Source organism: Chionomys nivalis, chromosome 14, assembly GCF_950005125.1.
Source record: "Chionomys nivalis chromosome 14, mChiNiv1.1, whole genome shotgun sequence".
Classification (NCBI taxonomy): Eukaryota; Metazoa; Chordata; class Mammalia; order Rodentia; family Cricetidae; genus Chionomys; species Chionomys nivalis.
In genome coordinates, this window is record NC_080099.1 from 38,010,364 (window position 1) to 38,132,259 (window position 121,896).

Here is a 121,896-nt window from a genome sequence, read left to right on the forward strand (position 1 = left end):
ATGGCCATGTCCTAGCCAAAAGGTAGCATTTCACAGAAAAGGTATTTAAAATCATTAAATTATTTCTTAAATAAAATATTTAAGAAAACCCCAATGGGGTGCATTAGTAAGTTATTTGTTAATAAATGGGAAGCCCAAGTAATAATATTTAAAAGTTATTAACTCCTCCCTTAAGGACTGATCTAGCTGAGACTGTCAATCAACTGCATAGGAATCTACCCAGCATAAAATCTGATTCGCCTGAATATATGCTAAGAAAAATAAAGGACTCATTATCCCCTTAAGGAAGTAAGTGCTTACCCACTCTGGTGGTTTGAATGAGAATGCCCCCCTTGGCCCATATATATGAATGCTTAGCCATCAGGGAGTGGCACTACTTAAGAGGGATTAGTAGGTGTGGCCTTGATGGAGTAGATATAGCCTTGTTGGGGGAAGTGTGTCACTGGACGTGGCTTTGAGGTTTCAAAAGTTCAATCTAGGTTCTCTCTCTCTCTCTCTCTCTCTCTCTCTCTCTCTCTCTCTCTCCTCCCTGTGGATCTGGATGTAGAGCCCTCAGTTACTTCTCCATCTCTATGTCTGCTTGCACACCATCATGCTCCACACATGATGATAATATACTAAACCTCTGAAACTGTAAGAAAGCCCCAATTAAATAATTTCTTTTGTAAGAGTTGCCTTGGTCTTGATATCTCTTCACAGCAATGGAAGCCTTAAGACAGCCTCCCTCAGTGTAGCTACTCACACATCTTCCAGTCTTCCATCATGTAGCACTGTGGATTCGTCCCCCAATCTTTTTAACTACTCAGAAGAGTGTATCTTTTGCTTTTCACTAACATTTCTCAATAGCATACATTTTTCCATATTTGAACATAAATGAATAATATATTCTTCTAAATAAATTCAGTTATAAAATACTACACAGTGTTAACTTTTGGAGTTAGAAGACATTCTATATTTGTCTTTCTTACTCCCACAGTTGCAAATCCTTAGGAGCAATCCTATTCAGGTGTCTCTGTGACACTCTGTTTACTCTATTTAGAAATATTGATCCCTTAAAAAAAGTTACATTGAGCTATTATGATGTCAGACTTCCTTTAAAAACATAATACATAGTGAATGCATGGTGAATCATAACAATAAAATAGGAATTTAACCAAAGGGGATCATAATGGGAATAAAATGGGTCCTGTGCATCCTATGATACTATTTGACTCTGGTTCTATTAGCCAGCTCCAAGACTAAGATCTTCAGAAGAAAAGAAAAAAAAAAAAAAGAAAAGAAAAGAAAAGTTAATTGTAAGAGGCTCTACTCAAAACCACTTGGTGCCTATTATAGCACAGAACCAATAATAGATCTTTGGCACCGGAAAGGTCACAGAAGTTCAGGAAATTCCCTATGCAATCCATCGTTAATTCATCAAGAAATTTACAACCTTCATGTCTTTTGACTGTCATCACACAGAAAGTGAACATCTGAAGATGATGTTCTTCTACTTCATCGTCTCATTGCCCTGCTGCTTCTACCAGAGCAGGTCATTTACCACTGCTTATAGAAACCACAGTTACTACTGTTCTGGGGGCTTTCTGTAAACAGAGACTGTTTTTCCATTTTCCGGCCACTCTGACCTGAATAATCACAAAGAAACTATATTAATCACAGCACTATTTGGCCAATTAGCTCAGATTTCTTACTAACTCTTACATCTTAAATTAACCTATTTCCATTAATCTGTGTATCACCACGAGGCTGTGGCCTCCCGGTAAGGTTCCCATGTCCATCTCCTTCGGCAGCTACATAATATCTCTCTGACTCTGCCTACTCTCTCTCTTTCTCTGTCTCTGTTCGAATTTCCTGCTTGGCTTTACTCTGCTAAGCCATTAGCCAAAACAGTTTTACTCATCAACCAATAGAAGCAACACATATACAGAAGGACATCCCACACCACTGTCCAATCTAGACTGTGGTTAGACATGTTTTTCATTCCTTCATGGGCCAGTCTTATTTCATGTCAATGAAAGAACTGTTTAGGTCTTTCACATGTTTCCTGCTAGGTTCCAGGTGCCCCTTTCCCCATGTCTTTGTCACTGAAGCTTTTTCATCCCTTTTCAGCTCTCACAGAGACTGCCAAGCCTCACTTCTCACCACAATTCATCACCCCATGTCTAACCAGTCACCTACCCAATGTCCTTTGTTCTTTCTCAAAATACGAATGTCTTACCACTGTTGTTCTTGACAATTCCTTGGTAATTTCATTACTCTGGACCTAATGCAAAAGGGAACTGCTAGTCCAAATAACATTTGAATAAATTATATTATTTAGATTTGAAAAGGAACAAAATAATAATTAAATGTCTTGACTATTCGTAAAATAACAGGAAAAAGAAAAAATGGATTATGGAAAAACTGCAAAAGGAAACAACTCAAGAGAACATAAGACAGGTAACTGAGCCTGTGGCAAAATTTCCCTATTAAAAAAAAAACTATAACTTTGAGGGAAATTACTTAAGAACTCAAAGAAGACACAGAGTAGAGGGCAGAGCAAGGGTCTGGAGCATCAAGACCACCTTTGACTCTCATTCCCAAGATTCCCTTCATCTTATCATCTCACTTAGTTAGGCATTAGTGTTGTTCTGCCTTTTCATTTCCTCATCTATAAAATATGCATAAGAATTCTCAGCAGTTAGTACCCATGCACTCTGTTGTAAGAATTTTAAGTGTGGGAAACTCACTGAAGAGGATGTCATTTCAGAAGAGCACAACAGTAAGCCGCCTGTAACCATGCAACCCATATGCAGGTATGTGTTTATGCTGAGCCAGCATCTACTGCATGACTTATTGAGCAGACTTCCTTTCTTTTCTATTACTTTCCTATAATTGAACTAAATAATATTACCTAAATATGTTATATTATTGTATTATAGAAACTAAATTAATTTTTAAAGTGGTCAAAGTGACACTGGGAAGAGAAAATAGGAGCCGAAGTTAGAATTTATGTCTCATCTTTTATCAAATAACAAATCTATTAAAGTTGTATATATTGATGCTTACTAACTTTTGAACACTGAAGTCTATGAAGATGCAATATTGACCTTGACACCAACAGTATAATAGATACATACTTGTGATAAATATACCTGCACAATGGGAAGAGCACCATAAATGGCCATCTTAATTCCTAAGCTCCAGTAAATGCACAGTCCTCTGCTGACACCCTCCAGGAATGTCTGTACTTATTTTATTGTTACTGTTGTTGTTGTTGTCTTTGCTCTTTGGGGGCCTGACACCTAGCTCCCAAGAAATACACAGAGATTTATTTTTACTTATGAACACCTAGCCTTCACTTGTCTTGTTCCTAGACAGATTTTCTTTTTTTTTTTTAAATATTTATTTTTTTATTATGTATACAATATTCTGTCTGCGTGTATGCCTGAAGGCCAGAAGAGGACACCAGACCTCATTACAGATGGTTGTGAGCCACCATGTGGTTGCTGGGAATTGAACTCAGGACCTTTGGAAGAGCAGGCAATGCTCTTAACCTCTGAGCCATCTCTCCAGCCCTAGACAGATTTTCTTAACAAAATATCACATCTATCTCTTGCCTCATGGCTTTTACCTTCCTCTATTCTATATATTCTTCTTCCCCCCTTATTGCTTGGCTGGCTGTGTAGCTAGGTGACTGACACCTGTTGTCTTCCTCTCCTCCTTTTTCTCTCTCCTCCCACCTTATTTTCTTCTCTATTTTTCTCTCTGCCTGGTGGCCCTGCCTCTCCCTACCTAGTTGTTGGCCATTCAATCCCGTTCTTTATTAGAATCAGGTGTTTTAGACAGGCAAAGTAACACAGCTTCACAAAGTTAAACAAATGCAACATAGAAGAATGCAACAGGTCTTTGTATTATTAAACAAGTGTTCCAACACATCTTCAACTAAAATTCTACAACAGATGTCTGCTTCACCACGCTTAGTGGTACACATTCACATACCTAGACAGTTTCCTTGTGCTGCAAAGCATTAGGGCATAATTCACTACATTAATTTAGCTTCAAGAATCAGTCTCAGGTTATCACAAACCTACCTGATGCCTTCACATAATTGATTAAATGAACTTATATTTTTATTCAAGTAATACAGAAATAGTATTGAAAAGATACATAATTCAAACGAACTCTCACCTGTTTACTCCTCCCAAGTGTCCATAGGCCTCACTGGGATGCATAGTCGACAACTTAGGTGTTTTTTCCGGTCTTTGTTTTCATATTTCTGAACAATGTTTTATTTGGTCACTTACTAAGGATATTTTCAGATATTCCATATTTATTTCCAACACGGTGATAATTTAACCCTCTTAAGTTCCTATTGCCCTTCCATAAACCACCAAATGTGTTAACAATATTGTTTATAATTAAATATAAAGTGAATCTTTATATTATTATTATATAAAACTTTTTACCACAGAGTTAAGTATTATTTCACTTCTCTTCATAAATTTTACCTTTTTAAACTTACCATTGTATTGTCATTATTGTGATATATACTATCAACAGGCACAACAAATATGTTAATATGTCTGAGTTTGCCTTCTGTTGTTATGATAAAACATTCTGATAAAAACCAAGCAGAGGAGGTGAGGGGTTTTTGTCTTGCACTCCCAGGTAACAGTATTTCACTGGTGGGAGCTGAGGTAAACTCAAGACAAGCACCTGAGCTCATCTACCCATTTTTCTCCATGCCACAGGTCAGATTCCATTCTCTCCCTAAAAGGGAGCTGACCTTATCACAGAAGACCTATCTGAGCATCCAGCACTTTCCAAAGCAAGGCCACTTCTAAATTAAGACTAATGGGACTAGAGAGACGGCTCATTTGGTAAAGTGTTTCCCCTACAATCTTAAGAACCTGAATTCAATCCCAGCATCCACACAAAAATCCAGCTGTGTAATCCCAGTGCTCTGGAGGCTGATGCAGAAAGATGATGAGTCTGAGGTTAGCCTAACTGCACACTAAGATTTTATCTCAAAAAAAAAAAAAAAAAGAAAGAAAGAAAGAAAAAAAATACATGAAATCACCTAATCAGGGACCATAACACTATTGCTCCTGAATTTCTGTTCCTGTGAATTCTTCACAAGCCAGTGTATCTCTTTCTACCTGCAGCACATCCTAGTGTGCTACACATAAGGGCTAACAACAAATTCACTGCTGCTGAATGTCATGGAGGAAAAGGATTTTCTCCCCTGCCAGTGACAGGGGCTTATGTCAGTCCCCTGGGAAGGGATCCAGTTTTAGGAACTCTTTGAGTCCACCTCCCAGGATCCCACTTCTGGTAGAACCACCTCAGCTCATGTTCTCCAGCATCCATGAAATTTCCCCATCTCCAGAAGTTTCTACCATGAGATCTGCTGTATCACATTGCTATTGGTTGGGTTCTCTATGTCTTCTCAAAATAAAGCTATTGAAATGGGAGTTTTGCCCACAAGAAATCCAAAAAAAGTTAGGTTCAGCCACAAAAAAGAAATGTATCATTTTCATGCCATGGGCATACAATGACTCCAGATGGTAGAGTTAAAATCTGAAGAAGAAACCTTTTAGCTATCACATATCAACAAGTGATCAAGCTTCAGAAAACAGAATTGGTAATCAGAAGGGATGGGGAGTCCATTCCAACCCTCTACCGATTGTGCAATGCAACAGATTAAAATAAATGCATAAAGGAGGTAGGGATTCATGATAAAGCAGACTCACTATTAATTTTACATAAGGCTCAGTCTAAAACATGCCGTAATTAATCATATACAAAAATAAATGTGTCCTGTAAATTTTAAATAAAAATGTGAAAAAGAAGTATTGTAAAGACATTTTTAGTTCAATTTCTGTTTGAATTTCTTCCTTCTGGTTTCCAATCTGTCAGACGAAGAAGAAGTACCTAATTGACTGCAGTTTCAGAATTGGGGGAAAAAAAGAAAGAAAGAAAGAAAGAAAACAGAAACGATTCAAAGGCCAATCACAGAGTTGAAATGCTTTTCTTCTTAACCAAAAATTACGTTTACGTCTAAAGACGCTTGCTCTGAAGAATGCATTACTTATTGAGCATTGAGACTAGGGGAGCCAAGCTCCCTGCTCTTAAGTTTTCTTGCTTCCTGTTATCAATATGGCATTATGCTACAGCTTCACTCCCTACATAATAGGCTTGCTATTTCCATTCTGAATTCCTCGATTTTCTTTTCTAAGAGGGCAAAACAGGAGAGACAATGGGGGGGAGCATTCTGAGTTGCTTCATATGGAAACTATTCAAATAAGGTACAAATTCAGCATAACTATTCTTGGGCAAAAAAATGACCTTGAACAAACATTGATATTCTGCATTTTGGTTCCGAATGTCAAAAAAAAAAAATTCTAGCAATAATCAGGAGAAAAAGAATAAACTTTTCATGAGTCCAGCATACTCTTAGGGTACACTATCAACAATTTGTCCAGCCATAGGTAAGAAGAACACATGGGAAAGCAAGCTGGGAACCTCAAAGTGCTGACAGCCAGCAGTCTTCCATGTGCACAGTTGCTTGCCAGAAAGAACAGCACAAAGAAATAGTTGAAATCATCTACTATGTCTCCACCAGAGATATAGCTCAGTGGTAGAAAGCTTATCTAGTATACATGAGGCCCTGGGTTCGAGCCTCAGTGGGACAAAGAAAGGGAAGAAGAAGAGGAGGGGAAATAGAAGAGATTTCGTGAGTGGAATGAGGGCAGGTGGGAATGGAAACATGAGGGATCAGGTTTGGAGGCAGAGAGGGGAAAGTGCTGAGGAGAACTTCTGTGGGGGCATTTTGAAGCTGGGCAGAAGCATGGCACAGGGGAATCTCCCAGAAGTCTATGGAGAGGACGCTAGGTTAGACTCCTAGCCTGCACTGACTGCCTCCTGTGACCAGATTGGTGCCTGGCCCAGTTGTCACGAGAGAGGTGTCATCGACCAAATTTTTTTTCCAGCAGCGAGAAGTCCTCTTTTTCTATAGATCATACTGTGGCCATGCCCAGTAGTAAAAGCATAGCTACGGTCTGTGTATATGGTGGTGGACTTTCCTTTTCTGCAACTGAGAGCCTGGGTCAGATCAATCCGTTCTGTTCTCTGGGCTGAGGTACTTGGCTTGGGCCCAGGTCATATCAGTTCAAGTAGCTGCTGCAGCTCCCACACACCTGGTTTCATCTTTCATCATGTGACAGCCATGGATGAGCACCTGCATCATCAGGCAAGAGGGTAGACTGATTGATGGTGGTGGGTTTCTCAAACTGGACTCGTGGATGGGCCAGATGTACTGGTACCGGGTCACACAGTCATTAGACAGCCGGGGTGCTGGTGCTCCCCAGAGGAGGGCCTCGCCCGTGTCGTGGCTGCCGTGAGTAGAAGATCTTGACCCAGTGTTAACTCATTTTCTTTCACGAAGCTTGCAGTAGCTGCTGCAGCTCTTAAATTGGTGGGCCATCGTGTGGCTAAAGGGTCCAATCAGTTGTAGAGATGGGGATGGAAGGTGAGGTGGAGGGTTCTTTCTCAATTAGCAAACACACACACACACCACAACGGCAACAAAACAAAACAACTTTCTTGCAACCACAACAAAAACAAGATGACTTTCCTGAACCAAAATGATAAAAGTGGAAGTCTGTGGATACCCTGGTTACCTGGCAACCCAGCCTATGATTTGCTTCTGTTCACATCCTAATGTCCCCAGCATGGAAGAAGCAACGATAGGAAATTCCATTTATGTGAAGCCTCTTGACTCTTGTCATTTCATTTATCTCCAGTTATTTGGTTTCCTAGTCAGTGACCCGGACTTCTGTAAGCTGTAAAGCTTGTGTCTGCAGGGGAAGGCAACTCCCACTTTACTAGAACATCTTTACTATAGCGTCTCTTTTAATGCATCCATGTTCTGCAACCTCCCTGGGGAAAACTCTGCAAAGAGGAGGGGAGCCAGGAAGAACTAACTGCTCAAGGTATACAGCCCTTCCCCGTAACTCCAGGAAATCTACAATTCCTTGCATGTATCATCGGGAGTCTCATGGCCTGCAGCTTCACGGGGAATTAATTGTTGGTCACACTGCAAATTCATCTACAATCGATCCAAACTGGCAATTGCCTGGAATAACAGTGACAGAGACATGATGCTCCAGACCTTCCCTCCAGCTTTTTGAGGCTCCAGCCCCACACTACACACATGGCCAACCCACTCTTCTATTTTTAGTTCCTTGTATTTCTGGAACTAGAAATTGAACTCTAGGGTCTGTTGTTTTTGCTATTGCTGCCATTTCAAATGTATGGCTTTTAGAAATATCTTGGAGACCTTGCAAGAGTTATGCACTTGATTCCAAACTAGAAACCCTCTTTCTCAATTTAACAGGTGGCTCTTTGGAAGGAACACTATGGTTTTTTTCCATGGGCTTTTAGGCTAAAATATCAATAGTTCTTAACTGTATTTCTGTTCAAGCATCACTTGTGTAAATGAAAAGGAACAAAAAGGAAAAGGAGCGTGGTAGGGCCTGGGATTCAGCACCAAATGAGTGAAAGAAACAGCAATTATAGGATATTTGGGGGGAGTTTCTACAATTTTTGGATTGTAATTTGATAAGGTAAAACCAGGGGTAGTGAAGCTTACTGATGTAGTTAGAACATGCCTTTTCCTTTACGTGGGTATTCTTGTAAGAGTCCTAGAAATTACAAGCTACTGGGAAAGGAGAAAGGCCATATTCAGAGGTCATGTGTGCTTATATTACTGGAGGATGTCCAGTGTGTCCCATGATGTGATGTCTGTCTTAGTTCTAATTCCTGTGACAAAACACCATGACGAAGGCAACTTAGAAAAGAAAGCATTTAATTAGGGACATGCTTACAGTTTCAGAGAGTTAGTCCAGACAGGGAACATGGTAGGCACAGTACTAGATAGAGCTGGAGCTAAGAGCTGACACTCTGATCCACAGGCTGTAGGGAGAGAGAGAGAGAGAGAGAGAGAGAGAGAGAGAGAGAGAAACTGGGTCCCATGTGGGCTTTTGAGACCTCAAACACACCTCCAGTGACAGTTAGGGCTTTTATTGCTGTGAAGAGACACCATGATCATAGCAACTCTTATAAACTAAGCTATAAAGTAAGCATTTAATTGGGGTGGCTTGCTTACAGTTCAGAGGTTCAGCCCATTATCATCATGATGAGGCTCATAATGGCATGCAGGCAGATGTGGTGCTGGAGCCGAGAGTACTACATCTTGCAGGCAACAGGAAGTCAACTGAGACAGGGATCAGTATTCTGAGCATCGGAAGCCCCAACGTCCACCCACACCGTTACATGCTTCCTCCAATAAGGTCATACCCACTTCAACAAAGCCGCACCTCCTAATAGAGTCACTGCCTATGAAATTGTGAGATCAAGCACATTCAAACTACAACACAACTCCAACAAGGAGGCCACACCTCTCCTAATACTTTCTGAACAACCACCCACTGGGACTCAGACATTCAAACATATGAGCCCATGGAGGCGGGGGTGGAGTGGGGAATCGTTATCACTCAAACAACCGCTGTGTCCAAATTCTTTGCATCTCAAACAGTGAATTAGGCAAGACCTAGAGTATTGTCCACAGAATGAGAGTGGGCTTCAGAAAACACGTTTCTCCAACTTCCTGAGTGCTTCAGGGGTGGGGCCACTTTATGAATTTATGTGGAGGAGCTGCTGGCCAGAGACAGGAATGAGATGGTGTTTTACCCTGATTGACAGATGGAATATTACATAACACTGGATGATCTATCTATCTGTGTGTGCATAACGGGAAGCATATGCACACCCTACCATGCATACACATGAGATCGTAAATAGATGTTTTCCCCTGGCAGGTGGCTGCAAGGACAGATTTTTCCTCTGAGACAAGACAAATCTGTTACACTTGTGCCCAGTACTGATTTAAGTCTCTACTAGGAAGTGAGGTTGACTTCTAAAATCCACATGAATATACAATACACACACACACACACAAATTAAGCCTAGGTAAGAGCTCCATAAAGAAACAGCCAAATTGACCACCAACTAGCACCCAGCCACACTGTGCTGCATATCCTGAGACAGGGTCAGTGGTCATTGCCAGAGAGGTGCTTGCCCCTCCTGGAAACACACATTGACAGAAGAGAGAGCATGAGACACACTGACCAAGCTGTGGAGCCTGCAACCAAGGATGGGATTCTCTGTCTGCAGAGAGACAGACACAGCAGTGCAGGTGGATGAGACGGTAGAAGATGTGTGGTCCAGAAGCCTGAAGCTGAGATTTTATACCAGTGCCCAGGAATGAATATCCTGCGGAAGCATCACCCTTACCACTCTGGGGTGAAACAGGAAAAGTGCAATGCTGAATTTGCCTCAGTGTCCCCAAATTGACATGGCCAGTAACAAAGAGACCACCCAGTAACAAAAGTAAACAAAGACAGGTGGGTCTTTCATAACCATTCAAAGCCTCAGTCACAGAAAGCCACAAATATGAAAAGAGTGATGTCCAAAACACCAGAGATGATAGCATTATAATTGGTAGGCATGGAATGGGAGTAGAGCTGCAGCATTCCAGGAGGAACTGGATTCCTGTCCACCAAAGTCATGCTTTGCTCTGTTAGAAGCACACTCACTGAAAATGGCAGAAAACCTCATCTCCTCAAGCCAAGTCAGAAGGTCACTGTGAAATGCGACTTAGAATTCACTGGTGCAGGTCTCGGGGAATCCACATAAGCGCCTGGAACCCACTGCAGCAGCAACGCTAGACGGAAGCTCCGGGAGTCTGCCTGTACCAACTGACTGCTGTAGAGTGTCATCAAGGTCTATCCAAAAGTGAGATCATCTGGTCGGTTTCATTAGAAACCCAACATAAGGTGAAGCTTGGACGCCAAAGGTCTTTCTATGCAGGTGGCTGGAAAACAGGAGCTGTCGATTTGTGACAGCTGTCCCACACTCACGGTGGCTAACCTACCTGACGGGAAGCCAGGACATCAGGTGAAGCATCAGGTGATCAGAACAGTTGAAAATCAGTTGCCAAGTGTTTTCCAATTTGACTGGTCAAAGGGCCATTTAAGGCAAACAGAAGGCAAGTGTAATTAACTGTTACCTCTCTGCCAAGGACTGCCACTGCCATTTACATGTTAATTATGCCTCCTCCAGAAGACAGATGTACCCAAAGAGGTACAGGATGACATGTGATGGTTTTGTTGTTCGAGTGTCGATGTCGGTACACATAAGTCTCTCACTAGAAAGGCCCCACATTCATTTATCTGTTTCCCCTCAACATTTCCCCAACTTACAGTCATCATCTGCTAAGAAATCAGGTAAAATCAAAGTATAGGGGTAAGGAAGACTGCATTCAGGGAAGCAAATAGCACTCCATGAAATAAGAATGGTCAGGGAGCACACGCCTTTTATCCCAGCACTTGGGAGGCAGAGGCAGGCGAATCTCTGTGAGTTTAAAACCAGCCTGGTCTATAAGAGCTAGTTCCAGGACAGCAAGACAAGCTCTAAAGCTACAGAGAAACCAGCTGCCCAGACCACAGAATAATCACTCAGAAACTATATTATTTGTAATACTATTTGGCCAATAGCTTAAGCGTATTTCTGACTAACGCTTATATCTTAAATTAACCCATCTCCATTAATCCATTAATCTGTGCATCACCACAAGGTCATGGCCTGTGGGCTCCAGCAAAGAAGTCTGTCTGTGATGACACATTGGCTTCTCACTGACTCTGCCTTCTTTCTCTCAGCATTCAGTTTAGTTGTCCTGCCCAGCTCTATTGTGCTAAGCCACTGGCCAAAGCAGCTTTATTCATTAACTGATAAAAGCAAAACGTAGACAGAAAAACTTCTTACATCATTCCTGTTTTCTGTTTAAAGAAAAAGGAAGTTTTAACTTTAACATAGTAAATTTACATATAATAAAACAGTTACCAAGCAAGAATTATACAATATTTATATCTATTTTATCTTTTATCATAACTAAGGATAACTATAATTATCTATTCTTAAACCCCATCAAAGAGTCCAACTGTATCTTCTGATTGGAGTCAGGACATTCAGCAAAGACATATTTTTCAGACAGGGTAAGACACAAAAGTTTTGATGGGTATCTGTAAGTCTAACTGCATCTCAGTATCAGAGAAGGTGATCAACTGGGAGATAAATGAAATCTTTTTAACAGTTGTCTTTAATCTTAATAATATTACCTAAGAAAATAGGAAGTGCATTGTAAGAAACTTCTAAAACTCTAGAACTGACAGAGACATCTCGCTGCCCAGACAGTCACCCAAAGTTCTTCTATACCGTTGGGGCATCCATCTTCAGCCTACAGGCCCATAGTATCCAGACTTTTCCACAAAGCAGGAAAGTTCAAAGACAGTTCTGCCTATATTGGCAGTTTGTAAGTCACTTTTTTTCGGTGTCCTGCAGAATGTCTTACAAATTCTTTTATGATGTAGGAACCCTGAAGGACTGTTTCATCTTTTTTAGGCAACTTCAGCAGCCCTTTTTTCTGTGGATCCTGCATGTCCAGTTCATATAGCATAACATCAAACAGTCCAGGCAAGAGCAGTTTCTTGCACAAATGGTTAGCAAACTCCATGAGGAGCCTCTTCAATGCCCATCATCCACTTGAAGTAGATTGGTGCTGCCAGGAGCAGATGTGTCTCACTGTCATGAAAAGTACTAAATTCTTAAATATTTTAAATGCCATATTCTGTAGTCTTTGAAATGTTTGAAGAATAACTATCCATCTGAAATATATCTCTGTACATCTAGAAAATCTAACTAATATTACTACAAGCTTGACTATTAGAGATGATTATGTTTCTTAATTATACGTTATATTTTAAAATGAGCTGCAAAACATAATACCTTAATCAAGAGCAGAAATATACATATGACAAAATTGACCTTAAATTTGTATCAATAGACTAAGATCCATACCAATGCAAAACTCTATAGCATATCCCCCTTTAAATGTAAACAACTCATATACAATATTTGGGAATTTGGGCATAGTTCTCTCCAAACTGTTTCCTGCTTTTTGTTGGGCAATATAATTTTTGCGGGTGTTCATGGGGACTTTTCAGAGGGTTGGTCCATCAAACCACATCAGTCTGGAATTAATACACAGGTTCTCATCTTCTGTGAAACAAAAGAAGAACTTCTTTTCCAAAGCAACAAATCCTTAGACCCATTCTGAAGTCAAGATACCTTTAAAAAAAAAAAAAATATATATATATATATATATATATATATATATATATATATATATGTTGGTTTAACTTAGCAGCCTATACAATGATATCCCGACCCATGGGATATGAACAGGGGTCCCTGATAAACCTAGTGGAGAGGAATGAAAGGAGACAAGAGACACGAGAAATGACGGCAAGACAGGATTTCTGATCAAACCATTCTGTTTATTATTTCCTCAGAAGCTGTTATATAGCAAACGGGCAAAGGGGCGGAGGGAAAGGTGTCAGGAGGGAAAGAGAAGGGTGTCAGGAAGCTCAGGTCTGCTGGAACTCAGGTCTGGAGACATCCCTAGCTCTGTAATTGTTGACTAACCAAGGAAAATGCTAATAGGTTCCAGAGCCTGGTGCCTGCAGGTCTCTGCTAAGAGATAAGATACCAGGTTGATTTCCTAGACCCTGCAGAGGGGATAGAGGTAAATATTTTTCTTAACTTATGAGCTTAAGATGGCTGTAACCAAAATGCAGATCTCAAAATACAGGCCTTTGCTTCTGGCACAATGAAATGTCTCTCATAGTCAAAAATTCAAAGAAAACACAGTAATATACATAATCCAGACTGTCCGTGTATATTCAATCCTTACATGGCTTATTTTTCTGTACTACTTTTAATCTATGACTGTACTCTGTCTCTTTAAAGACTTTGTTTTTTTAAAACAACTTACTTCTTTTTATAACTCTCTATACTCTTCATCTTCTCTATCCCAAGCCTATGTACATTTATCCAATACTGTGACCCATTTAGAGGTCTTTTTTATCTGAATCTGTCTTTATCGTGCATCTGTAATTATTTTCTGACCAGAAGGACTTTTTTATAATGCTATGTGGGCATGGCTAGGGTTAAGTCCATGGTTCTGTCTGTTGGCTCTGCCCAGTCCAACATGATAGAGTCATGTTCGCTACCTCTGAGAGCTGTGCTCACAGCCCCAAGCTGTAGCACTCTATTCAAAAACCCCACTTAAATGCTCCATAGTTGGAGCCCCTGAAAGAGCCAGAGCCCTTTGTGCTGGAGAACCAGGAAGCCACTGTTTTTTTTTTTTTTAAGAAACTGTGCAGTTTTTACTGCACCTCCTTGTGAACAGAGAATATTTCGAAAAATACTGTTACCAAGAAGCTGTGCTTGGCACATGTTTTTGTGGGTCTAGCCCCCCCCCCTTTTTAAGCTTTCTTAGACTTTAGGTGGGCATTCTTGCCCCATATTGGCATGCCAAACTGTTGGGGGAGGCTGCTTGTTCATTCCCAGCTGCCCAGACCATTAAATAATCATCCAGAAACTATAGCTTAAGCGTATTTCTGCATAACTCTTACATCCTAAACTATCTCCATTAGTCTGTGCATCACCTCCAGATCTTGGACTGCCAGCAAAGTTTTGGCCAGCTCCAGCGCAGGAGTCTGTCCCTGGTGGCTACATGGCTTCTCACTGACTCTGCCTTCTTTCTCCCAGTATTCAGTTTAGTTTTCCTGCCTAGCTCTATTCTGCCAAGCCACTGGCTGAAACAGCTTTATTCATTAACTAATAAAAGCAAAACATGGGCAGAAGAACTTCTCATACCAAAAAAGAAAAAAAAAAAGAATGGCCAGGGAAGGTGGCCAAGGAAGTGGTCCTTTTGCCTTTTGGACAAAGTCACAGAGGAGATGAAAGTATGGAGCAATTCTGCCAACACACTAACTGTCACCACCACTAATGCTGCTGCCTCTGCAGATGTCACTGCAAGGCCCATGACTCCAGCACAGGGAAACCCTCCATTCATCATTGTCCCCTCACGCATTCCTCCTCATGCTCCAGAAAGAGCATCTACATAGCCAAACCAGGGTAATGTGTACCTCTGCCCTGGCTTCTGAAAGTGGACACAGGGAGTGATGGTTTACAATTATACTCTCTGGGAGATTCCCTAATTGAGAAGAGGTGAATGTCTACCTCACTGCTGTTTGAGGAAACTTGTTCTAAAGCTTTAGCTCTCTGGAAGCAATTCTGGCTTTGTGGAACTACCTTGCTGATCCAGCAGTTCAGAGTGGAACAGTTAACAGTTGTTTTCAAGTCAAAGAAAATTGTTTCCCTCTTATGCTATTGCCAGTGTACATTGGGGAAAGGAAAGGATTGTCCCCAAGTGTCACAGGCAGCTTTCTGTTGCTGTAATAAACACCATGACAAAAACAACTTGGGGAGAAAAGTTATACTGGCTTATACTTCCAGGCCACCATCTGTCACCAAGGGAAAGGTAGGGCAGCAACTGAAGCAGAAGCCATGGAGGAGTGCAGCTTCCTGGAACACTCTCTGTCTTACTCAGCTATGTGTCTTTCCTTTCTTTTTTAAAGATTTATTCATTTATTATGTATGCAGCCTCCATATATACCTGCTCAACAGAAGAGGGCACCAGATCTTGTTATGGATGGTTGTGAGCCACCATGTGATTGCTGGGAGTTGAACTCAGGACCTCTGGAAGAGCAGTCAGTGCTCTTAACCATCTCTCCAGCCCCCTACTAGGTTTCTTAATATAGTGTACGCCTGCCTGTCTAGGAATGGTGCTGCCCACAGTGGACTGGACCTTCTCACATCAATCATCAATCAAGAAAGTTCCTTAGGTGCTTTCCTGTATGTCAGTATTTCTCAAAATGTGGTTTTCAAACGACACATGGGCATTTCTGGTGTTAGAAATGCAAAACCTCAGGTTCCACATACAAATACACAAAATCAGGAAGTTCAGGAAGGAAGTTTCCTCCTACTATGCCTCCCTGGGGATTTTGATAACGGCTTGTGTTTTTGAATGTTGCTGTAGACTGCATGGCTGTTCTGGACGCTATGCCGCCTCAACATGGTTCCAGACCCCTGGAACTGTGGTCATTCTGCCTCTTCTCAAACCCTCATTGACTGCCATGAATAGCCCAAAGCCTCCTTCGGGATGTAATTTCAGTCTGGGCAACTGGAATCTCTGCCTTAAAAAGCCTTTAAAAACCTGACCCAACCTATGATGTCTATATCAAACTTATGGAACATAAGAGAATAAAACAAACATGCTCACAAAGCGAAGTGCACATAAGTCCTTAGGCACATAGGTACACAGACACCTTGTATTTGGACAACTGAAGGAGCAAGGTCGACCTTACCTCGAATTGTGAAGGAGACAGAAGCCACTCAGGGCACAGGCAGAGAGTGCTTAAACACTGTCTGCTCAACAGGATAGTTGAATCCTGAGCTCTGTGCATTACTGAGTAACTCCCTACTATGGGCTCTCGGATTCAGAAGTCATTGTACTGACCCACATTACAGCAAAAGCCATAAAAGGGCAAAATGACTAAAAGAAAGGCTTTCCTGACATCTTTACAAATGCAAATCCACGCCCTGGGAAGAACAAAGCCTCGCTGCTCTCTTTCTTTCCACCAAAGCAAAATGAGACTCCTCAGTTTCCATGGATTTGTGAGTCTCATGGGTCCTGAAAATAATTCAAGTGTTCTTCCTCAATTAGAGTCTACCTCATAATACTTAGTAATATGCCTTTTTTTTTTTTTACTTTTCTCTGAATAGCTCCCACATGTCCTTTGATAGGTAACTTTTTTTATTAATAGCATTAAATTTTTCTTATTATAAAAAGCATATACTAGGCCGGGCGGTGGTGGCGCACGCCTTTAATCCCAGCACTCGGGAGGCAGAGGCAGGCGGATCTTTGGGAGTTCGAGGCCAGCCTGGTCTACAAGAGCTAGTTCCGGGACGGGCACCAAAGCTACAGAGAAACCCTGTCTCAAAAAACCAAAATAAATAAATAAATAAATAAATAATAAAATAAAAAGCATATACTAATTCCAAAATGACACATTAAACTCCAGTATTTGCTATTTTCTTAACTTTCATAATTCACTTTTATAGTTAGTAATGTTTATCAAGAGATTGGAGCCATTGTTACAGATACAAGCAAGAATGAACTTCTGGGCTCTTTATCTCATGCTACATAGTAGTGTCTCTCAATCTGCTGAAACTGTATCGACTACCAGTATTTAATGCCATTGTGTTTCAGTGAAAGAAAGGTGGACAACTTAAAACCAAGAGTGTCTTTCACTAGAGATTCCATTTTGCTCTCTGAGAGGCCATTTTTCTACTCACCATGTCCTTCTGCTGCTGCAATGTTCTTTCAGGCTAAGAGAACATCATCTCATTCCCTACAGGAGCAATAAGTACACTCCCAATTTATTTTATACAACAAAGTCAAGCCGTAGAGTTTCTTAAAGCTGTGTGCTTTGTATTTGGATAAAGAAAATGTATATATGGAATCATAAAATCTAGGTAGGTCTAAACATGTTTTGGTGTGCATAGTATATCAGAATTTATTGGGTCGTGGAAGTACAACTAACTTTCCAAGCACCACCTGATAGGAGGACCGCCACTTCCCAAACTTTGTATGATCACTCTAGGACAAAATAAACACAATTCCATCTTTTAGAAGAAATCTAAGAAGTATTTAAGCCCTAAAAGCTTGGCAGCTATTTGAAAAACAAATAAAATAAATAAATAAATAGGGAAAAAACGACTTAATTTAATTCTTTTTACCTGCCCACTGCTCGCCCCCCATCCACCCCTCTGTTTCTGTTCAGGAAGAGGCAGGCCTCCCATGCCTGTGTGTCAACAAAGCTGCATGTGAAGTTGATGTAGGACTAAACTCCTCGCATTGGATTAAGTCTGGGCCAGGCACCCCAGTCAGTATGACGGATAAATTCACAAAAGCTAAGCAAAGCATTAGGGACAGGCGCTGATTCCACTGCTAGGATACCACAAATAGACCGCTACACTACTGTCGCTCACATGTAGGATCCCTAGCTATCGGAGCAGAGTCTTTGAGCTCCCATGAGCCCAGGTTAGTGGTTTTTGTGAGTTCTCTTGTTATGACCCTGAGCCCCCTGGCTCGTACATTAATTGAATTCTTATCTAGATATTATTATTATTTATAGATGAGGAGGCATGCCAATCCCTCCAACACTGGAATCGGGCTGGGTTCCGCCATCCCTGTGGTTATTCCACTCTGAATTTTAAGTAATACTTGCTTTTTACCCTGATAACCTCCCAAAACTCCACTTTGCCCATAGACGTTCTCTAAACAAATACAGTACACTCTAACGTTGAATAATCACGTGAGAATTTGGCTCGCTCTCTGGAAGATGTTTACTCTCTTTTCGATGAAAGTAGAGGCCACCCTGGGTACCGCCAAGTGTACAGTAGGTCCCTGTCCCTCCTCCACTATTTTGAAAGGTCATGATTTCGTGTAAAGTATAATGAGAGGGAAATTATTTAAATTAAACCTCTGTTATCTACACTATTGGCTAATTACAAAATTAGTGACCCCTCCCCCGCCCCCGTCCTCTCCAGCGCCCAGCAGTCGTCGCGGTGATTGAGCTCCACCAGAGGGATGCCAATACAGCCCAGAGCCTCAGATGGCACATGGGACGCCTCTGCCCTTCTCCCAGGTCAAGCCTCCTCCGTGCTTCCCGGTAACTTCCCTGGCTTTCTTTTCAAAGTGAAACAGTCTTAATAAAGTTCAGATGCAAAGGTACAAAGAAATACAGATGGAAGCGTCTCATCATCTCTAATAGTTCAGCCTACATCCTGGCCAAGGACTTATTTCCTCCCCTGTATCTTCCTCATCCCTTTGGAATGTTTTGAACACTGAGCAGATTAAACCATAGATTAGTAAAATGGAATACTATATCACTTTACATTGTTATCTGTGCAAGGCTGGGGAACTATCCCTGTCTCCATAAAGATAATTCAAATTACATTGAAAGTCAGTGGTCTCTTCTGCTAGAATTGACTCTTATATATTGCTTCAAGGCTTCAGCGCCCACGATTCTAGAAATCATCAAGAGTTTAAAATCATTATAAACTGTTTTTAACAGTGAAAGTCCTTTAGTCCACTATGGCTACTTTCAAGGACCGTGAGAAGCAGCAACACCCTTTTATTTTAGTGTTTGTTTTATTTTATTATTTTATTTTTGAGAATTAAATAAGCGGTGGCTTCTGAGGAGGAAGGACTGGAAAGCACCTCTGCGTCATGAGGAAGAACCATGGTCCCTTCATTTCTCCAAATCTCAAGTCACCTCTGACAGCGCCTGCGACACAGTGGTAGGAGGAACGCTGCCATAGCCCATTACGAATGCCACACACTGTGAGACAGAGCTGCCAGCAGTCTGGCCTTCTCTCCTTCAAAGGGAGAATTAAATCAAATTGAACTTGGTTTCTGCAAGATAAAATAATACAGTAGGTCCCTGTCCCTCCTCCACTATTTTGAAAGGTCATGATTTCGTGTAAAGTATAATGAGAGGGAAATTACTTAAATTAAACCTCTGTTATCTACACTGTTGGCTAATTACAAAATTAGCGACCCCTCCCCCGCCCCCGTCCCCGCCAGCTCCCGGCAGTCCTTGTGGTGATAGAGCTCCACCTAGTGGTAGCATCCTCAGGTGCATTCAAAAGACCTTAAGTAGAACTTTAAAAGAAACTGTAAAATACAATCAAGTCAAACCAACAAAAACTTACAAGTGCCTACTCAGGATAACTCTGGATAATGCTTTCAAAAACATGAAGTGTTCTAGATTTTGTGGAAATTATCTTCATTGTCAGAGGAAGAAAGAAAGACTCTTTGCTTGGTTGGAAATTTTGCCAGTAACTTCGTCAACACAAAGCATGAGTGTGGATGTCATCAGCAGATGGCTCAGCTTGAGGAGGGTTTCGTTGCAGTTTCTACACCTCTTCCCAGAAGTACATGGGGGCTATTTAGCATTTATATCCCATGGGCTTTCTTCAAACCACTTCGCAGAACCTCTCGCGCTAATTCCCCCACCCAGCATCGCTGGAGTAGTTACTGTGTTGTTCTATGAGCGTCACCATGAAAGTTGAGGACGGCTGTTGCCATTGTATGTGACTGAATGGAACTGACCACAGAAAATTTCTCCAAAGATCTGTGTTCAGAACAATTACCATAGTAAACCTCTGTTCCCATTTACAAAGAAGCAAAGGTTTATAACTACATGGCCAACACAACGCCTCTTCCTATTTAAAGATCAGACTGCGCACAAGGAAAACCGTGTGGCCTCTGTATCTGACACCCCCTTATTCTCTTACTGTTCCACACAGAAGCACCCTCTCCTGAAATCATAGCTTTGTGTCCTCGAGTATAGAGAACCCAGCAGGTCAGTGAGATGGGAGGAACTCTTAAAACGGAGTCTTTGGGCAGGAGGTGCCGCACGCCTTTAATTCTAGCACTTGGGAGACAGAGGCAGGTAGATCTGAGTTCGAGGCCAGTCTGGTCTACAGGGCGAGTTCCAGGACAGGCTCCAAAGCTGCAGAGAAACCCTGTCTCGAAAAACAAACAAACAAAAAAAAAAAAAAACTAAGAAAACAATGGAGTCTTCGGTATTAGGACTCCCATACATTTAGGAACTAATGCTATTTCAGTACCATCATGTTTAATTTAACCAACTTTCATTAACGGTCTATTCATGCATTACTTAGCACAGTAATATGATATTGGAAAAGCAGTAAAGAAAAATATATCATTTTAATGAGCCATATTCACATTTTTCCATATACAATGTAAGTGTGACAATTGTGACTTGGGTCTTTTCCTTTTGAAAAGAAACCAGTAGCCACATATGGTGATATGAACCTGTAATTTCAACTCAGAAGCCTGAGGCAGGAGGATATCCACGAGTTCCAAGGCAGACTGAGCTCAAAGCAAACCCTTTGTCAGCAAAAGAAAGAAAATGGTTTTAAAATGACGTTTTTAGGTCACAAAGCATGTTAACTGTGCCGTTCCCACATTTCATGATGAATTATGAGAGCGGCGGCAACAGGAAAGAGCCCCATCAAAATATATCTCCTACGAAAAATAAAGAAAAAGAAAGCAAGCCGGGCGGTGGTGGTGCACGCCTTTAATCCCAGCACTGGGGAGGCAGAGGCAGGCGGATCTCTGTGAGTTCGAGGCCAGCCTGGTCTACAAGAGCTAGTTCCAGGACAGGAACCAAAAGCTACAGAGAAACCCTGTCTCGAAAAATCCAAAAAAAAAAAAAAAAAAAAAAGAAAAAAGAAAAAACAAAGAAAAAGAAAACAGAGCGTGCAGAGGAGGAGAGACCGGAGCCTGAGCAATGACCCTGGTGCACACTTCAGCCAGGCACAGCACAGTGCTGGGGGGGGGGGGAGGGCGCTCTTGATCATCTTTCTCTGGTGACATTACCAAGAGACACATGACAAGCATTTCATAATTGACATTTGATGACTAAAAAGAATTTTGACATTAGTGATAATCATCTATTTTTTTCAGCTTTCAACATTTTTAAGGAATATTCCATGGCATGTGGGAAGCAACGGAATTAATACTTCACACGTCATATCGAAACTCTCTCAGCAGACCGGGGATGTTTTTAGTGATATCGCATTGCCAGCTTTTTTTTTTTTTTTAAATTTCTAGTTATAGCCACTTTATATAAGGAGACTCATCACCATTCTGTTATCTGAAGTATTTTTATTTATTGTAGGATTTGGGAAAAGAAGATATTGGAACTAAAAATACATACATAATAAGCATATTCATTAGGCTGGATTATTTTAGAGCTTAAACGAAATCCCACGAGAACATCGAACCTTCTCATTTCTATATAAAAAAAATATTTTATTTTAGACTGTTGTGGAAGTAAAGGTGGTTCCTGTTCTTGGAGCTGGGGTTACTGCAGGAGGTGCCCCTGACACGAGTGAGCCTTTAAAGGCATCCACCGCCTTGGAAATGGAAAGGAAGCCCCTGAACTGGAGGAGGGGCAAAGCCCTCTCTTCAGGCTGCCTTCTGATGTGGCCCGAAAACTGCATCACATTTGGGCATCTTCCTCACGTGCTCACTTTGTTAGGTAGCATGGATAATTTTGATTGTGGTGACTAATATTTTAATCTTTTCTATTTAAAGCAGATTGGATGATGAGATAAATAAATAGATGTTCTGTCTACTCAGCATTTGCCTTCTCTAGTATCCAGTTTTCGGGATCTCCCTGAGATGACTAGATGCTTTTCGCTTATTGTTTAGTTTTTCAGATTTGGCACTCTCAAAACCTACTTTCCCTGAGATAGCCACTGTCTCTAAATGGATGCCATCCTAGACATGGCAGGAAGGTGACCTTTCACCTATATAGCACTCTCAGCCACTGATTCTTGCGAAAGAGTGACCAGACTGATCCCTGAAGTACAAAAGTCCATCTCTGGCTCTTTGAAGGGAATGTGAGAATGTCCCACTCTGGGAATGTGGTTAGCCCCGAGGTTATGGAAGGTGGTGGTAACCTCCAGTAAAGTCTGTGTTCCCAATCAAGCCTGCATCACAGTTGGCAACACAACAGCACTTTCCTGGAGCAAATGAGAATTCCTGCAGCTCATGCTTATTACCCCAAATCCGTGGCCAAAGAGAAGACTGCAGAGGGCCACCTCCGCGTTGTTGGTCACCACCTATAGTTACCATGTCAGTCATCCACACGTATTAGACACCTCCAGTCCTACATTCCCTGTTCTCCCTAATCCCTGGAAATCCCGGTTCCTATCCTCACAGCAAACATAAAATGTGATAATGCTCATTCTGCATAATTTGGCTCACCTAATTAACATGCCCAGTTAAAATTAAATGCCTCCCGAGTGCTGGGATTAAAGTTCGAGGCTAACCTGGTCTACAAGAGCTAGTTCTGGGACGGGCACCAAAGCTACAGAGAAACCCTGTCTCAAAAAACCAAATAAATAAATAAATAAATAAATGCCTCATCCTAACATGGGCTTTGCCCTTTACCTTTATAAACCGCCATTTTCCTACGTACTAGGTCTGTCTCCTCTCTTTTCAGAGATGCTCCTGTTTAACTGCAGGAATGCTGTCATAACCTGTTCACAGCTGTGCCCATTCAATACCCACAGACTTGACATTAAAATAATAAGGGGAACCCTCTCAACTAGAAGTAATTGAAATATATATATATATATATATATATATATATATATATATATATATACACACACACACACACACACACAAAGAGCAGAGAGAAGCAGCCAGCACTGCCATCTGCACCCCACCCCAAAGAGTTCTCTTCCTGCTTTGGGACTCTCACTCCAGGAAAGCTCAATTTTCAATAGAGGCAAAGGAAAGAATTTCCAAGTTGGCCACAATATAGCAAATCTATTTTCTTTAGATCTAGATTCAGAATTTAGTCCCTATAGTTAATTGATTTTGTAACTTTCTTTTTATTTATTCTTTGTGTCTTTCACATCATGCATCTTGGTCCCTTCATATCTGCCCTCTGCCCTTGCAACACCTCCCCCCAAAATAGAATAAATTTTAAGACAAAAAAAAAAGGAAAACTGTCATCATGGAAGCTATAGTGTGACACAGTGAGTCATGTAGCAAACCCTTTTTTCCATGTAAGTAAGCAAGTGTTTGTTGCAAAGCGCCATTGGTCTGGTTGAGGCCTCTAGTTTTTGCTTCACTATCGAAGCTGGACCCTCACTGAGACTCCTCTTGGATATTCTGTTGCCCTGTTTTGTAGAGACCCTGTAGCTTTGGGTGTATAGGCCTGACTCCTCTTGGATATTCTGTTGCCCTGTTTTGTGAGACCCTGTAGCTTTGGGTGTATAGGCCTGACTCCTTCATGTGCTCCCACAGATCACAGATGGGGTGGATGTTGGGGTGGGCCAACTCATAAGCTCGGTTCTGGGCCTGGTTAGTTGCAGGTTGGTAAGTCTGCCAGTTCTCCTCACTCTCACCGCCAGGGTGAGCTCTCCAGCATTGGTTGCCCTGGTTTTTTGAACCCTTGCTGCAGTGATCAAGGGGTAGGCAGGTTCTCCTGCTTTCATGCCCTCCAAATTGGCTTTCCCACACCTGGACCATCATGGCCAGCTCTCCTGTGTGCCCAAGCATGGCATAGGGGCCACTCTCCTGAGGGCTACAGTTGGTGAGGGACAGCTCTCCCACTCTTATGACCTCGGGGTCATCTCTCCCACCCAGCACAGGCCAGAAGGGGTGGAGGTGCATCTCTCCCACACACGTACCCATATCCCTGTCAATAGAGTCAGCTCTGCTACGCTGCCGAGGCAAGACATAGGGCCCACTTTCCTGAGAGCTGTATCAGATAAAGGGGAGGATCAGCTCCCTTGCCGGCTAGAAGTGGTAGGGGGAAAGGGGAGGACATCTTTCCCTTGCTTCTGCCACCTCACCACAGACAAGGGAGGCAGTACCAGTTATACCTCTCTCTTGCCCTTGGGCCTGGCTCACCCACATCCCTGTCTACAGGGTCAACTCTACTGTGCTGCCCAGGTGAGGTGTAGGGCCTTCTCTTGAAAGTGTTTCAGCCAGTGAGGACAGAACAATTCTCCCCAGTGTTGCAAACAGTGAGGGACAGGGCCAACTCTGTATAGCCCCATCCTCTCAGCCTTTACTGATATCAGGAGCTATGGACACCAACAGAGACTTGGGAGGCATTAGAGCCATGAACCCAGACAAAGGTCTCAGCAGCAGTGCATCTAATTGTAACCTACTGAATTGTGGGTAAAGTAGGCTTCTAAGAAAACCTCCACCTATTGAAGAAAAAAAAGATCACCCCAGACAGCCCCATGGGTTGGTGAAAAGAGGAGAAATGGGGGAGCAAAGTCAAGGCATGAGAGGCAGCCCTTTACTGCTGCTTCTGTCAGCTTGGTCTACCCCCCACCTTGGAAGGTATACTTACTAACTGTTTGATCTCCTTCTTGCCTGCTGAAATAAGCCTTGACCACTCACTCACTCTACCTGTGCTCCAGTGCGAATTCTTCAGATGCATAAGAAAGGAGATGGTTATAATATCAGAGATCAGCAGGAATGAAGGAAGAGGACTTTCTCTCCATCCACAGTAGGAAAACCAGAATTTTTGTTTATAAAAGACCATGGAAATAAAACAAAATAACTCCTGCCAAGAAAAGGACTCGATTCCATCTCAGCAATTAAGTATATTGAATTATTCTAATATCAAGGTGAAGGGGTTTGTGCAGAGATGAGGGGTAAGAATTGGAATGTGAAAACTGGGTGACCTCTGTAGAAGGAGCACAGAGACAACCCAATCTAGATTTTTCTCCCCAACTGTCACAGACAAATGACCAAACCATTCTCAAGAGAAGTGAGGTTTGGTCTCTGGGGCATGAGTTAAAAAGTTCAAAAACTGTCTTAATAATAAGACCAGAATATCATTTGCCTTGTTTATTTCCATTAATGTGTAGAGGAGTTTTCCCAGAGGATGTATGTAAAGAAGATATGATATAAGAATGTCTCCTACCAAGCTAGACATTTCAACAATTTGTAAATACGTAAAGCAAGGCTACTGCACTTCATTTCTTATATCTAGTTTGTTTGCTATTTTAGAAGACATTTGGAGTAAGCCAGATACATGCTTTTTGGTTTGCATTTTTATGCTACTGACTTTTTAAAGATTCATTTATTTTCTTTTATGTGTAAAAGTATGTTCTCTGCATGTGTCTGTGCACCATATGCATGCCACAGAGGTCAAAAGAGTATCTTGAATCACTTTTCACTGTAACATAAACTGTGAGGGTACTGGAAACCAAACCTGGATCCTTGGCCACTGCAACAGCTACTCTTAACTGCCAAGCCATCTTTCCAGCCCTTCGATTTTTTTTTCAATTATGTTATATATTACTTTAATCTAAGAGTATGATACATTTGGAACATTGTCTTTTTGCAATCTCTGATAGATATAGGCATTAATAACCCAAGAGTACTAATGTTATAAAAAATTAAAAGAAATAAAAAGAGAACAGATCCATAGATGTTTCCTGATAAAGAGCACAGTACCACTACGGAAGTAGTTCCATCCCTAGCAGCCCCAAGTCAAATCTGAATCAAAGTCTGATCAAATATATTCCATGTTTTAGCAATTTATAGAAAACACAGATGATATTAAAGGGTATTGTAGAAATTATAATTATCAAGGTTCAGAGCATGCACCTTATAGAACAAAACAATTCAGTCTCTTCCACTGAAAAACGGGGTGATGGGAGAGGTATATAAAATAATAAAAAAAAAAAACCTTAGAGAATATTTACATATCCCCAGTCTCTAGCAGTGAGCTGTTTTGCTGTGTATAACTGTCCGTGAATCCCAGAATCAAAGATGCCATTATTCAAAATCTCAATGACAAAAGGTTAGAGCATCATTTTTATATTGGTCATCATTCAAGAAAAGAAACTTCTCTAAAAACTGCCCGCATTCGTATCCCTAAAGCCAAACTTTGTGACCCTGCTCAGATGTGTCTGCCTTATGAAACATTAGTGATATCATACAAGTAAATATCACACAGGGACAGATTTTTATCACAGGCCAGGATTACACCCACAGGCCAGGATTACATTCCACAACAAAAAAGAAAAATACCAAAAGACAGTTTCTGAATGCTATTTCAGCATTATTAATTAAGTAATACTATCACAATTAACACACACAAGTATTCTATAAATAAGGGTAAGTCGTAATAGGTCAGAATACCTTATCATCAAAATTCTGCTGTGAGAGAGAACCAAATCTTCAGGGCCATCTGCACATTCCAGTCCATGCACTCCCTGCCTAAGGCAGTCAATACGCAGCGTCCTCCAACTGTAGCCACAGGTTCGGGATCATCATCCGACTATCACTGTCAAAGAGGCATTAAATGTGTTCATACTTAAGGGACAGAAGCAATTAAAACTGTGAGGCTCTGAGATCTGAAGCTGCTGCCGACTCATCCCTAAGGACAGAACTTGTCAAAGAATGACACCCAAGAGGAAAGCAGAGCTCAGAGATGAAAGAAACTCTAGTCATTCTTCCATGGCCTAATTAAGCAAATGAGCATTCTATTATGATCCCCCATCAATTAATTGCATATTTACCAGTTTGGTGGAAGCCAACTTCACCTTTTGACACAACTGAAAATTTCCTAACTTATACTAGGATACAGGATATATGACAGAAGATGTTTCCCTTAGCAAACAAAGGTCTGTCAAGCATTACTCCAGTCCAGCATCCCACAGTGGGGACATGGGAAGATAAATCACACAACTGTTATGGTCTTGATGCATTTGGAGAAAGAAGCTACCAGCATTTAGCAACTTTGTTCCTTACACGAGTATCTGCTATCGTATCAGAATTAGGTGATGCATGCCTTTAATTCCAGCAACAGGGAGGCAAAAGAAGGCAGATCTCCAGAACTTTGTGGGTTTGAGACCAGCCTAGTCTACAGAGTAAGATCCAGGACAGCCAAGATTTCTAGTGTTGCTGTAACAAGCCATTATAAACTAGACAACTTAAAAGAATGGAAATTCATCTTCTCAAGGTTAGGAAGCCAAGAATTCCAAACTCCAGACGCCAGGAGGACCATACTCTCTCCATAACCTCTAGGAGAGATTCCATTCCTAACCTCTTCCAGATCTTGGGGGCGGTTAGGCATTTCTGGACTGTGGGCTGATTTCTTAGAGCTGTGCCTTCAGAGCAAGGCAGTCTTCTCAAATCTCCCTCTACTGTCTTCCTACAAGGATTAAGACCCACCTAGGTCATCTATGATAACCTATCAATTCAAGATCCTTAATTCTACCTACAAAGATGTTTTCTAAATAAGGAAACATAGAATATGGATATACTTTGCAGGGGGGAAGCACTCATCCCAGTATAGTAATTAATCTTTTTGTAATTCCATTTTGGAGCATGAAGCATCTTCATGAGAAAATGATCTTCAACAAAATGCTTACATGCTAGGATCACCTGGGAAATTCCCAGTGCAGCTGGTGACTGATGCCAACCAAATTATAATGCCTGAGCATAAATACCACATGCCAGTGATAGCAGTGACATTTGGAAGTCACACTGTGCACACAGTAGTTCTTTGTTCTGTATCCTTTCACCTTGAGTTCAACATTCTTCAGTTGACAGGTTTTTTTTGCTGTTGAGATCATTCAACAAGCTGTTAAGCCTAACAACCATTGTTAATAACCAAGACCCACAAGATAGTGGGGAAGAACCAACTCCCCAAATGTGCTCTGACCACATGTGCACCACAGTGCACATACCCACACACATGTAAGACATAAAAAAGTAAAAATCATTAGGCCTTTTATTTATGGTATCTTAATCCATACGAAGTAACTTTTAAAAAAAAGAAAATCAAAAACATCTTCATGTGTGGGATTATTTTGTAACACGCCTGAACGTGGGGACCAGTCCACTCTTTTTGGCATCAGTTCACCAGCTGCATGGCACATTGGGCACTGACTCTCCTGCCCATGGCTCCAGGAGGCACTCACACACAGCACACTCTACTCAGTGCTCCCCAGCTCACAACCCACATGCTGACAATCAGCACATTACACTCTGGCACACACACTGCTGCCTGCAATCCCCACAGCAGGCACAGTCTGTGACTTGCACTGACAGAACAATTTGGGTTTTCTCTTTATCCTGGTCACCAACTCTCAGAATTGCTTTGATTGCCTTAATAACTGCTCTTAATTTGTTAAACAAAGCATATTTTTCAGTACCTAAGTAAGCAACATGTGTTATTTGCTTCCTCTAGCATCTCTCAGCCACACGACTGCAACTCTGACACCTGCTGGCCAAAAACAATTATTACACCTACTCCAATTCACTAATTGCCTTACAACAGGTAAGATCTGAAAAACTACAAAAAATATTGATAACATAACTATCCAGGAATTCAGTAATTGTTTTGCTTATGCTATGGATGGTATTCTGCAGGGCTTATGTGATTTTTCCTTCTATATCCCTTTATTTGATTCTAGGGGTTAGTTTTGTTTTTCACATTATCTCATTAAGAAAATGGTTTGATAACAGGGCCAAGAATGAGGCACTTTTAGAAATGATACAGTCTTTTCAGATTAATAATGGACAGCTAGTTAAAAAGATCAATACTACAGAGAGGTATAGCATCAATTTGACAGAATTATCTGAAATAATTTGTGCTGTTGAATTTAACAAATGGAATCTGTTGGAAAGTTATGATAGATTAACAGATAAGGTATATCTCCAGGAAGGTAATATGCATGCCATTGAAATTATGTCCATGAATGAGATATTATCTTTACTGGACAAGTTTGATTCCTTGGAATCCTCAATGAAGGTATTGAAACAGAACACTGGACAGGAGAGTACGACTATATAAAAGGCAGTAGTAAAAGATTTGAAAAGATTGAGGAATTTATCAAAACTGATGAGTAGGGACAGAAGGTACAAGGTACCTTCTTACAACTTTCTGGCCAGAACTCTAAATAAGAACTTCAGAAAAACCCTATTGACTACTCAGAGACCATTTGCAATTATACACAACAGCAATCTTGAAACTTAACCATCATTTTACTTTTACAGGATTCCATTAAAAGACTATTGCCCCCATGACATCTGGAAGCAATTCTAGAAGATGACGTCCCTCTCCCAACAAAGTTTGTCCTCAGGGTTTGGGACACCATTTAGGGGTTGATTATTACTCATATAGGGTTGGGGGTTGGAGTAGAAATTATGTAGGCTCAGATATCTCAAAGAGAAAGAGAGAGAGAGGAAAAACTGAATGGGATAATAGGTAGATTAGTGTGAACTTACTCACACTAATAATAATAAAGAGTAATAGAGTGAATACTTATGAGCTATTATTTATGGACAATTTACATTGGCATATATTTTTGTATATTGATACAAGTTAAAATTATATTTGTTTTATTGAATATCATCCTATTTTTGTTTACAATATTTGTACACTTATACAAAGTTATTTTGTCAGATTGTATGCATGCATGTTTCTATCTGTTTTAGACATTTTGTATATTAATACAATTTTAGAATATATTTATCATATTGCATTACACACTTCTACCTCTGATCAAGATACTTATACATTGTTTACATTTTGAGGTCATTGCCCTCCTTTACTGCACAGTTGTTTAAATATTGTTTAATATTCTGATATAAAGTCCTAATCTTTAAATTATATAGGTATTATGTATTATAGGTCGATAGTCATTCATGTTTGTTATACTTTTAGTCAGACTAATTAGATTCTTTAGATACATAGAGATTGTATTCTGTATGTATAGGTAATCTTCAACCACTTCAAAGATCTGTAAAACATGGCATTTAAATAACTTAGGATTCTGTTGACATAAGACACCATTGCTCCTAGCAGCACCAATCTATTCCCAAGAGAATGTTGAGCACCAAAGACACTCCACTTGGAGTTTGTTTTCTTCTTGGTACAACTGGCCTGTGGGCAAGGAACTGCCCATGCCTCGACCATTGATAAAGCGCACAATGTCTGAACTGGACAAGCAGGATACAACAAAAAAGACTGCCAAACCTTCCTAAGACAGAGTAAGACAGTTCTGAAAATTTTTCCTGCCCCTAAAAATGGTCTGTCAGTTACTCTAGGCCTTAGCCAAAGTTGGTTGCTTCAATATTGCAAATGAGACTTTGGGTGATTGCTCAGGCAGCCAGTTGTCTCTGTCATCTACTGCACATTTTGGAAGCTGCTTGATGGCACTTCCTGCCTACTCGAGTAATATTATTTCCCTTCTCAGGCCTTTGATGGGGTTGAAGATTAGATAGTCACAGTTACCATACTCTTATGATCTAGCCAAGCCATTACCAATACAAGACTTAGACTCCTTAGGATAGAATGTTTATTAAAACATTTAGCATATGTTCCTTGCTTAATATTGTTTATGCTGGTTGTAATTCTAATCTTATCCTGGATATCTGTTCCTAGTGAATATAGTTTTGTATAGGGTTTGGAACTCTTTTATTTAAATAAAAGGGGGAGGTGCTATGGGAGCTCCTTTAGCCAATAGCCTTTAAGATATCAGCCCACTTGGGCATGGTCTCTTATACTATAAATGCAGCTATAAAGTGTGAAGTGTGGGTTCTCTCTCTCTCTCTCTCTCTCCCTCTCTCTTTCTCACTCACTCACTCATTCACTTCTGGCTACTGAATTCTGTTTGTATTACCTGTTCATGCAGAAGACTGTGATTTATGAATCTACCCCTAAATAAATAAGCATTTTATACATAATTCTGAGCTACTGTGGGATTATTTTGCAACTTCCATCATCTTTCATGAATATTTGCTTGATTTCCCTTTGCTCATGATAAATTAGGAACTCCCCTCAACCCAGAGACAAACAGATTTTCTAGGTCCTGCCACATATATGTCTTTACTAAGGACCAAAAAATATGTCCTAGATTTAATTCCTTTGAAGAACATGTTTTGCCTATTGAATTGCATGACATTTTCAAAGAATTATGCTAAAAGGAAGGATCGAATATTAGACATTTTAAGTTTCATAAGTATTAGCCCTAGGAAAGAAAAGGGAGAAGTGGAGTTTCAAGGTTCTTTTGTGAGCCTATGAAGAAAATTTATTTATATTCCCCATATTTCAATAATAGAGATGGATTGGGGTTCTTTCAGATGAGGTCAAAGTCTTTAGGAGAAAATTAGTCACTGATCCAATGACATTGTATAGCCAGGAAGATTGCTGTTTTCTCTAATAAGTGCAATGTAAACCAGCCACATAAAGTAGCCCTAGGCCCTGAAAGTGAAACTGTGACCTAACTTATTTATGAATATAGTTTGAAGATAATGTGATTCCTCAAAAGGCTTGTGTGTTCAAGGCTTGGTCCCCAGCCTCTAAGTTAATTAATTGGTTAATGCCTCAATACATTCATACTGAATGGTCTAGTGAGGCATTCCTGCTTAGAGAAAGTAGTTTGCTGGGGGCACAACTTTGAAGGGCATATCTTACCCTCTCCTGTCCCCCCTCTTACTTGGCTCTCTAGACCAATTTCCAACACATACAGCCACCACCATGATGTTCTTCCTTGCTCCAGGCCCAACAAGATAGAATCAACCAAATGTGAAACAAAACCTCTAGAACAGAAGGATAAATCCATCTTTTCTTTTCCTTTTAAATAGTCTTGTGTACTCATGATGGTGACAAGAACAATGAGCTAACATATCATTCCCATTGACTTTTAAATAAAATTTACTATCTTTCCACACAAATATTTGCCATAAAAAGATTCATCAGTTTGCATCTCTCCTTACATTGACTCTAAGTCCCCTGCCATAGCCCAAAGTCATTGCATAATCTAAAAGACTGAGCAAATTAGAACATAGCAAATATTTACTTAAAGAACAATTTTTATGTAGGTTTTCAACTTCTCAAACTGATTTTTTCTCTACAGTATAAGTCTGATACAAGTAATGAGCTATTATAAGCATAGTTCATGTGAACATATATTGGACTAGGCTGATATGATTTTTTTTATATGTCATATACTTTAATATGTGCCGAAAACTTTAATCAACCCCATAGAGTGGCACTATTAGGAGGTGAGGCCTTGTTGTCACTGTGGAGTGTGTCACTTATGGAGGTGGGCTTTGAGATCTTGTATATGCTCAAGCCATATCCTGTGCCTCAGACTACTTCCTGTTGCTTGTGGGTCAAGACGTAAGAACTCTCAGCTCCTTCTCCCGCACCATGTTTGCCTGCATGTTGCTTTGCTTCTTGCCGTGACAATAAAGGACCAAATCTCTTAACTGCAAGCCAGTCCCCATTAAATGTTTTTCTTTATAAGAGTTGCCATGGTCATAGTGTCTCTCACACCAATAGAAACCATAAGACAATGGAGTACACTAAAAAAATTAGCAAAAACAAGTGAGTAAATAAATAAAAGGCCTTTTCACTATAAATCTTCCCTTAAATTTTAGGTAATTGTGTTGTGGATCTGTAAAACATGGAGAAGGAACAGGGAGATTTCTGAAAATTCTCTTATATCCGAAATGATAGTGAGAATATGCCTTTCCACTATGGAGCCTTTTCAGTGCCTACCCAAAAAGCTGAGATGTCTGAAAATGCATGCAACAGCACCATCTAGTGAGCAGAATGTGGAAACACTGGCAAAACTTAATCAAGGTAAAGGCTTTTTAAGTTGAACTTCCTCGGCACTATTCAACGTTTTGTAGATTGTGAACCCGCTGGAGAATCCGTAAAAGTTTTGGATCCTTCAGAAATGCCAAAGGCACAGCAAAGATGTTTTTACACAGGGTTTACAGAATTGGTGACCTGAATAGCTCCCCTCCAGCATCTGTGGGTCAATTTCAAACCTTCCATGGAACACATGATTCTAATCACAGGGCCAATAAAAAGGATCCTAGAATCACCTAAGTCATATCTAACGTCTTTTCAAAGAAATCTGGCCATAATCTAACGCTCCTGTTTCAGGGATAATGAATTAAGAAGGGTCACCTTCCATGGCAGAAGAGGCCAGCTCCTGCTTTTCTCCCTAATTGAAAAGAAGGGTGCCAACTTGATCGCACATTTGTTCTCATTAGCCTTTGGGTTTTGAGAAAGGATGACAAAAGCATATAAAATGAAAAATGCCTGAAGAGAGAAGAATAGCACCAGCAGAGACCAAAGGCAGCAGTTATGGGGGGGTGGGAAATGTTGGGCTGACCTTTCATCAATTCAAATTCCAACTCCACCAACACTCATCCAGTTACTATCTGGCTGTTCAATATCATCAATTCTGTGGACTGCTTACATTCTTCCAATGACCCCTTTACTGCTTAAGTCAGAACCTGACAGTTGCAATTAAATGAATGACACCAGAACTCTTGACGGATATGTGCACCAAATATTGATGTTTGATTGTTGTTTTGGTTTTGTTGTTGTTTTGTTTTGTTTTGTTTGAGACAGGTTTCTCTGTGTATCCCTCCCTGTCCTGGAACTTACTTCATAGGCCAGGTTGGCCTCTAACTCAGAGATCTGCCTGCCTCGGCCTCCTGAATGCTAGGATTAAAGGCCTGCACCACCACGCCCAGCTAATGTTCTTGTTTGCTTGCTGTTGCTGTGATAAAACACAAATGCAACTTGGTGAGGGGGAGGAAAAGTTTACTTGGTTTACGGGTTACAGTCCTTTGTGACAGAATTCTAGGCAAGGACCTGGAAGCAGGAAATGAAGCAGAGAGCATAGAAGAATGGTGCTTACCTCCTCCTCCCATCCCCATCTTGCTTAGCCTGGTTTCTTATACCGCCCATGCCCACCTACCTGGGAATGGCATCACGGGCAGTAGGGTGGGGCCTCTTTCACCAATCAACAATCAAGAAAATACCCCCCATGGTCTTGCTAATCTGATAGAAGCATTTCTTCAATCAAGGTAACCGTCTTCCAGTGTTATCAAATTGAAAATTAAGATTAACCATCACAAGTAGATCTCTAATTGAAGAGAACATACTTTAGAGGTTAGAGAGATGTCTCAAGAGCAATTGTTGCTCTTGCAGAGAACCTAGGCTCACTTCCCTATACTCACAACCATCCATAACTCCAGTTCCTGGGGATCCAGTTACTTTTCCTGACCTACCTGGGCACCAGACACACATATGGTAGATATATATATTATGTGGGCAAGTACTCACACACATAAAACAAATAAATATAAAAACACATGGCATATTTTATCATTTGTTTAAAAACATGTTAGAGTAAACTATTAATTCCCAGAAGCCACTTCTCTGAAGATGAGAGCATAGGGAGCATGATGACACATAATCCAGCCTCCTTTATGTGTTAAATCTACATGTCACATCTCAGTCTCTAGATTTCCTCTACATCTCACACCTGAATTTATTTATTAGAATTCCAGTCTTCATGGAACTCAATATGTTATATATTTGCATACTAGTACGGGGCCTAATTATTAACCAAGCTATGCTATATAAATCCATAAAATAATATCTTATAAAAAGTAAGTACTAGGACTGAGTAGGTGACTTGCCTCCCAAACCTGGATCCCTGGAGGACATAAACAAGCCACACACAGTGGGGATCACAACACTCCTATGGTGAGATGGGAAAAAGAGACAGGACAGTCTTTCAGAGACATAGTGGTCAACTAGCCTTGAGTATGTAGCTAAGCAGCAAACACGGTAGAAAACACAGCGCTTGGGAGGCAGAAGAAGATGGATCTTGATGAGTTTGAGGCCAGCCTGGTTTACAAAATGAGTTTCAGGACAGCTAGAGGATACAAAAGAAAACCCTGTTTCGAAAAACCAAAAAAAAGTAAAAAAGAAAGAAAAGAAAATAGAGTGAAAAAAAAGTTAGTCCTAACAGTAGGATCTTTAAAAGCAAATTACAATATGAAAGAAAAAAATGTTTTAAATGTGATGCCTTTTTTTAATACCCAAACAATTTCCCTGAAGAAAAACAATTGCAGGATCTGAATTATGTGCAGAAGCTGAAAATGTTGATTATACCGAAGAAAAATGATAAAATATTACAGGCCAGAGTAGAAATGAAAAGGGATGCCTAAAAATAAGTACTGGTGCTGGTTAGTCTTTTGCCAATTTGATGCAAGTTAGGATCATCTGTAAAGAGAAACCCTCAAAGGAGAAGAATCTCTCCATAGGATTGGCCTGTAGGCAAGTTTGAGGGGACATTTTCTTCATGAATGAAAGATGTAGGAGAGTTCAACCCATTGCAGGTGATACCAATCCTGGGCAGATGGTTCTGTGTTATATAGAAAACAAGCTAGTGAACCATGGGAGCAAGCCAGTAAGCAGCATTCATCTGTGGCCTCTGAGTTCCTGCCCAAACTTCCTTGAATGGTGAATTGTGATTAGGAAGTATAAGCTAAAGAGGCTAGAGCTAATGGCCAAGAAGTGTTTTAATTAGTACAGTTTCTGTGTTGTTAGGGTTAGGGGTTACAGATGTAACAGGAAGAGCAGGCTGTTTGTCATCCCGACAGCCCGGCTAGATTAGCCCCCAAAATAACCACACAGAAACTGTATTAATTAAAACACTGCTTGCTTGGCCATTAGCTCTAGCCTCTTATTGGCTAACTCTCACATCTTGATTTAATCCATTTCTATTAATCTGTGCTCAACACAAGGTCGTGGCTTACCGGGAAAGATTTAGCATGTCTGACCTGGCATCTCCATGGTGGCTCTCTGTCTGCCCTTCTTCCCCCCAGATGCTAGGAGCATCAAATGAGAGAGAACATGCAATATTTGTCTTTTGGCATGTGAATTATCTCACTTGATATGATCCTTTCCTAGTTCCATCCATTTACCTGCAAAGTTCATGATTTAATTTTTCTTTACTGATGAATAATATTCTATAGTGTTTGGGCCATATTTTCATTAACCCTTTAGTTTAAGAATATTTAGGTTGTTTTCATTTCCTAGCTACTGTAAATAGAACAGGCTGAGCTAGTGGAGTTGGACGAGTTATTTGGGTATATGCCAAGGGTGAAAGAGCTGGGTCATGTGTAGATTTGTCTTTAGTTTTTTGAGAATTATCCACAATGATTTTCAATTTGCAATTCTACCAACTCTAACCAATGATGACAGAATCTCAAAGTTATCCTGATTTGCATTTCCCTAATTGCTAGAGACAATGGACATTATGGAGGATGGGGAGATATTTCTTAGCCATTTGTCTTCCTTCATTTGGGAAATCTTTGTTCAGTTGCCCAGTCCATTTTTTAATAGATGATTTTTAATTCTTCTTGTTTGCTTGGTTTTTTATGTATTCTGAATATTAATCTTTTATCAAATAAACAGCTGGCAAAGATTCTCTCCCATTCTGTGGGCTTCCTGTTTACCTGGTTGATACTTTCTTTAGCTGTGCAGAAGCATTTTAATTTTATGCAGTACTACTCGCCAATTGTTGGCCTTAAATCTTGTGCAAAAGAGTCCTATTCAGAAAGTCCATTTCTACATCTGTATCAGGTAGGGTACTATCTATGTTTTGTCTAGCAGCTTGACTGTTTCAAGCTTCACATTTAGGTCTTTGAAGCATTTGGAGTTAGTTTTTGTGTCAAGTGATAAACATAGGTCTATTCTTCTACATGTGGATATCCAGTTTTCAAGCACCATCTGTTGCTTTCTTTTCTCCAACTTATGTTTTTGAAATCTTTATGAAATATTAATTAGCTGAAGGTTTATGTATTCATGTTTAGTTCTTCCATTTTGTTTTATTGGTTTATATATCTGCTTCTGTGCCAGTACTATATGGTTTTTATTTTTATTGCTCTGTAATGTATCTTAGGATCTGGAATGCTAATCCGTCTAGCATTGTTCTTTCTGTTCAGGATTTGTTTTGTTTTGTTTCCTATCTGGAGTCTTTTGAGTATCCATGTAAACTATAGGATAGTTGTTTATATTTCTGTGAAGAATGAGATGAGTATTTTGATTGGGATTGTATTGAATCTGTAAACAGTTTTTGGTCAAATCATTTTCACAAGGTTAATTCTGTCAGTCCACGAGCACAAGAGGTCTTTCCACTTTCTTGTGTCTTTCCTTATCTCTTTCTTCAGAAGTTTACTTTTCATGTTAGAGGTCTTTCACTTCCTTGATTAGGGCTATTCATTCATATATATGTATATATGTGCTCCTTCTGTTTCTATTTTATTTTGAATAGTTTAAGAAGCATTAGCTGCAGATTTTCTTTGAAAGTCCTTGTAGAATTTTGTTGTGAATCCATCTGACCCTGGGCTCTTTAGCTATTTGGTGATTTGATTGAATCTAGAAATTCACTTCTTATTTTCTTTTGTTTTGTTTTTAGATTTTCCAGCTTAATGGAATGTAAGTTTTTAAAGTATTTCCTTTTAATAGTCTGAATTTCTTTGGTATTTGTTGTAACACTTCCCTGTTCATTTTTGACACTGTAAATTTAAGTCCCCTAATTCTTTCTTTTTGTTAGTTAATCAAGAGTCTGTTAGCCATGTTTATCTTCTAAAGATCCAATTCTTAGATTAGTTGATTCTTCATATTGTGTTGTTTCTTTAATTTTTTAAAGTTTATTTTTTGAACATTTTTTTCTAATTTTATATACCAATCCCAGTTCCCACTCTCTTCCTTCCTCCTTCTCCCTCCACCTCCCCACCACCCCACCACACATTCTTCATCCACTTCTCAGAGAGGGTAAGGTTTCCCATGGGGAGTCAACAAAGTCTAGCACATCATTTTGAGGCAGGACCAAGGCCATCCCCACTATATCTAGGCTGAGTAAGGTATCCCTCCAAAAAGAATGGGTTCTAAAATTACAGTTCAAGCAGTAGGAATAAATCCTGGTCCCACTGCTCCACAGATGCCCCCGTCATACAACTGTCACCCACATTCAGAGGGCCTAGTTTGATCCTATGCTGGTTCCCCCACTGTGAACCTGGAGTCAGTGAGCTCCCATTAGCTCAGGTAAGCTGTTTCAGGGAGTATCCGCATCGTGGTCTTGACCCCTTTGCTCATATTATCGCTTCTCCCTCTCTTCTACTGGACTTTGAGAGCTTAGCCCAGTGCTTTGCTGTGGATCTCTGAATCTGCTTCCATCATTTGCTGGAAGAAGGTTCTATGATAATAATTAAGGGAATCATTAATGTGATTACAGGGGAAGGTCAGTTCAGGCACTCTCTCTACTATTGCTTAGGGTCTGAGCTGGGGTCACCCTTGTGGATTCCTGGGAATTTCTCTAGTGCTAGGTTTCTTGCTAGTTCCCATAATGGCTCCCTCAATCAAGATATCTCTTTCTTTGTTCGCCCTCTCTGTCCTTCCTGCATTTTGGCCATCCCATTCCCTCATGTTCTCCTTCCCCTCCACTTCTCCCCTTGTCCCCTTCTGCCCTTGCTGCCCCCCCACTCCCAATGTTCTCAGGAGATCTTGTCTATTTCCCCTTCCCAGAGGAATCCATGTATGTTTCTCTTAGGGTTCTCCTTGCTACCTAGTTTCTCTGGGGTCATTGACCATAGGCTCGTTATCCTTTGCTTTTCATCTAATATCCACTATGAGTGAATACATACCGTGTTTGTCTTTCTGGGTCTGGGTTACCTCGCTCAGGATGTTTTTTTTTTCCTAGTTCCATCCATTTGTATGCAAATTTCAAGATGTCATTGTTTTTGTTTGTTTTGATTTGTTTATTTGTTTATCACTGAGCAGTACTCCATTGTGTAAATGTACCACGTTTTTTCTTTATCCATTCTGTGGTTGAGGGGTATCTAGGTTGTTTCCAGGTTCTGGCTATTACAAATAATGCTGCTATGAACATAGTTGAGCAAATGTCCTTGTAGTATAATTGAGCATCGTCTGGGTATATGCCCAAGAGTGGTATTGCATGATCTTAAGGTAGATTGAATCTCAAATTTCTGAGAAACCACCAAACTAATTTCCAAAGTGGCTGTACAAGTTTGTACTCCCACCAGCAATGGAGAAGTGTTACCCTTACTCCTCATTCTCTCCAACATAAGCTATCATTGGTGTTTTTGATCTTAGCCATTCTGACAGGTAACAGATGGCATCTCAGATTGTAAAACTTTAAGACAATTCTGAGCCTTCTCAGTCTCAACAGTAGTGCTCTCCTCTCCACTGGGAACCAAGGACCTAACAATTGTACATGCACGTACTGAGATGTTGGGAACTTTCCATCTCCCTGAATAGGGGCAAGATAACCCTTAGGTGTTGACTCAGGCCCTGGGAAGGGGGCAAAGTGACACTCAGATGTTTCCCCCTTACCTCATCTGATCTGGCAACCACTCTCCAGCCAATTATTGGTAATAGTCCTTTTGAATAAGCCAATCATAATAGTTAAAGAACAACCTCCAGACAACCTCCTTCCTTTTGTGGCTTTTTCCTTTAAAAGTAGCCTGTACCAGCTATTCAGGGTCTTTTCTGGCCTATAATGCTGAAAGACTCTGTTATGACAGAATTAATAAAACCCTTATGCTTTTAGCTGTGGTGTGAGAGATGGTCTCTTGGGGCGACCCCTCCTGGGTGATTGGACTCTAGGGTCCAACAAGAGGTTTTTTTTTTTTTTAATTTTACTTTTTTATTGACCTCTACATTTTTCTCTGCTCTTTTCCCTACCTCTCCCCTCCTCTTCAAACCTCTCCCAAGGTTCCCATGCTCCCAATTTACTTAGGAGATCTTGTCTTTGATTTGCATTTCCCTGATGACTAAGAATGTTGAGCAGTTCCTTAAGGGTCTTTCAGCCATTTGAGATTCTTCTGTTGAGAATTCTGTTTAGATCTATACCCCATTTTTAATTAGATTATTTGGTATTTTGATGTTGCAAATGAGACTTTGGGTGATTGTTCAGGTAGCTAATTGTCTCCATTATATATTGCTTGCTTTGGAAGCTGCTTGATTGCACTTCCTGCCTGTTCAAGTAATATTACTTTCTTCTTAGGACTTTGATGGGGTTGAAAATTAGATAATCATAGTTATATTCCTCTTATGATTTAGCCAAGCTTATTTCCGATTCAAGATTTAGACTCTTTGGAATAGAATTTTATTAAAACGTTTGTTATGTGTTCCTTGCTTAATATTGCTCATGTTGTTTATAATTTTATACTTGATATCTGTTCCTATTGTATATAGTTTTGTATTTGGTTTGGATTGCTCTTGTTTAGACAAAAGGGGGAGATGATGCGGAAAGCCTTGTTAACCAATAATCTTTAAGGGGTGGAACCTATTTTAGGTGAGGCTTTCTGGGACCGGGAGATAAAAACATGTGCACGACCCAGGTACGTTCTCTGGGTAGCTTCCCCAGCAATCGAGCAGAGCCTGGATCTTCCATTCCTGTTTCATGAGTTTTCTCCTTATAATAAATAAAATATAATTGTTTTATCCTTAGCTAGCCTGGTTATTTCAACAGATAGATTTTCATATGTTGAAATTACTGCATCTCTGAGATGAAGTCAACTTTATCATAGTGGATGATCTTTTTGACATGTTTTTGGATTCAGTTTGTCAGCATTTTATTTAGTATTTTTGCATCAATGTTCATGAGGGATATTGGTCTGTAATTCTCTTTCTTTGTAATGTCTTTGTGTGGTTTGGGTATTAGGGTAACTGTAACCTCATAAAAAGAATTCAAATGTTCCTTCTGCTTCTATTGTGTAAAACGATTTGAGGAATACATGTATTAGCTCTTCTTTGAAGTTCTGGTAGAATTCTGCCCTGAAACCCTCAGACCCTGGACTTCTTTTTATGGTTGGGAGACTTTTGATGACTACTTCTATTTCCTTAGGTGTTATTGGTCTATTTAAATTGTTCATCTGGCCTTGATTTAATTTTGGCATGTGGTGCCTATCCAGAAAATTGTCCATTTATTTTAGATTTTCCAATTTTGTGGAACACAAAATTTTGAATTATGACGTAATGATTCTCTGGATTTCCTCAGTGTCTGTTGTTATGTCCCCCTTTTAAGTTCTGATTTTGTTAACTGGGATGCTTTTTAATTAGTTTGGATAAGAGTTTGCCTATCTTAATTTTCTCGAAGAACCAACTCTTTGTCTCATTAACTCCTTGTATTGTTTTGTTTCTAATTGATTGATTTCAGCCCTCAATTTGACTATTTCCTGGCATCTACTCCTCCTGGGTGAATCTCCTTCTTTTTGTTCTAGAGCTTTCAGGTGTGCCATCAAGTCACTAGTATGAGATTTCTACAGTTTCTTTATGTAGGCACTCAGTGCTCTTAGCACTACTTTCATAGTGTCCCATGAGTTTGGGTTGTTGTACATTCATTCTCATTGAATTCTAGGAAATTTTTCTTATTTCTTCCTCAATTTGATTCAACTGAGCACTGTTCAATTTCCATGAGTTTGTAGATTTTCTTTAGTGTTGTTGTTGAATTCTAACTTTAAGCCATGATGATCTGATAAAATACAGGGGATTATTCCGGCCATGCAGGGGTGGCACACACCTTTAATCCCAGCCCTCAGGAGGCAGAGGCAGGCAGATTTCTGTGAGTTCAGGTCCAGCCTAGTCTACAAGAGCTAGTTTCAGGACAGGTTCCAAAGCTACAGAGAAACCCTGACTTGAAAAAAACAAACAAACAAACAAAAAACAAACAAACTGGATTATTCCAATTTTTTTTTTATCTGTTGAGGTTTGCTTTGTGGCCAATATGTAGTAATTTAGAGAGGGTTCCATGAGGTACAGAAAAGATATATTCTCTTTGTGTTTGGGTGAAATGTTCTATAGTTGTCTATTAAGTTCATTTGAATCATGACATCTATCAATTCTCTTATTTCTATGTTAAGTTTCTGTCTGACCTGTCCATTGGTGAGAGTGGAGTGTTGAAGTCTTCTACTATTAGTGTGTGGGGTTTGATGGGCCATTTAAGCTTTAGTAATGTTTCTTTTACATATGTGGATGCTCTTGTATTTGAGGCATGGATGTTCAGGATTAAGACTTTATATTGATGGATATTTCCTGTAACGAGTATAAAGTGTCCTCTATCTCTTCTGATTGATTTTAGTTATAAATCTGTTTTGTTAGATATTAGGAGAGCCAAACCCACTTGATTCGTAGGTCCATTTGATTGGAAACTTTTCCCCAACTCTTTACTCTGAGGTAATAAATGTCTTTGAGATTCAGGTGTGTTTCTTGTATGGAACACAAGAATGGGTCCTGTTTTTGTATCCATTCTGTTAGTCTGTGTCTTTTTATAGGTGAATTGAGTTCATTGATATTAAGATATATTGATGACCAGTGATTGTTGATTCCTGTTACTTTTCTGTGGTAGTTTTTCTTTTTGGGGTTTGGTGGTGTGAGGTTATCTGTTGCCTGTGTTTTTGTGGGTGCAACTAACTTCATTGGGTTGGAGTTTTCCTTCTAGTACTTTCTGTAGGGCTGGATTTGTGGATAGGCATTATTTAAATCTGATTTTGTCATGGAATAGCTCGTTTTCTCCATTTATGGTGATTGAAAGCTTTGATGGGTATAATAGTCTAAGCTTTCATATGTGGTTTTTTAGTGTTTGCAGCACATCAGTCCAGGATCATTTTGCTTTCAGAGTTTCCATTGTAAAGTCAAGTGTAATTCTGATGGGTCTGCTTTATATGTTACTTGGAATTTTTCCATTGTAGCTTTTAATACTTTTTTTTTATTCTGCATGTTTAGTGCTTTATTACATGGCGATAGAACTTTTTTTATTTATTTTTTGGTTCAGTCTATTTGGTATTCTTTAAGCTTCTTGTACTTTCACAGACATATCCCTTCTTTAGGTTGGGAAAGTCTTTTATGCTTTTGTTGAATTATTTTCTGGGCCTTTGAGCTGGAGTTCTTCACCTTCTTCTATCCCTATTATTGTTAAGTTTGGTCTTTTCATGGTGTCCCAGATTTTCTGGATGTTTTAAGAATTTTTTGCATTTAAATTTTCTTTGATAAATCTATTTCCTTTATTGTATCTTCAACACCTGAGATTCTCTCTTCTGTCTCTTGTATTCTATTATGCTTTCATTTATAGTTTCTGCTTGTTTACCAAGATTTTCTATTTCTCCAGAATTGCCTCGATTTGTGTTTTCTTCCCTTAATTTAAAATTTCAAACTGCTTGAACTGTGTTTGCTTCACTTGTTTGTTTTTCTTGGTTTTCTTGACTTTCTTTAGTGGATGTATTGATTTCTTCCAATTATTTTGTCCTTTTTTCCATTTCTTTAAGGGAATTTTTCATTTCCCCTTTAAGTGTCACTATCATCTTCATAAAGTTGTATTTAAGGTCATTTTCTTTTGCTTCTTCTGGATTAGGATGATCATGCCACCGGGTTCTTGTGCTGCCATATTGCTTTTTAGGTTGTTGAATATATTCTTCCATTGGCGCCTACCCATTTCTTCCTCCAAAATTGGTGCAGGCAGTGTCATTGCCTCTTTTCCTAATCCTTGCAGCTAATGTCTGTGTCTCAGGGATCCTCTCTTGGAAAGATTGTTACAGTTGCTGTCTGTGTCTTAGGAAGCTGCTCCTAGTCTGCTGTGTGCAGTAACTGCATCTCAGGGAGCTGCTGAGGTCTCACGGATGGGTGGGTTTGGGGGTAGAGCAGAACTTGTAGATTACAGGTTTTGATCAATTGGGGGAGTGTTGGAGCACCTACCTGCAGGAGGCTTGCCTACTGGCTGGCTAGTGAAGCTGAGGCGGTGGGGGAGGAACCTGTGGTTTTGCCCTGGAGCCTATGGTCTAGAGACTGGGCTGTCCAGCTAGGGAACTGGTTACTCACCTTTTGGTTCACTCTGTATAGTCACAGTCTGTGCATCAGAGATCCTCTCATATTGTTTTGTTTCTATTTCATGAATTTGTGCCCTGATTTTTACTGTTTTTCTGTCTACTGGTTTTGTTGTTTTTAGATAGGGTTTCCCCTCATAGTCTTGGAATTCATTGTATAGATGAGGAGATCTGCCTGCCTCTGCCTCATGAGGACTGAAATTAAATGCATGCACCATCACATCTGGCTTCAACTGGGTTTAGATTTGGTTTCTTCCTTTTCCAGATTGTCTAGTAACAACATTAAGTCACTTATTTTTGCTCATTCTGATTATTTAATGTATGCAATTAGGTCTACAAATTTCCCTCATAGAACTGTTTTCAATGTGTCCTATAAGGTGTTTTGTGATATGTTTTCATTTAGCTCCAGAATATTCTTTTTTCTTCCCTCCTTCCTTCATTTCTTTTGTTCCTTCTTTCACCCATTCATCACTCAGTAGTGAGTTGTTTAATCTCTGAGTTTGTATATGTACTAGAGATTTGTTTGCTGTCAATTTAAGTTTTATTACATGGTGTTCAGATAGGCCATAAGGAGTTATTTCAATGTTTTTGAATTTGTTAAGATCTGTTTTGAGTGCCAGGATGTGGTCTACTTTAGAAAAGCTTCCATGAGCTGCTGAGTTGAATGTGTATTTTTTTAGTGTTTTGATAGAATATTCTGTAGGGATCTGTTAAGACCATTTAATGTATGATGTCAATAAATTTTGATGTTTTTCTGCTTTCTTTGTTTGTTTGTTTGGTTTTTTTGAGACAGGGTTTCTCTATAGCTTTGGAGCCTGTCCTGGAACTTTCTCTGGAGACCATGCTGGCCTCAAACTCATAAGATCCACCTGTCTCTCCTCCCGAGTGCTGGTATAAAAGGCATGCACCACCATTGCCTGGTGATGTTTTCCTGTTATTCTTTGTCCAGATGACCTATTGGATAAAATGGGTATTGAAATCACCTATTAATGAGTTGATGTTGATCTGTTTTTAAACATAGAAGACACTTTTTTTTTTTTAAATGAAATTAGGTGCCCCAGAGTTTGGTGCATATTTGTTTAGGCTAGTAAGTCTTCCAGGCCCACTGTTCCCTTGATTAGATTGAAGTGTTCCTCTCTATCTGATTAGTTTTAGTTTGACATCTATCTTGTTCTATATTTGGGAAGCAATGCGTATTGCTTACTGGTCCCTTTTGACTAAAATATTTCTGTCCTACTACTCTAAGATGATGTTTATCTTTAAAAATGCTTCTTGTAGACAGCAAATAAAGTTTTGTTTCTTGATCCATTAAGTCAGTCTGTGTCTTTTGACTGGAGAACTAAAGCCATTAATATTTAAAGTTATTGCTGAAATATAGTGTGTAATTTCAATTGTTATGGTGTTGATATTTGGTAGCAGTGTTTGTGTTCTCAGTGGTGTTTTGTGTTTTAATACTTATGGCTTCATATTTCTTTCTCAGTCTCTTTGCTCTCCTTTATTCCTCTCTTCAACCTAAAAATTGCTTCCTGTATTTTCTTTAGGTTTGGTTTGTTAGATATAAAAATTTTAAGACTGTCTATATCATGGAAAGTTGTTCTTTCTCCTACAATTATATAGTTTTCCTGGATATATTATTCTAATCTGGCTATCATAGTATTTTAGGATTTTGGATGTACTGTTCCAGGATATTCTGGCAGCTCTTATTCTGAGTTTTTCCTTTATATATGAGTTGTGTTTTATCTCTTGCAGCTTTCTGTAGACTTTCTTTGATAAATATAATACTTAGATGTGCTGTGGAGATTTTGTTGTCTATTTGGTGCTGTGTATGCTTCTTGTATCTGTATGGGTGTATATGCTTTCTGAATCTCAAGTTTACTTCTATGATATTCTTTAAGTTCTGGTCTATGCCACTGACCTGGGATTTTTCTCTCTCATCTATTCCTGTAATTCAATGGTTTTTTTTTAATGATATCCCACATTTCTTGAATGATCCTTTCCTGTGGATTTTTAAATTCTTCTTAGAGTCTCTATTTTCAAGCCCTGATAGAATGCTTTTGCTTGGTTCATTCTGCTTGTAAGCCTTCTGAGATTCCTAGTTATTGGGTTTTTTTCAATTCCATCTTCATTTCACCCTGAGTTCTCTTTAAATTTTTATCACCTTACAGAATTCTGTTCTCAGGCATTTATTATTTTCCTTAAGTTCTTTCTCCTTCATTTTATTGAGTTGTTTCTTTGTGTCTTATTTTAATTCTTTGAACTGTTTCTTAGTGTCTCCTTTAATTTCCTTGAATTCTTATGTGTCCTAGGGTTCAGATGGTTAGCTTTCATTGGCAAATATTTTGACAGGACTGTTAGGTTTTAGAGAAAATACTGGCTCCGTCTTTCATATTATTTGTATTTTTGCAATGAGATTTGGACATGTGAACCTTTCTTTGTTAGTTCTAAGGTTGATATTAATCAGGAAAGTTAGGGCAGAAGAGAATATGTGGCTGTGTTGGACCTAGGGGTTGGAAATGACTTGAGTGAAATAAAGTCAGATAGACTGAGAGGCCTGAGCTAATGTACAGGATGTGCCTCCTAGTCTAAGGCTGGAGTGAAGGGGGTGGGATTGGATTGGGTGGAGAAGTTAGGTGTACCACAGGCAGGAGTGACGAGACTAGGACAAGGCAGGAGAACTGGATGTGAGATCAGAGCTAGATTTGCTGGGTTGGGGAGGGTCAGAGAAACTCACAGGCCTAGACCCTGGAAAAAGATGTGGGAAATCTGGCTAGATGGAGAGGCTGGATGTGATATGGGAGGGACCTGAAAGTTGTGACACATAGGGAAATGTTGGCAAAAGCCTAAACTTTTGGGAGCCATGCAATCTAGACTTGGATCAGCATATGAATAACTATCCAGTGGGTTTCCAAGGGGCAAGGCCTCTGTGGAAATGGACTCTCACATGACAAGGACCAGAAGTCCACCAGACAGGGTAGGAACTTGCAAAGTTAGTGCAGCTTGCAGGCTCTTTTCTCTCCCATTATATTGGAGATTCTTTGGGCAGTTGTTAGTTTTGTCAGTCACTCATGCAACTGCTGTAATTTTCCATGAAAACCTGTTCTTTTCAAATATTTTTTCCCTAAGATTCAACAGGGGGCTAATGTTTCTCAATTCTCTTATTTGGAATCACTAACTACAACTCCTAATCCTGAGAGTTTTACTGACTCAACAGAAACAGTTATGTATAAGAAAACCGCATTTGGAACACTAACCATCTCTCACAGTCCTGGAAAGGAGAGTACGGCATGCATACACAAAATAGGGGAAAAGCCCTCAGGAATACACATAGTGCCAACTGTTGAGGGTAAGTTCCCTGGACATCAAGTATACAGAATCAATGACAATATCAGTATATTCTGATGGGAATAATACAATGTAAAGTATGGGATATATAGACCCATTGTTCCTATACATAGGAGCTTGTACTGGTGGAAAAACTATGGTATGTGATGGGAAAAGAGTGCTTTAACAAGGTCTGCCTTTTACAGAGAGATTGAGACATGGGACCCTCTTGTAGAAAAAGGAACTAAATAAAATATATATATCTTGCAACATGAAATAATTGTTTGGATTTGAATATTGTCCTTAAAGCATTGTACCCATGTTTATTACTTTTAACTTTGTAACCGCAAGATGACACTTTTGAATAGCTAATTTGTAGCTAACCGATTTTATGCTAAAGTTTTTTTTTGTTTTGTTTTGTTTTGTTTTTCAAGACAAGGTTCTCTGTAGCTTTGGGCCCTGTCCTGGAACTAGCTCTTGTAGACCAGGCTGGCCTCAAACTCACAGAGATCTGCCTGCCTCTGCCTCCTGAGTGCTGTAATTAAAGGAGTGTGCCACCACCACCCAGCATTTTTGAGGCTTTATACTCAACACTTCTTAGATTTTTGCCACTGGAAGAGCAGGTTATTGGTATACATGAGTATTCTTCAAGGTAACTGAAATTCATTGATATATCAGAAAGCATCAATTATGGCTACTTTAGTCTTAGTACCGGAAGTGTCTAAAGCAAGCTTCAAACAAAACAAATGTAATGACTATCTTACAAGAGATTTAAAATGTTACATGGGACAAGGGACCTCCACTGAGGGAGCAGGCCCAAGCCAGAGACCTCTGCCCTCTGCAGGACAGGTGTGAGTCAGAGGGAGCAAGTCCAAGCCAGAGACCTCTGTGGGTACAGGCCTGAACCAGTGGCCCAAGGTAGCAACCTCGACAGGAGCAGGTACAAGGGAGCTACCACTGAGGGAGCAGACCCAGCAAGAGACCTCTGCGGACTGGGTGAGAACAACTGCCGAGGGAGAAGGCCAGAACCAGCAACCTCCCCTGGAGCAGGCCTGAGCCAGCAATCTATGCCAGATCAGGCCCAAGGAAGCAACCTAAGCAAAAGCAGCACCAAGCAAGCATGGAGATGGGAGCAGGCCAGAATGATACCCGGAATTACAGAGCAACCCCCAGAAGCACTGTGTGACCTCTGAGAACAACGAGTGACCTCTGGGGTGACTGGAATCATGGCTCTGACTGCATCAAGAGAAGCAACCATCTGAGCCTTGGATCTACTGGTACCTGGAAGACTGATCACCAGCAACACAGCCACAACTACACTAATCAGTGGAAAATAAAAATAGACAAAGAACACACTCATAAAGAGCAACATAACACCAATAAAAACTAGTGGCCCTACAACAGAAAGACATGAACAACCAAATATAGATGAGCAGAAGAAAATGACCTAAAAAAATAACTTTATTTATTTTTTTTATTTTGGTTTTTTGAGACTAGGTTTCTCTGTAGCTTTGGAGCCTGTCCTGGAACTAGCTCTTGCAGACCAGGCTGGCATTGAACACATAGAGATCCACATGCCTCTGCCTCCCGAGTGCTAAGATTAAAGCTACCACCCAGCTAAAAATAACTTTAAAAGAATGTTTGAGGCCCTTAAAGAGGAAATGAAAAATTCCCTCAAAAAAATGGAGTGATCCCAAAAATTCTACCAAGAAACTTCTACAACTCATGAACACCTTCAGTAACATAAAAGGTTACAAGATTAACTCAAAAAAACCAGTAGCCCTCCTTTACACAGATGAAAAATGGGCTGAGAAAGAAATCAGAAAAACAGCATCCTTCACAATAGCCACAAATAGCATAAAATATCTTGGAGTAACTCTAACCAAACAAGTAGGAAGACCTGTATGACAAGAACTTTAAATCTTTGAAGAAATAAATTGAAGAAGATATCAATCCACACTTCTATGAACACCTGATTTTTGACAAAGAAGCAAAAACTATACAATGAAAAAAAGAAAGCATCTTCAATAAATGGTGCTGGAATAATTGGATATCAACATGTATGTTGAGCCTCATGAGGCAGGGTGTGAGGCCAGTGTAACTTCCAGAGCCTAACTCAAGTTTGGTGACCTGTCTCTGGCCATAACTTTTGCACATGAATGACTCAGCTCAGTCCGACCTAAACCCACCTCTGCCTAACCACTGCTAACATAGCAGGATATTACTGGCATTTATTCCTTACTCCACCTCACCCCATCCCAAGACTCCTATCACAACCCTATATAAGCTCCTGCCTAATACAATTAAAGGAGATTCTGCTTCAACAGACTCCCGACTCAGTGTGTTTCTCTCCAGTGGCCACGAGGGAGGTCTGAGTTGTCAATACTCACCATCCCAATCAGCCCCAGGGAGAGACCAGTACCAGCTCTGCCTCAGCCCTATTTGCCAGAGAACCCAGCAGTCTAGAATAAAAAAAAAATAGATCCATATCTATCACCATGCACAAAACTCATGTCCAAATGGATCAAGGACCTCAACATAAAAAAACACACTGAACTTCATAGAAGAGAAAATAGGAAGTGCATTTGAACACACTGGCACAGGAGACCACTTCCTAAATATAACACCAGCAGCACAGACACTGAGAGAAACAAATAATAAATGGGATCTCCCAAAACTGAAAAGCTTCTGTAAAACAAAGGACACAATCAACAAGACAAAACAATAGCCTACAGAACAGGAAAAATATCTTCACCAACCCCACATCAGACAGAGGGCTGATCTCCAAAATATACAAAGACCTCAAAATTGGTCATCAAAAGAACAAATAATCCAATTTAAAAAACGGAGTACAGACTTAAACAGAGAACTATCAACAGAGGAATCTAAAATGGCTGAAAGACACTTAAGGAAATGCTCAACATCCTTAGTCATCAGAGAAATGCAAATCAAAACAACTCTGAGATTCCATCTTATACCTGTAAAAATGGCCAATATCAAAAATCCTGATGACAACTTATGCTATAGATGATGTGGGATAAAGGGAACACTCTTCCATTGCTGGTGGAAGTAGAAACTGGTATAGCCCATTTTGATATCAGTATGGTGATTTCTCAGAAAATTAGGAAACAACCTTCCTCAAGACCCAGTAATACCACTTTTGGGTATATACTCAAAAGTTGCTCTATCATACCACAAGGACATATACTCAACTATATTCATAGCAGCATTGTTTGTTATAGCCAGAACCTGGCAACAACCTAAGTACCCTTCGACTAAAGAATGGATAAGGACAATGTGGTACAGTTACACAGTGGAGTACTACACAGCAAAAAAAAAAAATGATATCTTGAAATTTGCAGGCTGGAAAGATCTAGAACACATCATATTAAGTGAGCTAACACAGATGCAAAAAGACAAATATCATAAGTGGCTTTTAAACATAAAGCAAAGAAAACCAGACTACAATTCAAAATACCTAAGAACCTAGACAACAATGAGGACCCTAAAAAAGACACAAATGGATCTAATCTACATGAGAAGTAGAAAAAGACAAGCTCTCCTGAGTAAATTAGGAGCATGGGAGAGGATTGAAGGGGAGGGGAGAGAAAAAAAGGGCACCGGAGAAAAATATATAGCTTAATAAAAACAATAAAAAATAAAATGTCACATGGGAAGGAGGAAGGCTATAGTACACAGTATCTAAACAACTTCATAGAATTTCATTTAATATGTATATTTAAAATTCATTTCTTCAAAAGACAGCATTTTAATTACATTCAAATTATATTCACTCTACCAACAAACTCTCATTTATTTATAAGGCTAGATATTAGAAAAGAGATGAAAATTTAAACAAGTTTTATTTTTTGAAAGTCCCTCCAAATTTAGTATCCTGAAAATTTCTACATATATACTTGAAAAGAAGTATATGTTAGATGGAAAACTGTAAGTTTTTTGAATAGGAATAGAAATGTAATACACATACAATGAAGCATAATTCACTTTGGCTCAGTTTACAGGTATGCCTCAAAGTGTGTGAGTGAGTGGGTGGATAAGTGTGTGTGTGTACACATGTATGCATTCATATATTACATATTTATTTATATAACACAATTTTTAGTATAGGCAAAAGTCACAGAAAATATAGTAAAGCAATGCACCAATATGTTTTCTCAGAGAAAGTAGAAGAGTTCTCAAGATTTCATGCCAATCCATGATTTTCCAAATCTTTGTTCTCAAATATAGAACCAGACATTTGTTTTCTTTTTATCTTTAAATTAAATACATTTTATAATAATGACTCAAATGCCATGAAAATTACTGTCAAGCTTGCTCTATTTAGAGCTCAGTAATAAAGACATATCTGTTGTTTTTGTCCTGTCCTTCTACTCTCTCTAAAAAGTCTCTAAGGAAATCTTTAATATGTGGTGGGAAAGGCATCAAACAAAGTTATTCTGAGATGGCAAAGAAATATGAGACTTGGTGTCCACACAGACTTAGAAAAATAAATGTCGATTCATATAAAACAGGTGAGAAAAAAGATTGAAAAATAAATGGAAGAAGACAAAGAACTGTGGTCCTTGTGAGCTTTAGTTTCAAAGATATACAGCAACCAATCTACCAATAACTGCTGAGCATTTTTTAAAAACTTCTATAAATCTCCATAAATTTTAGTGTTTCTAAATTGGGTTTCTATAGCAAAACAATGATGCCATAATAGTAATAATAGTGTGTGAAGGTTGTTTCATGGGAAGAAGAAAAAAAGAATAGGTATACTGTACATCAGTGAAAACAGGCAGGGTCAGAAAAAAATTAAGCCTGGTCTGATCAAAGGCAGGGAGAAACTACCTTTCTTTAGATTTTATCTCATTCTTTAATCAGAGAAAAATAGTGCCCCATTTGTTTACTTCTTTACTATATCCCAGACTAAAAATAACAGAATGAATAGCCCTTATAAATACACTAGTTCTAAAAGAGATAATTTAAATGTTTAGTTTTTCTGGTTGTTTAATGATAAACCTAAAAGTTCACTCTTCTAGAATGGTGCTTAGATGTACTGATATATTTATGCCTTTCCTGAATTAAATAGTCAGCAGTAAGAGTTTGGCATCGCTGGGCAGTGGTGGCATGTGCCTTTAATCCCAGCACTCAGGTGGCAGCAGCAAGCAGATCTCTGGGAGTTTGAAGCCACCCTGGTCTACATACAGAGCTAGTTCCAGGACAGCCAATGCTACACAAAGAAATCCTGTCCAGAAAAACAAAAATAAAAATAAAAAATAAATAAAAAATAAAAAGTTGTCATAATCAACTGAATATTTTAAAGAAATCTTTACATTTAAATTAAATTAAAATAAGTGCTGTTATATCAAATATCAAAATTACTATTTCGTTCATCAGAAACATATAATTAACATTATATAGTCATTGCCTAAAATCACTACAAAAATTTAAATGATATTTTCCTCTATATGAAAATGATGATTCTGAAGTAACACGCTAAGTTACAAAACCCATTCATGACACACAACACCTCATCAAGGTTTTCAACAAGTCAGTGCACTCAGTAGTTACAAGAGGCATAATGCTCTTCCACAGCCAGGAATTCTGAAAAAGTAAAAAAGAAACAAAAAAGAAAAGAAAGAAGGTAAATAATCTGAAAGGCATTCCTAATGATAACAAATACTGCAGGTAGTCCCCAAGCCAAATATTGTCTAACCTGAATGTCAATGTCAATCAGCTGTCGTTTTCTCTCCCAATGGAAGACGTTCCCACAACTGGAGCAACTGTTCACCAACCTGAGGTTCTAGCTCCTAGTAAGTCATAAGTTAAAACAAACATGTAAAAAAATGGGCTGAGTGTTTTTTTTTAAAATCAGTAAAAAAAAAAGTGGATAAAAAGGCAAAAAAAATCACTTTAAATTTCACATTTAAAAAATCAGATGTTACTATCAAACAAAACAGTACATACTATTTCTAATTCTCTGCTTTTAAAGAGTTGATAATTCAGATTTAAAATTCTACTTCATGTGAAAAGTCTTGCAACTTTTGTGATGCAATAGTAACAGATTTCCATGTAATCAATTTAGAATTTTGTCTAGATAGAAACAACAAATTTTACTTTACGTGGATATTCAGCAGAAGCACTTAATTTGAACTTCTGAAGGTTTGAACCTAATTGTTTTTAGCTTCCTCCCCAAGAAAGCGTCTTAGGTGACTACATATTCCTACCTTAGATATCATTTAAAGTAAATTAAAATTAATAAATTAAAATATTATATGAATAAAAAGAATGCCACTTTTTCATCCTCCTGTGGCATGGATGATACTCTGAAGATTAGCTAGAAAGAAACCAACTCTTTCCCAGGGTGGTTTGCGGTAGTAAGCCACAAAACTTCAGATAAATGACTGGATATAACTTTCGGTAAAACAAACCCCTGAACCTACTTTCTCCCATGTAACCTGGGACCAACAGCTTACTGTACTGTTAATAAGAAGAGATTACATGATGCTATTAGTACAATACTTTGGCACTATTCATTAATTCTCATAATATTACTAGTTTAAATGCACAGATGTAGCATCAAAAACGCAAAGGGAACAGAAATAAAGCAAGGCATTAGAATTAAGAGGCTACTATTTATACAATGTGCTTAAACAACAGGGAAACTGACGGTGCTGTCAGCTTGAGACTGCAGTCAAATCACCTTACAATGGTAATCTGCTTCTGTCAATGTGCCACTAATAAGACAAGAGAAAACTCCATGAAGTGACTTACTGACTTAGGAAAGATTTCATACAGCAAGAAACAAAACTTAAGAAAATGCTTTAAAAATCCGTAAGTCATTTGCAAGCAGACCTTCATGCTCTTTATAAATCAAAACTAGTTTTGTTCATGTGTATATGGCATATGCAATTGATATTAATACATATTCTCCTCTGAGCAGTAACAACCAAAAAAAAAAAAATCAAAAGAAAAAACTTAAGATGCCAGTATATACCTGCCCATCTCTGCTTATCTGCACTTTCTTGTTGTCATTCCAAGGATTGAGCAAATGGTGTGCAAACTGAAAGGGCAGGCTTTCTTTGCGTATCCACTCTACTTTAAATACTCCACCTAGTCCAGCTGAACCCCAGTCCTGGCTCTTCTCTCTTCCTATCTCAGAACACATCCTAGAAAATCCCTGTATAAAAAATGAAAGGAAAAGAAAGCAAAGATGATATTAAGATATCTGTATCTTTTTTTTTGTTTGTTTTTAGTTATAAACTTACTGGCCCATTAACTCGGGCTTCTTATTTACTAATTCTTATAACTTACATTAGCCCTTAATTCTTATCTGAGTTAGCCACGTGGCTTGGTAACTTTTTTGGCAAGGCAGTCACATCTTGCTTCCTCTGCATCAGGATCACGACTGCAGAAAGAATTTTCCTCTTCCCAGAATTTTCTTGTTCTCATCACCCTGCCTCTACTTCCTGCCTGGCTAGTGGCCAATCAGCATTTTATTAAAATACAATTGACAGGGTACAAACCATTGTCCCAGAGCAAAGTTGATTTTTAGTTTTATAGTTTACCCTTAACATAAATTCTCCATCTCTCCTTTTCAGGTGTCTCTCCTCTCCACACACACAAAGTGCTCATCTTTGCTTTGCACTGACATTTGGAGCCAATGATGCTTGAGATTTACTTGGTACTGGAGGATACTGTGATTCATGACCATGGCAACTTGTATGGGCCTTGCTTACACTACAGTTTCAGAGCATTAGTTCATTATCATCATTCTGGGGAGTATGGCAGCAGATAGACAGATATGGGGTCAGAAAGTAACTGAGAGTTCTACGTTGGGTTCTTCAGTCACCAGGACTAAAAAGACACTGGACTTGGCTTCACCTATTGAAACCTCAAAGTCTACCCCACAGTGATACACTTCCTCCAACAAGGCCATTCTTCCTAATCCTTTCAAATAGTGTCACTCCCTGGTGACCAAGATATCTGTATCTTTCTGATAGGGATAATTATAATTCTAAAGAATTTTAAAGAAAAGATACAATATTAAAATAATACAAATTTATGAAGAACCAAAAAAAAACTTCTTTATCAAATTTTGGAAGGTAAATTCTAGCCAAATGTAATTTCAAATATTAATAGTTTCTAATGTATCAACAGTTGTAAGCCAGCACTTATTATATAAAAATAATTATCAAAATTGTAATTTTTATTTATGAATACTATAACTATGAAATAATTCAATGGTTTGCAAGTTAAGTCAAAGGTAGTTAAGAAACCATATCTGAGACAGAGATGGCTCAGTGGTGAAGAGCATTAGCTGGTTCTTCCAGAGGACCTGGGTTCAATTCCCACTGCCCATATGGTGGCTCAGGACCATCTATAACTCTGGCTCCAGGGGAGCTGACTCTCTTCTGGCTGATACAGGTACTGCATGCATGTGATGCACAGACAGATTCAGGCAAAACACCCATACAATATAATTTTGAAATTTCTTTTAAAAAGAAGCAGGTCTTTTCATTGTTCATAAATTTCCAGTCCACATAAATATTTTACAAAGGCAAAGCTTTGCGGCATTTCATCCACTGACAGACGCAAAGCTGCTGTCAGCAGGAAGGATGACTCATCTGGAAACACTGTAGGTCAAGGGAAAGCACAGTTCTGTCGCCCCCTTGCAGAAATGTGAAATCAACCTCACTCCCAGTCACATCACAGACAATTCCATTATGCCCCAGTACAATAAAAAGCTAGGATTTGGTTTTGGTTTTCTCTGAATTTGAGAGCATAACCTACAGGCAAAATAAATGCCATTTTATTGATTCAGGATGGCTCACCTGAAAATGTCCAGATCCTTGAACAGAAAATACCAAGTAAACCATGCTGCTCTCCCAAAAGGCTCGATTTAGCTTTCGCTCATTACTCGGAGTTGTAGACCAGATACCCTTCTGTTGAGAAATTTCCAGGTTTCTCAGATTGCTACTCTTCATTATAAAGTAACGAACAGGCATGTTTGGTCTTGGTGAAGGAGACTTTGAGCCCTATAAAAGAATGCATACATTCTTGAAAGGTAATTTGACCTTTCAAAGCCAGTAGGCTCTCATAAATAACATCTTCATAAACACATAAACTTTACCAAATATTCAATAAATGTAAATAGTTGTCATGCTTTAAAACCTTTAAAAGGCTTAATCAAACTGAGGTTAAAAAGCCAGAATGAAGTATCCAAAATGCCTTGCATCAAGTGAGGAACTTTATTAGTTTTATTTTACACTTGGGATAAATTTTCAGAAAATGTTTTTAAAACTTACCAATCTAATAACAAAACTAAAATCTCTCCAGTTTACTGTCTGGCGATTTCAAGACGACACGGGGGGGGGGGGGGGGAGACAGTCCAGTACTCTCACTGAAGCTTAGACAACAAAGAGACTAGAGTAGGCACAGCAATGTAAAACGGAGTTGCACAAAGAGCTCCAGAATTGCAGAAGGGTTCCCAAAAGTGAACAGCTAGGCAGTGATCTGACCAAGAGTTCAAAGAAATGTGCCAAGACTAGACAAAGAATGGATGGAAAGCAGTACACCAAATAATTCCCATGTTTTCCACATGGATGGGAATACTTGATATCCTCAGCCAGAGCAGACACCTTATAATACACAGTGTGATGGAGGTGGGTCTTGTATCTATCTGTTGCTTTCATTGGTTAACTAATAAAGAAACTGCCTAGTCCCATTTGATAGGCCAACCCTTAGGTGGGTGGAGTAAACAGAACAGAATGCTGGGAGAAAGAAGCCGAGTCAGTGAGTCGCCATGATTCTCCCACTCCAGACAGACGCAGGTTAAGATCTTTCCTGGTAAGCCAGCTCGTGGTGCTACACAGAATATTAGAAATGGGTTAGATCAATATATAAGAGCTAGCCAATAAGAGGCTGAAACTAATGGGCCAGGCAGTGATTAAAAGAATACAGTTTCCGTGTAATTATTTCGGGGCATAAGCTAGCCATGCGGGCGGTTGGGTGCCGGGGACGCAGCCCTGCCGCTCATAACACAACAACAGTGCACCTGCCCTTAGAAGGGTCAAACCTAAGTACTGGAAAAAAAAACCAATACCAGAACAAAGACCGCTCAGGACCCTACTGTAACACTTCTTTCAATCAAACCTCAAAAGGATTAAACTGACAAGATAGCTCAGCAAGGTAAAGTGCTTGCCAAGAAAACATGATGGCCTGAGTTTGATCCCTAGAACCCATGGTGGAAGAAGAGAACTGACTCCTGACAGTTGTCTTGGCATGTGAGTGCACACATGTACATGCATATACATGACCACACACACAAACAATTTTTATAAGCTAAAAGTATTGAACTAATTGTAACTAACCTAGATAAAATAGAACAAAGCCTAACACTATTCAAAGGAACACAAAAAAAATCTAGAAGCCAAACAAATTGATAAGAAATGCAAAGAAAATAAAGGATAGGACCCATAGCCAGGGAAAAAAAATCAATGCATGTAGACTCACATGGCAGATTTCAGAAACAGTAGACAAGAATGGTAAAGCACCTATTATAAATTGCGTGAACAACGTTTAAGAAAACTAAAAAAAAAAAAAATGAATACTAGAGAGGTATTTTTTAATGGCAAGAGATATTAAAGACACATGGGGAAAATAGTAACTGCAAATAGTAACATTACAAAAAACAAAAATAGTTTACACTCAAAATAAAAATATCACTGAATGAAATGATAGCAATAAAATTACCTAAAATGAAGTCAAGAGGGAGAAACGATTAGGAAAAAAAAAAGAGTATCACAGAACTAGGAAATACTGAATGTCTTTTATACACATAGACAGGTGTAAATACACACATAGATATTTAGCAAGAATTCCAGAAACAAGGGGACAAAGGGTAGATATGAGAAATAATAGACTTAGATTTTCTAAGAACAGATGGAAATTACATATATACAAATTGAAAACAAAGAGGATCAGAAGAAGCACTATCAAAATCCACTTCCTCAAAATCAGTGATTAAGGAAAAAATCCTAAGTGCAGCTAAAGGAAAGCAAACATAATAGGGACTAAGACATGAAAACAATAGCGAACCTCCCACCAGTAGTTCCTGCATTCTAAACACTTTTCCTTACACCCACAGTAAGGGTAGTGCTCATCCCACATCAAAGAGCTTTTGTAGTAGTCACAAGCTATTATAGAGATCCACAGTTGGTTAAAATGCAAAGAATAACCATGGGATTCCCAGCCCCAAATGGCACATATACAATGCAACACCTATACCTAAAGCTCAAGGAGTATCACTAGAGGGGACAGAAAGATTCTAAACCTAACAGGGGACCATGGTACCTGCTGATAGATATTGCCTTATAGACATGACAGGGAATCTACACCCATGAAATCTCAACAATATAGTTACCCAAACAAGGCCTGCAGAAACAAAGTACTAGTTGACATGACTATGTAGAAGGGGGGTAATTTTGCAAGCCCTTGCCCCTAGATGAAGGGCTATGGGCAATCAATGACTGATAAATGAAGGAGAATCAGTTTTCTTCAGGGACCAAGCTCCTGACAGTTATGCAATACCAAGTGGTCAACTCTAGCACAGTAAGTTATGTGTGTGTAGGTATATGTGTACATATGTTTAACAATAATCAAAGAAGAAAAGAACATGAATGTGAGAGGGAGTGGGGTGGGCACAGGAGTTGGATGGACCAGGGAATGTTAGGGATAGAAATAATTTAAACATAGTACTCTTATATGAAATTCTCAAAAATAATTCAATTTTAAAATGCCTTTACTGGTGAGTTCTACATAAGCATAAGGAAGAAACAATACCAATTCTACACATGTATTTCAAATTGTGAAAGTAATTATTTCACAACTAATCTCATGGGAACAGCATTAACCTGGTGTCTTAGTTATTGTTCTAATGCTGTGAATAGACACCATGACCAAGGCAACTCTTACAAAAGAAAGCAGTTAACTGGGAGTTTGCTTACAGTTTTAGAGGTTTAGTCCATTACAATCATGGTGGGGAGCATGGTGGCAGGTAAGCATGGTGCTGAAGTAGTAGCAGAGAGCTTAACATCCTGATTCAAAGGTAGCAGACAAGAGAGAAAGCAACTGGGCTTGGGGCAGTCTTTTGAAACATCTAAGTCTATCCCCAGTGACACACTTCTTCCAAAAAGGCCACATCTTCTAATCTTTCTAATTCTTCTCAAACAGTCCATCCACCAAGTGGGGATAAGCACTCAAATATACGAGCTTATGGGGGGTGGTCATTGTTATTCAAACTATTATACCTGGTTTTCAAAACTCTACAAAAGTATCACAAGAAAAAAAGAGTACTAAACAATATCCCTCATGAACAATACTGACGACAAAAATCCCTCACAGCAAAAATTTTGATTCAACAAAATCAAATCCAGCCATATACAAAAAGGCTGGCATGCCTGAAGTACTGTGGTGATTTGAATATGAATGGTCCCATACATTCATATATTTGAGTGCTTGGGTCAACAGGAAAGGGATTAGGAGATGTGGTATTGTTGGAACAGGAGGAAGTATGCCACTGGGGGTGGACTTTGGGGTTTCAAAACCTCAAGCCAGGCCCAGTGTGTGTGTCTCTGTCTACTGCCTACGGACCTAGATGTAGAACTCTTGGCTACCATGTGGGCTTGTGTGCTGCCATTCTCCTTACCATCAAGAAAATATACTAAAGAAAATATACTAACGCTCTAAAATGTAAGCCAGCCCTAGTTAAATGCTTTCTTTTTATAAGAGTTGCTATGGTCATGGTGTCTCTTCACAGCAACAGAACACTAAGACAAGTAAAAGCGTCATAAAATGAACAAAATCTACCATCTACAAATGATTCAGACAAAATATGTAGAAAGAACACTAAACTTAATTTTGATTTATAATCAAAACCAAGAAACTAGACCCAAAAGGAAATGTTTATAGTTACAGTACATCAAATGGTGAAATGCTTAATGACTTCCTGCTAAGACCAAGGCAATGGTTACTCTTCCCAATACTTACACAACATTTTACAAAAAGGCCCTAGTCAGAGAAATAAGGGGAAGAGGAATAAACAGGAATCAGATTGAAAAGAAAAAACTTGTGGAAAGTAAAGGTAAAAATTATTAGAAAGTAAAATTACATTTATAAATGTAAGTCATGAAAAAAGCAAGGAGATATACACACCTACAGTCAGAGCTGTTTAGGAGAAAAAAGTGACAGGTCAGAAAATGAACACCAATTACAAGTCTCATTACACTCTACATAATCAAGTCAGTGTACAACCAACAAAAGAAAAACACTTATCAATGAAGGTCAGTAGAGTCCAATGAAAAGATCATATATTTATAATCAAAATATTTATAACAAATATACCAAAGTAATATAAGGAGAGGGTGATCTTTTTGGAAAATGATTCTAGAACAATTGTATAGATAAGAAAAAAAATTTAATCTATGTGACAAGAAGTAATTTGAAATGGAATCACATACCTAAATGTAAGAGCTCTAACTGTATAATTTCTAGAAAAAACAGAATATTTTTGTTATATTAGATTATGCAAAACCTCCTCAGTATATAAAAAGTAAGTCATAAGTGAAAAAAAAACTGATGAAATAGTTTCAGTCAAAACTAGAAACACTACAACCCCATCACTAGCAGTCTGATCTCTGTGAGACAAAGAACAGCAGCCTGGTCTGCATAGCAAGTTGAAGGTCAACCAGGACTACACAGTAAGAACCTAACTCAAAGCAAACCAAAAAAAAAAAAAAAAAAAAAGAAAGAAAAAAAAAAGAAAGAAAAAAATCTATAAATAGTATAAATAGTTGTTCTTCAAAAGAAGGTTTTAAAAAAGTTACATGGTATAGAAGAAAAACAAAACATGTTAAAACAAATGCCCTAAATATATACAAAGTTTGTATAACTTAATTTTTAAAAAAGGTAAACAGGGACCTCCTCGGGAGCAGGCCCAGACCAGAGACACAAAAACATGACTGAGTCAGCAACCTAGGCCAGAGCAAGCCTGAGACAGCAAACACCACAAAAGCAGAACAAACCTCTGCTGAGTGACCTCCAAGAACACAGAGTGATCAACGGGGTGACTGGAACCGTGGCCCTGATTGCACCACAGGGAGCAACCATCTGAGCCTTAGATCCACTGTCACCTGGAAGACTGATCACCTGAGAAAGAGACAGCCCCAACTACACCAATCAGAGGAAAAGATGGGTAGACAAGGTAAGAACACATATAACACCACAAAAAAACAATACAACACCAGTAAAAACTAGTGGCCCTACAAGAGCAAGACTTGAATAATCAAATATAGATGAAGCAAAAGAAAATGACCTGAAAAATAACTTTAGGAGAATGTTTGAGGCCCTTAAAGAGAAAATTAAAAATTCCCTCAAAGAAATAGAGGAAAAGACAAAAAAATTGAAAGACATCAACAAAGCCCTTAAAGAAAATTAAAAAAAAAAGCAATCAACCATATGAAAGAAACTATTTAAGATTTGAAAACTCAAATGGAGACAATAAAAAAAAAAAGCCAAGGGAATTATAGAAACAGAAATCATAAGAAAGAGATCAGAAACCACAAATGCAAGCATAAACAGCAGAATACAAGAGATGGAAGAGAAAAACCCAGGCACTAAAGATACAACAGAGGAAACAGATTCATCGGGTCAAAGAAAACATTAAATCTAACAAAAGCTTAACACAAAATAGTTAGGAAATATGGGACACCATGAAAAGACCAAACCTAACAATAATAGGGATAGAAGGAGAGGAAATTCAACTCAAAAGCACAGAAAATATATTCAACAAACTCAGAAGAAAACTTTCCCAACCAAAAAAAAAAAAAAAAAAAAAAAGAACTCCCCTCACCACATAATAAAACACTAAACATACAGAATAAAGAAAGAATATTAACAGCTGCAAAGACATATAAAGGTGGACCTATCAGAATTACACCTAACTTCTCAATGGAAACAATAAAAGCCAGAACATTGATGCAACTGTGAGTCTGGTATTTGCTATGGTCTGGGTCTACATTGTAACCATTAGATTGAAAGCTCTAAATTGTGCTGCTAAAACACACACTCCCTTTGAATAGCCTATATGCTTTCAGGGAGAAATTTTAGGGACTTGTCAAGTTTTCTCTGTTATTTTGTTGTTTCTCGCTAACGAGTCTGAGGAAATATTTCATATACATTTAGTCTTATAGTTATTAAAACTTCTTGAAGTATTGCACCTTTTACTATGTAATACCAGGTTGTTGTTAATATTTTTGTCTTTTGTTCATCTCAATCGGAGGTTATTTTGATCAGTATTTGTTCGGGCTTATTCATCATCACTTGGTGCTAATGTTTGTATTGTGTTGCATACCTGCCTTTGATAATGTATTAATATTGAAGACAATCCAAAAGAAGATTCTACTTGAATAGGTTTAATTCATTTTCTGAACCTTGAAATTGCTAACATAATGGATTATTATTTTCACCTTTTTCAGTACTTCCTAGATTTTTATTGTTTTTCTGGTTCTACCTTTTTCTTTCTCTTTGCTGGTATTACCTATTTCATGAATGCAACTTTGTGGATTAAGAAGATTCCACTTCAGCCTTCCAAATACAATGGACTATGAACAGGAATGACTGCACCCCATGGGATTTATATATTCTTAAGTGAAAGAAGCCAGGCATGGACAAACCTATGGAGGTAGAACTTTCCCTACTAAGGTTTTTTGTTTTTTGTTTTTCTGAAATAATCTTAGTAATTTAGCTGTTTCTTTCTCACTTTTGTTTTCTTCTTGATGTAATATTTCTTTACCTTAAGAGCAAAGATTAGTTCATGTTCTATTTTATTCACTCAGGTTAGAGAGCCTTTGGACTCTGGATTCCACAGTTTGTCTTTTAGCCTTGTACATGTAACATCTGAAATGTTGGCATACATTCTGGCTTGTTTACAGAAAGTTTAGCCTCTATATGTATATAGTATACCAATTCACTTGATCCTGTTTACTTAATTGTATATTGGAATATTTATCTCTTTATGTATTTATCCATCTACTATCTTGATAATTATGACATTTATTCATTTACATACAAAAAAATACTGGCAAGTGAATCCAAGAATACATCAGAAACATCATCCACCATGATCAAGTCAGCTTCATCCCAGAGATTCAGAGATGGTTCAACATATGAAAATCTGTCAATGAAATCTACCATATAAATAAACTGAAAAATAAAACCCACATGATCATCTCATTAAATGATGAAAAAGCCTTCGACAAAATACATCCCTTCATAATAAAGGTCTTGGAGAGAGCAGGGATACAATGAATATACCTAAACATAATAAGGCAATAAACAGCAGGCCAACAGCCAACATCAAACTAAATAGAGAGAAATTCACAGATATCCCACCAAAATGAGGAATACGACAAGGTTGTCCACTTTCTCCATATCTATTCAATAGTGTTCTTGAGGTCCTGGCTAGAGCAACAAGACAATAAAAGGAGATCAAGGGGATACAAATAACAAAAGAAGTCAAACTCTCACTATTTGCTAATGATATGATAGTTTACATAAGCAACCACAAAAATTCTACCAAGGAACTTCTACAACTCATAAACACGTTCAGTAATATAGCAGGATACAAGATTAAGCCCTCCTTTATACAGATGATAAATGGGCTGAGAAAGAAAACAGGAAAACATCACCCTTCACAGTAGCCACAAATAGCATAAAATATTTTGGAGTAACTCTTACTAAACATGTGGAAGACCTGTATGACAAGAACTTTAAATCTTTGAAAAAAGAAATTGAAGAAGACACCAAAAACTGGAAAGATCTCCCATGCTCTTGGGTAGGTGGAATTAACATAGTAAAAATGGCAATCTTACCAAAAGCAATCTACAGATTTAATGTAATACCCATCAAAATCTCAGCAAAATCTTCACAGACCTCAAAAGAATGGTACTCAACTTCATATGGAAAAGTAAAAAAAAAAAACCCAAGATAGCCAAAACAATCCTGTACAATAAAGAAACTTCTGCAGGCAAACACAATTCCTTGCTGGGGGAGTATATTCTGCTCCTTTAGTCAATAGCCTTTAAGATATCAGCCCACTTGGGCGTGGTCTCTTATAGTTTAAAAAGCCTGCTCTCTTGCTTCTGGCCTTTCTGGCTGCTAGCTAGACTCTGTTTCCTGTTTGTGCTCAGAGGACTGTTGTTTAGAATGGCGATCTGTAAGTTTTTTCCCCTTAAATAAATAACCCTTTTTATAATCAGTAATTCTGAACTGGTGTGAGATTGTTTTACGACATCAATTCCTGGCTTCAAACTCTACTACAGAGCTACAGTACTAAAAACATCCTGGTATTGGCATAAAAACAGACAGGAGAACCAAATCAAAGACTCAGATATTAACCCACACACCTACGAACACCTGATTTGTGACAAAGAAGCAAAAAATATGAAATGGAAAAATGAATGCATATTTAACAAATGGTGCTGGCATAACTGGATATCAACATGTAGAAGAATGAAAATAGATCTATCTCTATCACTATGCACAAAACTTAAGTCGAAATGGATCAAAGACCTAAAAATAAAGTCAACCATACTGAATCTCATAGAAGAGAAACTGGGAAGTACACCTGAACATATTGGCACAGGAGACCACTTCCTAAATATAACCCCAGCAGCACAAACACTGAGAGAAACAATTAATAAATGGGACCTCCTGGAACTGAAAAGCTGTAAAGCAAAGGACACAGTCAACAAGACAAACAACAGCCTACAGAATGAGAAAAGATCTTTACCAATCCCACATCAGACAGAGGACTGATCTCCAAAATATATAAAGAATACAAGAAACTGGTCATCAAAAGAACAAATAACCCAATTTAAAAAATGGAGTACAGACCTAAACAGAAAACTGTCAACAGAGGAATCTAAAACGGTTGAAAGACACTTAAGAAAATGCTCAACATTCTTAGCCATCAGAGAAATGCAAATCAAAACAACTCTTGAGATTCCATCTTACACCTGTAAGAATGGCCAAGATCAAAAACACTGATGACAACTTATGCTGGAGAGGATGTGGGGTAAAGGGAACACTCCTGCATTGCTGATGGGAGTGCAAACTGGTATAGCCCCTTTGGATATCAGTATGGCGATTTCTCCGAAAATTAGGAAACAACCTTCCTCAAGACCCAATAATACCACTTCTGGGTACATATCCAAAGGATGTTCAATTGTTCCATAAGGACATATGCTCAACTATGTTCACAGCAGCATTGTTTGTCATAGCCAGAACCTGGTAACAACCTAAATGCCCCTCAACCGAAGAATGGATAAGGAAAATGTGATACATTTACATAATGGAGTACTATACAGCAGAAAAAATGACATCTTGAAGTTTGCAAGCAAATAGATGGATCTTGAAAACATTAAGTGAGGTAACCCAGACTCAGAAAGAAAATATCATATGTACTCACTCATAAGTGGCTTTCAAACATAAAGCAAAGAAAACCAGTCTACAATTCACAATCCCAGAGAACCTAGACAACAATAAGGATCCTAAGAGAGACATACATGGGTCTAGTCTACATGCGAAGTAGAAAAAGACAAGATCTCCTGAGTAAATTGGGAGCGGGGGACCAGGGGAAAGGGCTAAAAGTGAGGCGAGATAAAGGGAGGGTACTGGGGAAAAATATATAGCTCAATAAAAAAATTTAAAAAATTAAAAAGATAAACAATAAAGAACAGCATAAATGAATAAAAATTTGAATAGATAATTCACCAAGGACTATATACAGAATGGTATGTGAATACAAGACACTTAGGAAATGGAAATGAAAACGACAAGGAACCATCACTATATATAACCCACTAGAATGACTAGGTTATAAACTGAAAATTCTTGCCAATATAAAACAAAGAAATACTTACAGGTTGTTCCAGAAAATGGGAACTTTTTCAAACATTTTGAAAAGCAGTGGGAGAGCTTCTTGCAAAGGTAAACAAGCATCTACTATACGACCTATAATCTCATTCTTAGGTATCCAAAACCAAAAAAAAAAAAAAAAATCTACATACAAAGGCTCCATTCTAATATTACAGCACCTTTAGTAAAAATACAAAGTAGAATAACCCAAATGTCCACATCAACTGGTAAATGAATAAACAAACCATGACATATCCATACAACAAAATACTACTCAGAGAAAAAAAAAGTAAAACACAGACCTACATTCAACAGTATAGGTGAATTTCAAAGCACTGCATTAAGTAAAATAAACTAGATACAGAAAGCACAATTCCACTTACAAGTCACTTAAGAAAAATGAGCAGTGGTTACTGGTGCACTAGGGTAATAAAAATGTTATGTATATGACTATAGTATTATTATAGTTATACACACTTGCCAAAATTTGCACAATTGTTCAGTTTAAACTGATCATCTTTCTATTACTTATATTTATTTGTGTGTGTGAGGAGGAGCATGTTCATGTCACAGCACACTCGTGTGAAAGCAGGACAACCTGCAGGACTCCATTCTCTCCTGCCAAACATCTTGGTCCCAAGAATCAACCTGAGATCATAGGATTGGTGGAAAGCACTTTTACTCACTGAGCCATCTCAGTGGCCCATAAACTAGTAAGTTTTTTGAAAAAAGATGTACCTTAATAAAGCAGTTTAAAATACCCCACAAAATAAGACATAAGAATAGAAATGTAATCTCTTCTTTCTTAGCAGGTGTTCAGAGACATTGTTCACTAAAACGTAAAGATCTCATAAATACTTTCTTATCCATGTACTAGTAACACAGATAAAAAGAAACATGTCCTGAATATGTGAAGCCATTCACATCATCAATTTTAAAAACAGTTTTCAATTCCATATCAAAATTTTGTATCTTCTATATTTTATTTTTTTATTTTTATTTCATTTGTTTTAAATAATCATTGAACCACAGAAAACACTTGAATTATAAACCAAAATTATTATCAAGGTGGTATTTTTGTTTTAACCAAAACACCAAAAAAAAAAAAAAAAAAGAAAGAAAGAAGAAAAAAACAAGCTGCATGTCTGTCCACCATTAATAAATAATCAGATGTAAAATACACTAAGTGCTAGTAATAAGAACACAGGCCACAGTAACAAAAGTACAAGTTTTATGATTCTGAATAACTATGTACACGAGATGTGCTGTGAACCCACTCCTTATTACACAGACCATGGATGTCCTACCTTCCCTGAGGATGGAGGAGAGGGACTAGCACAAGGACTTGGGTAACTGCTGCTGTCTGTAGATTTTACAGATGATTGATCTGATCGGTCATCAGTGCTCCGTTTAGGATGTAAAATTCCTCTGTCTTTGTACTTCTGAGGTGGATGTAAGGCTGGAGATGGAGATTTCATCAGTACTCTTGAGCGAGAAGAAGCACAGGTCAGTTATACATGAGTTTATAGTACAAAGGGAATGCTATTTCAATCCAAAACCCCAATGATATAAAATGTATGTAGTACTTTAAGGGAATTTCATTTTTCTATTTACATTAGTAAAAAATAAAGAATGAACTAGAATGGGCTAGGAGTGTAACTTAATGATATAAAACTTACCTAGCATGCCTAAAGTCTTAAGTTTGATCTCCAGCACCCCAATGAATAAATAAATCAATATGTAAACAAATATATATATATGAATGAAACAGTTGAGGGATGGGAAGATGGCCCAGTTAGTGAAGGGCTTGTTGCATGTTGAGATTTGAATGCAAAATGTCCCAACAGGCTCTTCTGTTTGACCACTGGTACCCAGCTGTTCAGGAAGGTTATGGATACTTTAACAGCTGAGCCTTGCTAGAAGAAGTAAGCCACTGAAGACAAGCTGCTCTGAGGCTTTATAGCCTCACTACACTTCTTGTTCTTTAACAAAATATGACCAGCCAACTTCCTGTTCCTACATCTATGCCTGCCATGCCTTTCCTCCCTGTTGTCATGTCTTTCCCACTATGGGTTCTATCCATCATGGAAATGGAAGTCAAAATAAACCCTCTCTCCTCTAAGTTGTCTTTGTCAAGTATTTTATCAGAGCAACACAAAAGAAACTAATCTGCCATGCAATCATAAGGACCTGAACTCAATCCCCAGTACCAACATAAAAAGCTGGTGTGTGTAATCTCAGAACTAGGATACCAAAGAGGGGCAAATCCCTTGATCTCACTCTCCAGCTGGAGAAAGAAGTTAGGTCTGCGTTCACTGAGAGCCCTTGTCACAGAAGTGAAGGTGGAAAGCTACCAAGGAAGATCTCCAATATCAATTCCTGAAATTGACACACAAATACACATTTGTGTGTGCACAAACACCCCCCCACATACTCCAAAACAACAACAAAACAACCACAGACTATAGGATACATTTAAAAAATGAGGTAAAACCACATTTTCAAAAATCAGAAACAGTATTGTGTAAAATAGACTTAAAAATGACAAAGAGACTAAAATCTATATACAAGAACAACACTAAATGAGCATACAACCCTGTGCATGACACTGAACTTTATTTGTTAAATTAAAACGTTATCTTAATGAACTACTCTAAGATTCTTCTAAAATTCTACAAATATCACGTTAATTTTTTTTAATTTTTAAAAACTGTACGGTATGTACTGTGGTTCAATCAGACAATATATTCTGGTTTCAGTGTAAAGTTTCTAATACCACCTAAAAATACTCTTGCTAAAACAAGGGATATAATAAAACCTTGACGCTAACCACTAATTTACAAAGAATAAACGGAGTATAAGATTTAATGATGCTGGCTAAAATCAGACAAGTCCAATATATTGGACATCTCACAGTAACACTGACCTAATTTCTTCCAAAAGGTAAGAGGAAATACTCCATATGGCAATACATTAAAGAATCTTAACATCCTACCTAGTGCAAACCCTGGATTCAAATGAATATACAAATGCATATGTGCAAGTGGGAAAATTGCAGTTTTGCAGGAATGAAGAAAATAATCCTGCTTTCTTCACTGTTGTTGCCCACACATCGAATAGGCACTCAGTGCATCACTGAATAGGGAGCATTTCTTCTGTAGCATTCTGTAGGAATGCTAGCTAGAGGTACTGACAGTACATAGTGATACACAAAACCTGACCCTTAAAGAGTAATGCCAGCATTTCCTATTCAGCATGTCTAGGAAAAAATGTCATTTGACATGTGTCCATTAAAATGGATCACTTTAGAATTTATTATCTTCATAAGAGACCTTAAATTTATGAATTCTGGGTATGTAACATTTTCAGGTTTTTCTTGAAAGAATGACCTTACTAAATAATTCACACCCCTTAGTACTTACAAGAGATATCTTAAAGTAATAAACTCCATTTTATTGTGATGTTTTACACACACTACATTATGTGTGACCATGAAGTAGTATAAGCAGTTCACTGTCCTAGAGCAAACACACCCATCTAAATAAAATGCCATACTCACCTTTCTGCAGTAGTGGATCCATCAGCAAACTCGGTGTCAGCTGAACTTTTCCTACTGTTATTGGATCTCCAAGAGGAAGCCAAAGGAAGTTCTTCTGAAGACATGGGTCTTGGCCTCTGGCCAATTCCAGACGGCTGCTGTAAACCTGCAGACTGTTCTTCAGTGCTCAAAACAGCTATAATTGCTCGTATAGTAGCTTCATCGACTTGAGACCAAGGTTTAGATGGAGCTCTCATTCGGCGTAAAAACAAGCTATGCCATTTCTGTCTAAGCTGCAGCAATAAACTGGCAGCCTGTAATCAAAGCATCCTCAGTTTAAATACAAGCAAAATGTGTATCATATCTGTAAAGAAGGTTCTTTACATTAATTATGGTCTGTAACTGTTTGTATAAGGAACTCTCTTACATTCAATATAATTTTCCATTCCTTTCATTCATTCTGTTACATACATGAAATTTTTAGCCATCATATTCTAGACACAGACAGAAACAAATAGCTTAAAAAAGGCAACAGTAAACACTGCAGGTGATAGTGTGTGGTTAATACTGGAAAAGCAGCAGTAAAGTAAATAAGGGAAAAATGACTTAGACTATTCATATTATACTTTAGCATCTAGAGAGCACCAATTGATGGTGGCCAGCATACAAATGGATGCATAATAAGGCCTAATCTAGAAATAGACTTGAGAGACATAATGACATCAGTTCTAAATCTAAAGAGAAATAAAGTTAGCAGGAAATGTGTAGAGTGAGAGTGAAGAAAAGAGAAAGGCACTTTGAAGGTGAAATTTTAGTTAAGGTACAAGTACCTAAAATTTAAAGCAAAGCACACATGTAAAAAGAAATGATTACAAAGGAAGAAGAATGAAAAAGGATTGACTTTATTTAAGACAAAGAATTTAGAGCAGGATTCAGGAGGTAAAAATGGAGAGGAGCAGAATTAGAAAGGAGAGGCGATACACAATAGTGCCAAGTGGGAGAGCAGGTTATCAAAGACAGACTGGCATATAACACGGAAATGCAGTTTCAGTGAAGTAAAGGACGGAAGCGAATGGGAACTAGACTGCAGTATGCTCATGTGATACATACATAAATAAATGGAGTGATGATTAACAGAGAGCTAGACCACTGACAGCTCAGCTGTGCCCCTAGATGGACAGAGAATGATTATAAAAAACAGACCTGGAATAATGAAAAACTGTGTCAAAGAAATCTTAAAATTAAAAAACAAAAATTTATCTCTCCCAATTCAGTTATGAAAACAAAATGAACTCATTTCTCCAAGAAATGGCAAAAATAAATGGTGCCCTGTAACTCAATGCTCAATAGTTTACATACCCAGAAATACTAAAATATTACTACTGTGGCTTAGATGGTTTTGGTCCCTCTCAAAATTTAATGAGGAAACTTTGTACTCAATGCAACAGTACTGGGAGATGTCATCTTCAGAAAATGACAATGTTTAGTTAGATATCCTTCTAAAAGGATGATGGTGTCTATGTCTTATATCCTTCAGCTTCCCATCATACATGGACACACCATTCTTCCCTGCTGAGGACACAGGGTTTAAGCTGTCATCTGGTTAAACATAGTAACCCGCACCAGCACCCTGATCTAAGACTGAGGACTTTCTGATTTTCAAAAATTATTCAGCCCACAGAACTGTGTTATAGCAGCACAAACAGAGCAAGACAATAGTCACACATAAATGCAGGGCTGCATCTGTGTTGGTTTAGTCCTCTGACAGAAGAAAAACCCAGCATGGCAGAGAATGCATGAAAGCTCTATGAAAACTGAAAAACAAGCCACAAGTATTTTCTACCATTATGGGATCAATATTAAAGATAAAAATTTTAACATGCTACTTCAATTAATATAAATTACAAAAAAAATATGTCCTATTATAAAAAGCAACTTACCTCTGGCTCTAATTTGAAATTAAGCCACTCATCAAGTTTCAAAGCAGCCAGATTAGCAGTGGTTCTGTCCTCCATTTCACTGTCACTACTATCATTGGGAATGCCATCCGCTGTCACAACACACATGGAAAAAGTCAATCACTTTACTTTCTCACAAAACAGCAAAACAAAAATCCTTATGTGCAAAACTCCCTTTTACAGTCTAACAATTCATTTAGGAAGTTCATCTAATCAAAAAGATTATGTTTAATCTAAATATATAAAATATGGGCCAATAAGATGGCTCAGCACTAAACAAGCATGACATGTTGTTTGATGTCCAGAACCACAGTGGAGGAAAAGAACAGACTCCAGAAATATGACCAATCTTTATAAAAGCTATCAATATTGCTTAAGCTAATATGGATACTGTTTGATAAAACATACTGAACTTCCTGAATTAAAGGTTTTAAAAAATGCTGCTGAATTCAGAAAGGAGTACAAGAAGACAAAAGCAGGGACAATTATCAAAGAATACCTTACAATATAAAGGCAACTAGAGTTATAGGTAGGTCCTTCATTAACAGATACCGAATTTATTGGTAAATAAAAATACTAAATGAGTGTGCAGTGTAAATGTAATAGTTACATTAAAGAAGATAAAAGAATATACACAAAACTTACATAAAGATTCCAAATTTAATAGACATTTTTATGCATTCTAGAAAACTATATACCAGCATTATTTAATAAATGGTACAGATAAGGGAGAAACACTTCCCAAAGAGGAGGGGGAATACATTAAATCAAATCTACCCATTGAGAAAAATAAATCTAAAATACAAGTTAAAAAAATAAAAACAATATTCATGGAAGCAACAGAAAAATTACATTTTCTCAGCTCTGAAAGTAAATAGTATAAGATTAATCAATCTGAATATACAGTAATTGAAACAACTTTTTGTGTGGCAAAAAAAAGGCTAATACCTTTAAAACTATAAAGCCATATTCCTAGGTTGAGAGGATTAATACTTTTAAAATGCCTTACTGTTAAAAACAATCTACAGATTTCAATGCGGTATCTATCAAAATCTCAAGGACATTCTTTACAGAACTAAAGAAAAATATACTAGAAGTCATATGGAAACACAAAAAACTATGGGCACCAGAAGACTTTAAGCAAAAAGAGGACAGCTGAAGATTTCAACATTATTTAACCTCAAACTATACTAAGGGAGCCATAGTGGTAAAGACAGCATGGTACTCTCCAAAGGAATGTAACAGACAAGCCAGAGATAAATCCAAACAGTTCTGGACAATCAACTTTTGACAAAGGTAACAACAACAACAACCAAAAACCACTTGAAAATAGAAAGCCTTTGCAGCAAATCTTGCTTACAAACTTGACAACTACTTGCAGAATGAAATTAGATATGTATCTCTCATTCTGCACAAAAATCACCTTAAAATGGATCAAAGACCTTAACTTAAAACAAAAACCTCTTAGAATGTTAAATAAAAAAAGAATAACAGGGAAGGCACTTCAAGACACCTGCAGTCCTGGAGAGAGTCCACACGGCGCAGGACAAAGCCTCCACAGCTAGCAAGTGTGACTACAAACAATTACAACTTCCCCGCGTGGCAAACAAATGACCATGTCAACAGACAGCCTTCAAAAGAGGTAACTTTCTAAAGTAAATAAAGGACTTCAAAAATTAAAAACAAAATAAACTCCTTCCAATCAATAATAACCTGAACAAAGTTCTCAAAGAAACAGCACAAACAAGCACTAAACAGAAATGCAAATTAAAACTACACTGAGAGTCTATCTCATCCTTGTCACAATGGGCACCACCACCAAAAAAAAAAAGAAAAAAGAAAAAACAATAAACGCTGGCAAAGATGAACAAAAAGAGGAGCCCTTATTTAGAAAGACCACTGTGGAAATCAGTATGTTGGCACCTCAAAAGTATAGAATTAGTATACGCCCAGTTATACCAACCATATGCACATATCCAAATGTTCCTTGCATACTGACGTGGGATTCCCCTCTGTATGCTGTGAATATCACTGGTTAATAAAGGAACTGCTTTGGGCCTATAGCAGAGCTATAGGGGAACAGAGCTAGGCAGGGAAAACTAAACTGAATGCTGGGAGAAAGGAGGTGGAGTCAGAGAGAAGCCATGTAGCCCAGCCACAGACAGACGCCCAGAACTTTAGCTGGTAAGCCACAGCCATATGGCGATACACAGATTACTAGAAATGGGTTAAATTAAGATATAAGAGTTAGCCAATAAGAAGTCAGAGCTAATGGGCCAAGCAGTGTTTTAAATAATATCATTTCTGTGTGGTTATTTTGGTTCTGGCTAGCCAGGATGAACAGTACTCCCTAACTATCTCATCATACTAAATACATCTTTACATTTCTTAGTTGTCTCCCTATATCAAATATAACTCAGTATTTTCTATTTCGTGTTATAAACAAACCACACAAGCTTTCATATTTTTATGTTATTGGTTTATTTCAACAGATTTTTACTTCTTTATACTACAATTACCTCTAAAGGATGAAGGTTCCTGAAGAGCATTACTTGCCAGCCTTGCTGGTCCACAGAACACCAGGACAGTAACAGGTGTCACTGCTGAACAACACCTGATATTAGCAATTCTATGGGCTCTGGTCATTTCATCATAAATAAGCCAATCTGTGGGCAAGGCCTGAATCGCTGCAGCCTGACCATTTGCTGGAGGAATCTATTAAGACAGTTAAAAGAAAGTGTTAATTATTTAATTTATTGGGAATACTTTTAATTTCTTTAGTGAACAGATGATGTACTCTAGTAAACATTAAAGCAAGCCATTGCTTTTCTGGTTTATCATATTTCCTCACCACATTTCCAATGTTACCTCTGCTATTTCTAAGATTTAATGTTTCATTAAACATATTTAATTTGCTAATTTAATTTGGAATATTGGAATATTTTTTATCTTCAACTACCTAAATTTGGTTCACCACAAGGTCTAAGAGCAATAAAAATGTTTTACCTTTTTATACTGAGGCTGACTGAGAACTGAAGTGGGATGAAATCGTACTTTTTTTTCCTTTGGCCCTGTCAATACTACATTCTCTCTGTCCACATGGACTAAATTAGGATACATGCCTGCTACCAATGCAGCTTTAACAACGGCCCAGTTCTCGGAATTTGTGTTAACATCTCGAATGTCACCACCACCTCGTGCTCTAACAAAACCTGGATGGACAAAAAGAGCACACCAATCTTCTCTACTATGCAAAGGTACTTTAACAATTGTGTACATTTGGCAACAAAAACTATAACCTCCTATAAAGTTAACAATATCCAACTCCATGATCAATACAATCCATTCTAGCAAATGTAAAGTATAAAACTAATAAAAGTTTAGATCTGTTCAGACAAGATTAAATACAGTGTTTACATAATGACAAGATCTCATTATGTAATTCCAACTGGCCCTGAATAGTTCCTCCTGTTTCAACCTCCTGAGCATTTGGATGTCAATGGACAGCAATTATCCTGGTTTCAACTGCACATTCTTCAGTAAAGTCATCATCAGTTGTGTTGGTTAGCTTTTTCTCAACCTGACAAAAGCTAGAGTCAGCTAAGAAGAGGGTACTTCAACTGAGAACATGCTGTCATCAGACTGGCCTGTAGCAAGTCTCTGTGGCATTTTCTTGGCTGCTGATTGACACAGAAGGGCCAGCCTACTGTAGGCAGTACCATCCATCCCTGGCAGGTAGTCCTGGATGGTTTAAGAAAGCAAGCAGGCTGAGCAAACAATGAAGAGAAAGTCAGTTGGCAGCATTCTTTCATAGCTTTGCTTAGTTCCTGCCCTGACTTCTTTAGGTGATATAACAACTGTTAGCTGAAATAATAATGTTCTTTCCTCCCCAAGCTGCTTTTGATCATGGTCATTATCACAGCAAACGAAACCAAACTAAGACAATTGCAATTAGAAACATTTTCCAAGTTCACAATTTGAAGCCCAAAACATTCTTTTTACTTGTATGTTTTCATTTTCTCAAACATCAACTGTAGAAGTATAGTTAAGTATGAATGCTGTATGCTTAAAACTCAAAAATCCTTCATATTTCCCCATATTCAAACCAAACTTAAATTCTCAAATCTCTGCTTTCCTTGAATACTTCAGCAAACCTATAAATCCAGATTCTGATACTACTGACTATCATTTCAGTTAACTATGTTATTAAGAAAAAAACAAAACAACAACAAAAAACCTTCAAAGAAGCAATTCTAAAACAAAACAGTAACATTACAGTCTTCTCAGAAAAGAATGAAGTATCTTCAAGTTATTTCCAATCATTTTAGTGCTCTACAGCCACACACAGTAGCCATATCAATCTACTTAAATTCTTATAATTGCTATTTTATAGAGTTAAATAATTTCTGGTTGGTAGAAGCAAAAGTAAATATAACAATTTATTAAATCTAAACTGATCTTTAACAAAAAATATAAATTGCTCATTGTCAAGAATATCCATAGGGTTTACAGACCATGTCCATAGAGTTTACCGCTAAAACCTGTGTAATGTTTTATTTTATCAATAAGGAAAAGTTCAGAAGATAGAGAAGGGTATACACTCATGAATACAGACACATAATGTGATATAAAAACTACATAAGCTGGCATCACTTGAAGTTTAGAGACATGAAGGATAAGCAGGTGTTCTGCATAGGAAACCTTACCTGATGCTCTAAGCTGACCAAGTAACTGTGTTCTCATGCCTATAATGATTTCCATAGTAGCTTGTGAGAGAAAATTCTTTTCACAAAAAGCTCGCTCCCAGCCATCACTTCGTGCTTTCTGCCATGCCTACAGAAACAGAATATATACAAGACGTATATACCAATCACACCTCAATAAGGTAACAAAGTAATGCCACTATATCAACCACTAAAGCATTATTCTAACATTTTTAAAAGTCTAAGATTTTATAATCAAATTAGACTTGTCATTTAGTTTATACACAACTGCTATCAAGTCAGTTGAGTTTACAAAACTCCAATGAGAACTGAACATCAAATGACTCAAATGACCAACTCTGTAAAAATTATCCTCATAGATATAATTTTTGGCTGGTATAAAGATAGCTAGTTTATTACACATAAGTGAGAGGCTTTCCAGTTATATTTTCCACTAAAATACTTTTATATCTAGGAATCCTGAAACTCATAACAACCTCTACGTTACTCTACCAACTGACTGGAAATAGAAAGTGGGTTTCTGAGGGCTGGAGAGATGTTCAGCAGTTAAGAGCACTGGCTGCTGTTCCAGACGTCCTGAGTTCAATTCCCAGCAAACACATGGTGGCTTACAATCATCTCTAGTGGGATCTGATACCCTCTTTTGGCATAAAGTCATACATGCAGATAGAGCACCCATATACATTAAATAAAAAAATAAATTATTTTTTAAGTGGGATTTCTAGAATTTTTATATATAATATAAAAATCAGGCCTTTGAAAATATGCTAGCCTGGCTTGGAACATAACTGAAGGAAAGCTGTATCTTATTTCATCAGCTTTCAAAAGAGCTGGAAAGAACAGAATACAGGAATTCTACTCCAGATTTCTGATTATTACTTAAGTATCTATAATATCTAATATCTGAACTGAACAATCCATCATTCAATAATAATCATAAAGGAGCTTACAATTGTTTAAATTATATATGTTAGAAAAATATTGAATGTCTGAAAGGGTGCTTTCCATATAAACAAAGAGAAATGTAAGAGTATAGAGAGGCACAGCCTCTAATCAAGAAATTTTAAGAATTAAAAAATATATTTTTAAAAAATAATATATTCTTTCCTATATATTTAAATTTCTAAATTATACTGCATTTCTCTCCTCAGAGGTTAATTCTGTCTTATCATTTTCTTTACTCATTATCTCACTATTATTTTTAAAAATTTTAGATTATCTTTTTTGTTTTATAAAATTAAATTTTGGCATAGTACCTAAAGTGCACAAGGAAAGGAAATACTATAAAAAAAAAGAGAATTTTACAAATACTAAATTGAAGATAATTTTCTTCCAGCCTTTGTTCTGTGTCCTCTACATAGCACACAGTCATTCCAAAATAATTTTAAAAGTATTTCTTGGCAAAGTCATGACTAAACAATAAACAACTTTCAAACATGAGATATAAATATATACATGCATAGTACAGCACATATATAGGAGAAAATAGGGGTGACAAAATAGAGATAAATTGGTCATGTTAAACTATAAGGAGCAATCACATATTTTTTAAAAAATATCTTTCTTATTTTGATATTATATTGATATATATTATTTGATATTATAATATAGTTACATCATTTCTTTCATCCCTTTCTTCTCTCAAACTCTCCCATACACCCCTTCTTACTGTTTCAAATTCATGGCCTCTTTCTTCATTAATTGCTACATATGTAACCTGTTCTGTCTCTATAATGTGTATGTATATTTTCAGGGCTGAGCATTTGGTACTCTAAGCAATTGGTATGCTCTTCCCTGAGGAAGAATATTTCTTTCACTCTCAGTATTTCTCAGTTGCCTATAGCTCTTTGTGTAGGACTGAGGCCTCATGGTCTTTTCCCTACCCACTTCTGTTCCACTGACAAAACGTGACTTCTGAGACTGGAGAGATGGCTCAGTTGTTAAGAGCATTTGTTGCTATTGTAGAAGACCCAGGTTCAGGTCTAAGCACTGACACGGTGGCTCACAACCCTCCAAAACTCTAGTTCCATAGAATCAAACCCTTCTTCTGACATTCAGACACCAGGTACACATACGATGCACATACATACATGCATGAAAAACACATACATAAAAATAAATAAATCTTAAATAAAAATAAAATGTGGTTTCCTAAGTAAAACAAAAATAACAATGTTATATAGTTTTTTATTTATTTTTGAAACTGCTATACTTGCCAGAGAATGTACTTAACACAGCAGACTTAACAATAAACAAAAGTTAACAGTACCTGGAATGCTCTGAGAAGTGCCATGTGGTCACTGAAAGTTCCTGCAGTGAACCGTTTCCTACAAAGCATAGCTGCACGTTTTTGAGAGGCCTGGGTAGGCAGTACAAAAGGGTCGCGATAAGCTAGTGTACAGGCAATTGTTAGGATGGGGTCCAGACACTTTAAAACAACAGCGCACAGGACCATTTTACCGAGATGTGGCTCTACTGGCAAATCAGCCAAATGATACCCAAGCTCAGTCAGGTCTTCCCATGCATCCATTGCATCTATTGTCTAGGTAAAGGAAGAAAAAAAATCCAACAATTTGACATAACCCAGAATCATATAGTTAAGTTAAAAACTCATTAAGTATAAAATAATGCAAATACTTCATTTACTGTCACATCACATAAAAATATATTTTGTATTAAATATATAAGACTATATCTACTATTTTAATTTGTAAGAGCAGTATATAAAGTACTGATCAACTGACATTTTTTAAAAGAATAAAATCACTTAAATATATGCTCATTTAGCTTTAATTTCCCATTGAAGTAGAATAATTAAAACACCAACCTTAAGCATCTGAACAGCATTTCTTACAATTAAAGCTGGAGGTGGTTCAGGGGCTTTCATAAGGAAGTCAGCAATGGTACAATTAACAGGGGCTAACAATTTAGTATGTAAACAAAGTTCCTGTAAACCATAAGAGCAAAAAAATTAGAAAGAGTAAAAATAAAGCATTAACTTTTATTTAAAGAAACCATGAGAATGGTTTCCCAGTCCCAGAGTAGCAAAGTCTCAGAGTCAAAGTAATAGAAGGAGCATCTTCAATGAAGTATGTGTTTGTAATACCCTCAATCAACTTGTACCAAAATGACCAGTAATGCCTTCAATCAACTTATACCAAGATGATCACTGCCCCTTCTGGCAACATTTTCTCACATAGCTTTTACTCACAAAACTTAAGAGAATCACTATCCAAATAGTAAGTCATTTTTCTCCTATCATGCTCACTCAGTCTATCATCATTCCATTTACCAAATATTCAGGTGCTTTCTACACACAGGTACTATGTAATAAGTCAGAGAAAGAGGACAGTGCTTGCTCTTTCGGAGTTTATAGGAGAGGGAAAAACAGACCTTGCATTACTTCAGCGAGTTACTTAATTAAAACTGTGCTGAGTGCTGTGAAGAATACTGGGTGGGGGTGGAGATAAATTATAATCAAGTTTCAGCAAGAGCAGGAAAAGTTAAACAATTTCCTAGGAGAAGAAACATTTACACTGAGATGTCAAGAGTAGAAATGGAAGTGTACCATAAAAGAAATAAAGGAAAGGAATTTGGAAATGGGTTAGCACATTATAGAAAAAGCTATACACAAAAGAAATAAAGGCAACTTAAAAAAAACACTAAATATGGTATGAGTAGAAACATGATGGAGGATTGGAAAGACTTAAGAGTTTATTTAGTAATTTAGGTTTTACAAATTTTTAATTATATATAAAAGGAACAGGAAATCTTGTAAAAACATTGGGTATCGAAAATCATCACAGAGATATGGATGTCAAAAACATGATTCTGTATCCTTTGAGTGACTGAAAGCAAGCATGCAGACTAAGAGACCAAAGAATCAAAGTGGGGGCTGGAGAGATGGTGCTGTGGTTAAGAGCACTTGATGCACTGCAGTGAAGCAGACTAGGTTCCCAGCACTCACATCAGATAGTGAGTTTGCTCATACACAGACACAACATGCACGTAAAATAAAAGTAATATAAATAAGTCTTTTAAAATACAGAATCAGACTGATATTCTTCTAGTAGTTTTGCACGAAGGCAGAAAGCTCAAAGAAAACCAATTAATGAAAGTTTGAAATCTCAGTGAATGTTTGCATTACCTTGCAACTTAAATAGTTTCTAATCATATCCAGAATTTTCAAAATCCATACTATGCATTTGAGACTCTTAAAATGCTACAACACACACAAAACACATGGTTCAATAATTTAAATGCATTCCAATAAATATCTGAAGGTTCAGTAAGATTTGTATAAAAAATCTTTTTTATGGATATAACCCCTTCATAAAATTTAACTTATGGTTTTATTTTGTAAAGTGATTAATTCAAGCCCAATCTGTAGAAACTGAACTGGAAGCTGTCCCTTCACCCACAGATGAAGGCTTAGAGCTGTAGGTCTACCTGCAAAGGCATTCTCAAGAGCTCTGGAGTCTGAAATTCCAGCATGTTCTGAAATCGGAGTCTACTAAACAGACGGAAACAAATTCCAGGTCTACATCGTCCAGCTCTTAAAAATAAAACAGAAAATTCAGACTCAGATAAGGAATATGGACAATAATAATAAAACTATAAACTAATGCAATATAGGAGACTGGGAAATTAATTAAGATCAAGACATCTGAGTTCGAATTCTTATTTATCCTCTATGAATACTTTTAAAAGGTGTTTTGTGCTCTGGTACTCCATATTATCATTTTACTGAGCTAGATTTACAAACAATGTTCTCTACAGTTATAACTTTAAAAAAATCAAAAATTAGTACCATAAATTTGAAACTAAGTGAAATTCAAAACATGAATGCTTAGTAATTTAAATTTAATCAATTTCACTGAGATGTTATCAAGCTCTATGTTCAGGTCCATTGATTAGAAATGTATAAATTATGAATTACATAACAATATAGGACTGGCATTTATCAGAGTGGCATACAATTTCTTGGAAAACATCAGAAAATATGATGACATAAGTCTCCTTTTAATTTTTCTAATCATGGAAATAGCTAATGCCTGGGATGAATGACAGAGATACTTCCAACCTTATGGAGCTCACAACCTCAAAAGGATAAAGAAAGAGAAAGGAAAGAAGGAAGGGAGGGAGGGAGGGAGGGAGGGAGGGAGGGAGGGAGGGAGGGAAGGAAACATGAAGGCTACAAAATTCTGATATTCTTGAACTACTCTTTTTTTCAATTCTTTACATATGTTACACTCCAACTGTTATTTTCCCTACCTCCACTCCTCCTAGTCCCTTCACACACCTCCCTCTCCTCCTCCTCTTCCATTTCCCTTAAAGGAAACAAAACAAAACAAAACAAAAAAAAAAAAAGAGCAGGCCTCCCAGGGACATCAACTAAACATAGCATAACAAATTACAAAAAGACTAGGAGCAAACCCTCATATCAATGTTGGACAAGGTAAGCCAGTAGAGGAACATGGTTCCAAGTACAGGCAAAAGTAGCAGAGATAGCCCCCACACCCACTGTTAGGAGTCCCACAAGAGCACCAACCTACATAACCATAACATATATGCAGAGGACCTGCCTCAGGCCCATACAGATTCTGGAACTACTCCTTTCCACATCAATTACTTCCTAACAACATGTTTTCCTACCCTGTCAGCCTCCCCTATGGAACTTTTAGCCTTTGCCTACACCCTAAATGCTGTGTCTTTCTGAGGCTAGACCACAGTCCTATGCTCTTCATATGCTGTCATCACATCATCTGAGGGGATCTTACCTGTCCTTTAGCTTCAACTTCTATCCATCCTAAATCTCCTGGTGTTATTTAAGGCCTACACTTCAGAAACTTCTTGAAAAGCCCCACATGGATTTTCTAGCCAATTAAATCTCAAGACAGCCAAAATGTAATTCTTCTTCTCAACAGAAGAACCTTTACCAAATTATCTGGCAACAGTAGCAATAATGTCCAATTTCCTAAAACAGAACCCTAGGTAACACTTAACTTTTTTTTTTTATTTTAGTGTGTGTGTGTGTGTGTGTGTGTGTGTGCGCGCGCGTGCATGTGCACAAGTGCAAAGCTTGCCACAGTGCACATGCACTGGTCAGAAGATAATTTTCAAGAGTAGGTTCTCTCCTTTTACTATAGGTTTCCAGGATCAAATTCTGGTTTGCAGCCTTATCTTATATGGCAAATGCTTTCATGAGTCTTTTTGCCAGCCCAGCAGTCTTGATTCTACTTGATTTTTATTCCCCACCCCCATACGCATTTAAAAATCCCCAATAATACTTCTTCACTACATCTTGAATTACCCATCTTTCTGTTTTCACCCTGCTACAATAATGCTGCCTATTGTCCCTCTCTTATGGAAGTGAAAATATTAATGAACCCATTCTCCAAAAAGCTGCTTCTTTTAGATAGCACAAACGTTGAGAAGATGGCTCAGCAGTTAAGAGTGAATACTGCTTGTATAGAGGACCCAGCTCCAGGAGGTCAGCACTTCTGGCCTCCACAGGTACCTACACACACTTCTTTAAAAAGAGAGAAAAACAAAACTGGTCTTAAAGAGTTATTCCAAACTTTCAGCCTAGTCTTCATCATCTTCTTTCAAACTAAACTATACAGACAACTTTCCTGCTCATTTCATTCACAGTCCTACCTGACTGTCCCTTAACCTTTCAGGTATGTCTTTCTGTGGTTCCCCCTTTCCTCCTTTTTTCTTAAATTCACTCATAACTCCTCTAAAAGCATAATCCAGTTACAGCAAATAGTACTACTCACAGTTCAACACGGATTATAGTGTTTATTTCACCTTAAAATTAACTACCACACTTTAGTCATTACTATTTACTCCATACTTCACAACAAAGGTTGTCCCTGGTATGTACTGAAAATAGAAGGAGATTTACTAAGATTTCTGACCTGCAATAATATACACTTAGTATTATAAATCAGTTCAGTGTATCAAAGAGAACAACCTGACATAAGTATAACAATGTCTGACTTTATGGAGTTACAAAGCACAGAAATCATGCCTTAAAGCTTTTAGTATACAGGGTATCTTTTGGTATTTTTGAGTCAGGACACAGCTGCTGCCATTGCAGAAGTAGGCATCTAACTGTGTCCAACATTTCACTATTGATGAATACTACCCAGTTCCCAGATCTTTTGTTATAATGTTGTAAAGAACAGTCTTAAAAACATCTTCATGTCACCGAGTGGAGGTGACGGATACCTTTAATCCCAGCACTAGGGAGGCAGAGGCAGGCAGATCTCTGCAAGTCTGAGGCCAGCCTGGTCTACAAGAGCTAGTACCAGGATAGGTTCTAAAGCTACAGAGAAACCCTTTCTCAAAAAAAAAAAAAAAAAAAACAAAAAAAAACAAAAAAAAAAACACACAAAAAATTCATGTCTCAAAAAACCAAACCAGAAAACAACAACAAGAAAAATCTTCATATACATGCAATAAGTAAAAGTAAGATATTAAGATACACTGTGAGGCATGGATTATATAATAAAAAGAAGACTTAGAAATAGTTTTAATTTAGCTTCTGAAGAACTCATACCAATATAAACTCCCATTAGCAAAATATTTAAGCCAATGTTTTTGCCTCTATGTTCTATTCAATAAAACATGTTCATTAGTCTCAGACTAATAAGAAAAATCATAGTGCTTCATTGATTTGTATTCACTTTGATATACATGAGGTAAAGATGTTTTTTGAGACTGGTCTTTGCAACATTATAATAAAAGATATGGGAATTGGGTAGTGTTCATCAATAGTGAAATGCTCGGGTTGTTGGTTACACGTAAAGGCAGCAACTGGGAGATATAGACAAAAGGATTGCTAGCTCAAGGACAATATGTGAAACAATGCATTAGCAGGACATGTATAAATTTCATTTTGATAAACCATTTTGGCCTGTACTAAAATTATTTTAATTATAAAGATTTTACTTGTATTCTGAAGAAATTATTCCTTTGTCCTATATTTTAAATGTTTATAATTTCTGCTTCCTTTGAATGTCTTTTATTTTAACATGAATTTACTAGTTTCAATTTTTTTCTCTTGACCATATTCACACACACACACACACACACACACACACACACACAAAATGCTTCCCAGATCCATCCCCACTTCCTGCCTACCCAACCTTGTTACTTTTTTTGTAACAAAAGAAAACAAACAACAAAAGCCTTTAAGATCAATTTGTGCTGTCCAAGTAGTCTCGGATATCTGGTCTTCCACTAACACATAGTCAACAGAGGAGACACCTTTCAAGAAAACTGTCTCTCCTGCTCCCAGTAGCTAACAACTGTCAACAGCTCCACAGATACAAGTGGGACTATGGGCTCAACTGTCCTCTCTCTCCACACTGGGATTTGGTCTCACTTGAGCCAGCAATATAGCCTAAATTTAACTTCTGAAAATGTACCCTAAATGTGCCAGTGAGATAGTGCAGGGGTTAAAGGCACCTGTGACCAAGCCCAGCAACTTAGTTCTATTCTCAGGAACCACATGGTAGAAGAAGAAAACCAATTCCTGAAAGGTACTCTTTGAATGTCAAATGTGTGTCATAGCCTTTCTCTCTCTCTCTCTCTCTCTCTCTCTCTCTCTCTCTCTCTCTCTCTCTCTCTCCCTCACACACACACACACACATACACTAACTAAAAAAAAAAAAACTAAATAAATGTGCTTTAAATCTTTTTAGCTAACTAATTTTAAAGTACCAAAACAATTTGCTTGGCAAAGACAGTATAAAATTAAGACTAATTCAACGCAATGCCCATCAAAATCCCAGCAAAATTCTTCAAAGACCTCAAAAGAACAGTACTCAACTTCATTTGGAAAAGCAAAAAACCCAGGATAGCCAAAACAATCCTGTACAATAAAAGGACTTCTGGAGGCATCACAATCCCTGACTTCAAACTCTACTATAGAGCTGAAGTACTGAAAACAGCCTGATATTGGCATAAGAACAGACAGGAGGACCAATGGAACTGAATAGAAGACCGGATATCAATCCACACATCTTCGAACACCTGATCTTTGATAAAGAAGCAAAAAGTATCAAATGGAAAAAAGAAAGCATATTTAACAAGTGGTGCTGGCATATCTGGATATCAACATGTAGAAGAATGAAAATAGACCCATATCTATCACCATGCACAAAACTCAAGTCCAAATGGATCAAAGACCTCAACATAAAGCCAGCCACACTGAACCTTATAGAAGAGAAAGTGGGAAGTATATTTGAATGCATTGGCACAGGGAACCACTTCCTAAATATTACCCCAGCAGCACAGACACTGAAAAAAACACTTAATAAATGGGACTCCTGGAACTGAAAAGCTTCTGTAAAGCAAAGGACACAGTCAACAAGACAAACAACAGCCTACAAAATGGGAAAAGATCTTCACTAACCCCACATCAGACAGACATCTGATCTCCAAAATATACAAAGAACTCAAGAAATTGGACATCAAAAGATCACATAATTCAATAAAAAAAAAATGGAGTACAGACCTAAACAGGGAACTGTCAACAGAGGAATCTAAAATGGCTGAAAGACACTTAAGAAAATGTTCAACATCCTTAGTCATCAGAGAAATGCAAATCAAAACAACTTTGAGATTACATCTTACACCTGTAAAAATGGCCAAAATCAAAAACACTGATGACAACTTATGCTAGAGAGGTTGTGGGGAAAAGGGAACACTTCTGCTTTGCTGGTGGGAATGCAAGCTGGTACAGCCCCTTTGGATGTCAGTTTGGTGATTTCTCCGAAAATTAGGAAACAACCTTCTTCAAGACCTAGTAATACCACTTTTGAGTATATATCCAAAGGATGCTCAATCGTGCCACAAGGACATGTGCTTAACTATGTTCATAACAGCTTTGTTTGTCATAGCCAGAACCTGGAAACAACCTAAATGTCCCTCGATCAAAGAATGAATAAGAAAAATGTGGTACATTTACACAATGGAGTACTACACAGCAGAAAAAAATAACAGCTTGAATATTGCAGGAAAATGGATGGAGCTAGAAAACATTATTTTGAGTGAGGTAACCCAGACACAAAGATAATTATCACATATACTCACTCATAGGTGGTTTTAAACATAAAGCAAAGAAAGGCAGCCTACAAACCACAATTCCAGAGAATTTAGACAACAATGAGGACACTAAGAGAGATTTATATAGATATAATCTACATGGGAAGTAGAAAGTAGAAAAAGACAAGATCTCCTGAGTAAATTGGGAGCATGGGGACCTTGGGGGAGGGTTGAAGTGGGAGTGGAGAGGCAGGAAGGAGAGCAGAGAAAAATGTAGAGCTCAATAAATATCAATAAAAAAAAAAGAAATTCCAGAAGACATAACAGAAAGAACGAATTAGCTTAATTGGTTATATCAGTAAATAAATTAAACATAGAAATTAACTTAAGAAAAATGGGGATGCATAAAAACATTTAAATGTTACTTTTATCATGGTAAGCATCCATAGATAAAATCTAAATTTTATAATTTTTTATGATAGACACAGTTTTACTGTCTAGAGAAATGGTTCTTGATTCTAGCATTTGTTTTCTGAAATAAAGTCTCACTGTGTGGTCCGGAAAAAAAAAATCATGTTCAAAAAAGAAGAAACTAGTCAATCGAACATATAAACCTGACTTGCCACCTTCAGAGCCTCTCCTTGAGTTATTGCTTTGCATCGTTGGCGTAGTCATAAATGTTGACTTTTATTTAAAAAAATAATAAATAAAATAAAATTAAGACTAACGTGACACTAACATATAAAAGGAACATTATACAATATGTAATTTATATAATATTATTATCAAACTGGCAAGTAAATGAATATAGTTTATGCATGTAATTATAACATAAAATATACATTACCTGCCTTTGCGCTGTATGGCACTAGCTTTGGAAATCCACACCATTTTTAACATTGTAACAAAATTCAGTGCATCAAAGGATTTCTGCAATATTAAATCATCTTTATGTTAAAACATGGTTGGTACTAATGAGAATAAATATTTTAACATGCCCAAGTTAAACTTAAAGGCCCCTCTTTATTAATTAGAAGAAACTGATTATTTTTTCTGTTTTGTTTTTGTTTTATTTTCTTGTTTTTAAATCCTAGCCAAAACTTCCCCTCTCTCCCCTCTTCCCAATCTCTCCACCTTCTCTCCCTACCCCATCTACCATTCCTCCATTGAAGAAACTGATTCTTAAAAACTCACATGTGTTGGATATAAACATTATAATGAAAAACAACGGACAGCAAACAAAGCTTTGAAGATCTACACAATCTCCATGCTGTACTGTGTGGGGCGTTTTGCAACTGTCTCCTACAGTTTAATAACAACTGATTCTCACAGGACACCAAGACTTTATTATGACATCCATATGAATGCCTAGAGATTATAAGAACACGGATGCCACTAATGGATATCCTAACATGGAGGGGGAGAGCTTGCAAGGCCTCAACCCTAGAGGCAACTGGGAAATGCCGAGAGCAGGAGAAATGGTCTTTCTTGGGCAAAAATACACCAATTAGTTATCCAATATCAAGTGGTCAGCCCTGAGATCACATGGATACAGGTTACACTATATACACTGAGCAGACTGGATTTATAGATTTAGAAATATATATAAATAAATAACAAAGAAAAAGAGGACTTTAAAAAAAAAAAGTGAGGGCCAGGGATGAGTCAGAAAAAAGAAAGGGAAGGAATGATGTGAATATCATGTCAAAAAAATAGAAATTATTATAAAAAACAAACAAAACACAGTATAAAAAGCAAAATAGGATTCTCTGGCGATTTTTTTCTATCATATTTACATCATTTTTAAGAAATAAAAATGACTAGAAAAAAAATTGCCAAAATACATCTCAAAGAGTAAATCTCTGGAAGAATGACTAATAATTACCAAACTAAACACCTCTAAGTGAAGTAACATCCTGCTGAGTTACCCAGAAATTAACCTTTCCTGAATGTCTCAAAGAAAAATATAATCATTACTAACACTAGACTTCCTCAAATTGTCAAAAGTAAAGATCTGCTGTAGAAGTGGTTTTAAAAGTATTCCATGACCTTGCTTTCCCTTGAATAAAATTAACTAAATAGGGCAAATACAAATGCATTCTCTAATGAGTTTAGTCAAGAAATTTTCAGAAAGTATGCTGCTTAGCTTATAATATTTGTTTCATTTGTTAATTCTGTATGTATAATACTTTTGATATTATCACTGTGCTAAAATCATGATTTGATAACACCTAGAAGAATTAATTTCTAAAATTTAAATAACATAAGAGCAATACATCTGCACTCTCTGCTTTTTCATTTTTGAGACAGGTTCTTGCAATATAGCCCAAGCTAGCCTTGAACTTTACTTAGATCCTCCTGTCTCAGCCTACCCAGTACAGAGAGGGCAGGTATTCAGCACATCTGACAAGTCTTGGTATGTAAAGACTCATCACTTAGTTTTAACACTATAGCTGAAACAGTTTACTCTTCCTTTACAATGAGTTTGATCAAAACCTACAATAAATTTTATTCTCTGTAAGGTGATACTAAAATTACATTGAAAACATGAATTTTTCACACTAAAATGATTACTTATATCCATTTTATCATTTCTTCCTTGAAAAACTAATTACCTCTATCATTTGATCTATCAAAAGTTATGGCACTGGGAATTGTCATGTTAATACTGAAAGCATGCAAATGCTATCACTTATTTTTGAGAGAAGAAATTTTTTTGCAAAGGGTCTAATAGTAAATATTTTATGCTTTGATGTCTTTGATGCAATTTATGAATAGCTACAGTAGTATGAAAATATCAAGAGACAGTAGATAAAAGAGTAAGAAAAAAAAAACTCTTTTTGCACAAAGCTGGGCAGTGATTTCCACTGTTGGCTAACTATTGGGATGTTCACCCTAATCTGCACTGCTGTTGGTTTTGTATGTGTATGTCTGTGCATGTGTAAATGTGTAGGTAAATGTGCATCTGGAAGCATGAGGTCCCAGCATACATCTTTCTCAATTTTTAGGATTTTGTTTATCTCTGTTAATCAAGTTTCTCTTGATCTAAATACCTTTAGAACACCTACTATATACACACATACGCACACACACTATATGTAAGGCATTAGGCTCTATCAATGAATAAGAGGGCTACAACCCATCCCCAAATATAAGAGGAAAATAGAAAATATGTAAATCAAATTGTCACTATGTGACAAATTTTTACTGTGCATATTCTAAATCTTTACTTTCCTTTACTAATTAGTAAGCAGAAGTGAATCTTCTTGTCTAATTTGTCGGATCACCAAAATATACCCAACATACTAAATAAAAGTTAGAACAGTTTAGTAAAACAACATTTATTATGCTAAATTCATCTATAAAGAAATTTGCATCTAAAATGAAGTTTTACTAAAGTAGCTGTTGGACTGGAACTCAATCTTCTTCATTTGGTACAAATATAACTTATTCATACATACCTCCTTCACCTTACCAGAATCAATAACAAAGACAACATCATTGACAGTGATGCTTGTTTCAGCAATATTGGTGGAAAGGATCTAAAATGGAATGTTATTTTAAGATTAATATGAAAATAGATCAATGAATAACAAAAGTAGAACATAAAAGATCTTATGATGCTTACTATTTTTCGGACACCTGCAGGTGGATTTTTTAATACCTTCTTTTGATCAGATGTCTGCATATTTGAATGGAGCATAAAGACTTGATATCTATTACAATTGAGAAGACAAAATGAACTATAGAACCTGTTTGTTAGCTTGAGCAACAAAGAATCTGTCTGTTAGCTTGAGCAACAAGTACAAAGCTTTATAGTTTACCTATGTGTATTGTCAGCAAACCGCTTGTCATCAAACAGGATACGATCCCTCAAACCAACAATTTCATCATATCCAGGTAGAAAAATTAATATTGCACCTTGGAGAAAAATATTTTTAGTATTTAATCTTGTGAAATCAGACATAATCAACAAAACTCATTATAAAGAGTAATATGATGTGATTTCACACATTGGTACGTGATTATAAAAGAACTACTATTCACACATCACTATCAATAGAATTACAGAAAAATTTGACAACTAAATACTAATTTTTCAACACAGTATGCTCCATTTCTTTCAGACAGCACTTACCAGCATCACAACTATGGCAGATATTGTATAGAAGATGCATGATCAAATCCAAGTCTACCTTTTCATCATCAAAACTATGATGGTAAGCTTTCAACAGCTCTCTGTCTTCTACACTGAGGTCATTTCCATTTGTTTGAACCAAAGAACTTTCATCTAGATTTCCAAATTCCAATGAAGCACTAAGAAAAATACCAAGTCAGTTTTTTTATTAAGAAAGAAAGAAAGAAAGAAAGAAAGAAAGAAAGAAAGAAAGAAAGAAAGACTTAAAGTTTCCCATTATTTCCTCTAAATTTCCAATATGCCCTAAGGAAGGGGTCACTTAATGTACAATCTATAGTTAATTTATGTGTTGGTTGCAAGCACAGTTTCATGTTAAATTGGATAAGTGACAAATTTGATAAAAAAAAATCACAATCTAAAGACACTTGATCAAGAAAATGCATGCAATAATGACCTACAAATACATCAAAATGTTTAGCATCACCTGTCACTATGGAAATATATAGTAAAACCAAAATAATACCATTGCACAACCAAAAGGAAGGTTAAGGTCAAAGACACAGTTAAGTACGGGAATGGTGCAGAAATACCAGAACATTCCTAGAATAAATATAGACTAGTACAGCAATTATGGAACATTGTGACAGTTCTCCAAAGGATAAACACAGTGTTAACTATATCCCCTAGAAATTCCACTCCTATGTATAGATAAAGAGCGATGGATGGATGGATGGATGGATGGATGGATGGATGGATGGATGGATGGATAACTGCATTAACTGTCAATTTAAAGATCTGTGTTCATATTCATAACAGTCAAGAATAAAATTTTTATAATTATAAAAATAAATCTCTCGGTAAAAGGCTGTAAGTAGCTTACCTGTTACAGAATATATGATTTACATGGCTAAGATTTTTTTTTAAAGATAGAATTCATTTTAAATAGTGTAAGGTTTTACCTGTAAGATTCTAGAAGATCCACAATTTCAGTTTGTCCAAAGTGCTTAGCCCAATCTAAAGCCATCCTATAAAATTCAAAGATACCAAACTGAGAAATATTTTATAATTACAAATTTTCAAATTACAAATTTTTCAAAATTATGAAACTAGTCATCCAGGATTATTTATTTACTCATTAGAGATGTACCAGTAATTATTATACAATAGATTTTAAAATAGGGACAATCATAAGTTTTTGATTGTTTGTTTGTTTTTTGTTTTTCAAGACAGAGTTTCTCTGTAACTTTGGAGCCTATCCTGGAACTAGCTCTGTAGACCAGGCTGACCTCGAACTCACAGAGATCCACCTGCCTCTGCCTCCCTAGTGCTGGGATCAAAGGCGTGCGCCACCACCGCCCCAATCATAAGAATTTTTAAAAGGTATGTGCAACTATACCATAACATACAAAGAATGGACACAATCTAAATTTACCAGCCATTTGATGCTTTACTGTGGACATTGGCTCCCATACTAATTAACTGTTCTACTTGACTCGTAAAACCCCGTCCCGCGGCAACCATCAGAGCTGTGGCACTGGTCTCACTATGTCTGTAATCAACTAAAAGAATAAAAAGATAAGATGTTAAATACAAATATTAAAGACTTTCATTGTTTCAGTCAAATAGTAGAACTGACTAACATAATTAACCTGGGATTTGTTCCTTCATTTTTAAATGACAGCAACATTATACAATCTTTATCCCATTCAGAAAGAAATCTAAGATTCTCTTGCATAAAAAGGGTAGAATAAAGACTATCACTGGAGATATAATAATAAAGTATTTAATGCTTATATAATTAAGAAAAGAAAAGGCTACTGGCTTGCTTTATCCTTAAATAATAATTTTTTAATCTACATGTTGCCATGTTCACTCAGTAACAAAATATTAATTCAAAACTTAATTTTCATCAATAACTAAAAATAAATGTTCTTAAGACTTCAAGCAAAGTTCTTGACATTTTTTCTCATATGACTTAAGATACTATAACACAAAACTCAAGGAAATAAAAACTTATGAAGAGAAATAAACACTACATATTCTGAGGACCATTATCAAAATAATCTAGTAATCAACAGAGAAACCAAGGAAGACAGTCAAGAGTCATAGTTAAGTTTTTAAAATACATTATCAATATTTTAAAACAGTATTTCTCAGATTTTAAACCTCTAAAATTTCAAGTAAGATTACTAAATTATGCAGATAAATATTGAAATAATGGGGTGAAAACCTAGAAAACAGCATGATAAAAATATCTTTTTAAAACAAAATACTACTTCGCAAATGAATTTTTAAAAACATGATGAACTTTAAAAATGTGTATCCATAGATGATAATACATTTACAATGAATAAGAAATCCTAAGAAATCCTAAGAGATCATTTTTATGAAGAGGTCTTTTGACTAGTAGATATACAAGATTATGAGATAATAACCATATCCAAATATTAATCTAAATGCTGTTACCACAATAGCTGACCCAGCCTCACTAAATTAGTAAACCAAGAAAGCTCATAACATAAAGAACAGAACTTTTTAAAACAGCAGTACAAGTCTACCTTTAAGAGGAAATCCTCAAGGAATAAAAAAAATTATTTACACTTAACATAATTCAAAACAACAAATACAAAACAGAAGTAAATATAATAAATTTCCATGTTTAAAAAAATGAACTAGAATTTTCAAAATCAATATGAGTCATCAAGACATTGTAGTAGACAAAGTACAATTGATTGGATTAATAAAGGTAAGAAATTGTAATTTTAAAAAGAATATGAGAACTAGAGAGATGGCTCAGTGGTTAAGAGCACTGACTCTTCTTTTTTTTTTTGGTTTTTCGAGACAGGGTTTCTCTGTGGTATTGGAGCCTATCCTGGAACTAGCTCTTGTAGACCAGGCTGGTCTCGAACTCACAGAGATCCGCCTGCCTCTGCCTCCCAAGTGCTGGGATTAAAGGCGTGCACCACCACCGCCCGGCCGAGCACTGACTCTTCTTCCAGAGGTCCTGAGTTCAATTCCCAGCAGCCACATGGTGGCTCACAACCATCTGTAATAGGGTCTGGTGTCCTCTTCTGGGGTGCATGTACACATGTAGGCAGAATACTGTATACATAATAAATAAATAAATCTTTAAAAAAACAGTTTTTGTTAAGAAATTAAGCTGAGGACCAGAGAACATGTATTTACATTTTTTTTTTACATTTATTTACTTATTTATTGGGAGACACATAACATGGCACCTGTGTGAAGGTCAGAGGATTAACATAAGGAAGGAATCAGTTCTCTTCTACCATGTGGATTCTGGGATCAAACTCACATCCTCTGGATTTACGACCAGCCTTTTTATCCACTACGCCATCTCCCTAAGCTCCAGCTACAGTTCTTGAAAGTGTTTGTTTATAAACTAAAAATATCCGAAAGTGGTGCAAACCAGGGAACTAAGGGACTAGATGGGTCATGTTAGGAAACAAACAACAAAGAAAAGGTGTTGAAATAAAACAAGTATGGTTGGCTGAAAAAAAGCTTAAAAGGAAAAATTGTCTTCACAATCTAGAAAATCTGTCAGGCATAAACACATACTAAACCTCTTATCACACTAAAAGCAGAAAAAGACAGAAGGTATGTATGTGAAAAATGTATTAATTCAACATATTAATGGACAACTGAAAACACCTTCAAATAAGAATGCTGCCTGGTGTGTTGGGTCCCATATTTAATTCCAGCACTTAGAAGGCTGAGGCAGGAAGATCATGAGCCAGCCAGAACCTCTCCAAGAAGCAAACAATCAAACCCACAAGAAAAAAAGAAGAAAGTAAAAGAGGCAAGGAATCCATATTTAGGATTATTGAGCAAATATTTGATCATTTGTTACGAACCCTGTGAACCCACAGAAGAGTAAAACAGACAAGGCTCTGTTCTTACAAAGTTACATTCCAGTGTAAGACGGTATGAGCAACAACAGCAACAGGAGAAGCAACGACAATAAATGACAAATGATCAAAGTCAATAAAAAAATGACAAAGTAGATTGACAAAATAGTAAGAAAGGGGCACAGTTTTATTGACCAGAAAAAGCCTCTCTGAAAGGCAATAACTAACCAGAGACCTAGATGAAAGAGGCCATTGAGTCTATAGTCAGGATTCCACTTAAACAAAATAAATAAAATTAAAGGACTCTATCAACACATACAAGGAAATCAGGCCCAGTAAACACCTTAGAAGGGAAAGGCATCTCCCACCCATCCTGAACTGAGAACTAAGTTCCATTCCTAGAACCTACATGGAAAAAGGTTCTACATGGAAGAATCAACTCCTGCAAGTTGTTTTTGACCTTCACATATAACCCACGGCATGTGTGTCCTCCAATACAAATACAAACACTATGTAAAATGTAATTAAAAAATATTAAAAAGAAAAGCAATTCATGTTGCTAAAGAACAGTGAATAAAAACAAGAGTGATGGAAAACAAGATTGGGAAGGAAGGTGTTGGATCAGCTACTTTTCTCTGATTATGATCCAGTACCTGATAAGAAGTTAAGGGAACAGAGGTTTATTCTGGTTCTTGGTTTGAGAGTTTACCATCCTGGAGGTAAGGACATGACAAAGCAGTGGCAGTGGCTCATGGGCTTGAGGCAGGAGCATGAGATCACTTGCTCACAATTTATAGATCAGAAAACAGCATGACAGGAGGTAGGGCTGGGCTATAAAAGCCTCAGGCCCATTCACAGTGTTCCACTTCCACCAAAAGTTCTACCTCCTAAAGCTTCCACAACTTCCCAAGCAGCGCTACCAGCAGGAACAAGTGTTAAATACACAAGTCAACAGTGACATTTACATTTAAAGACATCACAGATTCAGTCATAGAAAGGACTTTATTTTCTTCACAGTATAATCAGAAGCAAGGGAAAAGTAGGCCAGTGGGATTTTTAGATAGATAATCTGATCCCTCTAAGGAAAACACAATTTTACTGACAAAGAAAAATAGTTGGTGGATTACTACAACAGTCATGGGACATCATCTTAAAAAATAAATTTAAAAACTTAGGGGTCATTTAAAATAGATATTTAAAGCCACTGTTCTAGCTTCAGTTGTGCTGCTATGATAAATATACTGACAAAGAGGAACGCAGGGAAAGGGCTTTTTTCCGCTTACAATTCTAGGCTATGGTCCATCAGTTTGAGGAAGTCAATGCAGGAAATTAGAAATTTAGTAAAGAGTAGAGAGAAATGAATAGATAATGTTGCTTTTTGGTTGTTTTCAGTTTGAATTACCCACTCTTACATAGTTCAGAACCCTCTACCCCAAGCCCACAGTGGGCTGGGTCTTCCCATATCAATTATAGCAACTCCTGCAGACCAGCCCAATGTAGACAATCACTCTCTTCCCAGGAAACTTGAGAGTATGTCAAGTTGACAATTAATGCTAACCATCATAGCCATTAACAGATGAGATCCATCTAAGGAGTAGATGTAAATAAAAAAATTAAAATGAAAGTCTTAGAATTGAGGCCCATGGACTTGAATATGAAGGGAGAGGGAGGAAAATTTTCTGCCAGGAAAACCAAGAATAGATTTTTTTAAAAAATGAAAAAAGGAAAAAATAAAAGCCAGGCTGAAACATCAAAAGCTAAAGACAAAGAAAATGTTTAAAAAACAAAATAGTCAATAATCATAACAGTAACAATGCTAGGGGTTTAGGTAAGGAGATAAGAAATTTGACTCCCAAAGCCTTCCCAGTGCTGATTTTCTGTGACCATTCTGCCTGCTGACTAGAAGCCTACAGAATTACAGACTGGATACATGGCTGTCAATATCCAAGAAAGTCAACAAATAAAACAGGACAACAATTCATTAGTGAAGACATATAGCACATGATATCAAGTATGTAAGTGTATGTGGATCAGAACCTGAGCCCATACAAAGGTAATAAAATCATCATTTACTAGATGACTCTAAGAATCCCAAAGTTATTACCCATCTTTCATCTATCTCAAACCTCTGACTCTAATTTTTTTCTTACATCACGGAGTCAAGGACCAGATTACATGAATGTATACAACACAAATACAAAAATAATTACATAGATGCATTACAACACAAATATATAAAAACACTTTTGTAAGTAACTGTAATATCTGTGAGGACCTAAAGGAAATCACTTTAGAGATATTAACATATTCAAAGTAATATAAAGCACTTAAAAATAAAATTATAGTAAACAAAACATGTCAAACTATACTCTACTTGTATCACAAATAATGGCAAGAGAAATTGTTTTAATTTAAATAAACTTACCACTAACATTTTCAGTTAAAATTAGATGAAAGACCTGAGCAAAAGCATCAACATCTTTATGTAGCCATATGTCAGAAAGACAAGCATCCATTTCTTTGATTAACCATGGTTCAAGGCAATTCACATCTTTTTCTGTCTTTTGAAAACAAAAAAGCAAAGATTACAAATTATCAAATTCTTACTATTTGCTTACTACAAGGAAAGTAAAATGGCCACAATCATCATAAGAATTAAAAAGCATACAACATCCATATACTATTATAGCATAAGTCTCTAATTTCATCTTATACACATTATTTTTCATAATACTGTATTGATGTAGAATTTCCCTCTATATGCTGTGATCACTACTAATGAATAAAGAAATGCTTTGGACCTATAGCAGGGCAGAACTTAGGTAGGCGGGGAAAACTGGACTGAATGCTGGGAGAAGGAAGGAGGAGAGAGGGACACCATGGATTTGCCACTGGAGATAGATGTGCTAAAACTTTGCTGGTAGGCCACTACCTCTTGGTGATGCACAGATAAATAGAAATGGGTTAAATTAAGATGTAAGAGTTAGCCAATAAGAAGCTAGAGCTAATGGGACACGCAGTGATTTAATTAATACAGTTTCTATGTGATTATTTCGGGCCTACTCTAGCCAGGTGGCCAGGAACCAACAAGCAACCCTTCTTACTAACTACATTTTGATACTACAGTCATCATTTATCTGAAAGTGAGCTTGTCAGCAAAGTACTAGCCACATGATTTTGCCACACTAACTAATTTTGCTTCTGATGGTAAATGTACCTACAGAGCACTGGTTTCTTTCCAGCTACATCAGAGGAAACATCACCATAGAGTTTAACACTAATACCACTGCCTGCTCTCTATCAAGTATATCAGAGTTTCTACTGGCATGGAGGCTCTCAGCAACTCAGAAAATTGAGGCAGGAGAACACAAGTTTCAAAGCCATTTTGTGCTACATATCTATTTCCAGATAACATGGACTGTCTCAAAAACCCAAAAAGAATTCCTTTCCTATCCTAACTCCCCCTCAAAGGAGTTATGTTGGCAGAGAAACAGATTATACCAGGCCTTAAAAGCTTCTCCTATGAATAATACCCAACTCGGTTCTTAAAACCACCAGTTTACACAGTCAAAATGCTAATCACTAACTGGAAAAATTGCTCAGCCATTAAAAGCTAGGATCACTGTTAAATGCTGACCACCAAGTCAAATGGATCTTCCCTACACTAAACCATTTTAAAGCATCCTTTAGGAGACTCTGTTAAAACTCAGGCATAATTCTTCTAGATTCATCAGAACTTAAACCCCACATCTCATGCGGGGGGGGGGGGGGGGGGCTAAATTTGGGACTGGAAAGATAGCTCTGTAGTTAAGAGCACTTGCTGCTTTGGCAGAGAACCAGCATCTGGCTCCCACCAGCACTTACATGGTGGCACATAATCACCTGTAAATCCAGTTCCAGGGGATCCCATTGTCTCCTATGGGCTCTGAGGCTATGTGCACTGATATGTACACACATACATGTAGGCAAAATGTTCGTATGCATAAAATAAAAAGAAACAAATCTTAAAAAAATAGCTAAATTATTCTTCTAAAAATAAAGTTTGGATCATGAGTATTGCTCAAGAGTAAAATGCTTACAAAGCCCTAAATTTAATCACCAACCCTTTTTAAAAAAGAGGTAGATTAGTGTAGATTCTGAAAATATGTTGTAGAGCAAACTAAGAGAATTGCCTCCTACTAACAAAGTAAAAAAAGATATAGTATAACCTCATTAAAGTTGTTTAACCTACAAAATTTTTACTCAAAATATCATTAAAAACCAGTATATTAAAATAGCATCTTACCAGTTGACTAAAGACAGCATCACCTCCATCATCTAATAAATCATACTCTTCAGACACACTTGCAACAGCTCTCTGCCTCTGAGACTCAGGCTTGAAAGTATTCTCTTGAGCTGAGTACCATTCTGTGAGTGTGGTTTGCTGTTTCTCTTCTAAATTATAAAGGAAAAAAAATAAGTAGATAAGTCCTTTCCTTTTGATAATGTGTTCGTTTGTTTAAAAAAATAAAAAACAAAACCAAAAATCTAAGTGAATCTTATATTGCTTGAGAGCTGGCTTTACTTTGGAGTTACTCTTACAAAACACATTGGGTCTTTCATAAAGTTATGTGCAACATAAAGACATATGAAACTACATAAAAAACATTTGTCTACAGGGAAGAAGTTTGCTTCTAACCCAGAGTTTCAAGAAGAGCATCTTTCCCCACAATATACCTATTGTTTAAGTCAATGACTAATATCCATATGGTATTTTGTAGAAAATTATTAAACTTATCTCAATTGTTTCAGATACAAAAAATCAGAAGTTTCAAAAGTTTCAACATCTACATTTTATAATTTGCATGCAAGCAATGATGTCCTCTGCAGTGACAGAGAAATCACTAACTACATATTTAGGTGGAGAATCAATAGTTGTGTGCCCCTGACCATACATAGTAAACAAAGAAATAAGAGTATAACCAATTATACTATAAAAAGGAAAAAAAGACATAAATTCTAATGCATACACAGACACACAGTATGACACTGTAAGAATTTCTTAAAGCAAATATTGATAAAATGGAAATAAAGATGAAATCCTATAATAATACCAGATCTGGAAATCTTGCTGAGAATAGAGAACATGCTGTAACCTAGTATTCACTAAGCAGAGAAAAAAGATTAATCAAGTTCAGGTCAACGTGAGCCATGTCATAATCAGGCCAAGTAAGATCATGTCTTAGAAAATAAAAAGTTGGAAACCAACATTTTCCAGAAAGATAAGCCTATTGTCATCAATCAAGACACTCCTTCCACTCCCTCCCATTAATGTCTCAATTCTACCTAATGAGGTAAGCTATGGGGAGCCACTAGGTATCCACCGCTCTCTGAAAACCCTGACTAGGCCTATGGATTCAAACACACTCAACCTCCTCAATTTCAACATGTACTTTAAGTTCCTTTCCACAGATTATAACTTCTGGATATAAACCACAATACAAAAGTATATCCCAAAGGTTAGAAAGATGCCTCAACCATTAAGAACAATAGCTGTCGTTCCAGAGGACCTGAGTTCTGTTCTCAGGACCCATGGGGTGGCTCAAAGTCAGCTGCAACTGCAGTTCCAGGGATTCTATGATCTCTTCTAGCCTCTGCAGGCGCAGCATGCACATGGTACACAGACATACACGCACATAAAACACCCAGTCACACACACATTTAATAAAAATAAATATAAATAAATAAAATATCCCCTTAAAAGGTCTATTTAGGACAAAAGTATCATATAATTTTATCTAATTATATGCAAGAGAAAATGTTTTCAAGTATCCTTGTTCTTCTCTAAGCTAAGACTACAGCATTATAAGAAATAAATTTTAACAATAATTTTCTTGCTAAAAACCTTACCTCGTTGCTTTTCCTTTTTGTACTTTAACATTTCTTTGTTGGTATATCCAGTAGTTCTTAAAATATCTTCCAGAAACATTTCTTTTACTTCAAATGGTCTTCCCTGTACTAAAGAATAAAAATTTTTAAATATCCAATTTGTATCCTATAGATAATTCACAAAAAAGTAAGAATTCCCACATTTAATGAAGCATCTTAAAATATACAAAACTGTTTTAAAGTATTTTAGAAGTTCAAAGTCACCATTTCCAGTGACTCCCAATACTTCCCATTAACTGCAACACTGCTCTGTAGACATGTGACTAGAGGGGACAACTGACTTCATAGTCTAGCAAGTGCTCACGAGCTTTCCCCTAGTGTTTACTACCTACTTGCCAGGTGCCTGGTATCACATTAGAGACTGGGAGTACCATGGTAAGTACAAACAGTGCTACTTCCTACTTCCATTTTGGAACACAAAGCAGGGAAGACCAGAAACATGAAAAAAAAATGTAAACAGAAACATGTCCAATGTCCAACAAGAAAGTCCTATAAGAAAGAAGTATGGGATATCATGACAATGTACTACAGGGAAGTGATCACATCAAGAAAAGATTTTTACGAGACACTGGAGAACAAGGACATAAAATAACTGCACTCCACAGAAAGTACATAGTATATGAAGAAAACACATTATGAACAAAGTCACTGCGGTGGAACCAGAATAAGACTATTTTCAAGAAACCGAAAGGAAAGCAGGAGAATAGGAGAGGTGAGGGAAGGATAAAGCCAGAGAACAAATGCAGTCACATTAAGGGCCTTGAAATAAAGGTCACTCAAAACTTAAGAGAGTGGTCAGCATCATCAAAATTTGCCTTCAGAAAGGAATGCCATAGAAATAATATGGAGAATGGATTTTTCAAAACAGAAGAGTAGAACCAGACTAGGCAGTGACATGTATAATAGTTCAGGAAAAGAAGAAAACAGGTTAAATAAGAATAGTGATAGTGAACACTAAAAAGCAAAACAAAAATCCTAAATGGATTATTGAAACAGAAAGTAATCATAATTACATTTGTTATCAAAATATTTGTTTAATCCACTATTAATACCTGGATATCTGGCTTGCCCTTGTTTCTCTGAGCAACAAGGAAAGCTAAGAGAAATATGTTAGCCAGTGAAAGTTGCAGTTTCTTTCCATGCTTATGAAAGGAGACAAGCAAACTTGTCTAAATATGTGCCTAATATCCAATGAAATATTGTTAATACTATTAGATAAATGTACAAGTTTGAGACTTATGTGACTCTAGATATGAGTCTAGATATAGGTAGACCCAAGATATGCAAGACAAAAAGAAAACCATAATTTATATTTTAAATATTCAGTTTAGGACATATTAGAAGTGATGTACCTATAATTTTCTACACTCAAAACTCTGGAGAACAATCATCAGTATACAATTGAAAGTAGGACCCACGAGCATTTAAAAAAAAAAAAGCTTCCAGAAAAATTAAATGTATATCCACAATAGCTAGTAGAGTTGCAAAAAAGGGCAGGAAGAGAAAAGGAAAAAAGAGTAAACAGAAACAGAAAGGAATTAAAATTAAGGAAACAAAGGTAAAACAAAAATACCAACATATGAGTACATGCACACAAAGGGAAATCCAGAGATAAAAGTAAAAAAACACTGTAATGTAGAATAAGATTCAAGAAGCAATGATCCCAAATAAACTGAGATCTGAGAATCTCTCTCTCTCTCTCTCTCTCTCTCTCTCTCTCTCTCTCTCTCTCTCTCACACACACACACACACACACACACAAAGGCTAATGTGATGCAATGTAATGTGTGTGTGTGTGTAGCCTAATATCTAAATATTTGGCTTAGTATTTAAATCAATGCCAAAATAATATTGCTAAGAATTCCCAAATGGGACCCACATGATAGGAAAGAACCAATTCCCACATTTTCCTTTAACCTCCACTCAAGCACTATGGCATCTACACACACGTGTGTGCACACACACAGAATAAAATGTAATTTAAAATAAGAATGATACATGAACAGCTTCTAATAATTCAAAAATGTAAGTCAATCATCCTTTAGAAAAACTTATATAGTGAATCTTAATAAAATAATGATGAAAGGACCTCAGTATATGATGGCAGACTAGAAGATGCCTTCCTACAACCCAGTGAAGGAGAAGTACCAAGATAAGAAAAGAAAATCAAATGAGGAAGAGCTTGGGAAACATACAAAGGGAGTCATAGTATGGCTAAAAAGTGCAGGGAAACAAAACAAAAAATTAGCAAAAAGGAAGCACTGTTCTCTAGCATATGGAAGGGGAGCGGAAGCCTTATCCAGAAGGTAAACTAGGCAGTCCAGGAGAAAAGAAGCTACAATGTTTATCTACAGAACTCGGACCCAGTTGTAGGTATTGCTGAGACAACTAATTTAAAAAGCAGGACAGGTCAGGAGTAGACAGGGGTCCCCCAGCTTAGAGGTGGTGGGTCATACTAGGCGAAAATCTATTGTTTAAAACTAACATACAGCCGGGCGGTGGTGGCGCACGCCTTTAATCCCAGCACTCGGGAGGCAGAGGCAGGCGGATCTCTGTGAGTTCGAGACCAGCCTGGTCTACAAGAGCTAGTTCCAGGACAGGCTCCAAAACCACAGAGAAACCCTGTCTCGAAAAACAAAACAAAAAAAAAAAAAAAAAAAAAAAAAACAAAAAAAAACTAACATACATTAGAGTCCTGAGACAAAAAATATTCAAGTCAGGGAACCTTGATTCAAACTGCCATAGTCTCAGGGTTAAAGACAATATAAAGAGGCATCTGGGTCCAATGATGACAAGCCAAAATGTGAAGGAAATAAGAGGTACAGCTCAAGCAGTACAGGTAAACGAAGCCTAATGTACCAGCATAAGAATAGACCTCACCAACCAAGAATAAGTCTGGAGTTTGACAGCCTCGAACCTGGGGTCAGCAAGTAGATCAACACGACAGTATAAACAACTGTCCTCAGAAATCAGGCAGTAAAGTGCAGAAGCTACAGAACAGTGTTTGAAGAGAAACACAGGACTAAAAGCAGCTCGTTTCTTTTTAAGTTTCGATAACTGGATTTGCTACACGGCATCAGAGAGCTACCAATGCAAAAGAGAGGTCAAAGTAGAGAAAGACCACTATGAAGAAGCCTGTCTCACGAGAAACATAAACGAATATCCTCCACTTCAGAATATCTCCCAGTTTCTGTTTAAATAAACAAATATAACATTATCACACTTCAAAATTTTACTTAAAAGAAATTATAGAAAATAACTGGTAGTCATACTATATATCACTGGACAACTTCCAAAATATCTTATGAAGAGATTCACATCCAAGGCAGCACTAGAAAGAATTAGTTTCAAAGTTGGGTGCTTTTGCAACAAATCTCTTAATTTTGTGAGTAAAAAATCACTGAACCGATCCCTTTCATGTACTTCATCCTGCAATGAATAGAAACAGAAATGAAACCATGGATCAGGTAAAACACTGTGGACAATTCGGTCTTTAAAAGAAAAGCACTGCTAAATTTACATTGCTAAATTAAATAAGGAAAGGCCAACCAATACCACAGAACATTTGCAGTATGTACAATTTAGATATCATCATACATTAACAACTCATTGTAGATGACAAAGTATTGTCCCTTTTCATACAGAATGTAAAACCAAAAAAAACCTATAAAAATTTTAAATTATCTCAATCTATTAAATGCAGTCTTAATATAAACAAAATCAATTTATATATATGGTAGTACACCCTTGTAATCTCTGCTACTCAGGAGACTAAAGCAAGAAGATGGCAAGCTGGAGGCCATCCTAAGCAATATAGCAAGATCCTTTCCTTTCTCAAATGAAGGCAAAAACAAACAAAAACCTGTGTATGTTAGCACTAGGGAGCAAGTGAATCCTTTAGTTAGGCAAGATTTCTCTTTAAGGCTATTTAAAACTATTTAAGGCTAATTAAAGGCTAAAACAACTTATTCTATTTTTTTTATCTGAGAGAAACTAGAAAACAGCTTAGAATACTTTAATGAGGGTCATTATTACTTTACAAGTAGCTAATTAATTCAGAAATTTAACCACAAAGTTAAATGACTAGAAAATATATAGCTACAATTAGGAAATCTGTAACATTAAAGAAGTAATTAAAAAGCTAAGTATAATGACTAAAAAAAGTGTTTACCATTTCTAGAAATGGATGAAATATATATTTTATATCATATATATTTTCAAAAAACTCTCTCCTGTTTATCTCTCCCATGATACCCAATGATAAGAGCACCTTTATGCAATGTAAGTATAGTTCTAATAATTACACTACCAAATTATCTTGAAGAAAACCCACTAAATACAATAGTTCATTCTCATCTTACCCTATTCTAAAAATATCATTATGTAATTAAATATTAAGCTGTCTCAGTTATACATGGCAAATTTAACAATAGTCTTACCACAATGACATGGGTCACAGTTGACAGTGTGCTATCACCTGCCATCAATGTACGAAGCAATACCCCATTAGTGCAAAATGTCAAAAGTGTCTTTGGAGAAACCCTATTTAAAAATCAAAATAAAGTGCACAATTACAAATCTTTTACATAATCAAAATAGTTACTTTAAATGCTTGCCATGTACACTTTAGCAAATAATACAAATAATATTTATATTATTATGAATATTATTGTACTATTACATGTGGTTTGTTAGAAAAGTTACATAAAATACATATATAATGCCTGACAATCACAAATTTCATCAAAAACAGCTTTTAATTAAGTAAGCTATATACTTAAGAACTTAAGTATGTTAAAAATTTAAAAATTTTAGTTCAGTTAAAAAAATTACAAGTGAAAAAAAGTTTTCAGTCATTGCTACAAACCAAGAAATGCTAATACTTGTTAAGAAGGCATTAGTAAGTATTGCAGCAGGCTAAGCATCCTTGGTCTGGAAATTCAAACTCCCAAGTGTCTAGCTGAACATTCTATATGCTCAACCAGTAAAGTTTACACTGATATCCAAAATCCAAAAAATTCTAAAACCTGATTACACATGATCCCAAGCATTTTGGATAAGGGATACTCAGTTGCACATTATTTCACTAAAACTGAGTCACTATCATTTACTAAGTTCCTATCCAAACTTCTCAATAGATTAATGCCCCAGACATTAGATAGCCTAGTAGCTCGTTTTATAAGACAAAATCTCAGTAAGGTCAAGCAGCTTGTACTAGATCATAACACTGTAATAGGGTTTATATCTACAGCTCAGGTCCACAAAACCTCAGTAAGTTTAGATATAAAATCAATATCTGAATATAGATTTACTGGTAGCAAAATTATCACTTAACTTTTTGTTTAGCTTTTTGTAATTTTTTTAAGCTAATTTTATTTTTAAATAAAATATAATTAAACCACTTCTCCCTGCCCTTTCCTCCCAGCAGTCCCTCCCATGTTCCCCCACATTCTCAAATCAGACACCCTTATTCTTTATTATTGTTACATACATGTGTACAAATAGCTAAACACAATCTGCTAAGTCCAATTTTGTTGTTAATGTGTTCATAGTTTCAAAATTGACTACTTAATCTCCCTCTCTCCAGTCATTCACTGCTTGTGTTCTCTGTCCAAAGGTGGGACCCTTGACACTTCCCCCTCCACTTAACCTCATTATCTAATCCTCTATTTTAGTCAAATGTATGTATTTAGCCAGCTTTAAGTGTGTTGAATGGTGGAAGACTGTCTTTACCTGCTTTCTAATCGGATTTGATAACCAATTGTTTGACCAATTCTTTCCCTTCTCTCGGCGGCAACTCTTTCAGCCACAGCAATAGCAGCTAATCGTCTTGGCTGAGTACAAAATATTCGGCAGGGAATGCCATTCTTAAAGCAATCATCTAATAGGAACTGAGGAATCTAAAACAAAAATTTTAAATCATTCACTTTGTATACCCAGAAATATCAACACAAATCAAATTTCAAAGTCCATAACATGTCAAGACATTAACTAATCTTCAAATCAGTAAGTCTCATAACTGCTAATACCAATGAGAAAGTGAATCTTAAGAGATTTTGTTTACATTGAGAACTAAAATTAAATATTTTAAATCAAATCTAACAAAAAATACTCAAAGTAAAGAAGACCTTCAAATACTTCTGAAAGCCAAAATGACCAGACTATAGTAAGAAATGAATCCTGGATGGTAACAACCACTACTGTTTCTTCCCTCCAAATTATCCTATAAAGACAATGAAATGACAAAGTTCCACTATGATTTTTTAATAGTGAAAATTAAGAAAACAAAAATACAATCCTAGAATTACAAATACTTTCCCATAATAAAATTCAGGAGTGTCATACATATTTAAAATAAGAAATCTTATTGGGGTTAGCAAGACGGCTCAGTAGTAAGAGCACTCATTGCCCTTCCAGAGTATCCGGGTTCATTCGATTCCCAGCATCCACATGGCAGCTCACAATTACCTATAACTCCAGTCCCAGAGGATTTGAGACCTTCTTCTGGTCTCTGTGAGCACTGCAATCATGTGGCACACAATAATACTGATATAACCCAAACCCAAAAAGACAAGTGCTGTAAATTTTCTCACACACATGTATACTAGCGGAAGTGTGTATAAACTGAAATACCAACAGAAGGGCGGAAACTAAGGGCAATGAGGGTGGGGAGTTTCAAGGGAAGGGGGCAAAATACAGGGGGAAAGGAGAATAAAGAAATAGGAAGAATTCAACTGGTGTAAGAGAGCAGAAGGCACGGTAGAGGAGAGTGTGGAAAGAAATAACTAATGCTAAAGACCTCTAAAAATGCCACATGGGAACCTACTGTTGCAGGAGCTTCCTGAAAATCCATACACATTATATAAAAGGAATTTAAATGGAGTTGCCCTATAATGGGAGACACAAAAGGCTATTAAATAAAAAGGCCAGTAAGGTTACATCTTTTTGAGTTGTTGGTCAGTGGTGTCCCCTAGACCCAAACACTACAGACTACTGCCACTATTCTTGGTTACCCTCCAGAACCTGGTAGGAGTCTATTGCTGAAAACATCACATACTTGAGTCACAGGACATGAAACATCAAGCTGGTACTAACCTGGAAGCATCCTCCTTACTGACTAGCTTACAGAGTGCTGAAGGTGTTATGTATACTACTAGGGAAGAAAAATAATTAATAGTCTTAACCAGATGTGAGCCCTGTGAGCTATAATAGCTATGGCCTACCAAGGTATGCCCCTTGAACAACAGTGGTGTGACTATTATAGGGGTAAAACCACCCATTTCTGACTGGATTTAAAGCCTGCTGCACAAGACAGAACTCACACCTGGTACTGTTAACTGAGCCAAAACCCTGGAGCAGGCTAGGACATAGGCCCTAGGGAATAATATTGAGTAAGTAATATTATTTTGCTCAATGGATATAGTAACAAATTCCCCATTCTTAACTTTCTACTCATAGATCAGTACATCGCTAAGCCCTCATCAGAGAAGTTTCATTACACAGTATAGGGTAATTAATACAGAGACTTCTAACTGGTCAATGTGCAGAGAATAAGAGACTATGGAATGCTCAGCTCTAAATGGGACAGCACTATCACATCCCTTCCCCCAAGGCTCAGGAATCACTGTAAACAGAGCAGAAAGACTGTAAGAGCCACAGGCAGCAGATGTCTGCAGCAAAACAGCATTTGTTTACATGTCGATGCCACTGTACATACGAACTCACAGTAGCTGTGACTGCTTGCACAGGATCTGCACAAGATCCGCACAAAATCCCAGCATGGGTAGAAGAAGGACTCATGAAGTTCCAGCACTAGCTGAAGAGCTATCGGCAACTGGTGGCTGCTGGTGAAGGGAAAGACAGGGATACAGCCCCTGAGAGGCATAATAAGTGAACTGAGTGGATTTTTTATGAGTTCGTGAAGTTGAGAAGAAATCATGGCAAGGGATAAGGGGAGAGGAAGGTAGATTCAATCAACATGCATGGAATGCATGCATGAAATTCTCAAACAAAAAGATGAATAAAAAAATTCTTTCAATTTCTATGTAATAGCCTCCATATCACATTATGAATATAACTAAGGGAAATATTCAAAAATATCTTATTCCCTGAATAATAGACTAATAATAGATTTCTTTAAATTCTGTCTAGCTTTGTGGTTCACAGAACAGAAACATCAAAAATCTTTAGCATTAAAGTAAATCTTAACACTAAGTGCTAGTTGGTATTATGTGGCATTTTGTAGAGATTATCTCTAAACCTCACCTAAAATGAACTAATTATCAGTACCATTTTCTAAATGGAAACAAGCTCACAATGATTACAAAGTCAGATGGAGTCTTCAATCTAATTGATAAAATTACAGGAATCTGAACTCCAGACGCAGCCTCCTTCCAATATAATAAATCACATAACTTCGGTTTCCTTAAAACCAAAGGCACTGATTTAAAACTAATAAGGCAGGGTGTGGCAGCACACTCTTTTCTTTAATCCCATCACTCTGAAGGCAGAGACAGGATCTCTGTGAGCTCCAAGGACAGCCAGGACTCCATAGATACACCCAGACTCAAAAAACAAAAATAACAAAACAAAAAAGTAATAATTTGAAAGATTTCCTTTCTATAAATTCTCTGTAAGCACTCAGTAACAATTTATGTATGAAATAACTCTTAGTAAAATAGCCAGTTTTTTTAAACACATAGTATAAATTTGACATAAAATTATAAAATGGAATGAATTATATTTTCTTCAATAAACAACAAAGAAAAAACAAACCTGTGTAGTCTTTCCAGACCCAGTTTCTCCTACAATCAAAACTACTTTATTCTCTTTTATTATTTTAACAATTTCTTCTTGTTTTTCAAAAACTGGTAAAGACTGCCTGAAAGCATCAAATTCGGACTCTCCCCTTTTCACAGGAACTTGAGGTATGCCATTGTTAAGTCGCCCACTTGTCTTGCTCATTTCTCGGTTTTCTTCAAAAATGAATAAACAGAAAGTTTATGACCTACATTGAAACAATACATTGAAAATGAAGCCATATAATTTCATATGCTTCTTTTGGATGTTTCTTCTCTACCCAGTGCCTCAACTACTGCCCTACTGGACGTATCATTTTATAGGCTATGAGTTTGGCATCAATTACACAGCAAGTCATTTTCAAAAGTATTTCCAATGCATAACAAATTAAAGTGAATAAAAATTAATTATTCCACAATCACCAAAACAAAACATAATCACACAAATTATTTTCAGATTTACTATAAGTTTCTATCAGTAATGTCAGAGAAAATTAAAATTTTAAGCAGGAAATAATGTACATTATAAAATCTGTTACAGATAATACATTACAAAAAAGAAAACAGTCTACATGTTTAAAATGAGTTTAAAATAAATATACAACTAAATGATTCATAGAATATTATCTGCAAATATGAAATTTTAATGCTTAACAAATTTTCCAAAAGAGCATTTGGCCAATATCCACATATAACTTAGCAGGTGTCATAAAGAATGTATTCTCCAAACAGCCCAAACTATTTCTGTGTGTCCACACTTAAGAGACTCTCTTTAGGGTTTGAGTTATAGCTTAATGGTAGTGTGCTTGCATAGCACCTATGAGCCAGACAGCATGACAAAACAATCAAAACTTAAAAGATAAATAGAAGTTCTTTGATATCTATGGCCATGTATGCCTTATGAGATGCAGACCTATATCTTAGAAAACAATAACTATGCAAAGTCTACACTAGGCAGTTAGATAACTTCATCACTTTTAAAGGTATTTTTCTGAATAAAATTATGGCTTCACTTTATAACTTATATACCATCTTTGAATAATTTAACATACTGAAGATTCTTCCCCAGCCCTTATCAGAAACTAAAGCCCCAGTGTAAACTGGTACTTATTAAGACAGTGTACTTATCAAGACAACGTACTTATCAAGACAGCGATTGAGAAAAGCCCCAGACTTTGAAGTGGAATCTCAGCGTTTATTGGCTAGCTGAGTAATCATGAAGGAATCATTTCACCATTCTGAGCTCCAGCTTCTCCATGGCTCACAGTCTGACCTCTCAAAGATTGCTACTATGCAGCTATAGGAGTGAGGGTACCACTAAGCACATGGGAATTTTTCAATGAACAGTAGTCATTACTACAATCTTTAAAAGTCTTGGTTTGATTGCATAACATAACTTAATACTTTATTCCAAATTTTTCATAATTCTTTATCATTTTTATCATTTAATACATTATTAAAACTAGAAAACTGTACCATATTAGTTCCAAAAAACAAATTTAAAGTAGAAAAAAAATCACCAAATAAGAGGGTAAAAAAGGAAGCTCCCAGAAAATACATACCAGCTTCAACTGCAAACACATTTCCTCTTTCTGTTTTAGGTAGAAGTTCAGTACGCTCTTTATTGGTGACAGGAAATCTCTGAATTAGGCTTCTAACAGCATGTTTTGTATTGTGAGTCAAATTACAGGTCATCATTGCATGGGCTGTCTCTGATCCATCTTTCTTCTTCACAGTTAGGTACCTATTTGCTCCCTTTCTGAATGTTAATAGAAATCATGTATTTACTATATATAGTCAACTTGTTCACATATGACATATGCCTACATAGAAAATAAATCTCAAACAAAACAATAAAAATTTTTGAGATTTTAAAATTCCCCCAATCAACAAAGATAAATTAAGCAGTCACAAGAGTTATCTTCAATTAAACTATCAAAATGCTACAAGCCCAATTTTAAATAATAACAAAAGTAAAAGTCTAATACATCCAAAAATGTTAAAATTTGAATTTCATTCACTTTGGTAGATAAATCATCACCAGTTAATACATACTGGGAAGAATATAAAGATGGGGGAATCTAAACGATATTGAAAAGGTGATAGCAGACTGTTGATACTAGCACGCCCACAGCATGCTTTGAGGTGTGTTAGTAATGTTTCATTCCCAGGAGAGCCTGTTAAAAGAGCCACTTTTAACAGCTGAACCAAACCTGTGTAACACAGCACTGCGAATGATTATTTCAAGCATAAACTTTATAAGTGAAAAGATTTTTTCCCAAAGCTTATGATATACTCTTCAGCTCAAGTTCCTGGCTTTAAGCCCAAGCAAATAATACCTACTTTGAAGGACTATTCAAATTATTAAGGAGAGAGATAGAAATTACAGCATCTATCACAGAGCAGGCTTTAAGTAAATAAGAAAAAAATCATTTCTTGCTGGGCAGTGGTGCTGCATGCCTTTAATCCCAGCACTCGGGAGGCAGACTCATTGTCAACCCTGACAACCTGAGTTCAATCCTGGGAACCCACATGATGAACTGAGAGAATCAACTTCACAAGTTGGCTCCTGACCACATGTGCTATAGCATGTGTGTGCATGCTTAAGCTCTCACATGCACAAATGATTACATAAATATAAAGAACTGTAGTTTTAGCTGTGTCTAAGTGCAGCTCTTACCTTAGCAACATTTAAATGTCTGCATTCCTTATTGAATACCACAGTGAACGATAAGTTCTCAATGCTGTCACCTACTCTCTAAGTGCTTAGTATTGCCTTAAATAATGGGATAAAGAACAGTCTAGATTAGCTGGGTGTGATGACACACTCCTGTATTCCCAGCAAGTGGGAGGTAAAAGCCTGATAATCATGGAGTTCAAGGTCAGCCTACGCTACCTGAGACTCTGAATCAGGGGGAAAAAAAGGAATAAAATATAACTTGGTCTAGAAATTTTTATTTCCACAGTGAAGTGGAATCACTAAAGTCTAAGCATGTTCTCTATAGTAGGTTCTTCCCTTGTATTGTTCTGCAATGTCTGAAACTTCAGCTGGCACAGAAGCAACTACTCACTCTTCTGGGCTGCTCATCTCATAAATTCTTATCTACAGAGAGGAAATAAGCACGAGAGAAGAAGTCTGGAGGCTGACTTCATTCAGTACTACTCTTCAGTTAATTAACCATACGACCAAAAGTACATTGTTTTAGTTCTCTAACACTGTATGCTCGTTAACAAAATCTGTGGTATCAAGACATTTTCATTTTCTTTAAAAATTATCTTGGAAACATTTATGTTTCAGCTTTAACTATTTTTTCTCTGAAATCACCCATAATTTATAAATATATGTCAGATACTGGTAGAAGCCATGGTTACAAAATTGAGTAAAATATACTACTCTTTCCTGAAGTTCACAACCAAAGTGATAGATCAAACTGAAACTACCCTAACACAGGCCACCTCTATGTGTAAAAATAATTCAAATTAAGCAGGTTCAAGTTTAAATTACCATTGAAAATTTAGTTTCAACACATATAATAGAAAGATAATAACTTGATAAAGATTTTATCCTTGATAATTACTATTCATGCTTATACATTAGGCACCACAAAGATAATGATATATACATGATATCTGGGGTAAAATATCATCTTTGTGAGAAGGGAAATAAAATGAAATAAATCCAAGTAAAGGCTTGCTTTAATATGAAAACTAAAACACTGAGATCCCCTCATCATGTATCTTCTCCAGCATACCTGATGCTATGGCTTTGATAAAATATAGAAGTCCCCTTTCCCAAACAAAATTAGAAACCAGCTATCCAGATAGAGCGCTGTTAGATAAGTGAATTTCCTAAGAAAGTTGTAAAATAAGAGAGACTCTCACATGCAATTATTAAGCATAAACGTAAATGATGAGGACCAGCAAGATGGCATAGTGAGTAAAAAAAAGTCATCTTGTCCAATTCTGACAACCCGAGTTCAACCCCACGAACCACAGTAGAAGGAAAGAACTGAGAATGTACTCCTGAGAGCTGTCTTCTGACATCCACATTCACAGCCATGGCATGCACATGCAAATATAAACACATACGATGTAAGTTAACTAAATTAAAGTCGATGTTAGGGGAGGAAGGAAAAGAAGACATTCAAACACACACATAAAATCACAGATAGAATTAAGTCTGGTGCTCTGTCGCACAATACCAACCATTGTTAACAAGAAGGTATACGTTCTTAGATAGTTACCAGAGGATCCTAAATGCTCTCATCATAAAGAAATAGAAACTCTGTGAGACAACAGATGTGCTAATTCCCCTAATAGCCCTACTGTATACATGGGATAAAAAAAATCACATTATACTCTGTGTGTGCATAATTATTGTCAGTTAAAAATTAAAGGGGCTGGAAAGACGGCTCCACGGTTAAGAGCATTTGCTGCTCTTGTAGAAGAATGGGGTTCAGTTCCTAGCACCTTTATGGTGGTTCATAACCATCTGTAACTCCAGCTTTAAAGGATCCAATACCCTCTTCTGGCCTCTCCAGATATTACATGCACAGGGTGCACAGACATACAGTCAGACAAAACATCCATAACCATAAAATAAAAAGAAATAATAACTCTTTAAAGGAAAAAACCTTCATTGGCTCACCAAGCTGGACTTCAGTGCAATCTTTAGTCTGTCCTAGATTCTTTTCCTGAGTGAAGAAGGGTGCATGTGTCGTATCACCCCAAGGAAAATCTACCACTCAACACTCATTACCAGGAACACCAACATAATTCAACTGCAGGGCCTACTCTAGACTTAACCTAGACAGAGTACCAGAGGAGCCCGTATAACAAAACTTGCTTTAAAAACAAAAAACAAACAAACAAACAAAAAAACAACAACAAAAAAAAACCCTCTAATTCTCACAGTATAGCCCATGCTCCCTTCCCATAACTTGCAACTTTTCATTAAAGGATCTATCCTTTGTCATGTTTTCAAGAAGTTCCCTCTGCATACGTTATATGCAGCTGTTAATAAATCAATCCCTTTCTTATAGTTGAGTGTAGAGGTACATGCCCTTAATGCCAGCATTTGGGAAGCAGAGACAGACAAGTCTGAGTTTGATGCCAGCTTGGTCTACAGAGTGAGTCCCAGGACAGCCAGGGCTACACAGAGAAACTTGTCTCAAAATAAATAAATAAATAAAATAAAATTTAAAATAAATAAATAACCTTATTTATTCTTCTGACAAATCTGCCACCTACCAGTATAATGGTAAAGAACCTAAGATGAATAAAGGAAGCTACATTCACTTTTAAATTTAAAATTTTTTTTCAAACTTATTTGAGTATATGTAAATTCAGGGGTTCACATGGATGTCACTGGACAACCATTTGGAGATTCTGTTCTCCTTTCACCAAGTTGAGGTTGGGTCTCACTTGTTATTTCTACCACTGTGCAAACCTCTGGCCCATTCTGCAGCCTCCCGTTCCCTTTCATCATGAGAATCTAAAGAAAAGCTGACCCTGGTTCAGACTTAAACGAGTTTATCTACATATCCTATAATTAAGAACACAGAAGTTAAAACCAAAATAATGGTTAAAATGTAATCAGACGTATTTATCCTTTTCTGTAGTACATAACTTTGTAAAAATAAGAAAAGCTGTAAACTTACCCTTTACTTTTAGAAACTAAACCAAGAGACTGACTCAGTCGGTGAATAAAGGCTCTTTCTGTACTGGTCAAAGAAGAAGGAAATTCCATTTCTACACAGGAAAAAAAGGTTCCACATACAGATAATTATAGGTGTAAAACATGAAAACTACATGTAAGTATACAGTCAAGTTATGCATCCACGTGAAAATATAATTCAGTACCTCATGTTTAATAGGATTCTGATATTAATTTTTAATATTTATTTAATCGTGTGTGTGTATTGTGTGTCTGAGTATATATAAATGTTCATAATATGTGTGTAGTGCCCACAGGTCAGAAGAGGTATGAGATCCCTTAGAATTGAGTTTCAGATGGTTCTGAGCCATCATGAGGGTGATGGAAGTCAAATCTGGGTCCTCTGTAAGAGCAGCCAGTGCTCTTAACTCCTGAGCCATCTCTGCAGCCCAAAAATCTGATATTACTTTTTAAGCTACGGACAAAAACCTATATATAATAAATGATTCTAAAATTCACCAAAGATTATTCATCTGTGTTGAAATCTTGAATTGGCATAACTAAGGACATATCTGACTAACTTATTCCTGGTTTGCTTGACACCATTTCTTTCCTTCAGTAATGATGTAAGCTCAAACGTTAGGAATTCTCAAGCCGAAACTCCTATGTCTCTGCTCTTAAAATTGTGTAGTGTTCCTACTCACTATTTCACATTGGATTGGTTGGGGCATTTCGCCAAGGCATTGCTTCTGTCAAATATACGTTCAAAATCATTTCGTTTACCCTTTTCAACCGTTAAGCCTCATCAGCAAGAGGTCTCCTATTTAAGCCAGCAAATCAGAATGAGCTAGAAGCCACTACGGGTCACTTCAGTACTATATTATAAAGACCGTGGCAAATAGGTCTCTAGCCTGATGAGGTGTGAAACACGCTTAAAATGTCAAAAGAAGTTTAATTTGTGTTCGATATGATGCGCCTAGAATTTCAAAAAAGCCCTTTATATTGCCGGTATTTTTACTTATCTACCACTTCCTCCCGCTCCTTTGAAGATTCTGCAGCTTAAAGTCAGGCTACACGTTTTCAATAATAATGAGGAGGGGGACGTTGATGATGATGGCAGGGGCTTATCAACTCCTTAAAAAAATAATGTTGACTTAGCCTGGGGCTGCAGAAAAGTACCCAGGAGAAGAGAGAAACTCCCACCCGGGAGCAACCCAACCTTTTCACCTTCTGCCTTCACCGGCCCTGCTCCATAACCCGCCAGACACACAAGGCATCCCACTCCACGAGCGACAGTCAGGCGACAGGCGCGGGTTTCACCTCTGCGGCCCGGCCCTCGGTTCCTCTGCCCAGCCCGGGGCGAGCCTGGGGGGCGGGTGTCAGGCGGCCGGGTCCCCCGTCAGGAGCCTCACCTCGCTGGTCACCATATCGGAAGCGCTCCAGCGCGATGTTGACGGCGATCTTTACCTCCTCGTCGATACGAATGTCTTTGAGCCCCTTGGCCCGGCCGCCGCCTCCAGGACCACACGAAGCGGGGCCGCCGCCGCCTCCTCCGCTGCCGCCTCCGCCAGGAGCCGGAGGACGCGGCGAGACGCTGCTCGGCCTGGACATGGCCCTGAGGAGAAGCTCGCTCCGCGTGGGAGCGGCCAGGCCTGCTGCCAGCGGGCAGTGACAGAGACGGAGAGAGCCTGAGGGACCGCGGCCGACCGACCGCTCGGCAGGCAGGCAGCGCCACGGGCGGTGAGCGGGAGAGCTCCGCTCACGGCAGCCGTGGAAGCGAAAGCGCCGGCACCGCGAAAGCCCAGGGAAGCCCGGGGCGCGCGCGTGATGACGTCACCGAGGGCGCGACGCGCGTGACCCCAGGACTCCCGGCCGCTGGCTCGGCGGGTGCTGCGTTGGAGAATGCGGTCCCCGGCGGGGTTGGTGCGGTTCTCGCGCTCCTGAGGCTTTGGTTCTTAGTATAATTTAATTGGAGGACTCATTATTCAGTTACCCCCTCGTTCGTTTAATGCCTCACTCCTTCAGAGCGGGCTTCTTACCCAAGGATAGACTCACAAAACGAATGCATTGAAGCAAAGGTTTTCCCGCCTTTCTGGGATTCATGATCTAGTGGGAGCAGAGTACGAGTAAACCAACTGGCTTAATTCTGAATAACGAGTAAGTCCTTAGTATGTATCTCTCGTTCTGAGACACACGAAAACGTGGTTATCTGAAGATTTAGCTGTGTTCCACCTGGCAACCCTAACTGCGAGTGACAGCACCCGAAAGGGAAAACAAAAGTAATTTACGTGATAGTTTCCGTGATTACGTGATAGTTATTAAGTGCCCACAGTTTGAAGGAACAGCCAGCCCATCGTGGAGGCAGAAGGCATAGCAATGAGAACAGCAATGTTTTGTGGCAAGATTAAATATAAAGATAGATCTTTCTCAACAGTCAGGAAGGTTATGAGAACTCCCATTGACTCAAATAGCATCCTGCTAACATAAATCTAATTCCAATGTTCTAAATTGCTTCCACTCTGTATTACTATTGTCATTCTCCAGAGAGCAACCAACGTGATCATTTTCTTTTTTTCAAAATAGGAGGCAGCGAGTAGTAGCGTGAGTTGCTCTCCTCTGCAGCTGGAACAAGCCGTGAATTTCTCAGTGTGGCGCTCAAGACCCTCGGTGGAACAGCCTGGGTCACGCTTTCACCCTCATTCTGCTCAGATGCGCAAGTTTGTTCTGTTTGGTTTTGCTTTGATGACTTTTGTCTCGGAGAAGGCAGTCTTCCTCCGAGAATTTCACAAGGATGCCTCTGTGCTATGATTTAAAACATGATTCCATCTCTTACATAGACATGCTTTCTAATCTTGTGTATCAGTTGCCACATTTGAAAGGGTCTTATATGCTCTTGCCAAAAGTTCTAAGCTCCTAAGAGCACGAATGTCACCTTTTTTGTCCCATCGGCACAAATAGGACTTTGATTTTGTTGTTGTTGTTTGGTTTTGGTTTTGGTTTTTTTTGGGGGGGGCGGGGGAGAATAGTCCATCACACCACAGAGAGGCGTAGCGGTGAGAAGAGCTCTGTTGTTGTGACAGGAGTGTGAAGCCGCTGGTCACATCCCCATGCACAGTATAGGAAGGAAAGGGGGATGAGTGCTGCCACTAGACTCGCTTTCTCCTGTATCAGTCTAGGGCCGAAGTCAACGGTGTGTGCTGCCCACATTCGGGTGAGTCATCCTACCTCAGTTAAACATCTGTGGAGATGCCTTCACAGATATGTCAAGAGTTTGTCTCCTAGGTCAACTTGATAGTCAAGATTAACCATCCCAAACCGGGCGGTGGTGGCACACGCCTTTCATCCCAGCACTCGGGAGGCAGAGGCAGGCGGATCTCTGAGTTCGAGGCCAGCCTGGTCTTCAAGAGCTAGTTCCAGGACAGGAACTAAAAGCTACGGAGAAACCCTGTCTTGAAAAATCAAGAAAAAAAAAAAAAGATTAACTATCCCACCACAGGAAAAGGCCTCTTGCATGTGTGCCCAGGAGTGTTACAGAAGGACTGTGGGACACTGAGTACTTACTGTGTCTTAAGTTCCTCTCTTTTAAAAATAGGATTTCAGAAAGGATATTTAATACATGTCTTCTAGCTCTGCTTATCATTTTACATACAGCAGGTGGGTGGAGACACACAGTGTACATATTTACACATAACTTACCATGAGGTAGGACATCTGGGCATGATTAAAGGACTGTGACTTAGTGACAGATCCTGGTGGTGACTAAGTAGAACTTTGGATTTCTTAGGGGATATGTGGGGCAAGAAGAAAAAAATTACAACCATTTTGTTTATAAAGATTTTAATTTTTCTTATGATTCTAGACTCAGGCAAAATCTTGGTTCATAACATAGAAGATGTCACTTTATGAAAATAGAAGAACTGGAGAAGGCAGAAGCAAAGAACAGATTAGTCATTTTAAAATGACTTGCCTTGAGACAGAAAAGAGGCGTGCAACAATAGAAAACGGACTGGCTCATACAAGGTGGCTTATTTTTGTTTCTTATACTGTTGAGACAGGGTCTTATGTTGAGCAGGCTAGCCTCAGATTCACAGTCCTCCATCTTAACCTCCTGATTGCTGGGGTTGTAGGCATGCCTTACTTTTGGCATTTCCTTTTCCTTTGTTTATTGACTGGTTGATTTAGGGTAAGGATTAGAGAAAATTTTCACAGGCCAACTGAAAACTTTGTTGACCAGCTCTCTCACTCCCCACCTCTGCTTTCCCTTCTCCTTCCTGCTCCCCCACCTCTTCTTCCCTTCTCTCTTTGACTCTCTTTCCCCTCTCCCTCTCATGATTTCTCATAAAACCAGAGAATAAGATAGCTTTAGTTTGGTGTCATATACCTTTATTTGTTCTTGATTTCTGGTTTGTTGGATTCTGGTGCAAGAACTTAGCCCCAAACAATGTTTTTTTTGTTTGTGTTTTGGTTGGGTTGGGTTTTAATTTTCATTTGTCATTGCTAATGATGTCAACAAATTGCAATGCTCACCAACAGATGTGGTTACTGTCTTTGGACATTTTATTAACCCCATCTCCCTAGCAGTTAGCTGTAAGCCACATGACCAAGTGCTAGTCATTGGAATGCTGGTGGAAACAACATACACCACTTCTGGACTTTCCTTCCATCATTGCTCCATTTTCTGCTTTTCCTGGTCAGCTGAAAGTTCTTAGACAGTGATAGAGACACCCTTTAGAAAGATGCTGCTTTCCGTGACGATCGTGATAGAGTCTCCTTACCTACACGGTTTGATCTGAGTGAGAACTAACACTAGACTGTGGGAGCCGCTGAGATTGTTGGGAGTGTTTGTTTATAACACTGCAGTTGTTGCATGAATTGCTCCTGATGAATCACACTTCCTTGTACTCATATCTTTCTATACTTATACTGACTCTGTTCTTAGACTCTGAACTTATCTTTCACCAGCATGACATCAGTGAACAGAGGTTTGAATGATACTTAGGATTTCATGTTTACCCTCCTTGACTGTGAGGCTTTCTACTTCCACCAGGTAAAGGAGCCGAGGCTAGCCCGCAAAGGCTTACAGACACACCATTAGTCAGCACCAATGGCTAGATATGTGGAAGACAACATATTAGAAGAATAGAGCCTCCAACAAGTTGCAGAGAGGGGAGGAGTCAATGCAGCCACATGTGTGAATCAAGGTAAGATCAAAAGGCTCTCCTGGCCACACACCCCAAGTGTTTTGTTTTGTTTTGTTTTGTTTTTTGCTCACAGAATACATTGGCAAATAAAATGCATATTACACTGAGTTTAGGTTTGATTCGTTGCATATCAGCATGTGATAGCAGAGAGCTCTAGAAAGTTGGTTCTCGTCTGTCTATGAAATTATCCTGTTAGAGTTAAAGACTCTTAGGATAGAACCACACTGCTTTTGTTATTTCTGTTACTGTTAGCGTCCTCACATCAGATCACCCCACAAAACAAAGACCACCATCGCATTTGTAGCTGGCAAGAACATTGCTTATTCCAGCATGCAGGGGTCAGCCCCACAACAGAATGCTGGCGATCCCAATGGAGCATGCAGGCTTCTTTTATAGGCATCAGGATGGGATTAGTTCATCTTGAATATTATTGGCTGGGCCTCCTCTTCCTGCTTTAACACAGTACAGAAATAAAAACTGAGACAGAAACGGAGACCTAATGGTATAGAAACTGAAACTTTACTGGAACTCAGGCCTAGTAGGGGCTGGGACCAGGAGAAGCCTAGCCGTAAAGCTACTCTCATTACAGATATTTTCTTCCATGCTATGTCCCCTTACCACCCACTTTTTTTTTTTTAAATCCCTCCAACCCCTTCTTGTTTAGGTAGATCATTTGGGGTCTTTTATTTCAAGAATTTGTGTCTTAGGTTGGTATTGGCTCCCTAAAACTTGGGGAGAAAAGTCACATAATAGTGGGCAAGTGAGTCACTAAAAAAGCACCCTGATCTAAAGTCCCATTAGGAAAAGCAGCAACAAAAATTTTGGAGGGCTTGGGAGGCCAAAAACCAATGTAGAAACTCATAAGGACTTGCTGCTGTTAGGGTTTGGGTGTGTGTCATCACCACTAAAACTCATGATGGAGTTTCATCTTCATTATAAGGTATTAAGACAACAGAAACATAATCCAACTGTAACGTTCAGAGGTTGGGCCTTTACAAGTGACTAGGATTAAATAGATGGCCAAGGTTGACTACTGCTGGCTTTAGAAGGGTCGGGGAGTGGACATGCTTTAGTTATTTTATTTTTCTGTTGCTGAGATAAAAGTACCACAATCAAAAGCAACTCAAGGAAGAGTTTATTTTGGTTTGGAGTTCCAGAGGGCTAGATAGCCATAATAGCAGGAGCAGAAAATGGGAGATTAAATCTCAACCACATACAGGAAATAGAGAGAGAGACAGATAGACAGACAGGCAGACAGAGAAACAGAGTAGGTAGTGAGGCCAATGCTATAAACCCTCAAAGATCACCCTGAGAGACGCACTTCCTCCAGCAAAGCTGCACCTCCTAAAGGTTTGGTAACTTCCCAAACAACCTGGACACCAAATGT

General features: G+C 37.7%; 1 protein-coding gene and 1 long non-coding RNA gene across 3 annotated transcripts; one reads left to right on the plus strand and one right to left on the minus strand.

Moving 5' to 3' along the window:
• Positions 1–51,450: 51,450 nt before the first annotated feature.
• Ythdc2 (YTH N6-methyladenosine RNA binding protein C2) lies at positions 51,451–117,090 on the minus strand. 2 transcript variants are annotated; one of them, XM_057789013.1, is made up of 30 exons: positions 116,721–117,090; positions 115,313–115,403; positions 111,215–111,411; positions 109,630–109,829; positions 106,588–106,754; positions 105,294–105,396; positions 104,127–104,283; positions 100,816–100,923; positions 99,212–99,360; positions 97,352–97,487; positions 92,490–92,616; positions 92,017–92,082; positions 91,058–91,236; positions 90,744–90,840; positions 90,548–90,635; positions 90,381–90,461; positions 87,767–87,849; positions 81,307–81,412; positions 79,685–79,804; positions 79,127–79,399; positions 76,840–76,966; positions 75,140–75,345; positions 74,653–74,848; positions 72,116–72,225; positions 70,197–70,489; positions 67,945–68,122; positions 56,494–56,697; positions 54,657–54,839; positions 53,376–53,469; positions 51,451–53,263 (listed from the first exon to the last, which is right to left on the minus strand). In XM_057789013.1, the coding sequence occupies exons 1-29, from the start codon at positions 116,917–116,919 to the stop codon at positions 53,389–53,391; spliced, it is 4,305 nt and encodes a 1,434-aa protein (XP_057644996.1). In that variant the 5' UTR covers positions 116,920–117,090; the 3' UTR covers positions 51,451–53,263; positions 53,376–53,388. The 2 variants fall into 2 exon arrangements, 1 of the variants encoding a protein (XP_057644996.1); XR_009058306.1 differs by lacking the exons at positions 51,451–53,263; positions 53,376–53,469; positions 54,657–54,839 and having other exon boundaries at positions 56,564–56,697; positions 67,945–68,096.
• An 823-nt stretch (positions 117,091–117,913) lies between these two features.
• LOC130886461 (uncharacterized) lies at positions 117,914–120,494 on the plus strand. The gene is made up of 3 exons (XR_009058285.1): positions 117,914–118,025; positions 119,168–119,328; positions 120,356–120,494. It is a non-coding gene; the product is annotated as an uncharacterized LOC130886461 (long non-coding RNA).
• Positions 120,495–121,896: the final 1,402 nt, after the last annotated feature.

Excerpts from the sequence above, each read along its gene's own strand:
- Ythdc2 (XM_057789013.1), bottom strand. The coding sequence starts at position 116,919 with ATGTCCAGGCCGAGCAGCGTCTCGCCGCGTCCTCCGGCTCCTGGCGGA. Across the intron at positions 92,083-92,489 it reads AGTAAAGCATCAAATGGCTG|GATGGCTTTAGATTGGGCTA; the intron begins GTAAATTTAGAT and ends TGAATTTTATAG. Across the intron at positions 87,850-90,380 it reads ATTCTGGTAAGGTGAAGGAG|AAATCCTTTGATGCACTGAA; the intron begins GTATGTATGAAT and ends TTAATATTGCAG.